The sequence below is a fragment of the Aspergillus tubingensis genome (assembly GCF_013340325.1).
Source record: "Aspergillus tubingensis WU-2223L DNA, scaffold_4, whole genome shotgun sequence".
NCBI classification, from domain to species: Eukaryota; Fungi; Ascomycota; class Eurotiomycetes; order Eurotiales; family Aspergillaceae; genus Aspergillus; species Aspergillus tubingensis.
Window position 1 is genome coordinate 1,234,241 of NW_023336278.1, and position 107,298 is coordinate 1,341,538.

At 50.2% G+C, this 107,298-nt stretch overlaps 28 protein-coding genes across 28 annotated transcripts; 10 read left to right on the forward strand and 18 right to left on the reverse strand.

Annotated features, from left to right (window-relative positions):
* Positions 1–2,478: 2,478 nt before the first annotated feature.
* On the reverse strand, positions 2,479–3,643 carry AtWU_02962 (DUF3429 domain-containing protein; the record flags this gene model as incomplete). Its single annotated transcript, XM_035498075.1, has 4 exons — positions 2,479–2,901; positions 2,983–3,207; positions 3,316–3,360; positions 3,425–3,643. The coding sequence occupies 4 exons, from the start codon at positions 3,641–3,643 to the stop codon at positions 2,479–2,481; spliced, it is 912 nt and encodes a 303-aa protein (XP_035353968.1).
* Positions 3,644–4,814: 1,171 nt separating this feature from the next.
* AtWU_02963 (membrane morphogenesis protein VPS13) lies at positions 4,815–14,479 on the forward strand (the record flags this gene model as incomplete). Its single annotated transcript, XM_035498076.1, has 4 exons — positions 4,815–12,248; positions 12,298–13,915; positions 13,967–14,383; positions 14,439–14,479. The coding sequence occupies 4 exons, from the start codon at positions 4,815–4,817 to the stop codon at positions 14,477–14,479; spliced, it is 9,510 nt and encodes a 3,169-aa protein (XP_035353969.1).
* Positions 14,480–14,968: 489 nt separating this feature from the next.
* Positions 14,969–15,424, reverse strand: AtWU_02964 (uncharacterized protein; the record flags this gene model as incomplete). Its single annotated transcript, XM_035498077.1, has 1 exon — positions 14,969–15,424. One exon carries the CDS (start codon positions 15,422–15,424, stop codon positions 14,969–14,971), a length of 456 nt encoding a protein of 151 aa, XP_035353970.1.
* Positions 15,425–16,629: 1,205 nt separating this feature from the next.
* Positions 16,630–19,264, reverse strand: AtWU_02965 (i-AAA protease YME1; the record flags this gene model as incomplete). The annotated part of the gene is made up of 5 exons (XM_035498078.1): positions 16,630–17,019; positions 17,069–18,801; positions 18,858–18,972; positions 19,030–19,173; positions 19,235–19,264. 5 exons carry the CDS (start codon positions 19,262–19,264, stop codon positions 16,630–16,632), a joined length of 2,412 nt encoding a protein of 803 aa, XP_035353971.1.
* Positions 19,265–20,113: 849 nt separating this feature from the next.
* Positions 20,114–21,217, forward strand: AtWU_02966 (uncharacterized protein; the record flags this gene model as incomplete). The annotated part of the gene is made up of 1 exon (XM_035498079.1): positions 20,114–21,217. One exon carries the CDS (start codon positions 20,114–20,116, stop codon positions 21,215–21,217), a length of 1,104 nt encoding a protein of 367 aa, XP_035353972.1.
* Positions 21,218–22,668: 1,451 nt separating this feature from the next.
* On the forward strand, positions 22,669–24,034 carry AtWU_02967 (mannose-1-phosphate guanyltransferase; the record flags this gene model as incomplete). Its single annotated transcript, XM_035498080.1, has 5 exons — positions 22,669–22,675; positions 22,732–22,775; positions 22,883–23,029; positions 23,087–23,963; positions 24,015–24,034. The coding sequence occupies 5 exons, from the start codon at positions 22,669–22,671 to the stop codon at positions 24,032–24,034; spliced, it is 1,095 nt and encodes a 364-aa protein (XP_035353973.1).
* Positions 24,035–24,656: 622 nt separating this feature from the next.
* On the reverse strand, positions 24,657–26,083 carry AtWU_02968 (3-keto-steroid reductase; the record flags this gene model as incomplete). Its single annotated transcript, XM_035498081.1, has 2 exons — positions 24,657–25,899; positions 26,019–26,083. The coding sequence occupies 2 exons, from the start codon at positions 26,081–26,083 to the stop codon at positions 24,657–24,659; spliced, it is 1,308 nt and encodes a 435-aa protein (XP_035353974.1).
* A 7,594-nt stretch (positions 26,084–33,677) lies between these two features.
* AtWU_02969 (uncharacterized protein) lies at positions 33,678–34,049 on the reverse strand (the record flags this gene model as incomplete). Its single annotated transcript, XM_035498082.1, has 1 exon — positions 33,678–34,049. One exon carries the CDS (start codon positions 34,047–34,049, stop codon positions 33,678–33,680), a length of 372 nt encoding a protein of 123 aa, XP_035353975.1.
* Positions 34,050–37,037: 2,988 nt separating this feature from the next.
* Positions 37,038–38,076, forward strand: AtWU_02970 (putative C2H2 finger domain protein; the record flags this gene model as incomplete). The annotated part of the gene is made up of 4 exons (XM_035498083.1): positions 37,038–37,091; positions 37,177–37,368; positions 37,416–37,495; positions 37,545–38,076. 4 exons carry the CDS (start codon positions 37,038–37,040, stop codon positions 38,074–38,076), a joined length of 858 nt encoding a protein of 285 aa, XP_035353976.1.
* Positions 38,077–43,369: 5,293 nt separating this feature from the next.
* AtWU_02971 (saccharopine dehydrogenase [NADP(+), L-glutamate-forming]) lies at positions 43,370–43,718 on the forward strand (the record flags this gene model as incomplete). The annotated part of the gene is made up of 3 exons (XM_035498084.1): positions 43,370–43,525; positions 43,604–43,642; positions 43,695–43,718. 3 exons carry the CDS (start codon positions 43,370–43,372, stop codon positions 43,716–43,718), a joined length of 219 nt encoding a protein of 72 aa, XP_035353977.1.
* Positions 43,719–43,813: 95 nt separating this feature from the next.
* On the reverse strand, positions 43,814–46,671 carry AtWU_02972 (GPI ethanolamine phosphate transferase 3; the record flags this gene model as incomplete). Its single annotated transcript, XM_035498085.1, has 2 exons — positions 43,814–46,532; positions 46,595–46,671. 2 exons carry the CDS (start codon positions 46,669–46,671, stop codon positions 43,814–43,816), a joined length of 2,796 nt encoding a protein of 931 aa, XP_035353978.1.
* Positions 46,672–47,885: 1,214 nt separating this feature from the next.
* AtWU_02973 (sucrase/ferredoxin-like domain-containing protein) lies at positions 47,886–49,071 on the reverse strand (the record flags this gene model as incomplete). The annotated part of the gene is made up of 2 exons (XM_035498086.1): positions 47,886–48,611; positions 48,691–49,071. The coding sequence occupies 2 exons, from the start codon at positions 49,069–49,071 to the stop codon at positions 47,886–47,888; spliced, it is 1,107 nt and encodes a 368-aa protein (XP_035353979.1).
* Positions 49,072–49,530: 459 nt separating this feature from the next.
* On the reverse strand, positions 49,531–50,775 carry AtWU_02974 (DUF4129 domain-containing protein; the record flags this gene model as incomplete). Its single annotated transcript, XM_035498087.1, has 1 exon — positions 49,531–50,775. The coding sequence occupies one exon, from the start codon at positions 50,773–50,775 to the stop codon at positions 49,531–49,533; it is 1,245 nt and encodes a 414-aa protein (XP_035353980.1).
* A 310-nt stretch (positions 50,776–51,085) lies between these two features.
* On the reverse strand, positions 51,086–52,915 carry AtWU_02975 (pyridoxal phosphate-dependent aminotransferase; the record flags this gene model as incomplete). Its single annotated transcript, XM_035498088.1, has 4 exons — positions 51,086–51,687; positions 51,759–52,044; positions 52,130–52,605; positions 52,834–52,915. The coding sequence occupies 4 exons, from the start codon at positions 52,913–52,915 to the stop codon at positions 51,086–51,088; spliced, it is 1,446 nt and encodes a 481-aa protein (XP_035353981.1).
* A 2,165-nt stretch (positions 52,916–55,080) lies between these two features.
* On the reverse strand, positions 55,081–58,047 carry AtWU_02976 (Rho family guanine nucleotide exchange factor CDC24; the record flags this gene model as incomplete). Its single annotated transcript, XM_035498089.1, has 4 exons — positions 55,081–56,450; positions 56,509–56,695; positions 56,766–57,014; positions 57,073–58,047. The coding sequence occupies 4 exons, from the start codon at positions 58,045–58,047 to the stop codon at positions 55,081–55,083; spliced, it is 2,781 nt and encodes a 926-aa protein (XP_035353982.1).
* Positions 58,048–62,573: 4,526 nt separating this feature from the next.
* AtWU_02977 (F-box and WD domain protein) lies at positions 62,574–65,399 on the forward strand (the record flags this gene model as incomplete). The annotated part of the gene is made up of 2 exons (XM_035498090.1): positions 62,574–62,808; positions 62,917–65,399. 2 exons carry the CDS (start codon positions 62,574–62,576, stop codon positions 65,397–65,399), a joined length of 2,718 nt encoding a protein of 905 aa, XP_035353983.1.
* Positions 65,400–66,111: 712 nt separating this feature from the next.
* On the reverse strand, positions 66,112–67,773 carry AtWU_02978 (uncharacterized protein; the record flags this gene model as incomplete). The annotated part of the gene is made up of 1 exon (XM_035498091.1): positions 66,112–67,773. One exon carries the CDS (start codon positions 67,771–67,773, stop codon positions 66,112–66,114), a length of 1,662 nt encoding a protein of 553 aa, XP_035353984.1.
* A 1,307-nt stretch (positions 67,774–69,080) lies between these two features.
* Positions 69,081–70,813, forward strand: AtWU_02979 (putative cell surface receptor/MFS transporter (FLVCR); the record flags this gene model as incomplete). Its single annotated transcript, XM_035498092.1, has 4 exons — positions 69,081–69,242; positions 69,318–69,430; positions 69,513–69,861; positions 69,953–70,813. 4 exons carry the CDS (start codon positions 69,081–69,083, stop codon positions 70,811–70,813), a joined length of 1,485 nt encoding a protein of 494 aa, XP_035353985.1.
* Positions 70,814–71,530: 717 nt separating this feature from the next.
* AtWU_02980 (cytochrome b-c1 complex subunit 6 family protein) lies at positions 71,531–72,363 on the reverse strand (the record flags this gene model as incomplete). The annotated part of the gene is made up of 3 exons (XM_035498093.1): positions 71,531–71,595; positions 71,700–71,822; positions 72,048–72,363. 3 exons carry the CDS (start codon positions 72,361–72,363, stop codon positions 71,531–71,533), a joined length of 504 nt encoding a protein of 167 aa, XP_035353986.1.
* A 488-nt stretch (positions 72,364–72,851) lies between these two features.
* AtWU_02981 (uncharacterized protein) lies at positions 72,852–73,895 on the reverse strand (the record flags this gene model as incomplete). Its single annotated transcript, XM_035498094.1, has 3 exons — positions 72,852–73,370; positions 73,430–73,601; positions 73,885–73,895. The coding sequence occupies 3 exons, from the start codon at positions 73,893–73,895 to the stop codon at positions 72,852–72,854; spliced, it is 702 nt and encodes a 233-aa protein (XP_035353987.1).
* A 2,499-nt stretch (positions 73,896–76,394) lies between these two features.
* On the forward strand, positions 76,395–77,670 carry AtWU_02982 (undecaprenyl diphosphate synthase family protein; the record flags this gene model as incomplete). The annotated part of the gene is made up of 2 exons (XM_035498095.1): positions 76,395–76,619; positions 76,699–77,670. The coding sequence occupies 2 exons, from the start codon at positions 76,395–76,397 to the stop codon at positions 77,668–77,670; spliced, it is 1,197 nt and encodes a 398-aa protein (XP_035353988.1).
* A 480-nt stretch (positions 77,671–78,150) lies between these two features.
* On the forward strand, positions 78,151–79,953 carry lys9 (saccharopine dehydrogenase (NADP+, L-glutamate-forming); the record flags this gene model as incomplete). The annotated part of the gene is made up of 7 exons (XM_035498096.1): positions 78,151–78,196; positions 78,296–78,349; positions 78,431–78,717; positions 78,785–78,823; positions 78,887–78,941; positions 79,007–79,776; positions 79,858–79,953. The coding sequence occupies 7 exons, from the start codon at positions 78,151–78,153 to the stop codon at positions 79,951–79,953; spliced, it is 1,347 nt and encodes a 448-aa protein (XP_035353989.1).
* Positions 79,954–80,456: 503 nt separating this feature from the next.
* AtWU_02984 (AHA1 family protein) lies at positions 80,457–81,686 on the reverse strand (the record flags this gene model as incomplete). The annotated part of the gene is made up of 4 exons (XM_035498097.1): positions 80,457–80,475; positions 80,593–81,251; positions 81,317–81,399; positions 81,464–81,686. 4 exons carry the CDS (start codon positions 81,684–81,686, stop codon positions 80,457–80,459), a joined length of 984 nt encoding a protein of 327 aa, XP_035353990.1.
* Positions 81,687–82,616: 930 nt separating this feature from the next.
* AtWU_02985 (uncharacterized protein) lies at positions 82,617–86,817 on the reverse strand (the record flags this gene model as incomplete). The annotated part of the gene is made up of 3 exons (XM_035498098.1): positions 82,617–86,128; positions 86,268–86,716; positions 86,810–86,817. 3 exons carry the CDS (start codon positions 86,815–86,817, stop codon positions 82,617–82,619), a joined length of 3,969 nt encoding a protein of 1,322 aa, XP_035353991.1.
* Positions 86,818–90,761: 3,944 nt separating this feature from the next.
* Positions 90,762–91,905, forward strand: fbp1 (fructose 1,6-bisphosphate 1-phosphatase; the record flags this gene model as incomplete). Its single annotated transcript, XM_035498099.1, has 2 exons — positions 90,762–90,889; positions 90,966–91,905. The coding sequence occupies 2 exons, from the start codon at positions 90,762–90,764 to the stop codon at positions 91,903–91,905; spliced, it is 1,068 nt and encodes a 355-aa protein (XP_035353992.1).
* Positions 91,906–94,773: 2,868 nt separating this feature from the next.
* AtWU_02987 (H(+)-transporting V0 sector ATPase subunit a) lies at positions 94,774–97,514 on the reverse strand (the record flags this gene model as incomplete). Its single annotated transcript, XM_035498100.1, has 4 exons — positions 94,774–95,655; positions 95,706–97,171; positions 97,235–97,313; positions 97,389–97,514. 4 exons carry the CDS (start codon positions 97,512–97,514, stop codon positions 94,774–94,776), a joined length of 2,553 nt encoding a protein of 850 aa, XP_035353993.1.
* A 591-nt stretch (positions 97,515–98,105) lies between these two features.
* Positions 98,106–104,122, reverse strand: AtWU_02988 (proteasome activator BLM10; the record flags this gene model as incomplete). The annotated part of the gene is made up of 3 exons (XM_035498101.1): positions 98,106–98,168; positions 98,237–103,634; positions 103,692–104,122. 3 exons carry the CDS (start codon positions 104,120–104,122, stop codon positions 98,106–98,108), a joined length of 5,892 nt encoding a protein of 1,963 aa, XP_035353994.1.
* An 836-nt stretch (positions 104,123–104,958) lies between these two features.
* Positions 104,959–106,491, reverse strand: AtWU_02989 (DUF409 domain protein; the record flags this gene model as incomplete). Its single annotated transcript, XM_035498102.1, has 3 exons — positions 104,959–105,397; positions 105,453–106,071; positions 106,140–106,491. The coding sequence occupies 3 exons, from the start codon at positions 106,489–106,491 to the stop codon at positions 104,959–104,961; spliced, it is 1,410 nt and encodes a 469-aa protein (XP_035353995.1).
* Between the last annotated feature and the right edge of the window lie 807 nt (positions 106,492–107,298).

Here is a 107,298-nt window from a genome sequence, read left to right on the forward strand (position 1 = left end):
GAGACATGGGGGAGGCGACCTCGTTCGGCCCTGTGATTTACGGAGAAATTTTACAATCCGGATACTCGGTTCGGCTTGGCTGGGGGAGGAAGGGAAGCCTAGCAGCTGGGCTGGGGGGGCCACGGGACCAATTCTCCCGGCTATCGTCCTGGCGTTCCGGCTAACTCCAATACTCTTCTTCTGCTCGGACCAGTCCAGACGCGCCAAAATATAGTAGGATTAATTATCCCAACCCCAGTACCACGATTTCGATCCATCGATGAATTCAAATCGCTTCAGACTTCCCTATCTCTCCCTGGAGAATTAAATGACAGTCCCAATCTGCGTCCATGGAATGGAAATCAATCATGCCGCCTGTCTACATTTCTCCGTCCGTATAGTGAACCGCCACGGCAAGGCCGCCCCCAAAATCTAACTCCCGGGTGGTGACGTCTTCGACCGGACTTGACCTTCCTAGGGGCCACCTCAATAAATCACACCCACCGACACAAACAGCTCCCAAGTAACGCAAAGCAAGCAAGCAAGTCAGCCAGCAGAAATCCCAAACCCGCCCGCCCATCATGAACTAGCCACGACATTGATCTGCCATCTATCCCTATTCAGGTATACGAAGCAACTGCCCCAGGAACCGTTGTGGTCCTCCCCAAATTGAGCGGAGAAGAAGATCAACAGGTTCAGCTTCCAATATGGTCATCTATGTAATCATTCGCCTTTCGAGTATGACCTCACTAGACTATCAGCCCCCGAAAGCTCAATTGCCAAGGATCTATATCATCATCCCCCAATGATGCAAAGTTGATATGGGGAAAACCCATAATCCATGGACCGCAATCACATCAGCCACATCCGTTTTTATCGCCCTGGACCACGGGCTCGTCTCGCCCCAAAAGGGCGGGCCGACACATCCCTACCAATTCCCATCGAAGAAACATACCCTGTCCGCCGAAACAAAGGACCCCTAGCCAGATATTATTACCTACCCATATTTGCTACAAGATCCCCCCGATTCAAGCATGTGTATATATGCCTAAGGTGTACACATCCACACACACAGCAAAGCAACAACCGGATCCAGACCCGCGGCGGCCGTCCACCACCACACATACACACACACGCACATCGTCAACCCCGAAACCTGTTTCAATGCGGCACCTCCCCGTTCCGGTCGTCATTGTTGGCTCTTGATCTGCACAAGCAGCACACACACACACACATCCGTATCACACGCCATAGTAACCCAGTCCCAACTCTTCCTGCTACCTCCCCCCTAAACTGAACTACTCATTACTATACTACTTACCTATCGCAGAACAAACACACTCTATATCCCACGACTCGGATTCGTTCGGAACATCCGACACTGCAGAAAGCAAATGCCGTCCGTTCAACCCTGCATGCCACATTCCAGACCTGCCGTTCGTTCGTTCGTTGTTCGTTGGGCGCGCCCGCCCAACCCTTATCTTTATTACCTTACTTTACCTGCATTTAGTCAAGCATACGGTATACCGTTGGTTTTTATACATAGTTACCGCAGAAAGCCACCCGGAGTTCCGACTGAGCCTGGGCACTTCTCGTCTTACTTTCCTTTTCTGTTCGGGTCAGGTAGGTGTCGTTTTTTCTGCCGGATTTGGATGGAATTTCTTCAACCCAACCGACTTACATACGTACTACGTACTGTCCTTTTTCAATCTATCTACCCTTGCTGGCGGGGCCCCACTCCCTGCCTAATTTTATTTTATTTTATTTTATTTCACCCTTTTTTTTTTTCTTCTCGGCCGTATATGCAGCCCTTTGCTACTTATAGTGCTTGGTACATGCTGTAGATAGATACTATTTGGTAAGTACTAAGTGGACGCTGTCACCTGACTTCAATTGATACTACTATCTTTACATATAAATCTCCGGGGGGAGGTGTAATGTCTGGCTAGACCCTCAACCTCTGCCAGCCTGGTGTTATGATATTGCCAGTTCAATTGTGCAGTACTTACAACTACTAGTAGTACGATTGAGTTGTTACTCATAAAGGTGAATTATTCGATGACTTTGCAAGTGTGCTAATTACGAGCATTAGAACTAGTATGCTGGTCACTGCCTGCGGTCAAAAAAGCTCACAAACTGAGTGATAGCCAAGCCTTAAGAGATCAAACACTCCTAATGCGTGCTTACTATCACCACCTTAGGTTGTAATTAATATCCCCAGCTGAATATGGCACAAACAAATGAAACTTCCAGCAGCTGCTGGCGTTGTTGATTTCGCATGTAATCTACAAGAAAACTTTCAACCCAAAAAAACAGTAGTAGTATAAAACTACATCACACATAAAAACCCGACATGATTTCTACTGTATCACAACCATGCTTGCCACAGACAGCCTGGATGACTTTCACCCCCCCATTCTCCGAATTGCCCTTTGTACTATATACTTTTCAGGGAATTAAAATAAACCAACACTTTGAGATATCAATTAATTTAATCCCTTACTCGGCATCCTCGAGCTCAGCGCGACGACGAGCCTCAACCTCCTCCTTCTCCTTCTTCTGCAGGAAGATCAGAGCGTTGATCTTGTCCTTGATGGTGTGCTCAGTGCTGAGGGTACCGGCGATCTGCTCACGGCCGATCAAGCTGGCAACAATGCTGGCACCGACGATGAAGGTGAGGACGAAGCGGTACATGCCGTACCAGGCGGGGGCGCGGCCGGCAGCAGCGGCGCGAGCGTCGTTGTAGTACAGGAAGGTGAAGGCAAGGAACTGAGAGATCAGGGCATACTCAACGGGGAGCAGCAGGGTAGGCCAGGCAACGGCAGGGGCGATAACACCGGCAGCGTAGCGCTTGTAGCCGTACTTGCCGCCGTAGCCGGCCCACTCGAGACCCCAGTGGATGGCACCGAGGAAGGAGAGGATCTGTTGTTGGGTGGTCTGATTAGCTGGGGTATTCTTGGGACAAGTGGGGTTTGCTGTCAGATTGAGGCTGGGGTTACTTACAACAGCACCGTAGCCGACCTGGATGGGCTCGATCATGTGCAGCATCAACTCGGCGCTCTGGCCGGAGAAGATCAGACCATCACCAGCCAAGGCGGCGGTCTTGACCTCATAGGCGAGGGCGACGGTCTGCAGGGAAGTAGCAACGTAGGGGATGACACCGGCCATTCCGAGGTAGAGGGCCTCCTTGGGGACGGCCTCCAGGCTGAAGGTGTCCTTGATGACTTTCTATAGGTTGAGATATAGTCATTAGCGTATTGGACTCCAGAGGTATCGCCGAGAGGCTTATTTGCCCCGCAGAAGTAGCGATATCTGGGGAAGAATGGAAACACATACAGCCTCGGTCTTGATACCGGCCATCATGTCGGGCTCCTCGCCTTCCTGTGGATCTTTGATCAGCAATTGACTCAATTGTAGTACTCGATTTGCCTCATTCCCAGCTCACCTTAGCGGAGGTGGAGGCATAGCGGACAAGAGCGGTGGTGACGGGCTTGCGAGCAGCCAGAGCGAGGCTGGGGGAGGTGGTCGGGCGAGCGGGATAACGAGCGGAAGAGGTCAAGGGAGCCTTGAAGACATTGTTGGACAGGGCCGAGCGGGCGACCGAGGCGTTGGAGCTCGAGATAGCCCTGAGGACAGAGCGGGCAGCAGTGGTTCTGTACAGCATTGTCGTTTAGACAGCTGATTTTTTTCCCGATATCCGCGGTTAGCAGGTGGAGGGTGGAAGAGCTCGGAAGCAAGCAATTCGGGGGTATACACACCCAATTGAGCTGATGGAAGAAGGAGAAAAAGGTGCAAGAGCGGAGATGAGGGTATTCACCCAGAAATTGGTCGAGATTGACTCGTGGGAGTGGAGATGTCAGGCCGGGGAAGCAATTCGATCCTGGAGACCACGAATGAATGAGGTGATATTATGCTGAGGTGCGGTCACGTCGTTCTCCGGCATACCGTAGACGCCAACACCGCAGGTGTCATAGACAATGCCTCAGGCATGAGTGGTCCAAACCACCACGCGGGCTGACTCAGCCACGAGGGCTGCAGCCCTAGACAGCTAGTCTCGAAGTGGAATTGAAGGGGGTCCTCTCAGCTCAGGCCATGCCATGGCAGAAGCACCGACGTCACTCAGGGCCCGATTCTACTGTGAGACAAGTGACTGAGAGAAAGAGAGTCTCCGTAACTGCTCCGTACCGCGTCACGGCGTTTACTTACGCAGCGCTCTATCCACCCTCTTCCTCCCCCTATTAGTGATTAGTTTCTTCCCTTCGTATTATCATCGGCCCAGCACATGCCTTCTCAGGTACACTCGCCTGTCTAGAGACGAGTCTCGTCCTCCACTCTTTCACAATTGGGTTACTGGGCCAAGCCTGATACCCAACCTTCGACTACTTACTATTCCCCCTCCTTTCCCTTACCCTCTTCCGTCTACCTGAACTGCCGCGGGAATACGTCAGCTAGCCCTTCCACGTTCCTCTTTCGTTTTCTCCGCACTTGATTCACTATCTATACTTCCACTTTTTGTTAGCCCATTGCTTGCACCTGCCGCCCGCAATTTGTATCGCGTGCATACTTAGCCAACCTTCTGCATGGCTCTTTTCTCTATTATCTGCGAGTGCAACTAGAACTCGCGCATCATTGAAAGGTCTTTCCCATTCTATTCATTTGCTTGCTCGACCGCCCTTTATTTCCCCACCCATCTGTGATTATCGTATCGATGTCATACTGACTCTGCGCTTCATTAAATTAGGCTGGCCTAAACGATCAGTTACGAATAATTCTATTATCCCCTACGGTCTCCACGCAGAAGCCCCCGGCCCGGGTTACGGCCGCATCCCGCAACCATGTTGGAGGGTCTTGTCGCCAACTTGCTCAACCGCACCCTGGGCATGTACATCAAGAACTTTGATGGCAGACAGTTGAACATCGGAATCTGGTCAGGCGATGTGAAGCTCCATAACTTGGAGCTCCGACGGGAGGCTCTAGATCAATTACGTCTGCCGCTCAACGTTGTAGAGGGACATGTCGGAGAGCTCACCCTGTCGATCCCCTGGTCGAATCTACGAGGGAAGCCAGTCAAGGTTGACATTGAAGATGTGTTTCTGCTTGCGGCTCCCAAGGAAGATCAGGACTACGACCCGAAGGAGGAAGAGCGGCGGGCGCATCACCTGAAGATGGAAAAGATCGAGAGCGCGGAAATGCTCAAGGAACGCAATACAGAGGGTATGAGCCAGGAAGAGCAGCGTCGGAACCAAAGCTTCACTCAAAGCCTGGTAACGGCCGTCGTCGACAACCTTCAAATATCCATCAAAAACGTGCATTTTCGCTACGAGGACTCGATTTCTTCGCCTGACCACCCCTTCGCCCTCGGTGTGACACTGAAGGAGCTCAGTGCAGTCAGCACCGACTCCGAGTGGAATCCCACTTTCATCCAGTCGACCTCCGGAACGACCCATAAACTGGCAATTCTCGGCGCCCTCGCAATATACTGGAACACCGATGCAAATCTTCTGGGTACAGGTCGAGGTTCCGACATAGGCGCAGAAGCACAGGGAATTGGCCATGCGGAGTTGATCGAGAAGCTAAGGTCGGGCATTGATAGCGAAGAGAATGTTCAGTTCATGCTTCGGCCGGTTAGCGGACGTGCTGGCCTAGAGATGGACAAGTCTGGAGGACATGATAGGGCGGCGATCAAAGCGAGGTTGCTCTTTGATGAACTCAGTTTCGTTCTTGACGATCACCAGTATCGTGATGCGCTGATGCTTGTCGACCTCTTTCACTATTTCATCCGCCACCAGGAATACAGGAAGTTCCAGCCAAAGTGCAGACCAAAGGAGGATCCCCGCGCTTGGCTGAGGTTTGCCGGGGAGGCTGTACTTAGCAAGATCCACGAACGGAATAGGCGCTGGACCTGGGACTACATCAAGGAGCGACGAGATGACCGCATCGCGTACATTGACTTGTTCAAGAAGAAAAAGCGCGAAGAAACCTTGACAGGCGCAGACGCCGAAAATTACGAACGCCTGCAAAGAAAACTCAGCTACGAAGATATACGTTTTTGGAGATCGCTGGCGAGGAATCAATTAAGAAAGGAGAATGTCGGTGTCAAGAAGCCTGCGCAGCAGCAGTCCTGGTCAGAATGGTTCTGGGGCAGCAAGAAGGAGGAGTCTGAGGAGACTACCATGACCGAAGAACAGCGGCAGGAACTATATAATGCTATTGACTGGGATGAGAAAAAGGCAATTGCCGACAGTGTCGATGTCCCAAGAGACTGGGTGAAGCTGCAGGTTAATGCAGGTCTTAGAGCTGGAAGCTTTACATTAAAACGTGACCCGCACGGGAAGGCGAACGAGATCATGCAGTTCGTGTTCGACAACTTCAGAGCCAAAGCCTTGCAGCGTCCTGATTCCTTCTTCATCGACCTCAACCTCGGTGGCTTGCGAGTTTATGATGGAACAACGGAAGGGAGTCTTTTCCCCCAGATTGTCAAGGTCAAGGATTCACTACCAGAACCGAAGAACCGTCTATCCCAAGCTTCTGACAGTCAGCTGGAGCATGATGCTAGCGATGATGCTTCTGACTACAGGGATGGCTTGTTCCACTTAGAACTCGAGAAGAACCCTCTCGAAAGTGACGCCGACTCGGTTGTGAAGGTCAAAATGAAGAGTATTGAGGTCATCTACAATCCGAGGTTCATCGTTGAGGTTGTCAAATTCTTTGAACCGCCAGAGAGACATATGGAATCGATTGGGGCCCTTCTGGACACAGCCGGTGCCACCGTGGAAGGCATCCGACAGCAAACCCGAGCGGGCTTGGAGTTTGCGCTGGAGGAGCACAAGAAGGTTGACGCGCAATTTGATATTCATGCTCCTCTGATTATCGTGCCTGAAAGTATCACACAAGAGAGCTCCCTCTGTTTGATTCTCGACGCTGGTCACATCAGTGTCAATAGCGAACTCGTCGATCGACAGACAATGAGAGACCTTCAATCGAAGCAGAAACGGCAGTACGAGGAAGGCGACTATAAGGAGCTCGAGCACCTTCTGTACGACAGATTCCTTATCAAGTTGGACTCTACACAAGTCCTAATTGGACCCGGCATTGAGACCACCAAGGCGCAGTTAACTACGGATGTCCAAACCCGGAACTTGCACATCATTGATCGCATCAATGTTGATTTCGTCCTAGAAATGTGTATTGTGCCAAAGGTCACTGAGCTCACCAGAACTCGCATTTCCGGTCACCTTCCAGAACTGCATGCTTCAATGTCTGATGCCAAGTATAAAGGTCTCATGAAGCTGATCGACATTGCGATCCCCAGCTTCGATGATGGTAGCGCGCCGAGCAACACCGCCAACAAGACGAACGAAACCACCGTATCTGGCAACAGGGCGAGATCTTCCTCGTTCCAGCCGTCTATTCTGAGGGAGCTTCCCAATGTTGACGAAGACTCTGATGATGAGTCCGACGATGAACAGAGGAAGAGCGTTGACAAGCCAACCAATATACATCGTCGAGACTTCGAATTCAAGTTCACGGTCGGTCGCCTTCGTGGCTCATTATCTCGCTCCGATCCGAAGGATCCGCTCCGCGACCAGTTGTTGGTTGAGCTAGTTGCCGAAGGGTTTGCGCTGGACTACTATATGCGGCCATTTGACATGGTTGCAGAAGTTGTTCTGAAATCTTTGAGCGTCGATGATTACATTGAGGAAAATCCAGTCCCAGAGTTCAAGAGGATTCTGTCCTCCAAGGGCTTCGATGCCGATGAAGAAAAAGACCTTTTCCATCTAAAGTTCGTTCGAGTTAAACCGGAGTCTCCTGTTTTCCAGTCGACATACGAAGGTGTAGCGATGAACCTTGATATATCAGTTTCCACCATCAACCTTGTTGTTACTAGGAAGACTCTCTTGACACTGCTTGATTTTGTTCTACTGACATTCACAAACCCGGAACAGCCGAACAACCAGATTACCCAGTCAAGTGAGACGAACCAAGACATCAGCACTGTTCAGGAGCCGCCGCAGCAAAGCGGAAAGATCCGCATCAAAGCTGACTTGAAGAGTATAGCTCTCATTCTCAACAATGATGGTGTGAGACTGGCTACTCTGAGTCTCAACACGGCCGACGTGGGCATTTCGCTCGTAGACAAAACCATGCTCATACAATCTCGCATCGGCAGTTTGACTTTGATTGACGATGTCAACACGGGAGCTTCAGAAAACTCTGATCTTCGCAGGCTTTTAACTATCGAAGGCGAAAACTTTGCGGATTTCAAATATGAAACTTTTGATCCTGAGAGTACAACTTACCCGGGGTACGATTCAGAAGTCTTCCTCCGATCAGGCTCAATGAAAATCAACTTCTTGGAAGAGCCTTATCGCAAGATAATCAATTTCCTGGTCAAGTTCGGCAAGATGCAGGCTATTTTCAACGCCGCCCGGCAAGCTGCAGCCAACCAGGCCAATCAGCTGCAAGAAAATGCCTCCAGAATGCGTTTTGATGTCGTGATAATGACTCCAATCCTGGTCTTCCCAGGCGCCATAAGGGAAGATCTTCCCCATGATACAGTGACCGCTCACCTTGGCGAGATCTACGCTAAGAATACCTTTGTCCCTCTCGATGAGAATGATAAAGATGGCCCTGCTGTTAATCTTATCTCTTCCGGAATTCGCAACATCCGTTTGACTTCAAAGTTCCACTATGACGAAGGCACCGCAGAGGAGCTGGAAATGATCCAGAAAGTCAACCTGGAATTTAGTATCTGCTATCTCGAGCATCAGCAAGACAATCCCAGACCGGACATGGAAGTTGAGGGGTCTCTGTCCCCCATCAATCTTAGGATATCACAGAAACAGCTCAGATTCCTGCTGGATCTGTCGAAGAGGGTGCCCAGCGCATTTGCGACTGATACTGAGCAACAAGAACTAGAAGCCATGGAGTCACTTCCCTCATCCGTGACAGACCCCACTAGAGAAGCCGAATCTAGGGCAGTCCAGACTAGGCAAGCTCAAGAAACAACGGCACCAGGAGCAAGCCCTAACGACGAGACGTGGGTCCGGCTTGATATGATTTTCAAGGTGGATAGTGTTGGACTAGAGCTCATTCTTGCGAATGACGATGCGCCAGTCGGTTGCTTGGAAGATGCTAGTCTATCCAAATTCTCACTCAATGACACGCGTGTCAAGTTGCGCATGTTGACCGATGGCTCCCTGGAGTCTGAGCTTCTCATTCACTCACTCTCCATTCGCGATAGTCGCAATAAAGATACAAACAAATTCAGAAAGATCATGTCGCTGATCAATAACGACGTCAAGCAGCAGTTTATGGCCAGCGTTTCCATGACTCCAGGTCCGAACAATCATCTCATTGCGATGCTGACCATCGACAGCCCGCGAATAATTCTTGCCCTGGACTACTTGTCAGCTCTGCAATCCTTTGCCAATTCGGCGTTCGCAACAGAGGAGCCAGTTGTTGTTGAAGAAGACGGCGATGAGTCACCCGACGAGTCGGAGCCAAGGACTAGCACTGCTGATAGCATTGAAGAGTCTACAATAACACCATCAAGCGGAGGCGCTGCGCCTGCCGCCGATCGTCAGATGACCGTGTCTTTCCGAGTCAACCTTGTCGATGCTCAAGTAATAACTATCGCAAACCCGGCCATTACGCACACCGAGGCCATCGTTCTTGGAACGAAGCAGCTGCTATTTTCACACCAAAATGTCTCTACACTACAGATAAGCAAGGTAGGGATGTTTCTGTGCCGCATGGACAAGTTCGAAACAAGCAGACTTCGAATTCTGGATGACTTTACCCTGGAAGTATCCGTCGATAGTCGCCCACAGGAAAAGGGCTCCTCCTTAACCTCCATAAATGCCCATATCGAGCCGTTGGTTCTGCGTCTTTCTCTTCGCGATATTCTAATGGCGATACAAATTGTCAACAAGGCATCTGAGATGAGAGCGCAAGGTACACAGTCTGTTGAACACGAAGAACCGAAAAAGCTATCGGATGTCAAGAGCACAAGACCGATATCTTCCAGGAGACGATCCAGCGGCAGACAGACCTCGGCAGCAATGGTCTCGAGGAATGAACGACACTCGAGTGCCACAGCTGAAAACTCGGGCGGAGAGCTCGTTTCGCAACGCTCTGCCGTGCTGAAGCGGGAGGAGTTGAATGCTCAAATCGATGGTATCAGGGTAATCCTTATTGGAGACCTTCACGATCTTCCACTGCTCGACTGGAGTGTCAAGAAGTTCAACGTTGATATTCGGGACTGGTCGTCAACGCTTCATGCCGATACCAATTTCGAGACATTTGTCAATGTGTACAACTTCTCCAAGTCAGCTTGGGAGCCCCTTATTGAGCCCTGGCAGCTAGGGTTCCACGTCGCGAAGGAAACCGCCCCTGAGATCCTTTCTATAGATGCCTACTCTCACAAGACGATGGAGCTTACAGTTACTTCGGCAACTATTGCTCTGGCATCAAAGTCTTTCCAGTTCCTATCAACGGATGAAGATGTTCTCTCTAAGCCAAGAGGTGCTGATGCGCCCTACCGAATTCGCAATTACACTGGCTTCGATCTGCATGTTTGGGCCGATGTCAGCGCTGACGAAGAGGGGCCGGCTGCTAAACTGGCTGATGGCGAAGAATACCCTTGGCGATTTGAGGATTCTACTGCTATGCGTGAGACGCTTGCGCCAGAAGGCCATGCTGGACTGGTTGGAGTCAAGCTCGAAGGAAGTGGTTTCGATAGCGTGAGCCGCATTCCCGTTGTTCGTGAGGGTGAGATCCTGTATGGTCTGAAGCCTAAGAAGGACGGCATTCTTCACCAACTGCTTGTGGAGGTCAAGCTGGGTCCCGACAACGTCAAGTATATCACCTTCCGCTCGCCATTGGTTGTTGAGAACAGCACACAAATACCTGTAGAGTTGGGCGTGTTCAACCCTAACGATGGCCATCTTCTGAAAATTGAGAAGATCCTTCCTGGTGATTCGCGACCTGCGCCCGTTGGGGCAGCGTATATGCACTCACTCGTTATTCGCCCTGATCAGGGCTTCGGCTATGACTGGTCCCGTGAACAATTGCATTGGAGAGAGCTCTTGCGTCGGCCAACGCGGACAATAAAGTGTCTTAGTGAAGGCGGACAACAAGCTCCTCCATTCTATTTCCAACTGCATGCTTCATTCAACGCCCGAGATAAATTGACAGGAGTCTATCCTTACATGCGTCTCCGGATCTTTGCTCCAGTTGAAATTCAGAACCTTCTGCCTTACGACTTCAAATACCGCATCTATGACAAGAACACCAAGAAGGATTGGACGAACTTCCTACGCAAAGGTGGTGTGAGCCCTGTCCATGTCGTTGAGCTATCTCATCTGCTACTCCTCAGCGTCGACTTAGAGGACACCGTCTTCAGGCAGAGCGACTTTGCAATCATCAATGGCAACTCCCAGGACTACAGAAGAGAGCACGTGCTTTCATTGAAAGACGATCGAGGCATTCAGCTTCGGCTGAAGCTCCATTACTTCAACGTGCCTGACAGCGGTGGAGCTTTCAAGATTTCTGTCTACAGTCCATATCTCATCTTGAACAAGACCGGACTTCCTATGGAAATTCAGAGTAAGGCCTTCTTACAGTCAGCGCGGTCAGCGGCTGGACAGGGCCTGATGGCTGATTCGAGACATGGTGGGCGGTCGCTTCCTTACATGTACTCCTACCACACGGATGACCAGAAGAATCGTTCCATGTTGAGAATTGGTGAATCTGCTTGGAGCAAGCCTCAGAGTTTTGAAGCTATTGGGAGCACGTTCGAGGTCGTTCTTCCTGACAGGCATGGTAGATCCGAGATCCATTCAGGTGTGTCTGTCGCCGAGGGCGACGGAAAATACAAACTGACAAAGGTCGTGACCATTGCACCGCGCTTCATTCTGAAGAATAAGCTAAACGAGGATATCCTGGTCCGGGAGCCTGGCTCGTCAAATGTCCTACAAATAAAGAGTGGTGAACTGACACCCCTACACTTCTTACGCCAAGTTGTGGACAAGCAGCTGTGCCTCTGCTTCCCGGGGGTAAACAATCAATGGTCATCGCCCTTCAACATTGCCGATATTGGAACCGTACATGTCAAACTTGCCAAAGCTAATCAACGCCAGAGACTCATCAAGGTTGATATTATCATGGAGGGTGCAACTCTCTTCATCCACTTCAGTTTTGAGCCCCGCAACTGGCCTTTCTCAATGCGAAACGAGAGTGACATGGAATTCATCTTCTTCCAGGCTGTGAGTACACTTTGTCCACCTCAAAACATGCATCGCTAACGCAACGCAGAACCCGAACCTTGAAGACGACGAGGAAGACAGGTCCAATGGCTGGCGACCCATTCGCTACCGCCTTCCTCCTCGGAGCATCATGCCCTATGCCTGGGATTATCCAGCCACCAAGAACAAGTCCCTTGTCTTAACATGCAAAGGCAAGGAAAGGCACATCAAGCTTGCTGAGATTGGAAACTTGATACCAATGAGAATTCCTCCAACCCAATATGGAGAGACTCAGAAGATCATTGATATCAACATTGTTGCAAATGGTCCAACCCAGACTTTGGTCTTGTCGAACTTCAAGGCATCGAAGAGTATTTACAAGCAAAAGGGACAAGCCTCGCAGAGCAGCTTGAGCACTGGCTTCGAAGTGAAAGAGCTTGATTCGGATGTCAACTTCAAAGCCCAGCTCCGGCTTGGAGGCATTGGCATCTCGTTGATCAACCAAAACTTGAGGGAGCTGCTCTATCTGACATTCCGCGACATCGAAATCAAATTCAGAGAATCAAGAGTTTACCAGACTCTGAACACCACAATCAAGTGGATTCAAATCGACAATCAGCTGTACGGAGGCATCTTTCCCATTTTGCTGTATCCCAGTGTGGTTCCAAAGACTGGAAAGGAGATGGAAGCACATCCAATCTTCCATGCTATGGCTACCCGCGTCAAGGACGACTCTTATGGTGTTCTCTATATCAAATATGCCACAGTTCTTCTGCAGCAGATGACCTTGGAGCTTGATGAAGATTTCATTGCCGCGATGCTCGACTTTGTTAAGGTGCCTGGTGCTTCATGGTCTGAGCCGCACGAAGGAAAACTCTGCGATGAGGACTTGAACATTCCAGAGCCGCAGAATGAAGGTGCCGCTCAGGACGTGTATTTTGAACTTCTTCATCTGCAACCTATGCAGATTGACATCTCTTTCATGCGTACAGAGCGCGTGAATGCGGAAGATGCTCTGCAACCGTCCAACCCGCTGATGTTCTTCGTTCACGTCATGACAATGTCAATGGGCAATGTCAACGATGCTCCGGTACGTCTGAATGCATTGATGCTGGAGAATGCGCGCGTCTCCTTTGGAGTGCTTGTCGGCAACGTCCAGAGACACTACACGCAAGAGTTCCTTCGCCAAGTACATGTGGTCCTCGGCTCTGCAGATTTCTTGGGCAACCCTGTTGGACTGTTCAATACTGTCAGCTCTGGTGTGGCAGATATCTTCTACGAACCATACCAGGGTCTGGTCATGACTGATAGACCCCAGGAGTTGGGTTACGGTATCGCAAAGGGTGCCACCAGCTTTGTGAAGAAATCCGTCTTTGGATTTTCTGACAGTATGGCCAAGCTTACTGGAAGTATGTCCAAGGGTTTGGCTGCTGCTACATTGGATAAAGAATTCCAAGACCAGCGGCGGATGTCCAAGTCTCGGAACCGGCCCAAGCACGCCTTATATGGCATCACAGCAGGCGGTAATGCATTCGCAACTAGTCTAGCAAGTGGAATTGGAGGACTTGCCCGTCATCCACTCCAGGGTGCTGAAAAGGAAGGTATTCAAGGATTCTTCAAGGGTGTTGGAAAGGGCGTTTTAGGTTTGGCGACGAAGCCTGCGATAGGAGCCTTTGACCTTGCCTCAAGTAAGTCTATAATTACACTTTCGAAGCAAACCAGGTACTGACCCAAGTTAGATCTGGCTGAGGGCGTGCGAAACACAACAACTGTGTTTGATGCCGAGGGACTCGACCGTGTTCGTCTCACTCGCTTCATCGCCACCGATGGTATCGTGCGGCCCTACTCTCAGCGCGAAGCGTTAGGACAATTCTGGCTCAAGACGGCCGACGATGGAAAGTACTTCAACGAGGATTATATCGCACACCTGGAACTTCCGGGACGGGACATGCTGGTCATGTTGACTTATGATCGGATTATCCTCGTGCGCACCAAGAAGCTGCGGACCGAGTGGGACATGCGGTTGACCGACATCCAAACTATTTCCAAGGAGCGTACGGGTATGAGCATCACTCTCAAGGGTGGTGCGAATGGCCCCTTCATCCCGGTTCAAGATGAGAGCTCCAGAAATTGGCTGTACCGGCAGATAGCAATTGGTGAGTGCACATACGGCCCAGCAACTGCTACATAATAATGCTAACGCCCATTCAGCTGTCAACGCCTTCAACGAGAAATACAATTCTCGCGGCTAAATAAAACACATTTTCTGTTTCTCTTAACGATGTTATGTCGGCTGATGGTTGGGTAAAATTTCCTACAAGGGTTGATTCAAAGTCCGATATGACATGAAATGGATGGTGGAAGGCAGAGGTTGTAATGATAACGCATTGCTATTATTCATCTTTTGGTCTCTTTCCCATGTTACAGCAGATTAAGCGAGAACCGTTCTATTCGCGCAGTCTATCTTTTTTTCATTTCTAATGATGTTTGTTACTGTACATACATGCATTTATCTGATCCGCTACGCTGTGATCAGGTTCTTATGTTAATTTTCTAATCGATTTTATTCATCTGCAAGATACAGCACAGTTGACTGCATTAGCAAGAATATGAAACCGCTTGCATCCCACAACATGACGACAGGCATAGATAGCACAGAAACACAGAACCAACCCCTAGCCGAATTACGCCCATATCCTGCCCATACTTATCACAATAACCACTTCAATTCAATCAATCAATCAATCAAAATGCCCCCCCAACTCAACATCCTGACACGGCAAAACCGGCCAACTCCTTCCCCCCGCATCATCCAACAACGTAACCGTGACCTTTCCCCGACTATCATTCAACTCCTCCACATTCCCATACCAAGATGGATTCAATTGATAAATCTGCTTCACCAATTCCCTGATATTGTATCCATCTGGAGAATCGAACGTCCACCATGCCAGATGGATTGGTTTCACGTCGGTGATTTTGGCCCCGCTGGTCTTGGAGTATTTTGCCAGCCCCTTGAAGAAGGTTATCATGTCGTCGCGGGTCGCTGCTGCCACGAGCCACCGGTGCCAGTCTCCTGCGGAGTTGGATTTGTTGGTTTGGATGAGGTGGGAGTAGTAGGGGCTGTGGTAGTGGTGGTTGTGGTTGTGGTGGTTGGGAGAGGTGGATTGGGTGGGTTGGGTGGAGGTGGGGTCCATGATGTTTTTCTTTTGTCTTTGGATGGGAGGTAGGGGTGTTGAAGGGTGATGCTAGTAGGTTATTTAGAGAGATGTTGTATAGTAGTAGTAGCTTCACGTTGGGGTATGGGCTTGGAGTATGCTGGAGTATAGTAGTAGTAGTATTTGGAAGGGATATAACTCTTAGCAGGGGAGGGTGTCAGATACATGAGTTATATATATCGTTTCTAGGGCGTATATGTACCTTGGGAAGAACCAAAGATTTATTTTTCGCTATTAACGAATGATAGGCTTCAATGTCTTTGGCTTGTGATAGTTGTCACTGAATGATGTATTCATGATAGATTTGCGCTTAGTTCCGAGGGATGATTGTCCGGTGAGTCGACCTGAGCCCGAACGCGGTTGGCGTTCGATATATAACTAATGTGGGATGGTTGGCTACATAATAGTTGTTCACAAGTAGTATTGTTGCTACCATGGCCTTTCTGGTTTATATATGCCTGTAGGTAGTAAGCTTGCATTAATGGTAGCTTGGAAATGGTAGTAATAACTAATTGGGGCAATAACGCATCTTGTTGTTCTGAGTGATTATTACTGCTGATATTCTTCTTCTCTTAGTCTATCTCGTACAGGAAGGTCTGGATAGACTCCTTGTCTTCAATACATTTGAGGGTTGGGCCGTTGTTCTCCCACATGGGACGTAACGCCTTCTCGTTTCCTGAATCCGAGTGAGGAGATGCCAACTACTAGTATATCGAGAAAATCCATGCAAGTGAAGTTCGTATTGAATTCGATGCACGCTATATGTACGTATGTAAATAATACAATAGTGCCAAATTCACCTGTATGCCTGCCACCCAGTCTTTGAACCAAAGCATTGAGATTAAACAAGAAAAGAGATGAGGAGTAACGGTAAAGTAGACGCAAACGGACAGTCACGGTGAATACAAGGGCCGAGAAGGAAATCAAGATGGAGAAAGTGAAACGAGAAGAGACCAGAGCATTTGTTGAGGTGATGGTCATGATCTCAAGACCATCGTATCAATGAGGTAGAAAAAGAGATAGGTTGAAGATGGTATTGGGTTGTTTCTCGATACGAATGACACATGAGGACGAGGAAGGATAAGAGCAAAGAAGGCGGTGCATATCAAAACATTCCTATGATATTGTAGCTGTAACAGGCGATGATCGTAAAAAAAAGGGGAGAATCAGAGGTAAAAGATCGCTTATTCCTGGACGGAATTTCCGCTGGTCACTGTAGGTGGTAGCCGGGCCGTCTGTAGGGCTTCGGGCAATTTCAGCGGCGCCGCGGGAGCTGATTGCAGCTTGTCGAGCTTTTCGCCTCGCAGAACCTTCTCCATCTCCTCCTTTGTCAGTGTCTCGTATTCAATCAAAGCCTTGGTCAAGAGCTCCAGCTCCTCCCGCTTCTCAGTCAGAATGTTGCTAGCACGGGCACGACCCTCCTCGACTAAACGACGGACTTCGGATTCAATCTCCTGCTTCGTTTCCGATGAGAGGCTGTCATAGTTGCTCGACAGGTCAACGTTTCCGAGCTTCTTAGAGTAGCCGAAACGGGTGACCAAGGTAAAGGCGGTTTCAGTGGCTTGTTGAATGTCCTATTACATGTCAGTGACTACGTACTTTGAGCTAACGTGTTAAACGTACCGCAGAGATTCCACTGGTCACCTTGTCGGGGCCGAAAACTAGCTCCTCGGCAGCCTTACCGCCCATGGAGACGTCGATATCCGAAAGGTATTCAGTGTAATTCCTCGAGACCATGTCCATCTCAGGCAGGAAGTGAGTCACACCCAAGGCCATGCCTCGAGGAACAATGGTGATCTTGTACAAAGGCGTAGAGGAAGGGGAGAAGTAAGCAACGAGAGCGTGACCGGCCTCGTGGTAGGCAGTGAGGATTTTGTCCTTGTCCTGAATGATACGGCTGCGAGCCTCAGCACCCATCATGATCTTGTCCTTAGCCCAGTCGAAGTCCTTCGGGCCAACCTTGGTTTGTTTGTTACGGCTCGCATAGATGGCAGCTTGGTTAACAAGGTTCTCCAAATCGGCACCAGAGAAACCGGGGGTACCACGAGCAATGACACCAACATCAACATCCATGCTGACCTGGACCTCCTTCATGTGGTGTCGGAGAATATCCATACGACCACGGACGTCGGGAAGACCAACAGTCACCTTGCGATCAAAGCGACCAGGACGCGTGAGAGCCTTATCCAGAAGTTGGGGGTAGTTGGTTGCGGCGATGATGATCACTCCGCTGCTTTGGGAGAAGCCATCGAGTTCAGTAAGCAGTTGATTCAAGGTTTGCTTCACGTAGGCGGCATCCCTCTCGTTCCTCTTGGCACCAATGGCATCCAACTCATCAATGAAGATGATGGCGGGGGACTTGCTGCGGGCTTGAGTGAACAATTCACGAACGCGCTTGGCGCCGACACCCACGTAGACCTCATCGAATTCAGAGCCAGACATGTAGAAGAAAGGAACACCAGCCTCTCCTGCAACAGCACGAGCCAGCAAAGTCTTTCCGGTACCAGGAGGACCAACCAGGAGAACACCCTTGGGCAGCTTGCCACCAAGCGAGGAGAAGCGATCGGGGTTAGTGAGAAATTCGACGAGTTCCTGAAGTTCTTCCTTGGCTTCATCGCAACCATGCACATCGCTGAAACGGACAGTCTGCTGCTGAGGCTGAGCTTCGCTGTTCTGCGGGCCCCTGATGTTCTTCAGGGCACCAGTCGTTTCAACCAAGATTGTGATCATAACCAGAGACAGATAAGCGAAGAAGGCGAAGTAGAACAGGAACTTGACCCATCTGAAGACAGCACTTCCGGTTGACTCCTCCACAACCACGTGCAGAGGATCTTCCTTGTTTCCAGTGCCAGTCTGCTTGACTGCTGAACCGTAGTGGGTAGAAGAACCGAATTGTCCACCGTGAAACTGGGTTGCGACGGCCTGTCCGATGGCTTGCAGCCGCTCGGGGCTGACGGCCTGGCCGGACGCAGGGACCGCTACCGCAGAATCCACGCCACCAACGCGTTGCAAGGCTTTCATGTAGAGTTCGTCCGTAGCCGCATTCGTGGCAAAATGACCGCTTTTGTACCGTTCAACGACAATGGCAGGGTGGTTTGCACGGAGGAGGGCCTGGTAGAAAGCATTCTGAGCGTTTGCGCTGCTAGGGTTGTTGTTGGCAGTCTTCTCCTTCTGCGCCAACAGATTGTGAGAAGAACCACCAAACAGAAAACGCTGTTGCTGTAACCGGGAGAGACCTTGTACTTGGGGGGCGTGGCGAAGACGGTTGACGGACATGGATATCGTGGAGTAGGAACGAGCAGAGGGAGAGGCAAGATGACGGGTAGCAAGAGACGGCGAGGTCCACATTGTGGTTCCTGGAATGAAGTCAAGTTAGAGCAAGTCTTCCAGGTATAAGAAGAGAAATGTATACCATTGAGCAAGGAGCGAGACCATCCGCTTTGAGCGGTCTTGTTCAAGATGCTTGCCTTCAACGCCTCGGAAGACACAGTAGCCAGGAACTCGGGCAGCTGCACACCACTTGATCCCTATACGTATATCAGCGCACTAGCTCCATCATTATACGGCCGACTAGGGAGACATACCGTGGAGGTTGCTTCCGCAACCGCGCGTTGGGAGGGCTGAGGGGCGGCATATCCGGAGCGGGAGGCGTGTTCGACGTTATTCCGGGGCGCATTAAACAACCGTGTCATTGACGGCCAGAGATCTGAGGTCACGGCCGCAAGACCCTGCCGGAGTGTCAATAGTTAGCGAAGGCAAATTCAAGCGTGGACAGATAGCAAGGCTTACCGGCTTGGGGAAGGGGACTTGGAAGGCCATGGTTGTCCGAACTAAAGCGGCACTTGGCCGCGACGTTGATGATAGTAACCCTTCGGCACGATAGGGAGAGGGTGGGGCACAGTGACGATGACGATGAGATCAATCCTTAATCAAGATACATGCCATCCCCGACCACAACCAGACGACAGATTTGAGATGAGGAGAGGAAAGAAGAGAGGCCAAACCAATGACGATGCTTGGCTGGTCGTTGCTCGGCGGCGAAATTCGACTGCCGACCCGGTGCTCTGCCGGCTGCTGTCGCCCCCCGTAGCCAGAATGACTGCCTATATGCCTCAGGCATGCAACATCGAATTCCACGCCATTCCCCAAACTTCCCCGCCCGCATGGATGCGTTCTAGAAGGCTGCACCACCAGAGCTTCCCGGAATTTTCCCGCTATTGACACGGCCATATATCTGGTATACCTGCGTCATGACTTCTTCAACCGTACTCATGCCATGACGATCATGGCAGCGCACGATCCTCAATCCACTTTCTGGACCGTATACGCAGTACCATACAACATGAGTCGTTGCCTGTTTACAACCCGTGGTTCAGATCGGATGCCGATGACTAGAACATCATCATAGAGTCAAGCTCAAAGGTGCATCCTCTTTGTCACAAACTATCTATATAACGGGACACGCCCTTCAGACGCGTTCACAACGCAGCTGCGGATTAGATACTTTAATGCTCCTTCCTCTCTTGGCACCTTTGAATCAATCTCTATCTTTGACCTCACCGATCTGGACGGATCTCCGCAACGAATTTGACATTGATAAGTTGGAGAGAGCAGCGACCGGTATTCTAATTAATATGACCGTGGCATGAAACCAGCTATACGACACATATGATGTCGAAACGGACCATCTTCCTCATGGGTGCGCCCACGTTGCGGAATCTCCAGTGGAATGAAGACGAGCTGCTGAACGCACCGATATCTCCATTTCATAGTCTGGATACGCAAGACGTAGGCCATTGGCCTTTCCCCGATGGTCAGCCCGTGAAATGGAGACTATTGCAGGATCTGCGCAATCGAGGGCCTCTCCCAGAAATCTACAGGTGGGAGCCAGGTCAAGATGCTCGCTTCTTTACTATACGGGACATTGCAGGCTCTGATGGGACATCGCGGACAAAGCCGGACGATTCAGTGCTCTCGCAGTTCTACAACCATTCATTTACCGTTCATGAAACCTCGGAGATCTCGACTCCGGGGTTTCACTCTGGAGATTCCATGCGCAGTAGTGGTTTATCGGCCGGGACTTCTTTTGCGACAAGCAGCGAGAAGGACGGGCCAACACCAGGGTTACCGATCCAAGGGCCGCTCACCGACCTCCGGGATATCCCCACTGCGGCGTATCTGAATTCGATCGTGCCGCAGACGATGACGGTGAATCTGATTGTGGCGATTATCGCCATCCACCCTCCACGGCGGGTGGTAACGCGGCAATGGAAGCAAGAGCTGGATCTGGTTGAGATGGTGGTTGGGGATGATACAAGAAGTGGGTTTGGGGTTACGTTCTGGCTTCCTCCTGTGAATCATGCGGTCATGGCTGGGGAAGGTGACGACGAAGGAGAGGCGTTGGGGGAGTCGCTGGCAACGCTGCGTCCACGGGACATTGTTCTGATGCGGATGGTAGGACTGAGCTCCTTCCGGGAACGGGTATACGGGCAGAGTTTGAGGAAAGGGGTCACGAAGGTTAACCTGCTGCACCGCCAGCGGGTCGACGTAACCGAAGCAGGCGGGCTCTACAGTGCGAAGCAACTCCGGGATATTCAACAAGACCCTGCAGCCAAGCGTGAGGAAGATCTGCCGCTGATGAAGGTGAGCAAGGTGCGCGAGTGGATCAGGAGATTTGTGTTCGATCCGGTAGGCGGTGACGGGGGCCGGGGAACTTTTACACGTGGCTTGGCTGGAAAGGGCCATTCACTGCCCCCAGACACGCAGGAGTGAGCAGACAGGCAGGCAGAGAGTGATGATTTATATATAGAAATGGCCTGGAGTAAGGTCTGCTGCCTACTGCTTTATACATGGGCTGGGAACTAAGATTCTTCCCTAATATATCTAATTTCTCGATTCATTATGTTCCTTGTTTAACCTGCAATTCTGAGGCGCTCCTGAAACCTGCCACCAGCCTTAATGAACCCGTGACTACAACTGGGGGATGTTAGGAAAGGGCGGCAACAAAGAAAACCGGATGATCAGGAGACACGGATGGAATTGATGCTTATTCCTCCTGCATACATTCTGGGTAACCCGCTAAGGTAGGTACTACGTTGTGTGCTAAAATGAAGAGGGAATGCAACCCGACAGTTTGAACGCCATCGGTGGCCAAGTTACTACCAAGTATGAGGCCACCCTTTCATTGGATAATGTGATGGCACTAGGTAGTTCTGGATGGGTTACTAGTAGTCTTTTTATTCTTTCTTGCTTTTTTTTTTGCCTTTTCCCATCGACGATAAAATTTACAAAGGGGGATATGCACGTACTGCGTCAATCGTGCGTGCATCAGCTGTAATGTAAGTCTACTTAATAATATTATCATGATCATGATCATGATATGCGAGATTTCGTAACCTGAAGCAAGAATGGCATAATATCACCAACCTCATAACTGATCATAATCTAAAAAAGTTCAATAATAATTAGTTGAAATAAATGTAATTAAGATGAAGACTACAATATTTTATGGAGCTGTAAAGATAATTCAGGGGGCACTGTTGCCCCACTGGGGGCACCTGAACCCGCCGCAGTGATTAGTTGGTTCTAGGCCGTACGATACCCGACTATACCCTAAACGGCAGAACCTGCTGGGCGAAGTGGCGCTGCCGCAAACGTGCGCAGGTTGAACCCGGTGTTCCTGGCGAGTACCAGTGAGTGCAGTGCCAGTGAGTGCCATCTTCAAGTCACAAGGCTGTAACTCTGCTACACACTGGCCGGTTTAAGGGGTCTTGCCAGTGACCTCTTTTTTTTGACTTGCCCATAACTTACCGGCCCGTACATACACAGCCATTACGGCCCGCTCTCCCCGAATCGCAACGCCAGGTGGTCTCCTCTTTCTCTTTCTGCCTTCCTCTCCTCTCCTTCTCCTCCTCGTTCTTATATTATATCCCGACCGTTCTTTTTCCTCCTTTCCTTTCCTTTCTCTTCCCCGTCTGTGACCATCCGCTTCAAATCAATCAATCGATCAATCTAATCTCTCCAACGTCCCCATCTTTGGATCGTTGGAACAACTGCTCCCTCCTCTTCCATACACTCTCTCCACCTTTCCTTACTTAACCCCCCTCTTCCGTCGGCGGGCTTTTGTTCCACCTGTTCAACTCGTTCTTTGCTCCGGTCATTCGTTTGGAGCGAGCCTCCCGATCGCTACTCTACCCTACAATTAATACCTCCCTACAGCAACCATGAAGGGTATGTACCAGTCTACCTAATTGTTCCTTCGGACTCGCTGACTTTTGACTATCTAGCCCTCATTCTCGTTGGCGGTTTCGGTACCCGTCTGCGTCCTCTGGTGAGTTGATCACCCCCGCCGACGATCGTGACGTCGAACATGCCAGTCGATTCATGGACGGCCCGTGGGAAAGCGCACACAAGCTAACCGTTCTCAATGCTGCCTAGACCCTGACCCTCCCTAAGCCTTTGGTCGAATTCGCCAACCGGCCCATGATCCTGCACCAGGTTGAGAGCTTGGCTGCTGCTGGTGTCACAGATATCGTCCTGGCCGTCAACTACCGCCCCGATGTTATGGTGTCGACCCTGAAGAAGGTACAATTGCCCTAGCTGCACGGATTGCCGTCCGCGAATGCTCACAGCCGCCCCTAGTACGAAGAAATCTACAATGTCAGAATCGAATTCTCTGTGGAATCCGAACCCCTCGGCACGGCTGGTCCCCTGAAGTTGGCGGAGAAGATTCTGGGCAAGGACGACAGCCCGTTTTTCGTCCTGAACTCCGATATTATCTGTGACTACCCCTTCAAGGAGCTGGCCGAGTTCCACAAGAACCACGGCAACGAGGGTACCATTGTGGTCACCAAGGTCGACGAGCCCTCCAAGTACGGTGTCGTCGTCCACAAGCCCAACCACCCCTCGCGCATCGACCGCTTCGTCGAGAAGCCCGTTGAGTTCGTCGGCAACCGTATCAACGCCGGTATCTACATCCTGAACCCCAGCGTGCTGAACCGTATCGAGCTGCGCCCCACCTCCATCGAGCAGGAGACCTTCCCCGCTATTGTCAAGGACGGCCAGCTGCATTCCTTCGACCTGGAGGGCTTCTGGATGGACGTTGGTCAGCCCAAGGATTTCCTGAGCGGTACCTGCCTCTACCTCACCTCCCTTGCCAAGCGCAACTCGAAGCTGCTCGCCCCCAACAGCGAGCCTTACGTGTATGGCGGCAATGTCATGGTCGACCCCTCCGCCAAGATCGGCAAGAACTGCCGCATCGGCCCCAACGTGGTGATTGGACCCAATGTGGTGGTTGGTGACGGTGTGCGTCTGCAGCGCTGTGTCCTGATGGAGAACAGCAAGGTCAAGGACCACGCGTGGGTCAAGTCGACCATTGTTGGATGGAACAGCTCCGTGGGCCGCTGGGCTCGTCTGGAGAACGTTACGGTGCTGGGTGACGATGTCACCATCGCCGACGAAGTCTATGTCAACGGTGGTTCCATCTTGCCCCACAAGAGCATCAAGCAGAACGTTGATGGTGAGTGAATTGTCTACATTCACATGGCTCATTGCTAATTTAACTCTTTAGTTCCTGCTATCATCATGTAATCCTTTTGTCACGTCGACATGCCCTTCACCTTCGATATACACCACCTACACTGAAGTCACCAGATGCATAGAAACCGGAGTTGATCGTGTCTTTCTCTTTCGAGCAGTGTAGAACCCAGAGGGGGTTCTAGACAACAGGACGCTGCTTGGATACAATGCGGTCTACGCCTCTGAACCATCTCCCACTCGCACCCGTCCATTCTTACCTTCGTCTTGTGCTCGTCCGTGTCCGCATGCTAGAGGCCTTGATGGTAGAAGCGTGTCTGATTCGGGTCATCCTTACATCCCTTATAATCAATCCTGAGGTCTCTGATCTCTTACCTTGTTCTCCCGCATCTTTCTCCGACGGACTGCGTGTCACCAGTGCTGTTGCTTCTTTTATTTACCGGCTTTTTCTTCTGCTACCTTGTTTCCCCGGGGGATGGTGAGCACATGGACTAATACTCTATTTGATTTTAATGACGTATGTGGACATGGTTAAAGGAATGTAAATACGGGAGGCAGGATCAGAAAAACAATCTTATTATCTCTATTACTCTATTCTTCTATTATAGATGCAGTATACAGATGCAGATGCAGTATGCAATATGCCCGAACCCAAGCACCACCCTTTCCCACAAATCTAAGCAGTAGCAGCCTCCTCCCTCTCCAAAATCTCCTCCCACTGCAGCCTTAGCTCCTCCATCCCCTGCCAACACTTCCTCCCCAACTCCTCAAACTCGACCTTATCCTCCGCCGTCAAATCCCTCGCTCCACGCTTCCTCCTCCGACACCGATCCTCCATCACCACCGCCTCCCCAACCACACCCCCATGACCCCAACCATCCACCTCCGTTGAAACCGCCGTATCCCTCCCCAACCGATCACACGAAGACCCCCATTTCACCTTCCCGCCCCCATGAGCCCGATACACCTCCTCCGCAGCATCCAGCTCCTCCTGCCGACTAATAGCCAACCACGTCGGCGCACACGCCCCCGCATACGTCGACAGCGTATGCCACGGCGACCCCAGCAACCGGGCAATATAAAACGACGCGATCATGCACCAGAACAGCGGTAACGCCAACGGGAGGATGCCCGTTCCACACACGCCAGGATGCGAGAGATACATGCGTGGCTCCTTGCCCTCCCTTTCACCACCCTTCTCATCCACACCTTTATCAGAGGATGTATAAAACCCCTCCACCCACTTCCTCGTAGAGGGCGTCTCCGCCGTGAGGGCAAGAATATCCGTAAGCGTCTTCGAACTCTCATACGGCACAGTCGACCTCAATCCCTGAATATCCTCCACATTAAAATGATTCACGGTGGCCTCGATACTCGAGACCCAGATGACGCGGCCCGGCTGGGTGGATTTCCGGAGTAGGCCCATGACGCCATGCGAGAGCATGTAGTGACCGAATACGTTCGCCGCGAAGACGCTACCTAGTCGGGGCTCATCCGGTAACGTGGTTTGAGGCGGGGTGATCACCCCCACGGGCGCGATCTTGTGCGCGAACCATGAGACGTTGTGCACGAGGTCGGTCAGAGTCCCCCAGATTGCGCGCGGCCAGTCGATTCCTGTCCATCCGCCGATGCCGGCGTTGAGGACGATGGAGTCGAGTTTTGGGAGGGTTTGGGTGAGGCGGGTGGAGAGGGCGCGGACGGAGGGGAGAGAGGACAGGTCCACGGTTTCGGGGTGGAGGGTTATTCTGCTGGATGTGGTGGGGGAGGAGATGGGGGGGAGGAGGGTTTGGAGGTGGTGGAGGGTTGAGGAGGCTTTTTTGGCGCTTCGGGTCGTGAAGATTATGGTTAGGTGGGTGGTGGGTGGGTGGGTTGTGAGGAAGGTGGTTATTAGGCGTGCGCAGATGGCGAGGCCGAGGCCGCTGGTGGAATTGGCTTGTTAGATTGATTGTTTGTGAGGTTGGTTGGGGGGGAGGTTTGAAGGGGTGTGCTGGTGGGTGGTGTTGTAGGGTTGGGAGGGGTGCAATTGAGGGATGGGTACCTGTTTGCGCCGGTCACTAGGACGTAGATTTGGTTGTCTAGGTCATTCTGTGGTGGCTCGGCCATTGTGATGGGCCCAGTTTTGGTGGGTTGGACGGAATTGGGCCGGGTGGAAGGTAAAGCTGGTGCTGGATAGTTGAGGATTAATTGGGGATTGTATAAATCTCCGATAAGGGGTGATTACATAAGGGGTTGATAGGGATTGGGTCATGTGATATGGATGTATTCAGGTACGTTGTGGGGAGCAGCATGTTGATTTTACTTGAGTGTAGAGGAGAAAATGGTAGTGAAAATGGATTATTGGAGTATAGTTGGGGAGGCTAATTGTGGGGAATTCAGTGGACGATAATCCCGGTCTCATACTACATGGCATATGCCATATGCCATATGTATGGTCTGAATAGCTTCACGACACACCCAATCTAGTATACAATGTATGCTTATACCATCGCTACTACTATAATGCATAACAGAGCCACATTTGTTGAAAAATACTCATAGCAAAGTAAATCCGTAAGAACAACTACATACCCACCTCTTCTTACCAATCTACCTCCAATCCATCACCTACTATACTGGTATATACTTCTACAGATCCACTCACCCACCCTCATGACCAAAACCCACCAAATAATCCTATCAAACAACATGATACAGCTTACACCTACAAACCTCACCACTCACACCAACCCTCCAACTTACTACCTACGCTATATTCCTCCCAAACCTAAATCCAACCGCCTCCAGACGACCCAACCAACCAAGCCCCCTGTCACCTCGTATACCCTCCTCTTCATCTGATATATCATCATCCTACGAGGTTGAAGTTTATTTTTGCATACACACACACGCACACACACACACATACATAGTATGAGATAAGTTATCAGCATCATCATGCGGCTCTTTCACACCCAACCATCATCATCGCCACATACCCTGATAATAGGATAGTATGGTCAAAAAGCTTAACCTATAATTAGTGTTAACGAGTGAGTGGTTTACGGTTTAGATAACAAATCAGTCAGTTAGTTAGATGTAATGTGAAGTGATGTGCTGGTCTTACTCATACAGCATGATCGTGATCTTGCCACTATGCATACTGCACATACATACATACCACTAATTATTGAATGAAGCGACTGGACTGGATACTCAAAGTAATTGTACTAAGAGTACTAAGTATCAATTTGTAAAAGCAAAGTACCAACTAATCATTCACCATCAGTGGCAAAAAAAACTGCACCAAATACATGTATATGATCACAAACATACCTACCCACTTACTTACGACGACAACATCCACATCCACATCCACATACATACATATACATACATATATGAACTAGCTGCAAACCTACTAGATGCCTCCTCGCTGCCTGACACTGACACACACGTCTAGATCTATCTATCTATATTAGGAGCGAACTTGGAAGTAGGCAGAGATGCATCAACAGCTTTAAATTCACATATTGAGTTAAGTTGAGGCATAAATGGCTGGCTGGCTGAAGGGGCTAGACGCCTCCCAGGTGCCTGTCAAAGTTTAAGTTAGAGAGTACATACATGGCGAGCAGAGAAGTTGGTATGCATGTATGTATGTGTGTGTGTGTGTGTGTGTGTGTATGTTCGGGATTTGGTAGGTAGGTAAGGTTTTTTTTTTTTTTTTTCGGGATGTGGTTTGTGCAGATGGGATTGATGCATGGAATGGGGAGAGAATGTGTGGAAGGGAGGTTGTTCATTGAAGATACAGATGATGGTGATGTGGTGGTGGTGATGATGAGGCTCGAGTATACTTTTTTCTTATTGATGTAGGTGAGGCGTGGTCAGATTTACTAGTTACAGTGTTGATATCTGAGCATTGGTAAGCAGTAAGCAAGCTAGCTAGCTAGCGACGAGCGATAAGATGAATAGAATATACATAACTACTGTAGTCTGTATGGGGCTATGAGCTTGAGCTATATGGACCGTCTGATATAAGCAGCTACTATTTCAGACGCGGGGGCGTCCATCCAGAACACTCGAAAAGGGCAACCAGCGCGGGTTTGCGAGTCTGCGAGTCTGGAGAGACAGTGACAGCGCCACCAGCTAAACTAGTTCCGAATCTGACAGGCGAGGCGTCAAGACGCGAAGGAATAACCCGACCATTTTCACCAAATCGGGGTCAGCCCGTCAGCACCACACGCCTCCCCCCCTTCGTTATTGTTTTGATTTGCTTAGCAAACAAGAACAAGCAGCGGACCTATCGAACCCAGACCTCTGTAGACGAGCTCACATGGGGTTTGCCCAGCCTGTCATGGTGTGGATTATGGGGTTGTTTTGACCAGGATGAGACACAGCCACGGCCGAACAGCTGCACCCTGTCATTAAAGTTTGGGGGTGGGAAAAGGTTCAATCAGATCGTCGACTGAGCTCGGTAGAATCTACCAGCCGCCTATGACCAATCAGTGTCGCGCCTGCATAGACAAAGTGGAAAAGGGAGGCAATGCCGGAATTAGCAAAAGAACGACTGTTATTCAGGGCTGATGTTGATAGGAGACGCGCGATCTCTGCAAGCGAACCAATGCAGTAGCAACGCCGATTGATCAGAATCTGGGATATCGTTTTTATTTTCTCCCTCATCAGGCTGTCAATTCCATCCATCCACAGCGGCCTCTGCAATAGCCTATTCCAGAATCCAGACCGTATCGAAGCCGGGGACCTGCAAGGGGGGTGGGTAGAAAGACGCGCCCAGGAAAATCCACGCTTACCCGGCGCGCTGCTAACGGGATAACTTGGAGGGGAAGCAGAATTATTCTTGGCTAGAAAATAAAAAAGCACCTCCAGGATGGAGGGGAATGAAGTGGCCCAGTGACGAGCACTCACCGACTTATTGGGTTATTTCAGGCTTACGAGGGACCGGGGTGGATGGATATTAGTAGACTAGTGATGCTTCCGTATAGTAGCGGTGGCCCGCGGGAAGGAAGGAGGGTGTGTGGGTGAAGAGACAACAGAAATAATAAAGGAGGGTGAGCCATGAGTAAACCAGCATTGTTATTGAAAGCCGGCTGATCGAGTCGCTGCCCGGTTCTTGGCTATCTCGTAAGGCTAACATGGTCGTGCAATCATCATCTGCGCCTGTGGCAGCTACGGTTGCGATTCGCTTGGAAAATGTCGCGATTGAAATTAATCCCCCTCCATGAAGCCGAGCCGAGAGCAGCCGTTTGAGCAGGCAGGCCACTGGCAGAAAGCATGCGTGGCCAGAGCTTGCGTTGACCAGGCGCGCTGCTTTCTTGGGATTGGGAGTTATGTATGCACATCGGAGATTTTTCTGGGCAATTGGATGCCTATCGTCCGAGATGCCGAACGCATGTATGTCTAGCATCGTCAGGGAAAGAACAGGTTAGTGGTGAGTAGGCTAGTGGCTAAGTAATCTATCGACCTGGTTAGTTAGTTTAGTCCTCGTTAGTTAGTTGGGAGTAGTCTAGCGGCCGGATGCAATGCTCTGGTGCGACATCGCGTATAGCTCCGTTGCGCATCATGCTTTGAGCAGATAGATACTCGTTAGTGAGCAATGGATTAGTCCAATCTAGTCGGTCGCTCATATGGGGAAGCGGAGTATACGGATGGGCCCGCTAAAACACCGGCGCAACACAAGGGAAAGGGTTGGACAAATCGAAGCTCCGCCAGTCCACCACCAGCGAAATTCTGGATGTGATGAGCTGGAATTTCTTTCCGACATCCACCCGGCCGGAATTAGCGCCCAACTGTCCACGGCTACTGCTACTGCGCGTCATCCATGTCGCCCCTCCCCTTCTCCCAGATGATAACCAGGCAGCGGTGACGGAGATAGGGCTAGAGAAGTCCGAAGTCGACAATTTCGTAGAGTATACTGAGACACTGACGGACGGAGGATGGGCGATTGATTTCCTTGGCCTGAGGCGGATGGGCAGCAATGAGCAATGAGTGGAGGAGAAGGGATATTAGACAGAATTAGTGAGGGAGCTAAGTCGAGAGTAGTCCTGCCTTGCTAAATATACTAGTAAGAACAGTAGTATATATTATACTAGTAGTGTAGTAGATGAAGGTTACATACCACTGCTCTTTCTAATGTGCGATTCCCAGCAAGTGTCGGTCACTAGTACTCTCTCCGTAGACTAGTATACTAGTATACTAGTAGACCACGAGCCGGGGTGACACTACTCCGGATCATCCACAATGAAAATAAAAACGAGGTTGATGGTAAGTAGTAGTAGTGATGATGAAGGCAGGAATGAAGTTGCGTGTGACAGACGGTGCTAAAGTCCTGCTAAAGATGCTCCCGAGCGACAATCTTCCCCCAATGCGGGGTATGTAAAAGAGGAAAAGGACGAGGCAACCAGCAGCAGCTCCCGATGGAGAGCGAGTCAAGGCTGGAGGATTTCATTTCCCCTTCAATCTCCTCCCGACCATCTGACACCCGTCCGTTTTCTCTCTTTGCCAGCATCAACACTAGACCGGGATGTTCATTACTAGAGGTTACCACTTACCAGGAAGTGAAGGGGCATAACTTTCCTCTCGGTGGTGATCTCCCTTCTCCTTCTTCTACTTCGCGTTACGTGTAGTTACTAGTTCCTAGTTAGTTACTAACTCATTTCTTTTTTTGGTCCCTCTGTCTGACAGCCCAGCCTTATTCGGGATATACTATCATTCAATCAACTTCACCCGACTTGTGACCATCCTGGTGTATCACGTCGGAGTTCCTTTCTCCTCTCGCTTCATACTACTAACCAACCTTCTTTCCCCCAGCCTATCTTTGTTTTAGTCTGGTATAGTTGGTTAGTTGGTTGTTTAGTTAGTAAGTTAGACTAATTGTAGCGTGGCCATGCATGAATTCCTAAAAGCACTGCCCACGCTTTCACCCCCACCCTCATTCATCTCCTCCCTCTCATCTTTTATATTTTTTTTTTCTTCCCCTTCCCTCATCCAGCTTACGCATCACGAATCACGAATCACATATTCTAACCCCTGGTGGGAACAAGCAACCCACCACGTAATTTCGGTCGAGCTCGGTTAACCATGTGTCTTGTCTACTGGCGTTACGTCAATTGCGACCGGGGACAAGGGTTCAATTTCAGTTCCCAGCGAGGAGAAGCCGCTCAGACACATGATGCCGCCGGTCTGCGACTACGGGTTTACCGCGGCGGATGAACCACCGACCAGGTGCCTGGGATTCCTTTCCCCAGTGCTAACGGAAGCTGTTGTCTCAGGTTGATGGAGGAGACTGTAAGCTGGTCGACGTCATCGTCATCATCATCGTCATCGTCCCCTCGATCTCGTCGACGGATGCAATTGCATGCCAGTCCGTATGGCACGAATGTTCTTCCCTCCTCCTTCTCCTCCTCCACACCCTCGAGGCCGGATGTTTTTCCCCTCCTTTCCCGTTCGTTAGCTGCCACGCCAGTTGACCGGGGAGATCTTCCCAAAAAGCGGAGAAGCAGTGTCCATCTCTCATGGCAAATCAAGGTCTTGCAATCACCTTATGCGAAAATTGCCTTTTCCGGCCTCGCTTTTGCTTTCTTTCTTTATCACTTTTACCCCTCGTCTTGTCAATCCATTGCCCGTCCCTTGCTGATTTGTTGTTTCGTTTCGTCCATTCCTCCCCCCAATTCCATTCTCCCCCTCCCTCTTCCCCTCGCCGTTGGCCAATTTTCCCCCGGCCGGGTGCTAGAGTAGACTCTTCAATCTTTTCGCCCATTTGACCACATGCAAGTCACGCCATTAGCCCGTCTACAGCCTTTGGGTCTTAAGGATCGGCGACTTACAGCATGGTGCAAGCCCTGGCGTCACTCCCGCATTGCCAGTGATGCGACCAGCTGTCAGCTTTGGGCTTTCATTGACGGGTCTGTCCAGTAAGGTTCTGTGTGCCGGTCGACACCTGGAGGAGCTGTCATGTATCTGTGGTGGCACCAGACTATAATGTAGATAACCCTACTTCCTGTATACCGGGAATATGGGGGGTGCCGCCACTAGCTCATCTTTTCGACGGCTCATTCGGCGATACCGTCACAAAGTCAGGCCTCCCTGTCCGTTGCATTGCGTAGATGTACCCGGTACATGTAGGGGCCAAGTAGATTACCAGCCCATCTGTAATCTATTCAATTCCTCGGCCTCGTGATAGCGAGCAGGGTACTCGCAAAAATCACCCTCGTCGCTAGTTGGCACGCTGTCTGCCTCATAGTTAGTGTCATATCAGATCAGACCAGAAAAACGCGGATGATAACGGGATGAGAAAACCCCCCCCTTCATGGCTCGGCTTGGGCTCACCTCGCCAGCACCGGATCGGTTAGCATAGATTCCTGTTGGGGCGGGGAACTACACACGATTGCTTACACGTACGCCTATCTGCCCTGCCCCCCTGCCCCCCTGTGTGCTGACGACCAAGTCATTGCTGGTGGATTGCCCCAGTCTCAGATGACTCGCGTTTAGTAAGTTAGTCATAATCCTGCTGGGTTAGCTCATGGACTGATGCGGATGTTAGTGAGTATAAGCCTATGGCGCCACTACGGGAGTCAACTGGAACCAAGAAGTGCCGCCCGGACGAGGAAAACTAAAGGAAAAAGCAATACGAGCATCGACGGAAGCACACCCTACCAGTCGAATACTGCCCCCTCGTACATTTCTTGGTAGCCAATTCCCGATCGAAACGGCCCCCTTGGCATTCACTGGGCTGGCCATAGGCGGTGTCCGTATCTTCTAAATGATTGTGCCTGACTCAGAGTGGTGGCTCAATAGCCTAGTGTGGTATAAGCTCCATAATAATTCGGAGATCCCGGTCGTGCAAACCCCGAAAAAACCCTCCCAGATGACAGACGGGAATTGAAGAGTCGACGGGCAGACCAAAGCCCGCGATTTGCTGGAAGGACTTCCAGACGAAACTCTATCGTGTGCAGACGATGATCTATCGAGTGCGTGCTATAGACACTATCGACTGTTAATCGCTATCTTCGCGTGTATGTCGTACGTATCTAGCCGCTCTTCAAGTGCGATGGGTCTCGGGCTTCCAGGGTCCAAACCATGAATGGCCAAAGTCTAAGTAAGCGTATTAAACGGCCTCTGCTGGTAACAAGCGGGCGGCGATTGTTTGGGCCTGCCTGTTCCATGGGTTCGACCCGCTGCCACTATTCGAGATCCACTGGTGCTAGTCGACTTACAGTTCAAAGCCTCACGGCAGTCCGTGAGCCTGGTTAAAGTAAATATAAGATCTATCCATGTATCACCCGTTGATTCTATCGAGGAAGTGTATCCCGAGCTTGTTCAGTTGGCTACAATCAATAGGAAAGTAGGCAGCCCCTATAGTTCGCTATCAATGACGAACAGACAGCATTGGCGTCAGTCTCTTGGCTCCAGCCTTAGAGAAATCAACTGATCGTCATGAGCTTAATTGGCTCCGATGGCCATGACTGCCATGGTATCATATTAATAATTAATATTGCCGTGGACGGGCGGAAGGAGGGGGAACGGGACGAAGAATGAATCCCGCTGGTCCCTTGTCGGAGACCCATCACTGATGGAGCATTACAGACCGCGATCCAGAAGAATTTCTTGAAGCCGCCACGTGGAGTGAACAAAGGCGTCAATATCACTCAAAACAGCTGATAGAGGCTTGATGAATCGCTCCCTTCTTTGAGTTTACGGCTGGCTGTCATCCAGCAATCGAATCGGTAGAATAGCCGCATCGTAGAGCCACCGAGAATATCGTGGCGTTGGGGGCGTTGTCCTCGTTGTTTCTCCCAAGAAAGATAGCCCAGAAGTACGTCCAATAGCAACGGATGAAGGTATCATGGCCATTGCCAGTGGGAGACCTACTGCCTAAGTAGGTAAGGTGAGTAGGACGATTGTGGTTTGGAGTGAGGCCGATAGCAGACCCTGGGGATAGCTGCTGCTCTGGGCCAGTTTCAGCATGATGCCTGCCGGCCCAGAAGGGAAAAGCCACACTTTTCGGTTGTTGCATCGCTGGTATCCCTTGCTGATAATTTCCGATCTGTGCTGCCTGGTCGGCCGGCTGGTCTGACATTGTTCTTTGTCCCATTTGGCTTTCAATACTTATTTTCTTCTCTTTCTTTTATTCCCTTTCCGTCTCTTCCCTCCGTTGATGCTTTTTTTATTTTTATTTTTATTTTTTTTGCTGGACGACCGACATCATGATCAGTTTGGGGGTCAAGAAGGGGCCGTCAGGGACTTAATTCCAGCAACAATTGTTTGGAGGGCATGGCTCCTACCACCTTGGTACAAGGATTGACGGGATTTCCTTTCCCAGCACCTTGGCGAGAAAAATAAATAAATCAATGAAAAATAAGAACTATATGAATAAAATAGAAAAACAAAAATAAAAATAAGTAACGACAATGTACATAGTAATAGGCATAATTGGAGTCAGTACGAGAGTAGGAATAGATTATGATCATTTTGGGTAGGTACGAAGTAGTAAGTTAGTTCCATCGGTTAGCCCACGACCTAATCAGACCTTCCATCTTACACATACCTACTCCTACCTCCCTTTTCACTGTCGTACAGAATATCCCATAGGTAGACACTGCTTGTTGTATTGGCGTGACCATGCTGTGATCCGCCTCAGCTCTGACTCCTTTGGAGCGCCGTGCAATTGTCTTCGGTCGTGGTTCTATCCAGAATGTTATATGGCGGACAACGTCTCCTCTTCCAGCACCATCGACTTGGGTTGAGTTAATTAGAAGAAAAAGTAATTTGAAAACATGGACGGGCAACTACTTACCACCACTGATTACCCTTACCTAGTGGAAGTACCTAAAAGGAAGGTACCAGGGACGTACGTGTCAAGGTACCTGTCAGTAATTATGACCCGCGAAAGATGGTCGATACAATCCCGATACAGTAGGCGATACTAGCGGTCCGTCGAGGTTTTGCAGCCAGGATGCAGGCAACTAGACCATGTTTAGACTAGTAGATTTCTTCCAAGGCCAGGCTCTCTCTCGGTCGCCGATGATTGGCCGAGTCTATATCCTAACCTTTCAGCGTTCTAAGGCACAAGCGGACAGGGTGGGGATCGGTGTTCCCCTCTTCCCCCAAGCCATCTTGACCGGAAGACGGTTCAGTAGGATGGGAAACCTTGGGTCTTGGGTAACTTTGTCTGGGGGTTGCTAGCTCCAAACTTCCACTCTTTCTCCCCCCCTCCCCTCTCTCTTTCCCTCCAGAACATCGAATCGACAAGCGGGACCCAGATAGCCTTGGCCTGTCAGTCAGTCTAAAAGAGATTTCCTAATTTAAGTGCCACTGCTTGGTGCCCGTATGTATGTAAGTATGTTATGTACCTAGTACTTGGATACCTCATTTGATACCGAGTGTTTCCCTCCTGACCTCCAGGGTAGATTGTAGTAGGTAAACATGGTAAACCCATGTTCAGTAACGATGAGGTAAGAAATACTTAACAAAAAAGAAAATAGAAATAAAAATAAAAACGTTGACTTTTGATTTCTTCTTTTTCTTCTTCGTCTTTCACCTCCACTTTTGCATTGGATGTGGGATTTTTCGTTTCTTATTTTCTTATTTGTTTTTAGTATTATTCTGATTTCCTTTTGTGTCCATGTCGGTCTGGTGAAAGAAAATCCCCCAAGTGGTCCGAAGGAAATACTTCAACATAGTATAACCCGATCTTTCCGGGGTAGGGGTAGGGGTACAGGAAAAAAAAAAAAGTGGCCAAGTCTCAAGCTAGCCCGGCCGGGTTACTGGCCAGAGGGGAGCTCCACCGGCTGGAGGAGACCAAGAGGAGGTTCCAATTTATTATTTGATTACCGCTGGACAGTAGTGAAGGAGCTTAGCAGCCCGTAGTAGCTGCTAGGTACCTACTAGGTAGAGCCAGAACGATGCGGCGTTATAAAAATTACACGGCCTGCTCACGAGAGCCGGAGAGGCAAAACGAGGAAAATAAAAACGAACAAGAGCTTCCATCCCATCGGCCAGTCAGCTAGCTCTTTTTTCTCTTTCCTCTCTTCGTGCAGTAAACTAATCCTCCTCATCTGGCTCGTCGAGTATTTCTTTTCCATCTGCCCCATCTGGAGCAGGTGTTCTTGACTTTCTCGTCTTTTTCTCTCCCCCATCTTCGACCTGTTTTTCTATTTTATTTTCTCCTTCTCCAACAGCCATCATCATCATCCCTTGACTTGGGGTCTGGCTTGCGTACCTGGAAGGAGAACCGCCTGAGACCCGCAGCAGCAGCTGTCTGTGTCTGTCTGCCTCTTGTATCACAGAAACGTTGCAACCTCGCCCGGACCGACCAGTATTATTACTACTGAACTACATCTGAGAAATCCGTTGGGATCGTGCTTTGCACTTTCTCTTCTACATCTCTCCCTCTTTCGCCTCTCCGTCATCGCGTCACTTGTTGATTTTTTTTTTTTTATTTCGCACTGCTGTTCGTCCTTGAATATTATTATTAGATCCATTGCTAGGTACGTCTGGAATACCTCCCTGTCGGCTATGCTGGACCTCCAGGGCCAGCCTCACCTCCATCCATGCACCTTCACTACTGCGCTTCCCCATTTGATCCATCATTCGGTCCTGCGACTTGGCTGCCAATCGACCTGCCTGTCCAGACCTCCAATGATTACTGTCGAGGCTGCATGCCGTCGGACTTAATTTGCAGTGACATTCCTGTTCCCTCCGCTTGTCCAGACCTCCTTCCCTCTTCTTTCTTTTCCCCTCCCACCCGCTCTCCTATTTTCCCTCCACCATAGCTATTCTTACTACTACGGGCCATACTTCCAACCGTTTTCTCCCTCCCCCCCTCTGTCGCCTGTACGATTTCTTGTCGTGTTTGTCTGCTCATACTTTATTGCAAATCTTTTTGTTCTTGTTATCACTTGCTGCTTCTTTTCAGATTTGTTTTCCTGTATTTGCATCTCTTCTTATCTTCCTGGAATCCGTTGTTTGCTCCCTGTGTTCCTATCGCTAGCCGGCCCACTCCCCGCTATCCTTCTTGCGACTCACCTTTCAATAGCTTTTGATTCTGCACTTGCATTTCCTCACCATGGCACCTGGTGGTGGACGAGATTTTAACTGCACCTGGGAGCATTGTAATAAGGTATGAATCTTACCCAGTGTCGCTTTTCACTTTCCACTCTATCGCTTGCTTGAAGGCGTTCTAGTTTCCGTGCTAAAGGCAGTAGTCCTTCAATCGCAAATCAGATCTGTGCAGGCACTATCGGATACACACCAATGAGCGACCGTATCATTGTACGGTCAAGGACTGCAACAAAAGCTTCATCCAACGGAGTGCACTGACAGTGCATTCGCGAACGCATACCGGAGAGAAGCCTCATGTCTGTGACCACAGAGGATGCCACAAGGCTTTTAGTGATGTATGTACAACTAGCTCACCACTTTTTTTATCTGCTAACCACCACAGTCATCGAGTCTTGCTCGTCACCGAAGGATCCATACAGGGAAAAGGCCGTATATCTGCCAAGAGCCAACGTGCGAACGAGCGTAAGCATAGGCCTGGTTCTCGTGCTAATGTCTTTCTAACAACGTGAAGCTTCTGCCGCAAAACGACCTTGACGAAGCACCAACACCGCTCCCACCCCCCAGGATCCATGACCCGACTGCCCTCGGAAGATGCGGTTTCCGAGCACTCATATCAAGGGCCAGTCGCCGTTCCTGTGCCGAATGAACAGTATCTCTTAGCCCAGCAACCCTACTACCCTCATACTCCGACGCCGACTCATGAGTTTTATCCCCACCAGAGCCTACACATAACGCCGGTGCCCATACAAGAACAGCCACCAATCGTGACTCAGCACATCCCTGTCACGTCACCGGTTGACGTACAGCGTGCTCAGCAACACTACATGCAGCTTGTGCAGCAACAGCAGCAGCAGCAGCAGCAACGATACGATCCTGGCCGTCAGGGATATCTGCCACCGGAGTTCCAGCAACCATACCATACCCTACCCACAGCGGAAGGCCCACCGCTGATGGTGACCAGCACTCACAGTGACTACAAGCCGCCGGCCCGCATCCTGAACCAGCCCGAGGGAACGGACTGGGGCTTCCTGGGTGTTGGCTAATGAGCCCACGAGTGCCTTTGCATGATTCGACAGCGAGTGTTTCAGACTAGGAGTTACAATGCGTTTGTGCTTTGAGTGATGCCCTATCATGACTGTCATTTACGAGTCCTTAATTTGGTCAGACGCCTCATCCGCTGCTATTTCTTTATTTTCTTCATCTACGGCATAACGCCTTTTGTGATATTTGCGGACTATGATGTTTTCTTTGGTTGAGTTGCGCCCCTCCTCTGTCAAAAGGCTGCGAAGAGGGTTTATTTTTGTCATATTCTTGATACCTTGGCAAATGATGCAATTTGCTTTTCTATACCAGCATAGCCTATACGTTCGCTTTGGGTCTGAATGACGTGCTGGGCAGCTGCGAGCTGACGGGCACGGATACAGAACATGGGTGTATGTACTTATTTCCGAAGCTTTTAATAATGCCTTCCCCCCTTCGGAGTACTCTTTTCCAGTGACGCTGACGGCGCGCGCGACGTAGGCCGTCGATCAGCACCTACCAGAGAAACAAAGCCGTGCTGACAAGGATGCTATGGACCGAGGAAGTAAGTAGTGGTTGCTTGGCTTGGCTCGGCTCGGAGGGGAAAAAGGGACACATGGGGGCGCCCATTGTTGTCGGGCCATTGTTCTAGGAAGCTACTAGCCTGTCAGGAGCTTCCTTAAGACCCCTACCAACTTACCAAACCAACGTCAGCCAAGGATCGACGGCTGAAACGGTTGGGGGATAGAAAAAGGGAAGGAAGGAAGGGAAGAGGCTCCACACGTCGATGGCGCTTGTAGCAGCAAAGACCAACCAGTCATGGGGTTGAAGTCTATCTAGTTAACCCACGACTGTCGTAGCGCCTGATCGACCCCATCCAGCCGCCCATATGGTTTGGTCTGGGGGGTGGGAAGGAATACACGAGTCACGAAGAGGATGGAGGGAGAGAGGAAGGAGGGGGTGCGGCTAGACAGGGAGCTTTTTGGTAAGGTGCAGGTGGGCCGAACGAGACCACATACACGCACACACCATAGCCCGAAGTAGATAGTCTAAGTCTAAGTCTACCGTAGTTAGGGCGAGAAGTGCGTGTATGAGAGAGAAAGAGAGAGAGAGGGAAAAGCAAAAGACTACGATTGATTCGATGACCTGGCACCTGCGTTTGGTCGCTTTTCGATCGACTGTACATACATGCATGCGCCAAGTTTGGATATTTTTCTTTTCTCTTACCACACGAAAAGGAATGGCTGTGATATCTTTTGGTTTTGTTTGTTTTTTTCTTGGCTATATATACTTACGCGTCCACCAAACTTTTGTTTTTATTTTTATTTATGTGGTGGTATCTGATTCAGATTGACAACAGCAATACTAGTAAATAGAACAATAGGAAAGAAAGAAACAAAGAAAGAAAGAAAAGCGGATCCGATCGGTAAGATAGGATATGATGTCCAACGGGCAGAACCGGACGGAGCTCTCCGACCCGAAACAAACAAGGGTAAGTTAATTAGTTAGGTTAGTTAGGTTAGTTCATTGAATCAATCATATTCTCGGGGATAAAGAATCCGAGAGTTGGTTAGGGGGGAAAGCAGAAGAGAAGAAGACAGAAAAACTGGTTTTTCTGTGTTTTTGTTTGTTGTTGTTGTGTAGTGTGACTGGCACTAAACTAGACTACTAGTAAGTTATCTAGCCCGGGGGGCGGAAGTATGTACTGTATTAGACTAGACTAGACTAGATTTATTACTTAGTTAGTTGGTTAGACTAGGTTCTGGGTGCCCGGATTTGATCAATAACTGGGTTTGGTTAGGGTAAGTTAGTTAGCATAGGTATGGGATGGCGATGGAGACAGAAATGGAGAACGCGGCGATTGACCGACCGGTCGGTCGGGAGTAAGCGCCAGCCAGCCAGATAGACGGAATGGGAATGGAATAGATTGAGTGGAGAAGAGGGAGGAGGAGATATACGATGATGATAGTAGAGATTGATTGTGATTGAAGTTCGAACTTCAAGCTAAGGAATCATCCTTTCGGTTCAATGCCGTTTGTATGGACGGAATGTTTGTACCTGATCGGATTTAGTCCGATATTTATTTAACTATCTATCTATCTCTTAGTTTAGAAAAAAAAACTTGGAAGTTGGAAGTTGGAATTGCTGCAGAAAGTAGGAATGAATGAATCACAGTCAATACGGATATCATTTCCGTGTGACAGGGAAGAAGTTTCGGTCTGGTCTGAGTCTGACATAGATAGATGGACGGGCTGTGATCGACCGTCTGTTGTTTTGTTAGTTTTAATTAGTTCAACTTGGAAATCCACTTAGGTCTATTCCTGCGTGTGTCATCTGGGTGAGATGATGGATCTCGTGTTGGGATGATGAGCAAGAGGGAAAGGAAAGAGTCTAGATGGATGGGCTGTGGGGAAAGATGAGGATGGAAGGAAAGGCTGCGGGGGTTGCCTTGTGGTTTTATTTAATTACTCCGTAGTTTATCCAATTAGTTAGTTAGTCGATTATAAGGTAGTAGGCAGTTTGTTGTGGATGTGGATTAGAATTGGAATAGACATGACAGGATGATATGACATGACTGAGGATAATTGGATCCAATAATAGCTACTATGCTATGAGTTTCAATTGTTATTTCTCACTTTCTCCGTAAGTAGTAACAAATTGATTGTATGTAGTAAGCTAAAGTAGATATAGTATATTGTCTTACGACTGCCGGCTCCACAATCCTTCCTTAGCTACTAGCACTTAATCGAACAATCGGAAATCCAAATCCAAAGTCTAGAGTTAGATACTATGCTAACTACTTAAGTGTCAACTCAACTCATTTCCCAAAATAAGTCTGATTGCCGACGGAACTTAACTCATTCTTTGTTGTGATCGTCAATCCGTCGCCTATCTGGTTACTAATACTATACTAGTATAGTTACTTAGTAACCATTTAGTTAGTGAGTGTAACAGTAGGGTATGACTTACCTAGCTGTTCTACTTTAACATTAGAAAAGATAAAGATAGTCTGGATAGGTAATAAGTCTAGGTTTGGTTTGGTGATATCACTTTTCCTCAATCCCTGCAGTGCAGTGCACTGCACTTCGCTTAGAGATGGAAATGACATGGATGAGATGAGATGAGATGAGATGGTTGATACATACTTACATACGTGTAATATAACATACGTGATACATTACACATTACTTGTATTTGTAAAGTATATGTATGTGTGTATGTATGGTAATATACATATAAATAAATACTACTTATCACTACTTACTGACTTATCTATGGGATGATGATGATGATGACAGCCCAAGAAAGTAAAATCAATGCGACAGGAATACAAGTAAATGTGATGATGATGTGATGGGGTTGCTTTTCCTTATCGATCTACCAATCATGGTGTTGATCAAACAGTAAGTAGTAGCAGCTTGTCGGGGAAATATCGGATCGTTCATATGCTGGTAGTGGTGGTGGTGGCACACCATACCACTCACACGGCTGGCATAAGCAATCAAGCCACCACCACCACTACCATCATTACCACTACCATCATTGCTTATGGATTGGGTTGGGCTGTGGTGGTGGTAGTGGATAAATATTTATACCTGACAAGTAAAGTATATGATGTGGTAGAATACAAAAGTATACCCTAAAATCATATGGAAAGAAAGAAAGTAGAATAAGAATACCATCCATAAAAACCTCATACATTCATCAAAAGTACTAGCATACTAGCATATACCCCACAGCCTCCTCCAAAGTTATCAGTCACCCCATAGTACCCACCTACCCACCCACCCACCGACAGACAGACAGACAGACAGACAGACCAAAATTGAGACAACCACTCAAACACATCCATCCAGCCTAATACACGAACCAACCAATCCCAGAGTAGCACAGCGCAATCAACAAGGATATAGATAGATTGTACACGTAGCGACCATACAATACTTATACAGTTATACCTACTTCTGTCTACACAATTAGTTCATAGTTTGATTGATTGATTGTCATATAATACTGGATCATTATAAGATACCACGCCATCAATCAATCAATCAGTGTCATATGTTGGGTAGAATTTCCACTGGACATGGGGGACAAAAGTACCTTGCATGAGGATGCTTGCATGGGGTAGACTACTAGTGTTGGCTGACATGGTTGTGGGGGTGTGCTGTATCTTTTCTTTTCTTTTTCGTGGGTGCTCATATTTGGGAAGTACTCCGTACTTCGTTGTCGGTGAGTGTACTGCTGTCTACTAAGGGGATGGTGGTGTGTTTCAGGTGCTTGTGTGAGGGAGTATATCTACCTATCAGATCCTAGGTCAATTTTACTGGGTAGTGGTAGGGTAGGGATACTTGTGTGTAGGTATAAGGGTAGCAGTCAGCTAAGTACTAGGATGTCGTTGTCAGTGTCAATCAATCCAATACACATAGTGTTTCGAATTAAGATCATTATGCTCAGCTGGTCTCATGATCAACTCACCTGATCACTCGGAATTCATCTCTTCTCGGTATCGAGCAGCTACACACATCCCTGTAGTGGCTATTCCATAACATATTGTCTATATGCATACCTATCCATTCTATACCTATACCTATAGCAACTGCATAACTACCCAATGCATGCCATCGGATCACCGGCGCGGCACAATGCGACAGACACATAGATAGCTTACTGTTCCACAACCCCCTCTAAACGCCATGGCAATCCCACGCCACGGGGTAAGCTCCTCATGATCATGGAAGAGTCGTATTCAGTACCTGGCTGTGTTACCTTGTGTGAGTGTTGTATATTCTCCGATTAGGGTGATTGATAAGGGGCTGTTGGTCCGAGGCCGAGGCTGAAGTGGAAGCGTTGAACGGTCTGGGGTATCCTGCTCTGAGTATCTGGTGTGAGTAGTTTGTAGGGCAGTGTATATATACTGCTGCTATACTTGCCGTGCATCGTTCCTTATAGTGTATGTAGTGTATGTATGTATTTATCAGTTCAATCTCGATCTCAACGCATATCATGAGCGGGTCAACACCATAGAAAATGTAGCGAAAGTAAGCTTACAATTCTCCTCTCACAACCAAGCCCTCATCACTCATCCTATCCATATACCGGCCTCATCTCGAAGTCTAGATGCTCAGCTGCCAACTTATCTGGACAGTAGAAGTATGTCCTGTACCACGTCGGAATGTATCCATCAAGGACAAAGACAACTCGAGACCTGAATCTCGAGCATAAAAGCACCTAGATCTCCTGTTCCCTTGAGTATCGACATCAGCATCACTACCACTTTCCTCAAGCATAGCAATTCAACGAATCAGTGACAAAATGCGTTTCACCATCCCTCTTACCCTCTTTTTCGCCGCCCTGGCTATTGCTGCTCCGGCTGCGGAGGCAGACAATGATGTCGACGCTGCAGTGTCTGAGGACCCTGGTCTGGCTGATGCGCAGCGTTGTCGGCCAGGATATAGACAGTGCATGGATGTGTGTCTCCTTTTCTTTATCTTTCTATCTCCTTCAACTATGAGGTCTTGACAAGACGGGTTAGCTAACGAAGTGTAGAACTGCAACCGTCACCACGGAGGTGAACGTTGCTTCCGGGTAACTCCAACTTCTTTGTCGTCTCAGTAACAAACCTTCTAACAACATGTAGGCTTGCCGGGCTCACTACTGCTAGTGACTTGCCCCATACACACCTGATTGATCGTCGGGTAGTCTCAAGACACAGTGATTGATTTGATATTGTGCTCGTTCCGTTGACGTCAACGCAAGCTATTGTCCTTCTTTAACTAAATCGAGCTGTTTTATGACACTTTCTTCCACGCGTAAGCCAGACTCAGTAGTCAGTAGTACCGAATTCATCAAAGCAAGAACATCAACAATGACCAATAGCCCACCAGCCATCAGAAATCTCGGACAGAATATGGCAAAGAGCATCAGATGACGGCGGAGGATACACGCCCACAATGCCGCAAAAACAGCCCAGACAGTGTATATAGTGCTATGAATGGCCAGGAAGCGTGCTTGGCTCTGATTTTCTCCCGAGTGGAGAAGAGGCACCGCGCATGCTGCCACAATTGGCGCGGCAAATGTATTGACGATTACCAGTAGTGGCGACCATGGATACTGTGTATCTCGGAATGGAATGTAGGCTGATTTCCATTGGATGCTGGATAAGGTGGCGTTGTGACCGGTGCTGAAGAAGTGTAATGTCCCGAGGAGTGCCGCGATGGTGGGTTTGATGGAGCTGTTACTGGGGATGAGATGCCGGAGGCTGATGAGCTGGTAGTAGAGAATTGACAAGGACAGCCCGCCTGTTGGAGTACTTGAGAGAATGCCTGCAAGGAGCATTGCTGTCATGGAGATGAGTGGCCGTTCGAGTGGCCTATGTCTTGGAGTGGTTGTAAACGCAGATGCTAACCCGATAAAGACAATGGCTAGCACCATTCGTGCAACAGTCATGCGCAGAGTTTTGGAGGTGTCATCTGTGAGAAGGTCCGCCAGCCAGCCGTTGTTACTTGCTGTTTCTAGGGTATTGAAGACGGTGGTGAGCAGCAGCGCACTTGGTACGCCGAGTCTGAACCAGAACAGGTTTCCAGCCGCGTGGTCTCGCAGAGCTAGTCGAGTAATGTATAACACAGCCACGGCAGTAATGGCCGGGCTCGATAGCTGCCATACCCAGCTGCTCTCCAGGCGATAGAATGACGTTCTGCAGAATGGCAGTTGCTCTTCGCGACAGGCCCGACTGAGCGAGACGACTCGACCCAGAAGCATGAACATCACCGAGCAAGACGCTTCACGTACACCTTTTGCATGGTTTGACGCGCCAAGAGTGCATAGCCCGAATGTTGAGAGAAAGACCAAAACCACACGGTCCTCCCAGATGGTGTAGGAATTCGAAGCAAATCCGAAGCCGAGCAGTAGAGTGAATATCACAGCCTGCCAGCTCCAAACTCCCCCCTGAAGGCACCTGCGCAAGATAGTCAAACCAGTCTGCCACATATTCCACACAACGCTGCCCAAAGCAGCTCCCAGGATCACTCCATCCGTGAGGGAACCCTGAGCAAAGTCAGTCAAAGCAACATGACCAGCCACAGCAACAACCCCCATCACGATCCCTACTACCATCCCAGACCATTTCCTCAAGCCAGACCTCCCATTCACCTGGGGGCATACCAGGACCACCACACTCAGCAACAGAACCACCAACCCCTCAACCATCTTCAGCGGATCAAACTGAGCCCACATACGCTTATACCCCTCTAGCATCCACCCTTGATATCCCCTCAACCTCTGATAATACTCCCTCAAAGCCTCCTCATCCCCAAAATCCACCTCACCATCATACCATCCATCCCACCCAACCACCCCCTCCCATCCATACGTCTCATACTCGACCGTAAACCTCTGAATCTGCGCCCCAACCAACGCATTAACCTCCACCAAGCGTCTCCAATCCGTCCCCTCCCTCCCAGCAAACGCCTCCTCAATCGGCCGTCCCAGGTTACTAAACGGCACCGGCACGCCCATCAACGACGCCAACGTGCTCACAAAGTCCACCTGCGGGATATCTCTCCCCACAACACCAGTAACGCCATCACCACCATCAACAACCCCCCAAACCTCCCTACTCGAATACAACCACAACGCAGCCCGTACCTCATCCACCCCCTCACCCCCATGATTCCCATTCTCATCCATCCCATGATCCCCCATAACAACCAACAACGTCTCATCATCCACACTCTCCATAACCTCCCTAACAACCCCATCCATCTGAGCCAACTTCTCCCTCATGCTCTCATGCCCCGGCCCAAACCGATGTCCGACGTGATCAACACCCAGGAAATGGGCGATGATCACGTCCCACTTCTCCTTATCTTTACCCTTGAGCAAAGGTACCAAGTGTTCATACACCCCATCATCAACCGTATGTAAATCCTCCACTAGGAACGATTCATACGGCCGTGACAGGGTTGCGTCAAAGTATCCCGGGAAGAGTTTCATCCAGGTATCATCGCCCAACAGGACGAGACGTTTCCCTGCGTCATGGAGTTGAGATATCAGGTTATCTTCTGTGACTGCTGAGCCGGCGAAGTTGGACCCTGCTTCGATGAAGGTGGGTAGAGTGCCGGTCGTGAGGGCTTTCAGGCGCTGGAGGGTGGTGGTGGGTGGGTCGGCGATGAAGGGGTAGAGGAGGGCATTGTGGGGAGTGGTGAGGGCTGTGGTGTGCAGGGTAGTGAGGGCGTTGTGGTATGTTTTGTTGTTGGTGGTGGTAGAGGTGGTGGAGGGGATGGTGAAGTCGTAGCGGAGGGCGTCGATGAGGAGGATGATGGCTTTGGTGAAGGTGGGGGGTGTCCAGCAGGTTGTAGTAGTGTTGGTGGTGGTGATGGGAATGGGAGGATGGGAGCAATTGCTTTTCAAGTCGAGGGTTTGACGTGTGAGGAGGAAGCCTTTGGTGAAGAGGTATAGGCCTGTGGTGTGGAGGAGGCTGGATGCTGTTAATTAGTCAATTGAGCTGGGGATGTAGTGATGGTAGGGTAGTATACATACAGAATGTAGAGGAAGAAGAGTGGGTGATGCCATCTGCTGGTGGTGGTGGTGGTGGTGGTGGTAGTTGATGGGCCCATGCTGCGCTGGTATAGATGCTGCAGTGCGTATCAATCAGACTATACTATCTATCGTATTGGCTATCGACAGCGCACACAGATGATGATCATCACATTCTTCTTCATTTAGCAGAAGCAAAATCAACAACCAGGCAGCTCTATTTGCAATCCACAGGCAATAGTCTCCTTAAGTTTTTGTGGCACGAACTTTCCCCTGTGTAACCATCACACAGCAGTCAAATTCACTTCAACCTCATTCAAAACAAAGTAACTAGATACTGTATACAGATCGATACTACTCTCCCAGACAGAAATGGAAATAAACCGTCACGTACCAATACACACCACTTCCGTATTTCGATACCAAAACCCTTACTATTGTATACAACATACATACTTACTTACATAACCAAGCAACTAACTGGTTAACTAACTAACTAACCTACTGCAGTCTAACCAACCAACTAAAGTAACTAGGTTACTAATTCTCCGCCGCCAACCGACCTCCAAGCGAAGTGGATAAGTAACAACTTACAGTAATAGATAAGTAGCTAGCCTGAGGCTACGCTACTGCTTGCTGCTGATCAATTTCGCTCGTATTGGGGGACAATCTTAGCCCGATGCGGGAAGCATTAGCGAGGACAAATATGGTTGGTCGGTGAAGGGGGAGAAGATCGTAATCAATCAACCTAGGTACATGTTTGTAAACTAAATCGAGATGACAGCTTAGTTACTAAGTTACTTACTTTACGTGTGACAAGTAAAAATTACTGTAGTAGTAAGTTAGGTAGCTTGGGGGCGTTTACCTGGTTGACTTAATCTAGGTTGATGGTAATGAGAAGAGCTTGTTTTTGACTTTTTGGGGGGAAGCTTTGAAAGCTACCTATTATGGGGTAGTTACTTTCCGTGGGTCGGATGGGGGTGGGATGAGATGGGGATGGCGGAGGGTTATGCTTAATGGGTGTATGGTGTGGTCTGTGTAATTGTTCTGGAGTTCTTTTGGGGAATAGTTGATAAATGCCGGGTTATAGTGGGAGGGATTATTACAGTGAGCAAAGTTTGGTGACTAAAGCAGCTGTGATTTTATTCCCATGCATGTTCATTGATTGGTTCCTTGTATATACCCATACCCATATCCATTCTATGATAATCCTATACATACCCTCCTCTCTCTCTGTCTCTTCATATATTCTTATATACCAATATTATACCCCAAAGAAGGAGAAGAAAATTGTTTACCAACTCGTAACCCCCCTCTCCCTATCAAACCCACCCCTCAACTGCTCCCCAGGCTTAACCACCTTCCCCTGCAACACCGTATACCGCACAATATTCTCACAATCCTGGGGCCTCACCCTCGCAAGCCAGATACCCTGCGCTGCACCCTCTTCCTCCTCAGTCCCCTCCGTCTTCTTATACCACTCGAAGTCCCGTCTGCGATAAATAATCACGTTGGCCGCATACTTATGTCCACCCACATGGTTGATAAAGTAGATTCCCACACCCCCAGGCCTCTCATCATCCATATCCCGATACAAGCCTAAATGGCGCAAATGGCGCTCGAATTCCTTGCGGAGAAGCGGCGCGGACTGTCCGCAGCGGGCGTCGCGGGTGCGGTGGGAGCAGAGCAGGATAACGGCGGAGTGAGGGGAAGGGCGGGAGCGGAGGGAGGTGAGGGATTGGATGTCGGTGATGTTCTCTTCTTGTTGTTGTTCTTCAGTCGAGGGCTGCTCTTGTTGTTGTTGTTCACTCTCATCATTGCTGTTTCCACCAACCAACGGGGTCGTAGTCGTCGGCGAGCGATTCACAAAATACTTAATCAAATCCGGCGCCAGCTGCGGCGTGACATGATCGACGATAGTAAACCTGGGCAGAAGCAACACAGTCGTAGGCTGTTTTCCCGCATCATGATAATGATATTCATCCGGGACGGGCATATTGGAGGCGGACAATTTCAGTTTCTAGACATAGTCACCCCACACCGATTAGCTTCGCGCAGCCAGGACAAAACAAACTGCAACGGTGGCAGTGAGATCATACCCCATTACTAGGCACCAACCCCCCCTTCTCAATCGCCTCCATCACACTCCCCTCTTCATCCGCAACATCCCTCACCCAATCCGCCTTCCCAGTCGCAACCAGCACATGCGTCGACCAGCCATTAATATTCCCGTACATGGTATCTTCCTGATCGACATCGAATTTGGCGGGGTATTTCACCGTGCAGGACGCACAGTCGTGTAGACATTCTTCGCCGTCGATGGCGGGGTCGGTCTTGGGAAACAGGGTATCGACCGATGGCGTAGCATCATCATCATTCTCCTCCTGGGGTTTGGGACTGTCTTTGGGACTCCTGTCCTGCGGGGTTGCCGAGGGGGTCGGGGTGAAGAATGAGCGGCCTCGTTGGAGGATGGATTGCATTGTGAATATAGTAGTGTAGCAAGGGGGGTTAGAAAGGGAAAGGAGGGAAGTAAGTTGAATAGGAGCAGAGGGGGGGGAATAAGGTAATATCTTTTCTTTCATTCGGACTTTTGGGAACCGCCAGATCTTATCAATCGCCGCGCGCGCCTTGCCAAGGACGGAAAGCCACGCCGACACGGATTTGATGCGGCTTGTGGTCGGTTGCTGCCGGACCTCCGATTGGCTTACGTCACGGCGGCAGCAACTCTTTGCCGAGTTCTGAAAGTGGGGGGAAGTTCTTTTTTGGGCGTTGGGGAAACACAGCGAGCCCAGGGCAGGTGGATATATGGGTAATTAAGGCCAATAGGAGACGCTGTGTAACTAATAGTGGCATATTGCGAATCAAAGGGAGAAATCGCATCTTCAATCGTGTAATTATCCAGAATGGTTTTGGGTTTTCCTTCAATTCTTATCTAATATCTATGTTTGAGGTCTACCGTCGACGCGGCTGCTGCTGCCAACGTTATAAGCGTACGGTAAATCCGTCGGACTCCGAGTCTCGACCAGGCGAATCACGCTCCCTCCAGAGCTACCAGATACATTCGATTGCACTCGTCGAAGCGACCGCATCGATGGCGTCCGAGGAGGCGCCAGGGTTCGCTGCGCCTCCGAGCGTCTCGACCAAACAGGCGACCAGCGACCCTGTCTAGCGCCGTCCCAAGTGGACGCATTCGAAGGCCGCAGACTATTACTCCGGCCACGAGACATGGCTTCACTATCGCCATAGGAATCCACCGTATCGGTTTCACCTTCCTCGTCCGAAGGCCCGATAAGAGACTCGCTCTCAGCCTGGGAACTCCCACCACCCCGCACCTCATCCAAGATCTGGGGATCCAAAACCTTCATTCCCCTCAGGAGCTCCGCAAACACATGCATCAAAGTCCTGAACTCAGCCTCGTGTAGCTCACGCGTTGAAAAGCGCGCCCGCTCATACAGAGCGACAAACTCCATCCCAATTTCCGGCGGATCAACCACATTCAGCGCAGCCAAATGCTGCAAATACCCCCGCAGACCCATCGATATCGGCCGCCGTAATACTTCCACTACCCGCGTGTCAGGAATCGACTCTTCGGTCTCGGGGAATGGCGCGTGAAGCGCCCGCTGGGTGGCCGTGAAGATCGGGTCGGGAGGAGCAAGTGACACTGCCTTGGCCTCGATGAGATGAGGCAGTTCCTGGACTACAGTCCGATAGGGAAGGTCGGGCAGGTCAGGACATGAGGGCGAGGACCATCCGGGGTGCTCGACTTGACCCCAGGGTGGATTGTCGTAGTCCACCAGGAGCGATTCGTAGCCTGAGAAATCATGTCCGTCGGCTGCAATGTCCCTAGGTCGAGCCTGGTAGGCTATGATCGCACTATGCGCCAAACCCTCCTTAACCAGTCGGCGCACACTCTTGCCGACGTCTTCGCGCTCGACGGGGATCCATGCTTTGGGGATGCCGGAGAGGACGGTTCGGTTGGTATATATACGCGTGGTGTAGATTAGGACCGCGAGGATAAAGGTGACAACGTAGCCGCCGGTGATGATGAAGATGTTCGTGAGGCGCTGCGTAATGTAGCACTGGTAGATCGCATCGGCGGGAGTCAGGATGATGCAGAGGAACAGGACCAAGGAGAGGAAGGTGAAGACAGTTAGGTTCAGGACGCGCTGAACGTTGATGGCCATAACCGCGAGCACGTCATATTGCGCCGCAGTACCGGCTGCTCTCAGGTGCAAGCAACTGGCCGGTGGAAGAAATACTGAGTAGCTGGAATTAAGGGGATGTCCATTGCGACCGTGAGATGAGCTGGGTGTCACGTGGTTAATGTGGGCGCGATCGGCATTTGTCTTCCTGTACGGATACTGTCTCGGAACAAGCCATCCCTACCATATCTACAATGTTTCTGCGATAAATCAATATGGCTTCTCAAAGGTATATATGCCTACGCTTATGCTTCTATTGCTCTACGTGTATTGATGCTAGGAATCACGACCTTTAGTCGTCCTGGACAGCCACCTCGTCCTCCCACTGAGGCTCGAACTGCGCCCGAGCCCGGCGGATGACCCGCTCGATACCGTCCAGACCCATCTTCAGGACATCCATCTTCGGGCCGTAACTCAGACGGACGAAGTGGTGGCAAGGGCTGTCGAACAGGTCTCTTCTGTGAGCGGGGTTCAGGTCGAAGAAGATACCAGGGACCACAATGACCTTCTCGGTCAAGAGGGCGTTGAAGAAGTTCAGTCCGTCGGACAGGTTGGCCTCCTTGGGGAGAGGAGGGTCCAGGGAGGTCAGGTCAAGCCAGATGTAGAAGGTGGCCTGGGGCACCTCGTCGATGCGGAAACCGATCTCACGCAGACGCCCAACAACGAAGTCTCTCTTCTCGCGGAAGTGCACCTGGAGGGCCTTCATCTCTGCACGCACCAGCGACGGCTCGAGCATGGGAACGGCGGCTTCCTGGAAAGGCGCATTGGCACCACCGTCCAGGTAGGAACCAGCAGAGCCCAGGGCGTCGATGAACTCCTTAGGTCCAACAACCCAGGCGATACGCCAACCCGGAAGACGGAAACGCTTGGTCAGACCGTCAATCAGAAGCACATCTGTGAGAGTCAGCATGGCAGGAACAACCTGCACCGGTTCTCGTTTGTTCAGGGAGGGTCAGCGGGCGAACCATCTTTGTTGACATCTTCGACGTTGGTGGCACCACTGATCGTGGTTCCATCACAGTCGGTAGTGTAGTTGTAACCGCCGTAGAATTCATCCAGGATCAGAGTCGCACGATCTCTGCAGATGTCCTGGATCTGAGCAAGCTCGGGGTTGGAGACAAAGTGTCCGGTAGGGTTACGAGGGTTGGAGGTCAGCAACACAGACGTTCCACGAGCGATCTCCTCGGCGATCTTGTCGGGGTGAATTGCGTAGTGGTCGTCTTGGGCGAGGGGAATGGGAATAGGAGCGATCTAGATGCAGAGTTAGCCACCGTATACAACCCCGAGCCCACTGTTCACTGCTGTCATTCCACTAGCAGCACTGATTCGCACTCACGTTCTTGAACAGCGACAACATCTCGGAGTACGCCGAGTAATCAGGGATAGGGAAAGACAAGTACGAGTTTCCCAGGATAGCAGCGATACGGATCAGACCCGCACGACCACCGGGGACAATGCAGACGTTCTCCCAGGTGTACTGACTGGCCTTGCCCTGACGGTAGTGCTCATTGTAGAGGCGAGCGACGGCGGCACGCAGAGGCTTGATACCGGCGGTGGGACCGTATTCACGGGCGGCGGAGGTGATAGGGATGGAAGTCGGGCGAGGGAAACTGCCCTCGATCTCATCATCGGCTTCAGGGGCACCCTGGCCTAGGTTGGCCCAGGAGTGAGGATCCTCAGCATAACCATGTTCGGTGGCACGCTCGGTACACCAGACAACACCGGTGGAGGCACGGGAGGCATCGAGACCGGCATGGGGACGGTGACCTTCGTGGGCGCTACGGAACTGACGGTGGGTTTCGGAACGGAGTTCTGCATGACAGGAAGTGATGTTAGTTGGAATGCATGTAATAGTCCTCGACTAGTAGCTTGTGTTGTTGAAGGAAACGGAGGATTATGTGCCCCTCATGCACAAGGCTGAGCAGCATTGCTGCATGCAGTGGGAGCATATATAGAAGGAAGAATGCAGGGAACATGACTTCTTCAAATGAAGAAAGAAAAAGAATAAAAGGAAGACATATGTATAAATGAACAACGTACCATTCTCAGACAACTCCTTACCGACCGAGAAGCGGCGGTTGGAGGGGCGCAGGATGCTCAAGCGGCGGCCGGAGAAAGACATGCTGGGCTGCTTTTGCCAAGTCGCAGATTCTGGGGAAGAACGCAATCTAGTGTATGCAAGCTATCGGAGTTCCCTGGACCTGAAGGGGGTAAGAAAAGGATTAATTAAGCAAGAATTGGGGATTTCTTTAAAATGGTACGAATAGACAACAGGAGAAGAAAAAAAAATATAGGCAAGTAGTAGAGGCAAAGATAGAACTTACTCTCCAAAAGAACAAGAGTTGGAGAACAGAAAATTAAGAGGGGAGAGAGAGAGGAGAGGATATATCAATAAATAAGAATGAAGAAGAAGATAGTCAGACAGACCAGTTAATAAAATAAAAAGGGAAATAAAAGAAAATGACCATGGAAGAAAAAAAAGGTACAAGTAATTTTTTCTCTTGTCAAGGCGTTAAGGATGGATGGCTCCCTCCAACTCATTGCTTTGCCTTGTTGGTCTTGCTTTTCTCCAACTTTTCCTTTCCGCCCAATCTACTCACTCACTCTACGGCATATCGACCCAGACCCAGACTCAGACAGACAAACTACTACAAGGTACCAAACCAAACCACCCACCATTCTCCTTTTTCCTAACTCCTCTCATCTGCGACAAATAATAATAATACCACCTACTAGTAGTTTCAGCCCGCAGGCACCAGTCAACTTTCTTGACAAAATTAGAAGGAAGGAAGAAGCAGAATAATCGCGCAACTGCCGCCTCTTCCAGGGAAAGCAAAGCGGAAAAAAGCAGCCTTACAACCACAACCATAAAATGCCTCACAACTAAACTGACTAGTAGTTTCGAGGGTTTCGCGGTCAAATGAACTGCCACACACACACACACCGCATACGTGACGAATCGTCGAACCCAGTTTCGATAAGTTTTGACCCAACCGTCTCGTCCAGACCGCAATCATTTTCCCGTGGCTCAGTCCCGATCGACGGGCTCCAAGTGGACTCTTCTTTCGGCTGGGATCCGACACCGGCTCCAATGAATCAATGATCCCAAATCATCTGCCATCATTATTCCTTCCGAGACCATACAAACTTACATAGTAGTGTAGTAGTAAGTAAGTAGTATCGATTTCCGGCCCCAGTAGCAAATGACGAGTGGCGGTGGCTGCTGCCCGCCCCCCTTATTCCCTTATCCCCTATCGATCTTCTTGTCTACCTATCTATCTTTGGTATACAATCGGATGGACGGCATCTCAAGGGAGTTGCGACCTGTCTAATGACAAAACAGGGACTGGATGGACACCCACCACCCCCTTTCAGCCCTTTCAGGCCCCCGTTGGTTTGGACCGTGGAGTGCCCGAAGTTCCACTTCTCGGTACTGATGGATCCGTGGAATTATGGCGCCCCCCAGGTACTTTACTAACTTACTAACTCACTAACCAACCTATCTCCTATCTCCTCCCTACTCCTTTCAGGTTTATTTTTGGAGCTATTATCTTCGCCATTGTTCATACTCTATATCTGCACCCAGCACCAAGGAAATCTAAGGTCGTAATACTATCATTGACAGGGCCAGCACGGAATGCCAGCAAAGAAAAAAAAAAAAAGGGGGGGTAAAAAGCAACAAATCAACAAGCACAACAGATGAGGTACCGCAACATCAAAGTCCATCCCAAGGCCAAATATGCAGGAACACTATACAGCTCATCTCGTATGTCCGACATCCGTCCTGCGCAATCAATGAAAATTCGGAAAGCCAACAAGCGGTATACATACATCATGCAGTCATGGTAGATCAGTTCAAATGGAGAGTCATCAACATTTCCCAGAGCAGAGAGCCGCCTCTCCCAAATCCCAACAGGGTGTCCGAAGTAAACCCACAAAACCCCGCTCCTTGCTAGGGTCCATCAAGAATCAAGCGCCCCCGGCCGATAATCTTTTTTTTGCCTCTCCCGTAACCCATGCGAATAGAATCAGTAGCCTCTCCAACGCTCTCCAGCCAATCCAGTTGGATGTGAGTCGTCAACTAAACCAAGGAGACAACACCGGTGACATTGTCTCATCTCTTGCCAACTCACACAGAATGAGATGCGGAGAGTAATCAAATGCAGCGATGGTCGGAGAATCAAGGACGAAAAGTAACGGTAGGAAACAAAGTAAGGTAGTGAGAAAATAAGGCAGAAAATAATCTTCAGTACTGGAACATATGCCATTGCTCCAGCTCTATCATATCTAAGTCTCCACTGCCTGACAGTAGAGCTGAATCTCTCCTACTTGACCCCTAGCGAGCATGTCACGCTGTTGTTCGCGCCACTCCATGAATGCCAGTTGAACGGCCTCGTCGCTGTCAATCGTAACGAAATCTCCGTCTTCGTCCCGGTATCGTAGCCTGACCGACTTGCTGCCAATTGAGCGGTTGGTGAATCGGGCCAGCTTGGCATCCACACGATCGATGAGCGAGCGGAACATGATGTTGCTGGCAATGACGAGAGTGACGTAGTTATCATCGAAATTCACCTTGACCTTGAGTTGCGTCGGCATGAGGGGCTCCTCATCCGGCTCGTGGCTCAGGGGAGACGTGGGCTGATCGGTGGCCGATGTGCTAGGACGGTAGTCGGAGTATTGGGGCTCGTGGAAATGCGTGTGCGGCACATGCCGGGGATCGGAATGTTGCTGGGAGTTGGAAAGGTGGTTTGCGTTGCGAATGGGGATGTTGGCATTGGTAGGGGAGTTGTTCTGGCTGCGGTTGGGAGGCGCCATCATACTAGATATGTGAGCGGGAATCGGCGGGACGGGTACGTTGTCGACGGTCTGCATCGTATGGGCGCCCATGTAACGACGCATTTCCGGATTGTGGGTGTGGTTGTGGATATCGGGGCTACTCGCGGATCGCATTCGCTGGGCCATGCCATTTGCCGCCTGGGCCCCTGACATCGGAGGGAGTGAGGGTCGTTGAGCACTTCGTCCATTCGGAGCACCGCTGAAATAAGGATTTGAATTAGGCCCATCTCTTGACGTCGCACGGGACAAAGCCGGGGCTGTATACCGAGCATTTTCTTCATTCCAATTGCCTGTAGGTGTCACTTGACGACCATGGAAATATCCAGTAGACTGGGAGCTGGACCGTGTAGACGGAGTTTCGGCGACGGGGGAGAAGTAAGATGGAGCATTCCTCTCTGCTGGCGACATACTGCCTCCAGAAAGATGGGTGTGCAGTGACAAATTCGGATCGGGTACAGGTATGCGAGGGCGACCGGAGCTACCGCTGCCTCCTGTTGCTGAACGGGTTCGGAGACTGGTGCTGGAGGCGTTACGGCTCATCGGGAATTCCGAGAAGAAGCCTGCTTCCTGCGTGGCTGCTTGCTCTTCCGCATAATACTCTTGTTCATATGGGTTTGGAATGTTGGACATGGATCGCATGTACGTAAATTCGGTCTCGGAGGTGCCAGTGTTGCGAGCGCTGCGCTGCTCTGCCTGGATCGCACGTTGCGCCTCGATGTCCCGGCTCCATTTGCGCATGATGTCCTCATTCGAATAGCGGATGATAAAATTGTCCACGACTCCTGGATCACCCTTCCAGAAGATCTGGATGCGATAAGAGCCTGTCACACAGTGGTTTAGTCAAAGCAGCTCCTGAAAATGGTTGAGAAGTCCTCGTACCTGGCTTGGGAAGGCAGAGCACATCTGTCACGTTCGCCATGTAGATGCGGCCTTTGAGCTGAAGCCGCGGCTTGCCTTTAATCATCGCAGCGGGCTTGTCTTTGCCTAGATTCAGTTTCGACTTTTGCTTGTTAGGGTTGATATCCTTGCAACAAAGGAGTATCCGTTCGAAGAGATAGATATGATACTAATCCAAAAGTCAGCTGGCGGTTCTCTCAACTCCATCTTTGCAAAAGGAGCCTGGAAAGGCTACTAACCTCTCTCTCCGAGTCTTTGCCATTATCACCCTTGATCACCGAGAAGGTGCCAAAACGGAGAAGGTCGCCAAATGCTTCAATCTTCAGAGCCTTCCAGTCATCTACTCGTTCATCGAGGTCTTTGACAGCAGACTGCAGGTGCTCTTTGTCAATGGCATCATTTGCCGAGTCTAAAACGGTTTGAATAGCGTCGATGGCTCGTTGGATGTCAGTCCGGAGGTCTGGGTTTTCTGTTTGCTTCAAAAGTTCCTGCGCGGTGGTCAGTAACAAGACTATTGGCTATGTATTGAGACGAGGGAATCCTTACCCCTAACATCAGGGGGTATTTAGTCAAGCGCTGGAAAGGCTTGACAAAGAAACCGTTCAAGGTTGCGGGTTGCGCCACCATCTGTAGCAGGTCCTTGGACCGCGGAGCCATGTGAATCTTGTCCCAATCTCTGAGACAGATCTCATCACAGCGCATCTGGTTGGCGATAAAGGGCTCGTATTGGCGGAAAGCTTCCTCGTGCTGGATAAACAGCTCACCCCAGTTTTGTTTCTCTTCAGGCAGCGCATAGTGCTGTTCAATACGGATCAAGAACCGCTGAGCAAAATCAAGCAGATTGTTGAGATTCAAGAAGATCTGATGGCTAGCATCACCATTTACAGCACTTGTCTCTTCTAACTCCTTCTTCAGGGCCTGTAGATTCTGGAGATGATGAACATAGTCGCGCTCCGTTTCCAGTAACTCCTTGAGGATGTGTTCCCGTTTGGTGAGCTTGACGGCACCTTTCGCGGGGGCTCCCGCTCCAATATCCGACGGTCGCTTCAGCTGTCCCTGCATCTCCAGGATGTCCAGAACCCGGTTAACCATCTTGATCACTTTGGTGAAGCCAGTGGTGTTTTCGCCGTAAAGGTCCGTGATAAGGAAGCAGTCTTGCTGAGGGAATCCCAGCTCCTTCAGAGACGCATGGAGGAATTTGAAGGTGGCGGCTTTCGGGCGTTTGGCCTCGGCAACTTTCGTTGTGTCGATTTCCAGAAACTCTTCGGGATCGGAGGCATTGTAGATAGTCAGGAGGGGATAGCCTGTCCGGAGACAATTCCACAGCGACGCCACCGGATCGGTGTTCCCCTGAGCCAGATCGGCTTCCTCCATCTCTCGCATATGGGGTTCGAAGTTCGGTACTTCGGCCAGGCGCTTCTTGAGGTTGACGCAGCTCTGATAGATCGATTCGCCGCCGCGGCGGTTGATGATGTTGTCCTCGGCGATAGGACCGCCATTCATGGTGATGGTCTCAGCCATCTCGACGGGGGTGGTGGCCGACTCGGACCGTAAGGAGTGGAGGCCGGCGACAATGTGGGGGAGGAGCGAAGGGCTTCAAATCTGCGCAGCAGACCGACGGAGGGAGAAAGAGGAAGGAAATGACAGGCGTGCTTGCACGAGGATCAAGTCGAGCATGGGTCACTGGATGCGAGCCGGTGGACCGATGCGGGATGGATGGGACAAGCGAGCAGCTAAGGAACCTTAGGAGTGGAGATGGTGGTACGTTAACTATTAGTTAACTCTCCCTAAAAAGCTGAGTCAAACCGCGAGCTGTTGTTCCGTGTCTCGACCCTCGCCGCCAGAAGTCGATCGAATGCGTGAATTTAAAATAATACACCCTGGGGGGGTCGACGAGTTCACGCGACGAGCCGGATGGGTGATTTTTGTAATTCGGGGAAAGCTCTGCGCTTTTAATAGAAAATTAGTATGGCCTTGGCCAGGGACAAATCTCCGGCCCTTGCTGGCGACAGCGCCCTTCCTGATCAAAAGATGGCGAACCCGAAACCCAAGAAGGATCGAGAAAAATAGAAATGCTGGGTGTGGGGTTTGATTTGCCGCTGCAGCCAGGCAAGCGCAGGCACGTAGTAAGCAGGAACCAAAGAAAGAGCAGCAAGTAGCAGCAGCAGGTTCCAAAGAGGCGGATTTTGCCCCTCAACCGAAAAACAGCTGAAAGGTGGAAATCAGATAAAATATGGGAACGGGAAAGGATCCCTGGAGCGGTACCGCCGGGAACCGTAGGTGAAGGTCAATTTAAATGAAAAACTAATAAGAATAGCTATGGTATGAAAAAAATAGGGTGGAAAATAAACCCGGAAGGAGAGAAAGCGAAGAGAGGGAGAGTTAAAGAACAAGAGAGGGAGGATGAGGAGGAGGGGGGGGAGGGGATGATGGAGGGGAAGGAGGTCAATGGGAAGAAAGGAGGGAAAATGTGAGAAAGCAAAGGATAGACAATCAAGAGTGACAAGAGATGGAAACACCGGAATGGGGGGAAGAAAAGGAAGAGAGAGAGAGAGAGAGAGAGAGTCCAGGCCAGTCAAGTGGTCCAGTTTGCCCGACTGAGTGGTAGCGCGCGTCAGCTCCAGTCGACAAGTGAAGAAGTGACAAACTTCCCGAGTACTACTATGGAGTACTCTGTACTAAACTGTGAGGAACTAGTCAGTCGGAAGGAAGGACTGACTTGACCAGGACGGGATGATTAAAGGGGGAGGGAGGAGAGGAGGGGAGGGGGAAGGGAAAGAATGGGTGTTCGGGTGGGTGGGTTTGAAGTGGAGAGAGGAGAGACCGCAGTAGATACTACTAGTCAGTATCGAGTAGTGGAGGAGGGGAGTTGAGAAGCACAAAAGAGACACCGTGAAAGAGGGGGAGAAAAAGAAAGAGTTGAGTGAGGAGGAAGGGTGGGAGACAAGGAGAAGGAGAAGGAGAAGAAGGAGGATGCAACATACCAGAAGAGAAGCTGATGTGGGATTGAAATTGGTGGTTACTACCTTTAAAGAATTAGATCATAAGTAGATAGCCGATCGTGAAAGGTGGGAAAGGTAAGTAGTATGTGAGTCGCGCAACTATAATACTTTTGACTATACTACTAATAATAATTATAATGAAGGGAGGGGGGAAAGGAATTAATCTGGGAGAGAGAGAGAGAGAGAGAGAGAGACAGAGTCCGGGCAACGGAGACAGGAATGAGGAGTACCAAACAATCAACAATTCCAAGTACGTATACGTTAGAATCTGGAATCTTCAATAACAGTGCACTTACTCCGGGGGAGGGAGTGTGGATGGTCAAGTCATATCTGACCGTCTTTTAGAGCAACAGATTTGAATTTCAATAACTACTTACTAAATTCAAATCCAGGCCGAATTGGCAAAAAAGCTGGGGTTGGCCCCGGTAGGGATTCAAGAATGACCGAAGCAGATTGGAGGCCGCATCGGCTGCATGAAGACTCCTCTCACACCAACTGTTTGAGATTTGAACTAGTCCCGAGGCACGCTTAGATTGCCGCCCCATAGACTACCTATCTATCTATCTATCTACACACCACCACAGTAAAACTCGTTATACACCTAGGGTGAAGAATAATTTTTTACTGTACCTGGAAAATACATCCTTCGATTACTACATACATTGACTCGTCTCATCTTCTTCTTCTTCATCTCCTTGCCACCTTTGTATCAGCATCGACACTTCGGACATTTTTCCCTATTTCATGATCCTCGATCACTACTACTGTACATCCCAGGGGTCAGGATGTCCGACCTGCATACAATCCCAAACACAAGGAGCAACACACATACCACCTGGCAGGTACCACACAGTACCCGCGACACAGTGTCCAATCTACTCCTAAGTCGATAGTTGTTCCTCTTTAGTCGCGATATCGACCCCATCGGAGCCCAGGGCACAGCACCTTCATTGGTCGGGGAAGTGACAGGAGTGGATGTCCGCCGGTTTCAGGGCTGTGGTGCTGGTGGTGGCCGATCATGGAATGATCCAAGCCACCGACGAGCTGGTTCCCATGACAAAAACCTAATTATTATTCCCCACGAGGATGACAATTACGGAGGTTTGGGGGTTCATAATACCAAGTTGCAGGATACTTTTCACTAGTCAGTTTCTGAAGGATGTTAGAAAGGGCCGGCTGGGAAGGTACCTTGCCGCCTCCCTCCTGCATCGGAAAAAAGAAGGTACTACCCACTCAGTGGTTCCCGCCAACTCGGTCAGGCACAGGGTGTAAAGTTACATCCTGCGCTCCCCTTGCCTAGAAGTGACAGTCTCTATCCCGGTGGTTGGGTCAGTAGGATGTGCTTGGTTAGTACTTTTAATAAATCTCTCTCATTAAAATACACCCAAAATCAAATGAGCTAGCCCCTTCTTGCCTCGGTTGATCGTTATCGCTTGTAGGAAAGGGTGAACTGCCTGAGTCAAGTGTTGGCCCCACACCAGTTGCTCGCGCCATCAACCACATCATCCCTGCTGATACTATGCTCTCTCTCTGCCTGTACATTTCGGTTCCAAAGCAATAGCTCAGCAAACACTGCACATGACAAATAGTATTATGGTTGAGGTACAGGGGCATTTAGTACTTCACTAAGAACAAGCCCACAACTACTAGTAGTACTATGAACAGCCGCAACATTGGCATTAGAGGATGGGTATATTAATATGTACAAGTACCACCAGGTATTCAAGTTTTGTGTAGAAACGACAGCTCCTCTGAACATGGTCGAGGGTTGGACTAGAAACTGGGTATCGCATGCAGGCTTATACCTGCGCCAAGGGAAAGCAACACATCTTCTATTCTGAGATTTATTTTTCAGGCACGAAGACGAGAAATTATACGCATTAAGGGTATGTGGGGAATTTATGAAGATGCGCGTGAGCTGGGTAGAACAGAGACCACGGTTCTGATATAAAGTGCATCTAGCAGCAAAGAGGGACAGTGACCTTAGGACTAGCTACTACTACTGTCTTGAAATTTGATGCTACTGGGTCCATTATATATTCTACACCAGCAAAAGTAGATTGGCGCTCTGGTACTAGTAGACAGTCAATTATGGTGCGCATCCCATACCGCAACAGAAGTATGGACAGACCAGATAGGTCCAGTAAGCTTATTGAGCTGATATTGACTAAAGGCTTGCCAGAGCATGCGATCTGGTCCCTTGCTGAGCTGATGTTCTATCAATTGCTTGGATGGCAGAGGACATCATAATGGCTGAAGTTAGAGACGTTGACGGAGAGCTGAGAAGTAAATCGCTATAAAGGAAATCAGGATGCATTAAATGCAGTAAGTGTACGAAAATTCTTTCCCTCGAATAATCTGTCTATAAAATGCTTACATCTCTGAATAAAAAATGGTCGTGTAGTAGATTCTGAGTCGCCAAGTTCGATGAGGGTAAGGTTCTAGGTTTGACTATTTGACCCAGTTCGGCATAATACTGATGGCCCATAATTATTGCGAAATATTTAGATACTACTAATAAACAGTGATAAAAATATGAAATATGAACTATGTTCTGTTGTTCAATGGAAAGTGGTGTATCTGCTGGCGAAGATGAGAGTGGTCTCCCCGGTTAAGGTAAACAATACCCGTCAGGCCATAATAGCTGGGTATTATTGATGCTCCACTCTCCGCGGTGTCAGTCACTCCCTCCAAAACGTCACTTCGCCAGCTTCAACCCCCCAACCACTCTGTCTCATCCATCTCCCGCCATGGCTTGCTAGTTTTCCATCTTTTCTTCTTCTCGGCCTTAATTCATCCCGGTCGTTATTCTCCTTCTTTATGTGGTTGTGCCAATAGCCATCTCTGCCTTAACCCCCACTGAAGGAAAGGGTGGTGTCCAGCTCACCTCTTTGCTTCACAGTGTCCTAGGAGCCCTAGCCACCACAAGCCTTGCTTCCTTACCGGAGCACTTGGGCCCAACCTATCCTTGTCGCCCTTTTGACTGAACGGAGGGGCCTCAAGGAGGCTAGAGAAACTAAGCTAGGCAAATTTCCCAGCGAACCCATGGCGAGGGACACCGCGCAAACTCCGATCATCCCTCGTCCCCGGCTGCTTCAGGGCGCCGCCAGTTATCCCTCCGACCTCACCGCCCCCTCGCTGTCTGCGCCCTTCAAGCTTGACGAGGGTTATTCCGATGAAACGAGAAGTCAGCCCGACAAGGACTTCCTGAATTCGCCCCCCGATGATGTGATGCCGCTCCCCGACTGGGTTAATGCTTATAGTGAGGCCGAGCGAGCCGGTGAGTTCAGCCCCCCTTCCCTTGGTTCTGTCCGGCGCAAGGATCCTCTTCCGTTTGGCTTCTTAGCGCGATCATCATCATACTGACAGGCTGTGGTGTTTCATGTAGAGCTCGCCTACAAGCTTCTACGCACCTTGCGTGCTTCCACTGTCGCCTCGGTGGTTGAAAAGCTAGCGCCTCTATTGCACATGGATCCCGTGCTAAAGTTACCTCCCGAAATCACCGCCGAGATCTTCTCCTACCTCGACCCTCAAACATTGGTAACAGCTTCCTTGGCATCTCGCTCCTGGCGTGATCGCATTTTTGACACCCGTCTTTGGAGAGATTTGTACATCAGCGAAGGCTGGCGGGTCGACATTGACGCCGTGCATACGTACGAACAGGAACACTCGGGATTGGAATCCCCCCAACTCCGAAAATCTCGGTTGAGGCATATAGACCCGGATCTCGGTGAACCGAAACAGAAGAAGCGCGTACCCCCCAGCTGGCTAGACTCTCGCGCGACAGGATCGCTGGATAACAATGAGGCCGTGCAAGGAAATGGGCTGCAGCCTTCCGCAGCGGCAGATGTTGAGGGTGATCATCACATGAGTGATGCGTCAAATGATCGTGGACCGGTGCTCGCAGCTGGGCAACAATCATCGAGCGCACGTCATGAGTCGTCGGGAACTCCTCAACTGAAGTCAAACTTACAGCAGATTTCGACGAACGCTAGCCCCCCCAAGTCATCACTATTGATTCGGATGCCCAATGGTGCCGCAAAGATGAATTGGCCACATCTATATCGGGTACGGAGGCGGCTGGAAGAGAACTGGACTAAGGGCCGTTTTACGAACTTTCAGCTGCCGCATCCAAATCACATGGAAGAATCTCACCAGGAGTGTGTATATGCGATTCAGTTTACCGATAAATGGCTGGTCAGTGGTAGCCGGGACAAGACTGTTCGAGTGTGGGACCTGGACACCAAGCGATTATGGCATCCGCCTCTTCAAGGCCACTCAAAGTCGGTTCTCTGTCTGCAGTTCGATCCCCGCCCTTCTGAAGATATCATCGTGTCGGGAAGCAGTGATAAGAATGTCATAATCTGGCGCTTTTCTACTGGAGAGAAGCTTCACGAGATTGCGCCAGCTCATGATGACTCCGTCCTCAACCTCCGATTCGACGAACGCTATATAGTAACTTGCTCCAAGGACAAACTTATCAAGATCTGGAGCAGGCGCCAGCTCACACCAATGGACAAGGACTACCCCTCTGTTTTCCAGGGTTCTGGTGTCTCCTATCCCTCGTATATTGTCGACACAAGCGACATTCCCGCTTTTATACTCGAGGCCGAAATTGCCAAGAATCACATTCGAACCTTGGCGCCATATTCGTTGCTAATGATCCTTGACGGACACACTGCCGCAGTGAATGCTATTCAGCTCAACGAGGATGAGATCGTGTCCGCCTCAGGCGATCGCCTGATCAAGGTCTGGAACCTGCGCAACGGCGCTTGTCGGAAGACAATGATAGGCCACGAAAAGGGCATTGCATGCGTACAGTTCGACAGCAAACGCATCATCAGTGGAAGCAACGATGATACCGTTCGCATTTTCGACCACGCCTCCGGTGCCGAAGTGGCCTGCCTGCACGGGCACGCCAACCTCGTTCGGACAGTCCAAGCTGGTTTCGGAGACCCACCGGGTGCAGAGGAGGCCTTGCGACTGGAAGCTCTGGCTGTCGACAACGAGTTCCGTGATGCCCAGCGCACCGGTGCAAACGTTGACCTCGGCCCTAGTGCCCTCCGGCGTGCCGGATATCAACAGAACACCAACGGGTCCCGGAACCCAAGAGACATCAAAGCACTGGGTGCCAAAATCCCCCCGGGCGGAGGCGGGAGCCAATGGGGACGAATCGTCTCCGGCTCATACGACGAAACCATTATCATCTGGAAGAAGGACAACGAAGGCCGCTGGGTTGTAGGCCAGCGACTCCGACAGGCAGACGCCGCCGCCAATGCCTCATACAGCCACCTAGATTCCTCTGCACGTCAGACAATCGCACGAGCCAACGCCTTTGCTCAAGCGCACCAGGCGCAACAAGCCCAAGCTACCATGGCGGCCGCCGCTGCGGCCGCTGCGATATCAACAGGCGGTGGAGCACCGCAGCAACCACAACCACCACGTTTGCCTACCAACAACTCCAACACCAACGATCCCTCCTCGCAAAATGCACACTGGCCCGCGCACCTAGCCCTGAACCCGGCCCTCCTCATCTCCAACAACCTCCCACCCACCGTCCAGCAAAGCACACCTCAAGCTCACGCTCAAGCTCAAACTCAAGCACCCGCACCCATAATGCATGCCGGCGCCCCAATGAGACCACCACCACTACCAGCCCATGCTCAGCAACATCAACAACAGCAACAACACCCGCGAGTGAGAGCCTTCCCCGCCGCCCCCCAACAACCACCTACCTCGAGGATCTTCAAGCTCCAATTCGACGCGCACAAGATAATCTGCGCAAGTCAGGACCCGAGAATAGTCGGGTGGGATTTCACCGCTGATGATGAGGAACTGAAAGAAGCGTGTCAGTTCTTTACGGGGCTGTAACCTAACCGCTTTACACTACTACTATCATCAGCATACGGGGAAGGGATGATGTGGTATAACTATTGCTTCTTGGATCTATATCATATTCCTTCCCAGGATTCTTTTCGCTTTCTTCTATATATCTTTTCTCCCCTTTTTTTCCTTTAAAAATCTCGCCTACCTTCCCGATTCTTCTTTTGTGCATTAGGAGCCTGTCTATTTTGAGTTTCTTTTTGTCTCTGTCTCTTTATATGATTGCCTTTGGGTGATTTGTCTATATTGCATGAGAATCATTTCGTTTCTTCGCCTCTTCTTCTTCTTGTGGAGACTTTATCTATGTGTGTGGGTCTGCCTTGTCAGGCCTTGTTGTGTTCTGTTCATAACTCTTATCTTTAGAGCATTTCGGCATTGGAGCGATGGAGTCGGTTGGTTCATGTCAGCAAAGACGAAATGACTACAGCTGTTGTTCGTTTATGACATTGATAATGACATTGCCAATAATGAAAACTTGAAGTATGCAGTCACATTCTACAGGCTAGCGCTAGTAATCTGGACAATAGAGACAACCCCGTCGATGAAGGCGCGTCTTGCATATGTACCATTTGGCGAGGGTTGAAAGACGAAGAAACGATCAAATGTATCTGGCGCACCCCCAGTCCAATAAATGTGCTACTGAAAGGACAGCCTCACACAAGTATGCAAGTTATGGTTCAAGCAATCAGCGGTATAAAATTCAGGCCGACATCGGGCTTGTGACCGGGACGTTGCGAAAAGGTAACGTCTGAAGCGACCTCCAAACTCCTGAGAGCCACTGCTGTAGGCTTTGCACCTGATTTTTCGGGGCATTAGGATGCGTATGTTCTGCTGCATTAGATGAAAGATGGCTTCTCGCAGTGGCGTATGTGTCATTGGAGGCCGTATTCGAATGAATGGCGGCGTCCTGCTCATTACGAGCCCCCATGCAGCATGAGAACCAAGAGTTGACGTCACGCAGCGATTGTAGCCAAGGACTCGAGTTAAAGTTGGCGGACTCAATTTCTTCCTGTGCGGTAAAGACGGGTGGTGACTCCGTGGGTGCAAGATAGCATGCCGCAGAATCCCCCACGCTCTCAGTGCCTCGGGCATCGTGGCTTTCCATGTGCCTGGGTATGCCTGGCATTTGCGAACGAGATGCACAGGTGTAAAACGAGTCGACTCTAGAAGTAGGAAGAGAAGCATTTGCCGAGGCTGGTCGTTGAGAAGAAGATGCCAAAACTGGGCGAGGCAACGGTAGTAAGCTATTCAGTCCTATCTGTGGGCGATGTCTTCGCATGCGACTACCAGCGCTTGTGTTTGCAGGATCGGTGCTGTCAGCCTGGTCCCGTTTCACGTCTGAGAGCCTTCGGTTAATTTGTCCATCCTGTGTAGCGCTGCTGTCAACATCAACACCATCTTCGCAAGTAGCTGGAATGGCAGTTCGGTGAAAGGGATGATCCTCCAATCGTCTAGCCAAATTCATGCCGTGGCCACTCTGTCTATAAGGAAAGCGACCTTGAACCGCAGTACCATCTTCTGCCCTTGCCACAATATATGTCTGACGTCTAGGCTGCGGGGGAGGAGACGATGAAAAACTGAGGAGCCTTCGTAGCATCCCTCCGTAGGATCCCGTTCTAGAGCCATCAGCAACGCGCCTACCCGCACGCCTAGGCGGGCTTGGACTTGACTGCTGCGTTCGCCCACTGGTAGTAGCAGAACGGACAGGAAATTGGGCAGTGTAGTAGACAGCTTCTCGAGTCCCGAATGAAGGAAGTCCAGGGGGTGTGGGCGCTCTCACTGGTGGAGGATAAGTGGGAAGTGCAGGGCTGACTGGTGAGTCAAGGTTACCCGGCCATTTAAACGTTCTCGAGGTATCATCTGCATCGTTGAGACTAACTGCCTTCCTGAGGTGCAACGCATCAAGAAGGTTTTGTTTCAGCGAGTCGTCTGCAGGTAAGGCTACAACCGCCTTCCCTTCATCTGTGGATAGCACACGGCTGTCCAATGCTAACTGGGGATGCCAACCAGGGGATTGTGTATTCTTTTCCGGATAATACTTTGGCTCACGGTCCGCCCGCTGGAAAGGATCCGTTGCTTCAGGCGCAAGAGGGACAAACATGGCCATATTGGCAGCGATCCTGCTATCAAGATTGCCACGAGAATGACATGCCGAGCCAAATTTCGAGCCGAGCTCTTCGGTGCCAGAGTCTGTCCGTAGGGCGTTGAAAATGGAACTCTCCTCACTCATCATTGATTCTGACAAGGTCGCTTTGCCTAGTGGTGTGGCTTCTCCCAATGGTTCCACCTCCGTTGCGGAGACTTCATCCTCGTCGGACGAGCCATGCTGAGCGACTGGGGGGTTCTGAGACTGAGTATCCATGATACCATGTAGGCAGGTCGTGCTGCAGGCCACGTTCACACTGATATGAAGATGAGGGTGGACTAGAGAACATGCCACAAGGACGACAGCGCCGTAAGGGATTGAGGGTCCATGGCACCTTCCCTAGATCGTGCAGCCCTGGAGGAAAGTACACAGCACAATGAAGAAGGCATGGTCTTGTGTATAGCATTCAAATGAGTATTAGTAAGTAGTGAGAATCGACCGACTGACTGACCGACAGAAATCAACTGCACGTGGTGCCATTGATATTTTTTTGAAAAATTCTCCGAAAAAGAAATGTGATGAATTGAAGTGAACGGAGCAAGCAAAAAGGGAAGAAGACATGATTAGTCGCCTCAACTTCCCCAGTTTTCCCTCACCTCAACTCACATCGACTTCCTGACATTATCTTTCTTTAAAAGTAAGCATCCACAATTATTGGTTGTTATGAAACTCCATAAAACAAAACAACTTGTACTGGCTGTGGAACGTGCGTGAGCGATGAGATTAAATGATTATGATTATTGATTAGATCCGAGCGCCAACCCCGGAAATGGAGTGAAACAGTAAAACGGGGCTGCTCCACTCCAAGGTTCAATCCTACGAACCACCTGGAAACCTTAGCATTTAGCAATATGCGGTCGGATGTCCAAACTACCCACTCCCTTGGTAATGGATGATCATGGCCTATCAGTGGAGATTGCACCAGTTTAACGCAAGATATAGCTTGTTGTTGTACCCTATTTTCCTCTCAATTCTGGGATGTCTTTCGTCGATCTGATAGCCGGTGCGGATGCAACATCCCCACTGCATGTGTCGAGGTGGTCGCGATGACTGTGATTGCGATGGGATGTTTTAATCAAGGCAGATTAACCTCCCAGTTGACAAATGAGAGAGCAGACAATACGATAGAGCTTCCCGACAAGGCATTCACATTGACTGCCACCCCCTCCCTGACCAAAGTTGGGGGAATCAGCCGAGGTCGGATCGTCGAAACCCAAGAACAACGATGAAACCGGCCGTCATGAGACAAGACTATTCGAACCTCCTTTCCCAAAATTGAAGTAGCAGCAGTGCAACCCAACCATCGGTCCGCTTTATAAAACCGTCTTAAAATCTATGGACGCCATCGTGTCTTGGGAACAAGGCTAGGATATTATTAAAGCCACGGCGCCCATCCGTTTAGTTGGTTGCGGTGAAATTGATTAATTTAGTTGCCCTTTTCCCCCTCATTTAATGCTCCGCTCCTCGCCAGCTGGTCACGCAACCCACCAGCTAACTAGCTGTTAAGTTGTTGTCGTCTTCTCATGGACTCCAGAGCACCCCAGGATTTGGCAGGTTTGCACCATGGCTCTGCCACGACTGCCCCAGCTGAGCTGCCTCCGTCGGGCCCGGTCTACAAGGTCTATAAGCGGCGGTTCTGGGGACTAGCGCAGCTGGTGCTGTTGAATATTGTCGTTAGTTGGGATGTAGGTTCTCTTATGTCTGCCGCCATGAAGAATGAGACACCGATTCTAATATTATCCATCATTATCATCGTCTAGTGGTTAACCTTTTCATCGATATCAACTACTGCGGCTGAGCATTTCCGCGTATCTGAGAGCGCTATCAATTGGATGAGCACTGGTTACCTCTTCGCTTTTTGTGTCGCCAGCCCGTGAGTTTAGCCCTGGATACTTATCTCCCCCTATCTTCGGCGCCTGGAAGCGACTGATACTCACGCTCAATCTTACTCTCAGCGTCGTGATCTTCACTCTCAATAAAGGTGGCCCTAAACCCGCCATCATCACCACTTCAACCCTCCTCCTCGTCGGCAATTGGATTCGATATGCAGGGACCAAAGCGAGAGGAGGCATCTTCGGTGTCGCTATGTTTGGTCAGATCCTCATCGGACTGGCGCAGCCATTCTGTCTAAGCGCTCCAACGCGATACAGCGACCTCTGGTTCTCTGACCAAGGCCGGACCAGCGCAACGGCCGTAGCCACCCTTGCCAATCCGTTGGGTGCAGCATTGGGAGAGCTAATCGACTCTTTCTGGGCGACCAAACCAAGCGAAGTCCCGAACATGGTTCTGTACATTTCTATCATCGTAAGCCTCCCTCAGAATCCCTCCACACATAGATAGAACCAAACCCAGCCAACCACGACATGTCCCACTCACCTACTAACAAACCCAAAAGGCAACGGTAGCAGCACTTCCCTCATTTTTCATCCCCTCCCAACCCCCGACACCTCCAAGCGCTTCATCTGCGAGCACCAATGCCTCCACACCTCTCCTCCCAGCTATAACCCAACTCCTAAAAACCCTCGAGTTCTACCTCATCCTCATCCCCTTCTCCATATACGTCGGCTTCTTCAACAGCGTTTCCTCGCTCCTCAACCAAATCCTCGAACCCTACTCATACACCGAAACCGAAGCCGGCATTGCAGGAGGCCTTCTAATCATCGTTGGCCTCATCGTCTCAGCCATCATCTCCCCCCTCACAGACCGCTACAAGCACTACCTCGCCACCATCCGCACACTTGTCCCCATCGTAGCAATCACCTATATCGCCCTGATCTTCGCCCCGCCCAGCCCCGCCGGCATCGCACCATCGTATGTCGTGTGCTCCCTCCTCGGCGCGTCGTCCTTCGCCCTCCTCCCCGTCGTCCTGGAGTACCTGGTCGAAATCACGTACCCTTTCTCCCCAGAAATCGGGAGCACGATCTGCTGGACAGGCGGGCAGTTATTGGGCGCGATATTCATTCTAGTTCAGGATGCATTGAAGGCCGGAGAGAACGCTTCTCCGCCGGTCAATATGCAGAATGCGTTGATTTTCTCTGCTGTCGTGGCGGTCGTGGCTGCGCCGTGGCCGCTTTGTATTGGATGTTTTGGTCGTGATGTGAGGAGACGGAGATTGGATGTTGATCGAGGCGTGGAGTTGGGACAGGAGGAGGAGGCTGGTGAGGTGCAAGGTGATGATGCGGAGCGTAGAGCTGGAGCTGGGGAGGATGATACCAAGAAAGGATTCTTGGGGTTGAGTGTGGCGTGGAGGAAGTAATCCTGGAATCCTATAGTCAGTGTGTACAGAATGTACTTTGTGATTGATGATTGCACGTCTGATACCCGGCGTCCATCAAATGTGTCAATACTATGACCTGTGACTGTAAATAAAAAGCTCATATGATGCTCAAGAAGGGTCAAAAAACAAAGACGAAAAAAGGAATACTGAACAAAGTCTAGGACAAAATGACATTCATCTAGTAAACAAAAGGAAAAAAATAAAAATAAAATAATAAAAGCACAAGTTTCAAACAAGGCAGAGACCAGCTATCTGTACATACACAGTTGAAGGCGACCGCCCCCCTTCTTAAGAACCATTTCCATATTCCATAGCCCATCCATCTTTCATAGGGAGAAGGAAAGTAACAAACACGCATGCATCATCGTCATCATCACCGACTCGCAACCCGTACCGTATTTGTCGAGGGCGGGTAGCGGTCGAGAGAGACGACACTGGATGTATGTATGCTCCTTTCTTTTTTCTTTTTTTGATCTTCATCAACGGCAGGCCCGCATAGCCATCATATTGTGAATCAAATCAAAAGGGATCGATCGTAATATGCCTTTCTTTCTTTGTCTTCCTTCGTCGCGGAACCTGTCTTGTCAAGTTTGGTCGTGCATTAGAAAGAAATGTAGCCCGCGGAGTGGAGTAAAGAAGATAAGAAAAAAGACGTCTTTAGCTATCTATCGATCGACCGAGAGTGATTTGATTCGTTTATTTGAGGGCCTTCCAGAGCTTGGGGGCGGCGCACTGGGTAGCGCAGTGCGTGAGGTGGAAGACTAAGAAGGATGGTGCGTCAGTTTATGGGATTTGTTGTTGGTTCGTCATGATTGCGATATGGTGACGAAGGAATTGTGGTGTTATGATGTGCTGGTCAACTTACACTCCTCAACGCAGTCCTCCTTGGGGCCCTTGTAGTCGGGGTCCTCCTGCTGCTGGGTTACGCGCTCGACGCACTCATCGAAGTGGTGCTTGTAGGGGGCGCACTGGGAAGAGTTGGCGCACTCTGAGAGAAGCAATTGATTAGTGAATGTTCGAAATAATGAGATCATTTGCAATGGGATGAGTTGTTCCGAGTCAATGGCTCAGAATCGCATGACGTGAGGGTCGGTCAGCGTGCATCCATCTGACCGACTACCCGTCCTGTTGGCACATTGTCCGTCTGGAAACGAACTCCCTCCAGAGGAAAATGCACGGAATAAGTGAAATATGAAAGTGACAGTAAACTTACCCTCCTCAAGCTGGGGCTTGATGTCCTCAGGCTCCTCCTCTTCCTCCTCCTCTTCCTCTTCCTCCTCTTCTTCCTCCTCCTCAGCGGGCTCCTCCTCGGCGGACTCCTCCTCAGCAGGGGTCTCCTCAGCAGACTCCTCGGTGCTCTCCTCGGCGGCAGGGGCGGCCTCCTCCTCGTTGTTCACGGCGGGCTTCTCCTCAGCCTCGGTCTCCTGGCTGGGGGTGGTGGTGGTGGTCTCCTCGGCGGGAGCCTCAGCCTGAGCCTCGGGGAAGCCGAAGGAGGACATAACGTCGGAGAAGAAGTCGGAGAGACCCATCTTGTCTTTGAAATTGGTTTCAATTGAGGGAAGAGGGCGAGAAGGGGGGGCGTGTGGGCGGTGGATGTCGCGGTAATTGAGGATGGGGTTGGTTTTAACGAACTCGAAGCTTTGGCGTTGCTGGTTTCTGCCGGCCCTGGAAAATCGGAACACCCCGGCCGCCGGGCGATGGTCGCAATTATCGTACACGTGATTGGCCGCTCGGGTCGGCCGTGACTAATGCGGTAATATTTCGTTTTCTTACTTATCAAATTAATTAATTAGTTGGTTAATGTTCGTGCCGTTCCGTTGTTGTTGTTGTTGTTACTTCAACTACTGGGTCTACTATTTGTGATGCACTGTATTTCAACAATAAAATTCCAATTAGTATACAGAGAAAAGAATTAAGAGGCCGCTCGGGCTTGAGGCTACCGCCGGAATATGTGTGTAGGAAATTGGAGACTATCTAGTCATGGAAGAAAGCATTGGATACGGCACCCGTCCTGGCTTCAACTGGCTCGACGCAGTCTCTCCTCGAGCGCTTCCGCCACACTCTGCTGCTGCACCTCTTCATAATCCGGTGGTGGCTCCATCGGCTCTGATCCCGCTTCTGGCCCTGTGTGTTGAGACTGTGGGCTTACAGATTGCTGTGCGGTACTGTGGTCTGCTCCGGTTGTACCACCCGATGGGCCGGTGTACGCAGGTAGCTCGTCGAGGTGGATTGCAGACATGTCAACATTTCGGGCACCTCGACCGCTCGCCTGCGTATTCTCGACAGCCTGTTGTAGACGCTCTTTGATTCTTTCGAAATTGTTGTGGAAATCAAACGCCCCTCCCTCTTTGAATGTCACCTTGAGCTGCACGGCAGGCAACGACGCAGGGATGCCTCCTCCAGATACCGGCTGGACTAGCGCCAACCATGCATTGGGCCCAAAGAATGGTGCAGTGACATGGGCGTCATGGACATTGAGTAATGGTGTGGAAAACGATTGAAACTCTTTCGTTTGTTGCGCGGGAATGTAAACGATCTGACACGAATATGTTAACGAGAGCTGTCAGATGATAGGGTCCAAAAGCAAGACAGTACCCTCTGATTTGTCAGGTAGACTCGACCGGCACTGCTTTGCATGGAAAAAGAGTCCTTGCTGGCGCTAGAGCCTAGGGGTTGCAGAGACAGAGTTGTCCGCGGAGGAGAGGCGAACAACTGATGCTCATTGGGTAGTCGAACAAAGCCTTCGGGGCCTTGCAGCATCACCCAGCTGTTGTATTGGGTATTAATTAGCATAGTTTCTCCGGCCTGCTATCCCCATTCTGGGTTGAAACAAGTATACAACGCAGGTTTCTGACTGAGAAGTGTGCATGCTGGGGTGTTATGGGATGATGCGAGAGACAAGGGAGAAGAAAGTTGCATCATTTGATACAGCGTAGCAGAATTAACAAATCAGAGGTGATAAATCGATGAAGAAAAACCATCGATACTGAGTGCATGCAGAACGATAATAAGAGTAGCTCAACCGGGCATGGTGGGGAACATCTACATACTTGATCGACATTTTGTCAAAGCCACGATCAAGAACGTGGTCTGTGTGGCTGAGTGCAGACTGTGCCGGGATGCAGGCTAAGTACTGTGGTATTCAGATAGTATATCGTTCGAGGATGAGTTACTGGAAGGATGGATTCAGAGTGCAGAATGAAGAGAGGGCAGCATTGGCTGAAACAATCCAACCAATGAGTAGCACCAGGGTCCAGTTTCAGGTGAGACGATCCAGGGATGATTGGCGGGACGGAAATGATGAGAATTCTCCAAGGGTTGGTGAATAGTTTTCCGATCGCTGATAGAGCGATCCCAGACAAAAGAATGTCAGATGTGGTATTCCAGATTCCACTTCGTTGATGGCGGCGAAGCACCCGAAAGTGGCACTGATGAGAAGTGAGGCGATAGCAGCAGTAGTAGCTGCAGCGGACCACTTTTGTATAACGGCAGAAAAGTTGAGTAATATCTTTTCTTCTATTTGTGTGGTAATGATATTCGATGGAACAACAGACCTCCTAGAGGTTTTTTCAACGATGCCCAGGAATTTCTGAAGGAAAGCGAGCCAGTGAAGCCCGAAGGCGGGAGACGAAGCAGTCCGCGGGGCGGCCGTCAGGCGGGGAAGCTTTTCCAACTCTCCAACTCCTTACACACTCAAGGTGTCTCGGTTCGAGCGGCTGGCCAGTTCGGACTTCTCTTCAACATGTCGGACATAAAGGAGGAGCCTTCATATGGGCGCCGAATCTATCCAGAGAGGTTTGGGAACGCAGAAGGATTCGAACATCCAAATTGCAATCCTTATTAGGCCAACTTCGGCTTCCTTCTTTCCGGCCTTATCTTATTCTTTACCATGGATGAACTAACTAGGGACTACTGCGTCCACTACTCGCATACTTCCTGTGCCCCCCTCGCCCGGAAACCCAATCATTCCCGCATGCGATATAGTGCCTGGATTACAATTGGATGAATGGCAGAGTGGATGTCAGTCTAGAAATTAGTAACTACCCAACAGGATGATTAAGCTAACACAGAGTTCATTTCTGTGGATGGAAGCCTGCATACTCTACCCTGGTGTCGACGTCCACGGACCTCCAAAGTCGATAATTTGCAGCAATTATATCAATACGCACATGCAGGATTCAGGGATATGGACATGTATCATTAAATCAAAGCAGTATTAGCGATTTCGTTTGCTAGGTAGATAACACGGACCTCTCGTGTCTCCAGAGGCGGAAGACTAATCAGTGGTTGGACGCATGGACACTATCGGCACGGTCAGATATAGTTATTTGAATAGCTAGCTAGCCAAATCTTCGGAGAAATTGTTCCTTGGACTAAGCAACTTAACAGTTCTGCACCAACGCTGTGTGTATGACCTGAGATAGACCTACGATCCCAGGGGTTTCGAATAAGCTACGCACTCCCCAGCAACAACTATTCGCAAACAATCCTATCAGGCAACATGGAATGACTTGATATTCTGTGGAATCCCCTACTATGTTCAGCCATATTGAAAGAGCTTGACTGACTCCTTGCATCAAGATGGTAACAGTCAAAAGACGAGGATGGGTGGCGCTAATGTACGAAGCTAATCTGGGCCCAGAGGGCTATTCTCGAACAGAGGGTGATAAGGATGAAAGCCACCCATACCTATTGCCAGAATTATTTCGATTCAGCCATGGTACGTATCTGCCAGCGTGGCTGTCATGCAAGTTCACAAAGCGATGGTAGGTGCTTGGTTTGGTTGAAGCTTGTCAGCTGACAAGCAAAAGTGGCTGCATGTGGCCCAAGGGTATTTTATCTCGCGTGTCGCTGTGCAATTTCAACACCATCTCTCTATAAAAGCTTCTCCGATGACATGCTCTTCCTGACTATTCGGGGAGGTCAGGATTGCCGGTGAGGCAGCAAAAGGCATCCTCAGGCATGGCCGGGCCAGGCTGGGGAGCAGCTCGAAAGGCCGCGGTTACGTTGAGAGCTGTTATTGGGTCTTTACACGTGGAGAAAACCGTCCGATCAAAGTCACGGCCGACCCACCCCGTCTTCCATCCAGGTTACGTTTCCCCCTTCTGCGCTATTTCTTTTGCCTCTTCGCTCGTTGTCACCGCTTTCTGCGACTTCAATTCCCTCGTGGTTCTTTTTGTGGTATTCTGTCACTCCTTGAGGGTCCGCCGAACCGACGATCCCCGTTACCCCCGGGAGACGATCGAACGCGAACAAAAAAAGAACAGTGTAGCCTGATGAGCACGGCCCTACCGGGCACATCCCCAAGCTTACATTACCCTTACTACACCTCTGGTGGCCGTCATCTCTTTCATATCTGCTCTCCAGTTTACTAGGGTGCAGCTGCTTGGGTCCACCTGTCCGAATATCGAGATACTGCCTGGTGCATCGCCCCTGCACTACACGGACGCCCCCGTCTTGCATCGTGAAACCTCCGCTTCTCTCGCAGCCTTCTACAAACCAGCCCTTTTCGACTCGGAAAAGCTTGTCATACTCTGAAATATACGCATAATCATTCAAGATGTCGACATCGATACACTTGTCGAGGTTCCGGAAATGGCTCCTTGCTTCGCCGCCAATCGAGTTTGCCATTGGGCAACTTCGGGACCTCTTGGTTGGAGCAATCCGACAGGGTCCAGTTCCACAACATATTGCTTTCGTCATGGATGGTAACCGGAGGTTTGCCCGAACGCACGGGATTGAAACGGTGGAAGGACACAACATGGGGTTTGAGGCTTTAGCAAGGGTGAGTCCGATGGAGTTCGGTTCTTAGAGAACTTCCGTCTTCCGCCAGTGTCAGCTGCTAACTTATACCGTGGTTTAAGATTCTCGAAGTCTGTTATAAGAGCGGCGTTAAAGTGGTTACAATCTACGCCTTCAGCATCGAAAACTTCAAACGCTCCAAATTCGAAGTGGATGCATTGATGGAGATGGCCAGGGTAAAGTTGTCGCAGATGGCTCAGCATGGCGAGATGCTCGATCGCTACGGGGCCAAGGTGCGGATATTGGGTCGGCTGGACTTGCTCAGGCCGGATGTTCTCGCTGCAGTGAACCGGGCCGTGGAAATGACCAGTAACAACGGTGACTGCGTCCTGAACATCTGTTTCCCGTATACGTCGCGCGATGAGATCACCACGGCTGTCCGAGATACCGTGGCCGAGTACAGCCAGCCCCTTCCGTCGACTCGTCCGTCGTCCATTTCCTCAAGGACTCCCTTTTCCGAATCCCACATTACACAAAACATTCGAGCACAGACGCAGGTTTCGAAAGGGGAAGAGGAACCGAGTGACTCGGAAGCGGCATCAGAGTCATCAGGAGACGGCGAAACGACGAAGCACAAGACACCGAACGGAGTCTATGAAAACGGATCTTCGTTTTCTTCCTCGTCGACTCTCCACCTCGCCGGGCAACAAGATGCTGCCAATGGGAAAGTACCAGCAGCAGAACCCGCCATCGGGAAGGAGAGCCTCGTCTTTATGTCCCCCGAGACGATTACGCGCCAGACATTGTCAGAGCATTTATTCACCCATGACAATCCTCCTCTAGATCTGCTGGTCCGGACGTCTGGAGTTGAGCGCCTTAGTGACTTCATGCTGTGGCAATGCCACGAGGATACGGAGATTGTCTTCCTCGACGTCCTATGGCCGGAATTTGACCTTTGGCAGTTCCTGCCCGTGATGCTGAGATGGCAGCGTCGAATCTCCAAGTCAAAGAAGAACCCGGATGCGGAGGGCAACTTTGACGGCGATACGTCTGACTCTGCGGAGGAAAGTAATGGCAAGGTCAAAGACCTGTAGATTGTTATGTTCACTTTTTATCTTTTCTCTGTTGTTGTATACATGGACTGGGTTACCGTCCTGGCATCGATCATTGGGAGTTTTGGAGTCATCCTTGGGAGCATTGACAAATATTCCCCCCATCCTGTCATCCATCTAGAATTTATAGCACTCACTGAGCTAAAAGCTGAAAGAAAAGGGTTCCATGATGAGCATATAGATGCAAACATAGCACCTAATTTATAGTTACTATATACTATACGGGACAGCATCTCCACCTCGGGGAATCACGGATCATGTAAAATAATCAGATAAAATAGAGTGTCCGCTATCGCAGCCTCCGATACCGCATCCGACCAAGTGGGCAGCCCCACGTGACTCACACTGGCGGGGGAATCGAAGCAACCACTTGCAACACTGACTCAACTTTATTTCCTCTCCTGATATTGTTTTCTTCCTATTTTCCCAATCTAGTACCCTGATATCTTCCCAATTGTCATCATGCCTGTCGCCGGTTCCAAGGTTCTCCTGTTGGGCTCGGGCTTCGGTATGCCTCCCATCTCTCTTCCACTCCCCCCCGCCAATTCGGACCCCGCATTGGGGGGTCATTAATGGACTCCATCCCACTGACTCAATGTCTCGATAGTCACGAAGCCCACCGTTGAGGTTCTCAGCAAGGCTGACGTTAACGTCACCGTTGGTACGTACAGCTCAATTGATAGAGTTCTCCCCATCCAGTAGCACCCAACATAGCTGACCATCGTCTACTATACCCCAACAGCCTGCAGAACCCTCGAGAGTGCTCAGAAGCTCTGCGAAGGCTTCAAGAACACCAAGGCCATCTCCCTCGATGTCACCGACGATGCTGCTCTTGACAAGGCTCTGGAGCAGGTTGACCTCGCCATCTCCCTGATCCCCTACACCTTCCACGCCAATGTCATCAAGTCCGCCATCCGCACCAAGAAGCACGTCGTCACCACCTCCTACGTCTCCCCCGCCATGATGGAGCTGGATGAGGAGTGCAAGAAGGCCGGCATCACCGTCATGAACGAGATCGGTCTGGACCCTGTATGTCTACCTATCCACATCACCCCCATATCATACTATACAGTGAACTAATTCCACCTCCAAACAGGGTATTGACCACCTCTACGCTGTCAAGACCATCTCCGAGGTACGTCCAGATTTCACCCACCCTACCACCACCACTCAACCCATCCCTAACCCACCCCCTTAGGTCCACGCCGAAGGTGGCAAGATCACCTCTTTCCTCAGCTACTGCGGTGGCCTCCGTAAGTCATCCCCCCCCCTCCCCAAAAACGTCACAACCAAACCCCATCCTAACCCCCTCAACCAGCCGCCCCCGAATGCTCCAACAACCCCCTGGGCTACAAGTTCAGCTGGTCCAGCCGCGGTGTCCTCCTTGCCCTCCGCAACGCCGCCAAGTTCTACAAGGACGGCCAAGAATTCAGCGTCGCCGGTCCCGACCTGATGGCCACCGCCAAGCCCTACTTCATCTACCCCGGCTTCGCCTTCGTCGCCTACCCCAACCGCGACTCCTGCCCCTACCGGGAGCGCTACAATATCCCCGAAGCCCAGACCGTCGTCCGCGGCACCCTCCGCTACCAGGGCTTCCCCGAGATGATCAAGGTTCTGGTTGACATCGGCTTCTTGTCCGACGAGGGCCGCGAGTACCTCAACAGCCCCATTGCCTGGAAGGAGGCCACGAAGCAGATCCTCGGCGCCACCTCCTCCGCCGAGAAGGACCTCGAGTGGGCCATTGCCTCCAAGACGGCCTTCGCTAACAACGATGACCGCGACCGCATCATCTCCGGTCTTCGTTGGATCGGCCTCTTCAGTGACGAGCAGATCACCCCCCGTGGTAACCCGCTCGATACTCTCTGCGCTACCCTCGAGAAGAAGATGCAGTATGAGGAGGGTGAGCGTGATCTTGTCATGTTGCAGCACAAGTTCGAGATCGAGCACAAGGATGGCCAGAAGGAGACTCGTACTTCCACTCTTTGCGAGTATGGTGTGCCCGGTGGCTACTCGGCTATGGCTAAGACTGTTGGTGTGCCTTGTGGTGTCGCTGTTAAGTTGGTCTTGGATGGTACTATTAACCAGAAGGTATAGTGGTTCTTTCCTTGTATATCTGGCGTTGGTTGAGTGGGTTGTTGGATGGATTGCTAACTGTTGTTGCTATCATAGGGTGTTGTTGCTCCCATGACCATGGACATCTGCGCTCCTCTGATCAAGACCCTCAAGGAGGACTACGGCATTGAGATGATCGAGAAGACTCTGTAAAGAGTATCTCTTCTCTTATAATTTCTCTTCTATGATGATATATTAACGACTTTGGAGATGGGTGTTAGAGAAAACAAAATAGGGTAGATCAAAAATTCAGATCGGTTTTGATGAAGCAGTATTTCTTGCAAGAAAGAGCAGTAGAGGTGTTATGTATATGTAACAGTTACCAGAAGTGTAGAAGTGCAAAGTTCAATGTCTTCTTCCTATCGTGATTTGTCTCATCTACTAATATGTTCATGGTCTGTCTATCGTGCATTCGTTGGACGCATACCCCCCCATTTGCTTGGAGGGGAGGAGTTTTATATCAGGTCAGGTGAGGTAAGGATGAGTCGGCGCAAGATTGCCTGTCCCAGAAACACAGTTTGTCAAGAATCCAAAAAGCAGTTCGCTACCCCCGTCTTCTACAGGACGCGTGGATGTAGACAGGATCCGTTGTCGCCCTCATAGCCCCCAAAGTGCTAAATTTAGATCATGATATGGTCATGGTTTCGCGGATGCGCTCAGAGAATAGTGCCAAACCTATACCGAGAAGAAGAAAAACAACCATCAGCAACTGTCTCCAAGAAAACGAAGATCTGGCAAGCCATTGTGAGGAAGCAATTGGCTAATAGGCAAAGCAAGGGGTTTAGAACATACCCGAAAGTCTGCTTGATGCTGCGGACGTAGTAGACATCCCAGTTTTGCTTGGTGACATCCTCCTGACCAACAGGGACGCCAGTCCAGGTCACGCGCATCTGAGTGACGCCGTCGACATCGTTCTGGTCGAACTTGATCTCCAGCGTGCTGAAATGACCCGCGGGCCACTGGGCAAGACGCCACTTCTGCTCAATCAAGGTGGGGGCCTGGAGCTTGGTGTACTCGCCGGTGACGTTTCCGTCGAAGATAGCGAACTTTCCGCCCACCTGAGCACCCTCAAACTGGCGAGGGGGGCCGCGAGTGAAAGCAGCAATGCGCTGGGGGTCGGTAAAAGTGTTGTACAGCTCCTCAGCCGTGGTGCGGAACTCGTCCGAAGCGGTCACGGTAGTAGTGTTGACCGAAACCTTCTCCGCGGTAGTAGTGGTGGTGGTTGTAGGGGCAGAGGATTCCTTCTTGGAAGTCTGAGGGTGGTACTTGGGAGCAGCGAATCCGCTGGAAGGGTTGACACCAGGAGCGTGTTGGAGGTCCTTGCCGTGCTCAGCAATGAGGGCGGGACCAAACTTGGCCAAAGCCTGTCTGAGTTGAGGAACGAGCTTGGAGCGAACCAGGTCCTTCACGACCTGCTTGGAAGGAGAATCCGAGTAGTTTTCAATCTCAAACTAAAGAGCCATGTGGTCAATTGGCCGGACAGCTATGGGAATACGAGGGGCTAAAGGGAACATACGACGTACTCATCTTCCTCGGTGTCATGGGCAACCTCGGGGATGGTGATCTTTCCACTAACGGACTCATCGTCCTTAGTCTTACCTGTCAAAGGTCTTAGTGGTGTGCCCTGAACAGAGAGAAACACTATCATTGCTTAATTACGAACCTTCATACTCGAGCTGTACTTTGACATCGAACAAGGTGATGACCTTGCCCTTTCTCTGACTGACGTCTACATCGCCATCCATGCTCAGCAGGTTGGAGATCTTGGCAGAGGCTCCATTCTCCTCCACGGAGAGGACGGAGAGGTTCTCCTTAAGGTAGTCCTTGGCCCAGCCGGAGGCATCCTTGTTCACCCAGTGCCAGTTGTTGGGGTTGTGAAGAACCATGATGGTGGTAGTTTATTTTATTATCAATTGGTCTAAGGATCTCGATGGAAAGAAAAGCTGCTCTATTGCGGGGCTGAACTTCGCCAGTGGGTCAATTTGCTTAGCGAGTCTGTGTCTTTTTTTCTTCTTCCTTCTTTCGCCAAAAAAGCTGTTGTGTTCTGCATCGCACATAGAATATTAGCATATTTTCATAGCCATAAAGTAGTGCGATAATGTCCAAATATGAGTGGAGGCATCGTTTCAGGATCCGGATAGCGTTTCCCGGACCGCAAGCTACTCAGCATGGAGGAATATTTCATCCCCGTCTGACTGGTGCCAGCTATGAGTTCTCATCATTCGATGGGACAGCCCTCCCCGAGACAGGGTCCCTTCCTTATAGGAGGGGAACCAGGTCAAGATTGGGAGGGAGTGAAGTGTGCATAATTGGGCAGAAAAAAAAATTCAGAGGCAACTTACAGTCACAGAAAAAACGTCTCACTTTAAAGACGCTGGAGCAAAGACAGATCAATCAAGTCCCAGGTGGCAATGGGAGAGTAGGAGCAAAGAGGGATGGTACCGTGGGAGCGGAGGGGGAGGGGAGAAGCCTGTATTAAATAAGACTACGAGTTGGTTTGGAGAAGGGAAAGGCAAAAGGGGAAAAAGTTCGAGGATCCGGAAGGAAACCTCTAGAAGCCGCATGGGTCACGTGGTTACCCGTCCGGTCATCGGCGCGGAGGAACAATCTTACCAGGATATCTCCATTTATTCCCTCAATAATCAAGTGGATTCGCAGCTGCAAACGAATGTGGGTATCTTCTAGCGACACAGTAATCAAATCACTCAATCAGGAAACAACAGTGAACAAAACCGCAGAAATAGACAAAGAAGTAAACTCTTGATAGCCCCTCGTCAGTCATCATTCGTGAACCAATAACAACTTGCTTCCATTTATCATGCCTGCTCCAATTGCTCCAAATCCTCCCATCCATCTTCAACTATTAGCTGCTCTTTCACTCGTTCGCGTAGACGCTGGATCCCACTTCCCAGGGCCTCCGCCCACTGGCCCTCCACGGTAGCTACCTTGTCTTTCAGATCGCTTGTCAAGGTGCGCTCTTCATCTGTACGGGTTTCCTGCATTTCCTGCTGCACCTTGCCCTCGGACTCGCCCAAGCGGATTCGTTCTGCCTCCATAAGGTTGCAGCTGGCCCTCATAACAGCGGACTTGACCTCGTGCAGTAGGCAAAAAAGGTTGATCTGCGACTCGATGTATTGGTAACTGGATTTTTCCGCGTGAGATACGAGCGTATATAGGTACTGCAGCGGATGTGCCCGGTAACTCGGATTCTCGTCGTATTCGTTGGCTGGAATCTGCACAGTAAAGCCACGGAGCTTTTCAGGGATCTGTTGCACCAACTCTGACAGAGACGGTGCAATATCCCAGAACGCCGACAGCTGTATCTCCACCCCTCGCGCTACATTGCCCTCGATCACATCTAAAAAGGATTCGAGACGTGCTAGGGCATTGGCCTCGTACTCCACTCGGCGATCCAAGGCGTCCTTGACAAAGAACTCATTGGTCTCGCGTACTTTGTCCTCGTTGGATGCTTGCTTATAGGGTAGTAGGACCACCGCTCTGTACTTTTCGTCGCGCTCGCTGATCAGATCGAATACTTCGCGGTGCAATTGCTCGCGCGCTTCAAACAACCATTTGAGTTGTGTGAGCTTCTCCAGGAGCTCTGGCTTCTCATCACCTTCTTCCTGGGTTTGATCTGGGGTCTCGGATCGCGCGTCGTCAAACAGCCTGCCACGTAGCTCGTCAATGCAAGCAGTAGCCCTGTCAACCCTGTCTGCAAGAATCGCTCGCATTGGCTTGAAAACCGTTTCTTGGTATGTATCCAGCCCGCCCTTGATCAAATCTCTTTCAAGTTGGTTTTCCTCCACAATTAAGGCGGCTTCTGCTTCCGCCGCTTCTGCGAATGTGATACTGCCTTGTTGGATTTGACTCTGGATATTGGCCTTGAATTGCCGTCGTCCTTCTTGGATTCGTGCCTGGTGATCCTGGAACAGCCCATCCATCTCGGTTTGGTGCCGCTGCCTGGTGGTCTTGATCTCCGACAAGTCTGTAATTGATCGCACCAACGTCCGATAAGTCACGAGGTCGGGGTGGCTGTTGTTGACCGCGGGATAGTGTCTAGGATACGGCGGCGGTAAGGTGATCAGTCTCGAGACATCCATCCTCTGCACTTCTTCAATCCGCCTAGCAGATCCAAGGCGGAGATTGTTGGAGTAGTCTGCTGGGGCAGACTCCTCGTGCCACCCTACCTTTTCGGGTGGGTATTCGTCAGGACCATATGCAGCGTACTGATTTCCTCCATTCGACGCGCCGGCATTCCCTGTGTCCGACGAGCCTTGACTTTCCTCCCATAGCAGGGCCCCACGTGATAATCCCATATATTTGGTCTCCCTCTTTGACCTTTGCACTCTTCGTTCTCCCCCTTCACTGCTAGAACCAGTTTTGGACTCCCACCATCGACTAGGCGCCCGTCCCCTCGAGCTCATCTCGTCATTGCTCAACCCAAGACTTGCAATTGGCGAGAGGCATGGCTGGTAATTATTCCACCAGGCCGATTCAGGACGTACCTGGGGTATACTTAGCTTAGGTGCCGTAGGATTGGACGCCCTCCTAGAAGATGGACCTGGTACTACTTGGCTATTCTGTGGCACCGGCGCTGGTTTGGGAGGGCAGACAAACAATTTACGGCGTACACTGTCAACATCATAAGAATCCAAATCCCATACTTTAGCATACTTCTCACGCCGGATCTGGGACTCAGAGATGATGAAGTCGGCGAACAACTGCAATGCCTCTTTCTCGTCCGTTGTGCCGGCCTCCTTCTCGATGAATTCCCGATGTCTCTGTATAGCGTTCCGGACAAATTCGTCATCGCGGTTAACGACAGAGTCGAGAGAGGGATTCTGTTGGGCCGACATGCGACGTGGGGCTAGGGGTGAGACTGTAGTCACCGGCTCGTTAGGAAGGTGTAGTATATGTGAGACCGGTCGTTCTTCCTTGGAGCCAGGCCGAGACGGTGTAGTTTCTGACCCGGATTGCAGAGGGGGCGTTGGCAGGGCTTTGGGTGGTAGTGCTGGCGATGTACGCTTAGAAAATGCAGATGACCTTTCTGTGCCCGGTGAAAACGGCGGCGTCTGCGCAAACCGCGAGGTTGAGGTGGGCGCTTGAGGACTCGGCTCAGGCTTTGGGGTGGAACAAGACCGGTTCGAAAATAGACCCCCAGAAGATGCTCTAGATCGTGATGTAATCTGCGGTCCATCAGAAGATATACTGCGAGTGCTGAGAGGTGCGGCTTTGGCCGAGGCCGGGTTTCTGCCGTTGTCCGTATCCACGCTCGATTCTCCCAAAACTAAGTTGGAGGGTTTCAATTGTTCGAGAGCTTCAGCCCAGGGGTTGCTGCTCATGGAGACAGCACTGAGGCTATCAAGCACTTGGCTTTGCCTGTTCCGGCGTTCAATCCTCCTTTCTCGGATGCCTTTAGCATTTGGGTCTTTGATAGCTGGGCTGCGAAACAGACCACCGCTATTGGGGTTATGACTTGCGCGAGACGACTCGAGAGATTCCGGGCCGCTCATATTGGTTGTAGTTGCCGTGTCAATGGTTAGTGGTTGTCTGTCTGCTCTGGGTTTAACATCGATTGTTTCATCGACCCATCCAGCTGGTGTTGGCGGAATGCTATCTAAACTTGTACCTAAAACTGGAGGGGGCCGTGCCCTACCACTCCTAGCAGGGCCTTGCGAGTTCCGGGATGATGACGAGTCAGAGAGACCATTCACACTCTGTGACCTTGTGGCCGGTGGCGGTCCTGGTGGGGGTGGAGGAAGGGGCATTCCCGGTTCCCAACTACTTCCCGGAGGGGATCGGGCTCCAGACTGACTATGAGCTCTTGATGAACTCGCACTGTTGACGGCCGGTCCAGCAGAAACGGCCCTTCTCGCAGCTGGAGGCCGATCCATTTCAAAGGCTTGAGTGGGCTCAAGCATGTTGCTATTGTCGCTCAATTGTGTCGAGTGGAGATTATCAGGCGAGACCACAATGTGCGGCCCTGGCCCTGCCATAACTGGTGCGGGTTCTCGATAGGTCTCTGACCTATTCTGGGATGAAGACCTGGATGAAAGGCCTGGTGGCAGCGGCGGAGGTGGTGGTAGCGAGACACATCGATTGTGGCTCGACTCACTTCCCACGAACATTGACAGAGGGCGAGTACGGGGAAGTCGGCGCTGTCGATACTCTGAGGGAGCATCCCCACCTGCACGCACCGCCCCATTATATGAGGAGCTCATACTGGGTGACGTGGAGCCCCTTGAGGATGTATTCTGACTGACATTTTCTCTCTGATGTTGCTGGCTTGGTGGAGAGTATGGTGGTGGAGGCGGCGACAAAGATACATCTACAAAGTCACATTAGGTTCGATTCCTGGTCACCAACGTGCAGCAAACTAGACATCCCCAAGACTACTAATGGTAAAGGAGTATAAGATATCAGGGAGTCAGGGAAGGAGGGACAGAAGAAAAAAAATTATGACAGACCTGAGTGTGGTCCTGTTGACCGTGGCTGAGAGACGATCCGCAGCATGTTATTCGGTGGTGTATATGTAGCTTGGCCAGCATTCATCGAACCAGTTCCCACTGGGCCCCAATCCTGAGGATTGTAAGGCACATTGTATTGTCTAGAAGCCATTGGTGAGGATCCGATTGCCGCCCCTCCAGGCGAGCCTACGGCGGGAGACTGGCCTTGCGTGAAAGGACTAGACAGTGAAGTCGACGAAAGAGGGGTGGAACTGTAGCCTGAGCCCAGCGCGAGTCCAAGCCCTTGGAATTGGTGACCACCCAGCGATGTTGTCAGAGGAGGGGGCTGTACAGCATGCTCTCGACGACTAGGAGACGGCTGATTGCTGGAGGTAAGAGGTGTCGGCCAGCCGCTGTAAGAATAAGGACCAGACGGCGGCTCGTCGCCAGCATTGCCCGACGATCGCCAGCTATAAAGAGGCCGTGATCAGTACCTTGCAGCGTTGCGAGACAGACACGAGAACAAGTCGAGGACCACAGCGTGTGAGAAAAGCTGGGCGCACCTATTCATACTAACGGAAGGATGCAGGGCCAACCGAACACGGAGCCATGGCTGAAGGCTGAGGGCTGAGGGCTGAGGGCTGGAAAAGCAGGAGGGAGATTAGATTGTGCCAACACGGACGAGCGATTGAGAAGGAGCCAGAGGGCTGAAGCGCAGACCGACTTCTATTCTTTGCAACAACCTCTGGTCCAACCAGGTGTGGAGGAGGCTTGCAGGCCCAGACGGGCCAGTCGGTACGTATCAACCGTTTCGACGAGCATCGTGGGTTTCGATCGACTGACCAGGGAGGGCCAGCAAGATGTGTGCTAGTCTGCTAGAGTCCCTCTAAGGGTTAAAAATAGCACAAGAGCCAACAAGCAGCGGGCGGGGGGATGAGGAAGGGGGGATTGCAGGTCTTGACTCTTCAGAGAACTAGTGCATCCCGCGAGATGCAGCCTGGCCGGTTTGATCACAGGCGGCGTGGATGCTGGCGCTTAAGTTGTCCGTCCGCGCCTTCTCACAGGCTCGTTGCCCTCCGTGCTCCCCTTCGCCCAGACCCTGTTCCAACAAACCAGCATCGCTGTCACATCGGCCTATGACGAAGATAGTCAAGACTAGCAAGGCCTAGCAGTAGTCCAGACATCTCACAGGGTCTGCGATAGGGTGAAAGGTTTGTCCGTAGGCAAATCGGGCGCGCCATGACAGGGGCACGGGACGCCGTCGCCTCAGGCCATGAGCGCCTACGCAGAAGACCAGGGCATTACAGGGTTATCGATAAAGATAGATGCAAGTACAACCAGGGATTGATTCTTATTATAGTAGCTATGAATTCGGACTACTGCAAGCTAAAGATCCCGGCTGAAAGAACATGCCAGCATGTTGTACGACTCTTGTCCCGCATGGACAGGATCCTTGCCCCTAAACGATTGGAGCATGTCGATCGAAGATCAAGGCCTATAATATTACTGAAGTCATGTCAGCAAAGACTCCACACATTATGTGCAACGAAAACAATCATAATGAGCAAGGTGCATATCAGATCCAATGCCCTGTCACAGGCGGTGGTCATCAAGGTTAAATATTTTATGTTGACCGTCGTGATAAAATAGTAGTAAATCATCATTTAAACAAGGGGAATGGGAGCTGCGAAAGAGTGTATACTCACGTTTTACGTATAATGTTGAGCTCTTCGATGGCAATGAAACTACCGATAACTACCACGCTGGTCAGTCACCATAGACGTGCGAGGTTGAAAATGATGTATTGACAACATGTTGACTGATCAGTCATGACGATTGTCGTCCCGGTCGGCAAAGCCAACTTGGACATATGCTTGTCTTTATTTTGTGTCGTTTCATCATTGTACGATGTGGGCCAGACGGAGAATAGAGATGGTGACATACAGATACCTGACGGTCGGAGACATTATACTGGAGCAACATGTTGTCCCAGTAAACATTCCTATACTGCAATTGAGTTAGCCTTGGTCTGAGCCAACTGATGCAACGTTCTATGTGAGAACAAGTATTTCAGAAATGCATGAATGGTATAAAAAAGATGTTGTCTGCATCGATAACTCGAATAAGACTCGTCATCTAGGGAATCATCCTCGTGTACTGGGGAATTGCAGGAAGAGGGCTTGAATTTACCTTTTACTAGGTGTCATAGAGAGAAGATCATAGCAAGATATCTGCCATCTTTGATTACCAGTTAGCTTCAAGCCAAGAGGTTATTATGTGTGAATCTTCATTATTGAGAATTATCTCAGTGGGCGAGGTTTTCTAGGCCTGCCGCAAAAAGGGCATATCCATCAAGACCGGACGTTATGTCTGACGCCGTCGGAGCCCAGTGCCGTTTCATCTTCGAAGGGATGGAGACGAAGGAGACAGTGAGAATATAGCTTACCCTTCGCCAACTATATGTGAAGATAAGAGCCTGTTGATCTGTAGACAATCTTGTAACCGTCAGCATATGCGAACAAAATTGATGACAGTGAAAACAATAGGCAGTTTTTTTATGACTGATCAGAAATAGCCAATTTTTATCGTCGATGACCCGAAGGTCTCAGTCGGTAATTTCCAGCGTATATATTGTAAAAGAAGCATCATGCAAGTCATGGGGAGAAGGATAAGGAAGGTAAAAGGGAGAGCTTACCATTGAATCAGACAGACTCGCACATTTTTCTGGGAGCTAGATGAGAGTATTAGTGTCCTGTTGACCGTTAGCATCCTGCTTTGATCAATGTCTGGAAAATTGAACAAGAATGTCTTGAGCAAAAGCATCAGACTGACGTGCAAAACAAGTGAGTTTTCATGCCCTGAAGGGGTCAAAGACTCTAGTTTGAAATGGTTGTAGGTATCATCATAAAGAGGGGAATGGGGATGATGGAAGCGCTGGCAATTGTGGCACTTACCAATTGAATCCTGTGCATCGAGGCGAGATGTGTCAGTTCAACAACAAAGGTGAGCAAAGCCACGGTAATGTGGTGATCTCTACAGATATGTGATGCATGCTTCCACGGGCATTATAGGAAGGCATCACACAGTGTGGGATGTTGTTGTGTGGGAAGAAAGCTGGAAATCCGCGTCGAAGTTTTTCAAGCATTCCGTTCGGAGCTAATTTTACCGAGAAGCTAGCCCCAATGTGGTCCGGTTATGAGTGGTTTAGGTAAGCATCTAACCGACAACCCATTCTGCCGTGTCTGTCTGCCTCAGAAGGCGGAAGAGAAGGCGGTGGAACTTCCCGTCTTACCTTCCGGTTTTGAATCGGGTTCCCGATGGATGAAACTCGTATAATAATAGTCTGACATGGGGGATCATACTAACTATTCATGGCCAGAGCAATAGCTCTGATCAATTAGGCTGGACCAAATGTTTGAGACATGTTACTAACCTATCCCTTGTTGATCAACGGAGCAGGAGGTACTACTCCGGCTGTTCAGGAGGGATCCGGAATCGACTGATTAAACAGAGCGGGCGAGACTCGAATAGTTCGGCATAGTTTGACGCGGATTATCAAAATTCGCATGTCTGGTGACCATCCGAAATCCACCCGCCGCGATTAGGTACAACGGGTTGAGAGATAGTCTAGGTATCCTTTCTAGCTGCGCTTATGCGACATTTTTCTTTAAGCCCCTTAATACGAGCCGAGGGAGTTCAATAGTCCGGGTCGAACCAGCGTGGGGTGTGTTTATCGCTGTTGCTCATCCGAATGGAAGCATGAGAATAAATAGTATCTTATGAAGCACAGGATGGCATCTAGGAGCCTGACCACACCAATATCATTTTTTACCAACTGTCTAGTAGCTAGTATGCTTCCTAGTATGCGGGATAGACTACTCCGTACTGGTAGAAAGAAACTCCAGATCCCAGCGCGGGGAAATTCGGGGCTAAACCGGGCGAAGGCAAGAGAAAGAGCCGGGAACCCGCCCAAACCGGGTTAGAGTGGGGGAATGACGAAAACCATCCTTCCTTTCTAGTTATTGCGTCAGGCCCAAAGGGAAAAGGGTTCTGGATGCTCTTTCTCTCTCCACTCTCTCTTTTTTGTTGTAAATGTCCGGTTTATTCTGGCTTCTGACGTTAGGTTCCTAACCCGGTAAAAGATTGGTCCTGGCTGGCCCCAACTCTCACTTAAAGGATGCCCCTGTTCTCCTGGGATGGAGGATAGATCACTTTCTTCCTGCAGCTTCTACGTATCTACGTACTCATTGCCAACTGTCCCTCCCTCCTCCACTTGTTCCAAAGTACTTATAAACTACATCTCAACCGCTCCTCCCAGCTCATTCCCACCCCTCCTCTGTACCCTGGTTATCTCCGCATCTTCCTGCTTTCCCCGTTGACCCGAGGTTGAAAAGCCAAAGTTCTTTTAAAGAAGCAGCCAGCGCCAGACTAGATTGTCTCCGCTTTCCACTTGTACTACTACTACTACTTCACAAGCCCTCTCTTCCCCCAGCTTCAAACCACACGCTGCACAACATGTCTTCAAGCGGCAATGGCGGTGCTCCTCCCGTAGGACAGGAGAACATCAACACGGATATTGTCACCCTCACCCGCTTCCTCACGGAGGAGCAGGTCAAGGTTCCAGAAGCCACCGGTGACTTCACGTGAGTTTTCCTACCCCTCCTCAATCAATTCTGGCTGTTTCTCTTACTAACGACGGGATTCCCCCCCTCTTTCCAGACTACTCTGCCACGCTCTTCAATTTGCTTTCAAGTCTATTGCCTACTACATTCGTCGCGCTTCCTTGATTAACCTGACTGGTTTGGCTGGTTCCTCAAACACGACTGGCGACGATCAGAAGAAGCTTGACGTCATCGGCAATGATATATTCATCTCCGCCATGAAGGGCTCCGGCAAGTGCCGTATCCTTGTTTCCGAGGAGGAGGAAGAGGCTATCATCTTCGACGAGCACCCCAACGCCCGCTATGCCGTGGTCTGTGACCCTATTGACGGTTCCTCCAACCTTGACGCTGGCGTTTCGGTTGGTACCATCTTCGGAATCTTCAAGCTTCCCGATGAGGTCCTCGGTCCCAACAACAAGGTCACTGCTCAGGACCTCCTTCGCCCCGGCACGGAGATGGTTGCCTCTGGCTTCACCATGTACGGTGCCTCCGCACAGCTGGTGATCACCATGCGCAACGGCGGTGTCAATGGCTTCACCATGGAGAACTCCCTGGGTGAATTCATCCTGACACACCCCAACATGCAGCTTCCCGCCAAGCGGGCCATCTACTCGGTCAACGAGGGTAACAGCATGTACTGGGATGACTGGGTGAACAAGTACCTCCACTCGCTGAAGTACCCCGGTGACGGCCAGAAGCCTTACAGCGCGCGTTATATTGGTAGCATGGTGGCCGATGCCTACCGGACTCTCCTCTACGGTGGTGTTTTCGCCTACCCGGCTGATTCCAAGAGCCGCAAGGGCAAGCTGCGTATCCTCTACGAGTGTGCCCCCATGGCTATGCTTTTCGAGAACGCAGGTGGTCTGGCAGTGAACTCCCAGATGGAGCGTCTTCTGGAGGTGGTTCCGGAACACATTCACGACCGGAGCGGTGTGTTCCTGGGCTCGAAGGACGAGGTACAGAAGATTATCGACACGTACAACCAGCACCACAAATGAGTTCATGCCACAATGGAACAGCACTAGGGTGGAGTTTAATGGTTTCATGTTACTTAATGCGAGCCAGTCAGTGCGTACAGCAGGTACCCGGTGACACCTTTGCACTGGCATGTGATTTATGATCCACAAACATTTACATATTCAAAATGCAAATAAAAATTCTATAATCATACATCCGATTCACAAATTCTTAAAACATTTATTTCTAGTTATTTGTAAGCCACAGTTGTAGGGCCATCAACCTTGTAGTGTTTTAATGTTTTTGTTCCTTTGCATGTCTCCGACCTTGCCCCGCCCCCGCACTATTGGCCCAAATTACTTTCTCTTTCTTATACTCACAGATGATTAGATAAGTTATTAGCCAACTGATATAAATGTGCCGGCTAACGGACAGAGGATAGCAGTGTGTTTTCTGGCCTGGTGCAGATATATTATACTGACGTTATAGGTCTATAGTGTAGTAAGCTCTGCTTGGACAGACTTGCTGGTATATTTATTTACCCAGCACCTAGTACCCTAGTATTGGATTGAACACTATCATGTGTAGTAGCCCCTTGATTAAGTTGACAGATCCATACTCATCGAATACTAGAAGATTATTACCATGATCATCATACACATTGGTTAAACAGTCGTAGAAAATAAGTCGCCAGTACCATGACATCCATCACGTGCACTTCCATACGTTAGTAAGAGGATTCTACCAAGAGACTCCGACTCACCCATTTTGCTCTCTTTAATTATTAATGTCGCTTAACGGCACAGATAATTACATTAAGTTCCTCCTTTCTTCGAAAGAAAAGTCTTTCTCGACATGATGATTGAAAGACCTCCTACCTAATCTCAACCAGATCCCCCTTCTTAATATATCTCCACCTCCACCATCCAAACCCAACCCCCAACATAGTATTTATCCACATCTCGATTTCTTCCCACCACATTCCACATTAAACATAGCGAAGCTTCGCCAAGTCAAAACCTTACTTACTCCTAGCCCATCTACTAGCCAACATGCCCAAATTTCCACTATCCATGGATTGCAATTATGACCACAAACTACTACCAGCCAATCGGAGACTTTCGGACCCTTCCTTAAACCCCCGATTTGAGCGGATCTAACTCCCTTCGGTAGTAGGTGGACTAAAAAGACCTAAACTACTACTAACTAGATATGAGATGAAGTGCCCACTATCTATAGTGATGAAGAAAATTCTCATCGTCTCCTTAAGGGGGGGTCTATCCAAACAGTGATTCTCTGATTAAGAGCGAGATAGGATAGATGGCCCAGGGATAACAAATGACACAAACACAAAAAGAGTAATCAGTCATTAGGAGTACTAATACCAAACCAATCCCCCAAAATCCCAACTCAGATATACTATACAACTTACTACTTCCTAATTGAATAAAACCCAATCCAACACTCATCATCCTGCCCCATAACCATCAAAGAAAAGAAGAAAAAGAAAAAAAAAATGTCCTTCACACCCTGCTCCTGGAATGCCTACATGAACCACTACTCCGCATGCTTCCGACCCTGCTACACCGACTACCTGCTTCAAATCCTCGACAACGGCACCTGCGGAACAAACTACACTGCCATCGCAGAAAGCACGTCTAAATCCACATTGAAATGCATCTGTGAGAATGCGCACGGGGTGTCGGATAACTGGAGTGAAGCTGCTTGGGAGTGTAGCTACACCCGGTGTGATAATCTGACGGGGAGTTTTAATTATACTAGTTGGATTGGTAGTATTTGGGCGTATGATGATTTGTGTGCGTATGCGAGGGGTATGTATACTATCTTCCATCTTTTGTTCATGGTTTTGTGTGGTTTGGATTGGGTTGGGTTAGGGTTGGGCTGATTGAGTGATGGTATCTACTAGGGACTGAAAAATGTACTACATCTGGGGCGGAGAGGATGGGTATGATGTCTGGTGGTGGTTTCACGACTGGGGTTGTGGTGCTGGGGTTGTTGGTTTTGGGTCAGGTTTTGGGTGGGTAGGAGGACTTTATATTGGAATTATCTGGGGGTATTGAATAATGTAAGTAAGCTTCATATACTATATGTATTATAGAGGAGTGGAAGTGGAGATTTGGAAAGACAAGTGTAACTAACTTCTTGACCGGCATGAAGATGAACACTTTAGTATATATCCCAGCTGCAACAATTGCGAGCATGATATCATGTAGAGCAGTGGCTAAAATACCCTTTTTCTGCCAAATACTAGACATTATAGTATTACAAGATATTGAAGTCAAGTAAATGATAATTATGTCGGCCACTCAATAGTAGCTAATGCGATTGTGCTAAAGCATGCCCTTGATTGGTGGAATTATAAATTTCCTTCCTCGAATTCCTACACTGCAGCGAACTCGGCAAAGATTCCATAGTTGGACATCGTATTCATTTGAGCAATGAAATAGAAATGTTTCAAGCTATAAGTGTCAAGTTATTATACACGAGGCGCTGAAGGAATGTCCAACTGCCTGGTGGCGGTCTGGGCATGGCTTTTTCTCTCCAATGCTCCGCTTTACTTTCATACATGCCGCTTGAGATCGAGACGTGCGAATTCCTCTGATTGCAGGGTGACCAGAATAATGGTTCACTAATCTCTACAGCGAGATAATTTACATTGCATATGGATATAATAATATGACCTACGACTTCTTTCTGTGTATACAATTGACATATATAATTCCGATCATCTAGTAGCACAGCCAAAAGAAAGACACGGATAAAAGGACAAGACGCCATGAATATCTAGATTCGATCGAATTCCCTCAGGGAATGTACTAATGTGACATCTTGATCCAAAAGTGTGAAAGGAAAGGAAAATGCAACGCATGCAGTCAGAAAAAGAAAGACTAATCAACAGGATCCTCTTCGAGGAGGGTCTGGAAGCTGAACGGGGTGAAAGGTATACCGTCACCCATGAAATGTTTGCTCATGGCTTCGACCCAGTGAAGACGGAGGGAGTGAAGCATGGCACTGGTACCCTCCATGACACAGAGAATGGCGATGGTCAAGGTGAACCATAGGTAGAAGGTGACAACGATCATGATCACCCGCATGGTGGAAGACTCTTGTTCGAAAGCGCCGCCAATGGTCATGTCCCACAGCACGATAGAGAGCTGCTGGTGGGCCAGAGACAGAGCCCACAGACGCAGGTAGGAGGCGGTGTGGGAGATACAGTTCAGGCAGAATTCAATGGTGTGGATGACCTGGTGGATCATGATCTCGCCGAAGTCGAACTCCTCGTGCTCTTCGTCACCGAGATCCTGGGCAATCATGGCGACACCTTCACCGTCGCTAGCCATGCTGTCGCGACCGCCATCGGCATCGTCTTCCAACGCACTAATCCGGGATGGCTCGCCAAGGCCACGGTATCCAAGAGCGCGGGCACGGTTGTGCTCCCAACGAAGATAGAATGGCTTGAAGAAAAGCATGATGGGCACCTGGATGACAGCAAGAAGCAAGAGAAGAACCTGGACGCTTGCCTGACCGGGGTAGAGTTGCTCCTCGACAGTTCCCGGAGAGAGGAACATGAAGATAAGCATGTTGAGAAGTCCGGGAGGAGACTGGCCTCGGGCGTTCCAATCAACGGACCACTTGTAGATGATGGTAAGAACAAGGTAACCGAAGATGGACTGGAAGAAGATCATTCCGGGAATGAAGTTACCAATAACATCAACCTTCGACTTGAAGTGCCGAGCGTTGACGTATTGCAAGCAGAGAGCGTAGGTCATCTGTGAACAAGGTTAACAATGGTTAAAAGAAATTTGGTGAAGTCTCTTACGTGTGCCCAACCGAGACAAATACTCATCTTCATCTTCAGACTGTTGGTGAAAAGAAGAGAGTTCTCGGCTTCGTGCCAGTTCCAGTCCAGACCGAAAGGAAAGCGATAGCCAGTCTTCAACGATGCCTCGACGGTCTGTCCTTGCTTGATATCGTCGGGCCACTGCCACTGACTGGGGAAGACGGTGAAGGACTTGGAGAAGATATCGTTGTAGAGAAGACCGGTGTACATAGAGAAGAGACCCATCATAAGCATGATGTAACGACCGTAGAATGCCATGTAAGTCAGCTCATCCAGCTTGGTCTTCGCCAGCTTGCGTTCCCAGAAGATCATAGCGGCAGCAGCCAGGGTCATCAAGGCACCGTGGCCAAAATCACCGAACATGACAGCGAAAAGGAAGGGGAATGTGACGATGGTGTACAATCCGGGGTTAGCTTCAGAGTACTTCGAGATACCGTAGGCGTCGACGATAGTCTGGAAAGCTTGAGTGAACTTGTTCGTCCGCATAAAGGTTGGTGGGGTCTTATTGGTCCGGATTTGATTGACGATAGTAGGCACACTCAACCCAGCGCGGTCGTTGACGTCCTGCAATGTTGACTTGATCAAGCCCAGCGAATTGGTCGGACACCATGCTTCCGCGATAAGAGTCTTTCTCGCTTGATCGTAGGAGAACTTGTTCAGTGTATCATACACAGCCTTTTCCTTCTTGACAATGATCATCCAAGCGGCAAGAGAGCGGGCAATCTGCGTGAGTTCCGCGTCGAGGGTGTTTTTGGTGTTACGAAGAACATTGCCAACATCACCCAGGCGAGTATTGACCTCATGAATCTGATCCCGCCTCAGCTCACTGTTCTCATCGACGTTGTAGAGGGAGGCCCCAAGCGACTCGGAGATCTTTCGGATCTTAGCGATGATGCTCTTTCCGTGAGCAAAGATGACGAAAACGTTCTTGTGGGACTCCTCGTTGGTCGTCGGGTCGATGATGGCCTCGGGGATCTCCGACTGGTTCATGTAGAGGTTACCACGCAGAGTACGCCACAAAATGCGCTCGAAGGCACCAATCCTGTCCCGCGGAATCACACCAGCCACAAATCCGATGTTCATCTCCAGGAAAGACTGCTGACCCTGCGCATCGCCGTTGGGGCCGCGGCTCTGCTGTTCGACATCGCGGAGGAGAGGGGCTTCGTCGTTGTCGAAAGATTGGCGAATTTCCTCCGTATGGCTGTGAGCGCGATCGAAGAAACCACCAGCTTCCCTCAGCACCCAGCGCCACTCAGTCAACTCCACCTCACGTTTCTTCAGGGTCTCATAGCTATCGTTCAGCGAAGCGATCCGTTGTTCGAGACTTTCGCTACGCTCGGCGAGCTCGTCGATTTCGGAGGCCAAAGGAGCAGCGAGTGTGTCGGAGAATTCAGACGAAGATCTCATGGGGATGCTTGCCTTGTCCATCTGGGCATGGAAGTAGCCTGGTGTGCGAGACGGATTAGATCGAGGTTCATAGAAACCTTAGCGCTGATTGCAGAACATACGCAGCTGTCTTTCCACATTATCCAAGCGACGAATCTCCTTCGTAAAGGTACGCTGGAACGCATTGGTGTCGGGGTTAAGCTAGAAACAGACGCAACATATATCAGATGGATTCGTTCGTGCATGTCAACTAAGACATCTAGGCAACAGACTCACATCTCTAAACTGGACCTGACCGAGCTCTCCCAGAGCACTGACAACCTCTCTTCCGATCTCGTTGGCGATGTAGAGCTGGGTCAAGCTCATCTCCGACGAGCGGAACAAGGTGTCCCTTGGAGCCATGGTGAAAGCAAGACTGCCTTGAGCAGTTCTTCTACACCACAGGGACAAAAACGCGCAGAAGCGCTAGAACCAGAGATTGAATAACTTGCTGTGGGATAAAGATAGACTTCCAAAGCCGAACTGGCAAAGGATTAACCGTAAGGGAGGACTTGAAGCTATCCAGCGCCCCTGGAGTTCGATTGATGATGCGGTTCGATGGCCGCCGAGCCGCGTGGCTGCTTCCCGGCACGTGATGTTGCTCACGCCCGCTGACTAAACTTGGCCTCCATCTGCAACCACACCACCACCACGAACTACTATACCAACTATATCATATATCCACTTTGTGAAATGACAGTGTTAGGAATGTCCATGCGAACAGGCGCAGCAGGATATGCAGATATACGAGGTATCAAACAATAGATGTCTTGTGGATTTTGATATGCTAAGTCCCTACGTATACTACCCAATGCTGGCCAGCTCCCGTATCCACTCAATACTGTAACCCAGACAAGCCTAAAACGATATGCAAATCTTGAACGTGTCGTGTGAAAAGAAGAATGCATAACATACTCTTCCACCCATGCATGGTTATCGTCCCTCATTCGCGCATTATGCGAAATAGCTCTTCCAAAGAACTCCAGAAAGATCCTCAAGCTGATCCGGCGTGAAGGCCTATAGAAACAAGTTAGTGAATTGATACTCCTGGGCTTGATCACTCTTGTATGGTAGTTGAAACTTACCTTTGCATCAATATGCCAAGTATCTTGCCTTGTCTTCTTGAATTCACTGATGATAGACTTGACGCTAGAACCAACAATGCCTGGATCACTGGCAGCACGAACACTAAGTGTCGTCAGCGCCTCCGGCATCCAGCTCGGGGGCGGACTGTTGTATGGGAACGCTTGGATGAGCGCCCCGAGACCCAGAACAGCACCGTGCCTGACTAAGATAAGTCGAGTATGTTCAGGGGTCGGCGTACCAGCCCCTGAGGAGACCGGAGTCGATAGGCCAGAGCGGAATCCCTTAGGTTTCTTCGGAAGGGGATTTTCGACCAATACCTTCGTGAACCGTTCTCTGAGTCGGTTGACCATCTCCTGCCGGAGAGACACAGGCGAGCAACGGATCATACCGGACAATGTGGCCGATGCACCCACTCTCACTTCGTGCTGAGGATCTTCCAACATGCTCGCGACACACTCGAACAGTTTGTCTCGATCACCGCTGGAGAGCAAGAAGAGGCGACGGAAATATATGATTTGGATATTGATCATGACTCGCAGGCGTTGATGCCACGAGGGAGAGGTCTGTCCAATGTGGATGAGAGTTTTGATGAATCCAGAATTGTCTTCAGCCGGATACGGAATGTTGGGCAGATGACGGAAGACGTGGTATGCCAAGGACTGCAGCTCTGGGTCCTCCTTGACATCCATCATGTGCAAGAGTTGCCCCGTGAACAGATCCGGGAAGAAGGGGACCAGTTGCGTGCACTCGTGAGACGAAAGAGTCGAATCGAGCCACAGAAGAACTGTCTTGCAACCCGATGTGTAGGATGAGGGCGCTTGTTGGCCAGGAGTCCTCTCATGGCGCCATTTCTCAATGCGGCCAAACACCTCATGGACCATCTTTGTGAATTCTTCAGTCGGAAGGTAAGGATAGGTACCCACCGATGATGCTGACTCTTGGGCTGACAGTAGACGTTTGAGATCGGCATAGGACTCGTGATATCTAGTGCGGAATATCGTCGCGATCGTCTGACCCATCGCTTCGCGAACGCCCTTGTAAGGATGATCAAGGTGGGCAAGGAAATCCTTGATAATCGGCTTCTCAAGTTGGAAGTGCCACCCAGCATCGATGATAGACTGGTGTAGCAGATTGATCTTGGAGCTTTCCTTAAAAGCGGCATTTGTACCCATGTCCAGCCGGAAACTAGCAAGCCAGTCAACCAATGGCCAGGCTCGTCGAGGATCCCGGCACTGGAGAATCATATGGAGGAAAGTCGTCCAGTAGCCAGAGTTCTCGGGCGTTAAGCCATCAGTGAAAATCTTCTGGACAATAGGGAAAGCGTATTCCCAGACCATTGTGCGCTTCTCGACACTTGTATCTGCCACAGAGCTCACCAGAGCGCCAAGAATCTCAGCGGTAGCCCTATGTTGATGTTTGTCGCTGCCATCTTCAAACACAAGCTGGATTTCCTCCTGAATGTCCTGGAAAGTGGCTGCTGTGAGACCATCTCGAAGCATCAATTCAAATGCGTAGAGAAGCATCATAGCGCAGGGCATACGGAATTTATCCGCCGAAGGATCTCGGGGCTCTTGCTTCAAGTACATGAAGAACTTGGAGAACCAGCTTCGGTCGAACAGTTTACCCATATAGGCGCGAACCTTCCACTCCACTTCGTCGTATTCGATATCCCGTGCCACATTCGATTTGTAGGCAGGCATGCTATCTGCCCACACCAGCCAACCAGGGAAATCATGGTCAACGTAGTACTCCGCTTCGGGGTTTCCAAAACTCGAAAGATATTCTTTGGTCCATCCTTCTTCGTACCGCTTGGTGGCAACCTTGATTTTGGAAGGGAAATGTTGATGTCCCAAAATGTAGTTCTTGTAATCATGGCTGCAAATTGCCCGCACATCTATCATCGTGAACAATGCGATGAGCGCTTGGGAATACATACCCCTTAGACCGGGGTGATCGTCGATTGAGCCGTGAGTCACCAGGTCTATGAGGTTCTCGCTTGCAACATAATCGAACCTGAGGCCCATTGTAATAACAATAGTAGCCGCGCGGCTGGCCACCTTCCAGTGGGAAACCCGGGCAAGGTTGACAAGCTCTTCTGACAGGTCAGCCTTCTTTTTCTCGATAAGCACACGCTTGTTGTTGATTGTCTCCCGTTTCTGCGTGATCTCATCCGAAACGTTCTCTTGTGGGGCGATAGCCTCAACGATGTCGCGGTCCAAGATGGCCATTCTTTCCATGGAACGACCATAATCCATGATCTGGAACACTGCGCTAGAGCAGATCCTCTGGACAGACGGTTTGTCGACGGCACTTGCGTCTATGAAGGTTCGGACCAAAGTGGGCGCGAATTTCCAGTGACGACCGACTGTCTTGGCGACGCTGCCGAGCAACAGAGAGAACAACGCTCCTTTGATCCGTGCGTGATCATTCTCCCTGATGCCCTTTTGGAGAGCTTTGAGAAGAGGAGGGATGACAAGCAGCCGGGAACCCCAGACAGCCTTGAGGGCCGATTCGCCCGCACTTTGAGCATTGCGCCGCGTTTCGGTATAAAGGGAAACGCAGGACTCGGCAATGTCTAATAGCAGAATCTCATCCAGCTTGGACCGACGACGAGGCGCTGCATTGTGTCTCAAGCGCTGCAGATGGTACACATTCGCCCTGCGTACGAGCAGAGGACGAGGGTAGTCTTTACGGATACCGCTCATCTTATAAGGGTGAATGTCGGCCGCAAGGAGACGTGTTACTCTGTCAAGGACATGGGCGGATCTCTCAATACCCACGTCCACAAACCAAGACCGGTAAGCCGAGTAGAGGGCTGCAAAGCAGGGCACATCATCCTCCTGCTTATCAGAGAGGAATCTGTGGACATCGTGGAGGACCCAGCCTGCCTTCTCTCGGATCTCATGAATCGTAGTGTACATCTGGTCCGTCTCACGCAGTGGATAATTTGTTGGGTAGGAGAAAGATTCCCGGACAGCCGCTTCATCAGAGCTGTCCAGGGCCGAGTCGGCATCTTCATCGTCAACGGTGTGCGAATCTTGTTTGGCATCTGCCATCTCCACATCATTGGAGGATGTGGTAGAACTGTTCACAGTTGTTGTTGATGCTGCCTTCGGATCGAAGAGCACAGAGATACCCGAAAGGATAAGTCGTAGCAGGACCAAATTTCTGGTTACCTCGTCTGACCAGTCTTTTCCACTTCCATCACGCTTGACGCTGGAAGTCTCGGTGGTCAGTGCCGTCAGCTGCTTGAGAGCAGACTGCGCCTGGTTCTGGAAGAGCTCAACGGCAAATTCGAGCTCTTCACGCTTTGGAACATGCCACTTTACGCTCAGTTTACAAGGATCCTGTCGGTAGCTCCACAGATCAGGCTGTATTCCCTTGGCAACCACATCAGGCTCATACAATGAGTAGTCCGATGTATATGTTCCCGTCAGGTTGAGAAGGAGATGGTGAATGAAATTGGAGATATGAACCGTCGGTATTCCCCTACACTTCTGCTGCATGTATACAGCTATGTCGAAGAGTTCTTTCTTATGTGCGAGAACTGCATCTCCGACATGGACGACACACATGCTCAGCATGCTAACGTTCCATACCAGGCCACGGTCGCGAGGAAGGACATCTGTGCCCGTTGTCCTAGTGGATCCTGCGCCATTATCATCGATCTCAGTACGGATAGCCTGTGTCAACACGGGAATGAAGCGTTTCAAAGCCTTCGCAGGGCTGACTTTGCACACAGAGTTACAGATGAAGGCCATTGCATCCCGAGCTTGGTGGATAACATGGTTCGACACGAAGTCGACGACCTTCGAAAGAGCAATATCGTAGTACTCCGGGGAGAGGGACGAGAGTAACGGCATGAAGGTGGCGGGAAGAGTATTCACGATGTTCTCTTCAGGGGAACCATTTCGGACTCTGGTCACGTCCGGCAGGTTCTCTAGGAGGGTGAAAACACGACCCAAAAACGATACAATAAAGTCCCCAAACCCGCACGTAGAGGACCGTAGTATCATTTCTTCTGTCTTATCGTCCAGCTCGGTGTCGTAATTCAGCTGCACCTCGACGCCTTGCTCTTCCATGCGTTCCATCTCGCCGGTAATCCATTGCATTGCGAGCATGTTACAATTTACATCATCCCCTTCTCTCGTCAGATCTGCCATAGGTATGTTATAGCATGCGGACTGGATAAAGGACAATGCATGCAGAGACTTCTCGAGGTCATTAGCGTCGACGCCCGGTAGTGCAAGGCCCAGTAAAGTGGTCATATGGCAGCGGTAGCCCTTCGTCCGTGAGATAATGCGCGAGAGAACCTGCAGAGCACGGAGCGAAGAGGTAGTGCGATGAACCTCTACAAGACCTTGGAGTGACGGGTAAATCCGCTGCAGAGCTCCTGGAAGGATCAGGTGAGGCTCCAGGAATGCCAGACTCTGTAGGGTAGACAGAGAAAAGCTCATTGCGGTACCACTTTTGGCATAGATACCCATGAAGATGACGTCGCGTAAACAAAGCACGAAACGGCGCTTCAAAGGCTCAGTCAGCCTCCGCTCTTCTGGTATATCCATCTCCCCACTCTGCTCACGGTTCCAGCGCATGACGAAAAAGTCGGCTAGATAGTACACCAACTGGGACAAGGTCTTGGTCCAACTACCGGAATTGGAAGGATGGAAGAAGGTCTCTACAGCTTGTATAAGGCCCTCAAGCTGAGTAAGTACTGATTCCTCGGCTTCAAGGCAAGCGGGCGAGAGTGACATCACAATCCATCGAGCAATGTGATGAGCAACAGGGTGCTTCCGAGTGTCTCGATCCAGCATTATTCCCAGCCCGGAAGAAATGTCCACAAGAGCGCTGTAAGGCGATGTGGACTGCCCGACCGGAATTTCCAGTAGCCGGAGGATAGCCGTGAAGATGAGCGATGACTGTTCCTTGGTGAATAAGCCATACTCTGAGAAGGGTATATTGCCAGCAGGCAATGAGTCTCGAGCTAGACGAGACAGATAATCAAGGTAGGTAATGTCAAATGTCTTCGAACGGCTCACAAGCGACCAGAGATGGAAATGAGTAGGGAGGTAATGATGCGGAAGAAGATCCTCTCTGGACTCGGGCGGAGGAGAAGTAGGAAGAAGGAGATTGATCAACCCAACGACGACAAAGGCGCCTTCCGAGAAGGACGTAGTGTAATGGGGAAGGAACTCTTCCAGCATGGCTGGCAGCTCACATGGGTCGATATACAATTGAACGAAGGCGCAGAGCTTTGTCAATGTCTTTACATTGCGCTTCAAGTTAGTTGAATGCACAAGCCCAGACTCCGTCGGTAGAACGAATGACTTCAATTCTCTGTATAGCGGTCTCCAATCTAGTGTTAAATCTTTGACTGGTCTGAGATAATGCTTGCGCCTGTAGCCAAAGTTAGTTCCGAGGCCTTCGAGCGACGAAAGTAGCGGGCGCACTTACTTAGTAAGGAGCATGAACATGCTTGCGAACCGCTCTGAAACATTAGGGTCGATTCCAGGAGCGAGTGACAGCTCATAATACAGCTTGACAAGATTGATCCGCTCGCTTCGAGTCGGATCAAACTTGAGCGACAGCCATCCTCTGAGCTCTCGTGTCCAGTGCACTGCACCGGGACTGAAGTCACCAGCCTCCACCGCGATATACAGCTGCTTTAGAATCTCTCGCAGGTTGCGCTGCCTTTCTGATTCGTCTTCCGGCGTGTATGGTAGGTATTTGAAGTATGGGTATGTACGGGGCCGGACCCGTGCCTTGGGCTCGCCCTCTCCGTTTAAGGCGACAGGCTCACCTCCGGGAGAGGTAGCTCGCGATATCTCGTGAACATTTTGGAAGTTATCGGATGTGAGAATGGCCTTAGGACCTGATTGATCCATCGTCGAGCGATCAGTCCGGCGATTACTGGGGTACAAAGGTTGGGAACGTGGGAGGAGGTTCGGGGGGACTCTGCGGACCGCGGTGTGTTAGCTAGCTTTATCTTGACCGACTGAAATGGTGTATGTGGCAATGGACGGAGTCGCACCTTAAACATGAAGGTTGGAAGCAAATTCTAAGCTGCAGATATCGATGCCCAAACAGTGATCTGCTATCAGTCTTCGCATAGGCGGTTTACTAAGACTTGGCTAACGAGGCGACCAGGAATGTCAGAGGCGCCAGACTGCACAAGATGGAAGACCCAAAGTAAGGTGTCAGGTATCACTTGTATGAGATGCGAATTTGGCCAGGAAAGCTTTCTTGCACAGAATTACGCTCGGGGTTGAGATAAACTCGAGCTCAGACGTAGCAATCCGACGGTGGAGGTGTCCGTCAAGTGAATCTGGCTCAGTTTTGTAGGATCGGTGATGACATAATTCCACGTAACGGCCGCAGCCTAATTGGGCCCCGTCTCCAGAACAACCACCGAGTGGTTTGCGCCGCGGCGAGGCAAGTTCTACCTACGGTATATACTGAGATTGACTTTTTGGAGATGAATTCATCCGCCGGTAAGTGGAATTTACATCCTACAAATTTGTGGGCAATAGCGGTCTTGAAATGAGGGGGAGGATGTGAGACTCGATGTTCGAGGCCATCTCTAAATAGTTCGCCACACGTGATTACACGAGAGACCCTTTGACCGGGGAAAAAAGGGGGGTAACTTGAACTGGTAATGGTACTTTCTTATATTATGAGTTATATTATCCTTCATATACCCTGTTATAGACTTGCGATTGGATCACGCGGGCGGGAGGAAAGACCCGAACAGAATGGCCTGGATCAGTGCATAGGCGACCATGCCCCGCACAGCCACAGTAAAGGTGCGGCTGTCTTGTAGGGAAGGTCGGGTTTGCCCCCAGTTGCCCGACACCAAATATACGAGATACCAGTACCATAGTGGATACCCTGAAGATATCCTATTGATTATCTGAACATGGTAAGAGGTCAAAGCCATTACCGCAAGCAATCCTTGTGGCACAGCTAGTCGGAGAAGTAGGGAGGCTGTCGTGGCTGACGACGACGCTTGGTCCACTCCGCTCAAAGCTCTCGGAAAGATGAAAGGCACTGCCACATCCAGTGCCCATAGCGACGACCGGCTAAGTATGGCCAGCATCGGCATTGCCAGCAAGAAAAGTGGGATATTGGACACGGTCCAATACCGAAGAAATCCTACATTCCTGTTATTCAAGTTAGTAGTGCGTTCTGCGGTGCTAGTCAACCATCCCAACGTACCAGTAATGTCCTTGAACCCAGCGATAGATACTGGGGACAAGCCATTGACACCAAGGGCGTGACGCATCGGCGTCCACACAGTATGTGGTATAGGCCACAGTTTGGGGAACGACAAGTCCCAGGGCAATGACACAGCCACTCATGATGATAACGGAGAGATGGGCACAGGCATCGATGGATAACCTTTGGCACCAAACCCGCCGAAGCTGCAAGAGAGCATCATAAGCATATAGAATACCACTTAAGATCCCATTACTGCGAACTGCAGTGGCTGCTGAGAACAGGACCGCAGCTACAAACAGTTTCACGTCGCCGGAGAGACGCTTCCCCGCCTTGTTATCGAGGAACGAGGACGAGTAGACATAGAACCCTGTAATGTTGAGCAAAGAAAACAAAGACTCCCCATAGGGCGCGGAAAGAAATGCGCCTGCAGGACAAATGATGTGCAGAAATGCCGAAAGAAAGCAGATTAGTCTCTGGGTAGCCGTGTCACGGCCAAATACGTTGACAGAGAGTCTATACAAGGCTAAGACTGCGAGATAATGGGCAACATGAGACAGAGCAGTCGCCACGACAGCGGTCCTGGCTGCTCCACTAGGGCCGATTAATCGGTGCAATGCTACAACCACAATTAGTGCTCGAATAACACAGCAATACACTTTCGATGAGGAAGACAGGTTGATCTACCAGTGGCAATATAGGCAAGGACTCTAGTGTACCCGTAGCCGAACGCCCACTCTTGCTCAAAGAGGTAGCCATTTTCGGCGATATGCAAGAAGTAAATGGAATCCCAGCGGACGAACTTGAGCGGGATGGGAAGGTGCGCATAAGTGATGTCTTCTGAGGTGACATCAGGGCGACTGTGGCTATGGTAGAGATGGCTTGTGGAAGTGTCGTAGCCAAGGCCAGGGCAACTGATGATGACCAGATATACTAGAGCCTTCCAGAGACAAAACGCTACCGTTAACGCCTTGATGGGCTGGCGGGGATTTAGAAGACTCGGGCGACTCGTCGCTGGAGAGCTCACGGAGGAGCTCATGGTCACCAGGCAGAGTACTTAGGTGTGTAATTTTCAATAGTTCTGTGTAGCTACCAGATTTGCAAACATCGTAAGATGATTGTCAAAAACGATAATTGGCCGCCCAGGAAGATCCCATTCGCCCGTTCACCATAGATTGAAGAGGGATTTTTGATCAGCCCGACATAATCATGACAAAGAAACCGAGGTAAAGCTAAAGGGGATCTGAGGAAGGCAAGACGCGTCGAAGCTCACCAGACGGGATGACGGACTGTGGATTTGATCGGTCGGAATCCTCGGCACGCATAACTCCTTCTTATTCAGCATCCACTGATGCACAACTACGTAATATTTGTGGACGGTGAGGGGACCAAATGAAACCATGACGGTTTGAGTCTCCATACCAGAAAGTACTTAGTGGCAAGTGTTGTGGGAACCCGGTCGATTGGTACACTGCTCTGACGAAGAGTTTTTCATTTGATAGCAATATATCTTCCATTCGATCTAACTGATTTACATAGTAATACAAAATAACTAACTAATTCTTTAGCCTGAGTATAGTCATCCTACACTCTAGAGATACATCATAACTAGTTGAAAGGGATGATGATAATGATGATGATGATGTCAGACCACTTTGCCTCTCCGCATTGGCGAAGTCTTTAGTTACCTGCTCAGGTAGTATTATTCAGAACAGTCAGTTGACAGGGTCCAGTAGCCATCGACTGTTCTGGATTGGGTGAACAGGTCATTCATCCTTGGATCATCCCGCCGAATCCGCGGGCAGCTCAGCCCTACGGCGCGCTCGGAACTGATGGAGCCCGACTG